The sequence below is a fragment of the Macaca mulatta genome, chromosome 9 (assembly GCF_049350105.2).
Source record: "Macaca mulatta isolate MMU2019108-1 chromosome 9, T2T-MMU8v2.0, whole genome shotgun sequence".
Taxonomy (NCBI): Eukaryota; Metazoa; Chordata; class Mammalia; order Primates; family Cercopithecidae; genus Macaca; species Macaca mulatta.
The window spans coordinates 40,466,629-40,610,807 of NC_133414.1; positions in this window are offsets into that span (position 1 = coordinate 40,466,629).

Sequence of the window (144,179 nt, forward strand, 5' to 3'; positions counted from 1 at the left end):
AGAACTGTCTTAGCGAAAGGCGTCTTGAGGGGAAAGCTGTAACTCTTTGAGATGATTTCACAGAACACAAAGAAGTTTCTTAGAAAGCTTCTTTCTCTTTGTTCTCGGAGGATAATTCCTTTGGCCCTATAGTCTTCAAAGGGATCCGAAATATCTGTTCACAGATTCCACAGAAATAAGGCTTGCATAGAGATCCACGAAACACACATGTAACACTGTGAGATGAATTAAGAGAACACTAAGCAGTTTCTCAGAAAGCTTCTTTCCAGATTTCATCTGAGGATATATCCTCTTTCACCATAGCCCTGTATGGGATTCCAAATATCACTTTGCCAATACCACAAGAACTGTCTTAGCGAAAGGCGTCTTGAGGGGAAAGCTGTAACTCTGTGAGATGATTTCACAGAACACTAAGAAGTTTCTCCGAAAGCTTCTTTCTCTTTGTTATCGGAGGATATTTCCTTTGGCCCTATAGTCTTCAAAGGGATCCGAAATATCTGTTCTCAGATTCCACATTTATAAGGCTAGCAAAGAGATTCACGAAATTCACATGTAACTCTGTGAGATGAATTCACAGAACACTAAGCAGTTTCTAAGAAAGCTTCTTTCCAGATTTCATCTGAGGATATTTCCTTTTTCACCATAGCCCTCTATGGGCTTCCAAATATCACTTTGCCAATTCCACAAGAACTGTCTTAGCGAAAAGCATCTTGAGGGGAAAGCTGTAACTCTGTGAGATGATTTCACAGAACACAAAGAAGTTTCTCAGAAAGCTTCTTTCTCTTTGTTATCGGAGGATATTTCCTTTGGCCCTATAGTCTTCAAAGTGATCCGAAATATCTGTTCTCAGATTAAACAGAAATAAAGCTAGCAAAGAGATCCACGAAAGAAACATGTAACTCTGTGAGATGAATTAACAGAACACTAAGCAGTTTCTCAGAAAGCTTCTTTCCACATTTCAGATGAGGATATTTCCTTTTTCAACATAGCCGTCTTTGGGCTTCGAAATATCACTTTGCCAATTCCACAAGAACTGTCTTAGCGAAAAGCTTTTTGAGGGGAAAGCTGTAACTCTGTGAGATGATTTCATAGAACACAAAGAGGTTTTCTCAAAAGCTTCTTTCTCTTTGTTATCGGAGGATATTTCCTTTGGCCCTGTAGTCTTCAAAGGGATCCGAAATATCTGTTCTCAGATTCCACAGAAATAAGGCTAGGAAAGAGATCCACGAAATACACATGTAACTCTGGGAGATGAATTAACAGAACACTAAGCAGTTTCTCAGAAAGCTTCTTTCCAGATTTCATCTGAGGATATTTCCTTTTTCACCATAGCCGTCTTTGGGCTTCCAAATATCACTTTGCCAATTCCACAAGAACTGTCTTAGCGAAAAGCATCTTGAGGGGAAAGGTGTAACTCTGTGAGATGATTTCACAGAACACAAAGAAGTTTCTCCGAAAGCTTCTTTCGCTTTGTATCGGAGGATATTTCCTTTGGCCCTATAGTCTTCAATGGGATCCGAAATATCTGTTCTCATTCCACAGAAATAAGGCTAGCAAAGAGATCCACGAAATACACATGTAACTCTGTGTGGTGAATTAACAGAGCACTAAGCAGTTTCTCAGAAAGCTTCTTTCCAGATTTCATCTGAGGATATTTCCTTTTTCACCATAGACCTCTACGGGCTTCCAAATATCACTTTGTCATTTCCACAAGAACTGTCTTAGCGAAAGGCTTCTTGAAGGGAAAGCTGTAACTCTGTGAGATGATTTCACAGAACACAAAGAAGTTTCTCAGATAGCTTCTTTCTCTTTGTTATCGGAGGATATTTCCTTTGGCCCCATAGTCTTCCAAGGGATCCGAAATATCTGTTCTCAGATTCCACAAAAATAAGGCCAGCAAAGAGATCCACGAAATACAGATGTAACTCTGTGAGATGAATTAAGAGAACACTAAGCAGTTTCTCAGAAAGCTTCTTTCCAGATTTCATCTGAGGATATTTCCTTTTTCACCGTAGCCCTCTATGGGCTTGCAAATATCACTTTCCCAATTCCACAAGAACTGTCTTAGCGAAAGGCATCTTGAGGGGAAAGCTGTAACTCTGTGAGATGATTTCACAGAACACAAAGAAGTTTCTCAGAACGCTTCTATCTCTTTGTTATCGGAGGATATTTCCTTTGGCCCTATAGTCTTCAATGGGATCCGAAATATCTGTTCTCAGATTCCACAAAAATATGGCCAGCAAAGAGATCCACGAAATACAGATGTAACTCTGTGAGATGAATTAAGAGAACACTAAGCAGTTTCTCAGAAAGCTTCTTTCCAGATTTCATCTGAGGATATTTCCTTTTTCACCATAGCCCTCTAAGGGCTTCCAAATATCACTTTGCCAATTCCACAAGAACTGTCTTAGCGAAAGGCTTCTTGAGGGGAAAGCTGTAACTCTGTGAGATGATTTCACAGAACACAAAGAAGTTTCTCAGAAAGCTTCCTTCTCTTTGTTATCGGAGGATATTTTTTTGGAGCCATAGTCTTGAAAGAGATCCGAAATATCTGTTCTCAGATTCCACAGAAAAAAGGTTAGCAAAGAGATCCACGAAATACACATGTAACTCTTGGAGATGAATTAACAGAACACTAAGCAGTTTCTCAGAAAGCTTCTTTCCAGATTTCATCTGAGGATATTTCCTTTTTCACCATAGCCCTCTATGGGCTTCCAAATATCACTTTGCCAATTCCACAAGAACTGTTTTAGCGAAAGGCTTCTTGAGGGGAAAGCTGTAACTCTGTGAGATGATTTCCTAGAGCACAAAGAAGTTTCTCAAAAGCTTCTTTCACTTTGTTATCGGAGGATATTTCCTTTGCCCCTATAGTCTTCAAAGGGATCCGAAATATCTGTTCTCAGATTCCACAGAAATAAGTCTAGCAAAGAGATGCACGAAATACACATGTAACTCTGTGAGATGAATTAACAGAACACTAAGCAGTTTCTCAGAAAGCTTCTTTCCAGATTTCATCTGAGGATATTTCCTTTTTCACCATAGCCGTCTTTGGACTTCCAAATATCACTTTGCCAATTCCACAAGAACTGTCTTAGCGAAAAGCTTCTTGAGGGGAAAGCTGTACATCTGTGAGATGATTTCACGGAACACAAAGAAGTTTCTCCGAAAGCTTCTTTCTCTTTGTTATCGGAGGATATTTCCTTTGGCCCTATAGTCTTCAATGGGATCGGAAATATCTGTTCTCAGATTCCACAGAAATAAGGCTAGCAAAGGGATCCACGAAATACACATGTAACTCTGTGAGATGAATTAACAGAACACTAAGCAGTTTCTCAGAAAGCTTCTTTCCAGATTTCATCTGAGGATATTTCCTTTTTCAACATAGCCCTCTAAGGGCTTCCAAATATCACTTTGCCAATTCCACAAGAACTGTCTTAGCGAAAGGCTTCTTGAGGGGAAAGCTGTATCTCTGTGAGATGATTTCACAGAACACTAAGAAGTTTCTCAGAAAGCTTCTTTCTCTTTGTTATCGGAGGATACTTCCTTTGGCCCTATAGTCTTCAAAGGGACCCGAAATATCTGTTCTCAGATTCCACAGAAATAAGGCTAGCAAAGAGATCCACGATATACACATGTAACTCTGTGAGATGAATTAACAGAACACTAAGCAGTTTCTCACAAAGCTCCTTTCCAGATTTCATCTGAGGATATTTCCTTTTTCACCACAGCCCCCTATGGGCTTCCAAATATCACTTTGCCAATTCCACAAGAACTGTCTTAGCGAAAGGCGTCTTGAGGGGAAAGCTGTAACTCTGAGAGATGATTTCACAGAACACAAAGAAGTTTCTCAGAAAGCTTCTTTCACTTTGTTATCGGAGGATATTTCCTTTGGCCCTATAGTCTACAAACGGTTCCGAAATATCTGTTCTCAGATTCCACATAAATAAGGCTAGCAAAGAGATCGACGAAATACACATGTAACTCTGTGAGATGAATTAACAGAACACTAAGCAGTTTCTCAGAAAGCTTCTTTCCAGATTTCATCTGTGGAAATATCCTTTTTCACCATAGCCCTGTAAGGGATTCCAAATATCACTTTGCCAATTCCACAAGAACTGTCTTAGCGAAAGGCTTCTTGAGGGGAAAGCTGTAACTCTGTGAGATGATTTCACAGAACACAAAGAAGTTTCTCAGAAAGCTTCTTTCTCTTTGTTATGGGAGGATATTTCCTTTGGCCCCATAGTCTTCCAAGGGATCCGAAATATCTGTTCTCAGATTCCACAGAAATAAGGCTAGCAAAGAGATCCACGAAGTACACATGTAACTCTGTGAGATGAATTAACAGATCACTAAGCAGTTTCTCAGAAAGCTTCTTTCCAGATTTCATCTGAGGATATTTCCTTTTTCACCATAGCCGTCTTAGGGCTTCCAAATATCACTTTGCCGATACCACAAGAACTGTCTTAGCGAAAAGCTTCTTGAGGGGAAAGTTGTAACTCTGTGAGATGATTTCACAGAACACAAAGAAGTTTCTCAGAAAGCTTCTTTCGCTTTGTTATCGGAGGATATTTCCTTTGGCCCTAAAGTCTTCAAAGGGATCCGAAATATCTGTTCTCAGATTCCACAGAAATAAGGCTAGCAAAGAGATCCACGAAATACACATGTAACTCTGTGAGATGAATTAACAGAACACTAAGCAGTTTCTCAGAAAGCTTCTTTCCAGATTTCATCTGAGGATATTTCCTTTTTCACCATATCCCTCTAAGGGCTACCAAATATCACTTTGCCAATTCCACAAGAACTGTCTTAGCGAAAGGCTTCTTGAGGGGAAAGCTGTAACTCTGTGAGATGATTTCACAGAACACAAAGAAGTTTCTCAGAAAGCTTCTTTCTCTTTGTTATCGGAGGATATTTCCTTTGGCCCTATAGTCTTCAAAGGGATCCGAAATATATGTCTCAGATTCCACAGAAATAAGGCTAGCAAAGATATCCACGAAATACACATGTAACTCTGGGAGATGAATTCACAGAACTCTAAGCAGTTTCTCAGAAAGCTTCTTTCCAGATTTCATCTGGGGATATTTCGTTTTTCACCATAGCCCTCTATGGGCTTCCAAATTTCACTTTGCCAATTCCACAAGAACTGTCTTAGCGAAAGGCTTCTTGAGGGGAAAGCTGTAACTCTGTGAGATGATTTCACAGAACACAAAGAAGTTTCTCAGAAAGCTTCTTTCTCTTTGTTATCGGAGGATATTTCCTTTGGCCCTATAGTCTTCAATGGGATCCGAAATATCTGTTCTCAGATTCCACAGAAATAAGGCTAGCAAAGAGATCCACGATATACACATGTAACTTTGTGAGATGAATTAACAGAACACTAAGCAGTTTCTCAGAAAGCTCCTTTCCAGATTTCATCTGAGGATATTTCCTTTTTCACCACAGCCCCCTGCGGGCTTCCAAATATCACTTTGCCAATTCCACAAGAACTGTCTTAGCGAAAGGCGTCTTGAGGGGAAAGCTGTAACTCTTTGAGATGATTTCACAGAACACAAAGAAGTTTCTCAGAAAGCTTCTTTCTCTTTGTTCTCGGAGGATATTTCATTTGGCCCTATAGTCTTCAAAGGGATCCGAAATATCTGTTCTCAGATTCCACAGAAATAAGGCTAGCAAAGAGATCCACGATATACACATGTAACACTGTGAGATGAATTAACAGAACACTAAGCAGTTTCTCAGAAAGCTCCTTTCCAGATTTCATCTGAGGATATTTCCTTTTTCACCACAGCCCCCATGGGCTTCCAAATATCACTTTGCCAATTCCACAAGAACTGTCTTAGCGAAAGGCGTCTTGAGGGGAAAGCTGTAACTCTTTGAGATGATTTCACAGAACACAAAGAAGTTTCTCAGAAAGCTTCTTTCTCTTTGTTCTCGGAGGATATTTCTTTTGGCCCTATAGTCTTCAAAGGGATCCGAAATATCTGTTCTCAGATTCCACAGAAATAAGGCTTGCAAAGAGATCCACGAATTACAAATGTAACACTGTGAGATGAATTAACAGAACACTAAGCAGTTTCTCAGAAAGCTTCTTTCCATATTTCATCTGAGGATATATCCTTTTTCACCATAGCCCTGTATGGGATTCCAAATATCACTTTGCCAATTCCACAAGAACTGTCTTAGCGAAAGGCTTCTTGAGGGGAAAGCTGTAACTCTGTGAGATGATTTCATAGAACACAAGGAAGTTTCTCAAAAGCTTCTTTCTCTTTGTTATCGGAGGATATTTCCTTGACCCTACAGTCTTCAAATGGATCCAAAATATCTGTTCTCAGATTCCACAGAAATAAGGCTAGCAAAGAGATCCACGAAATACAGATGTAACTCTGTGAGATGAATTAAGAGAACCCTAAGAAGTTTCTCAGAAAGCTTCTTTCCAGATTTCATCTAAGAATATTTCCTTTTTCACCATAGCCCTCTAGGGGCTTCCAAATATCACTTTGCCAATTTCACAAGAACCGTCTTAGCGAAAGGCTTCTTGAGGGGAAAGCTGTCACTCTGTGAGATGATTTCACAGAACACAAAGAAGTTTCTCAGAAAGCTTCTTTCTCTTTGTTATCGGAGGATATTTCCTTTGGCCCTATAGTCTTCAAGGGATCCGAAATATCTGTTCTCAGATTCCACAGAAATAAGGCTAGCAAAGAGATCCACGAAATACACATGTAACTCTGTGAGATGAATTAACGGAACACTAAGCCGTTTCTCAGAAAGCTTCTTTCCAGATTTCATCTGAGGATATTTCCTTTTTCACCATATCCCTCTATGGGTTTCCAAATATCACTTTGCGAATTCCACAAGAACTGTCTTAGCGAAAGGCTTCTTGAGGGGAAAGCTGTAACTCTGTGAGATGATTTCACAGAACACAAAGAAGTTTCTCAGAAAGCTTCTTTCTCTTTGTTATCGGAGGATATTTCATTTGGCCCTATAGTCTTCAAAGGGATCCGAAATATGTGTCTCAGATTCCACAGAAATAAGGCTAGCAAAGATATCCACGAAATACACATGTAACTCTGGGAGATGAATTCACAGAACACTAAGCAGTTTCTCAGAAAGCTTCTTTCCAGATTTCATCTGGGGATATTTCGTTTTTCACCATAGCCCTCTATGGGCTTCCAAATTTCACTTTGCCAATTCCACAAGAACTGTCTTAGCGAAAGGCTTCTTGAGGGGAAAGCTGTAACTCTGTGAGATGATTTCACAGAACACAAAGAAGTTTCTCAGAAAGCTTCTTTCTCTTTGTTATCGGAGGATATTTCCTTTGGCCCTATAGTCTTCAATGGGATCCGAAATATCTGTTCTCAGATTCCACAGAAATAAGGCTAGCAAAGAGATCCACGATATACACATGTAACTTTCTGAGATGAATTAACAGAACACTAAGCAGTTTCTCAGAAAGCTCCTTTCCAGATTTCATCTGAGGATATTTCCTTTTTCACCACAGCCCCCTATGGGCTTCCAAATATCACTTTGCCAATTCCACAAGAACTGTCTTAGCGAAAGGCGTCTTGAGGGGAAAGCTGTAACTCTTTGAGATGATTTCACAGAACACAAATAATTTTCTCAGAAAGCTTCTTTCTCTTTGTTCTCGGAGGATATTTCTTTGGCCCTATAGTCTTCAAAGGGATCCGAAAAATCTGTTCTCAGATTCCACAGAAATAAGGCTTGCAAAGAGATCCACGAATTACACATGTAACACTGTGAGATGAATTAACAGAACACTAAGCAGTTTCTCAGAAAGCTTCTTTCCATATTTCATCTGAGGATATATCGTTTTTCACCATAGCCCTGTATGGGATTCCAAATATCACTTTGCCAATTCCACAAGAACTGTCTTAGCGAAAGGCTTCTTGAGGGGAAAGCTGTAACTCTGTGAGATGATTTCTTAGAACACAAGGAAGTTTCGCAAAAGCTTCTTTCTCTTTGTTATCGGAGGATATTTCCTTTGGCCCTATAGTCTTCAAAGGGATCCGAAATATCTGTTCTCAGATTAAACAGAAATAAAGCTAGCAAAGAGATCCACGAAATACACATGTAAATCTGTGAGATGAATTAACAGAGCACTAAGCAGTTTCTCAGGAAGCTTCTTTCCAGATTTCATCTGAGGATATTTCCTTTTTCAACATAGCCGTCTTTGGGCTTCCAAATATCACTTTGCCAATTCCACAAGAACTGTCTTAGCGAAAAGCTTTTTGAGGGGAAAGCTGTAACTCTGTGAGATGATTTCATAGAACACAAAGAAGTTTCTCAAAAGCTTCTTTCTCTTTGTTATCGGAGGATATTTCCTTTGGCCCTATAGTCTTCAAAGGGATCCGAAATATCTGTTCTCAGATTCCACAGAAATAAGGCTAGGAAAGAGATCCACGAAATACACATGTAACTCTGTGAGATGAATTAACAGAACACTAAGCAGTTTCTCAGAAAGCTTCTTTCCAGATTTCATCTGAGGATATTTCCTTTTTCACCGTAGCCGTCTATGGGCTTCCAAATATCACTTTGCCAATTCCACAAGAACTGTCTTAGCGAAAGGCTTCTTGAGGGGAAAGCTGTAACTCTGTGAGATGATTTCACAGAACACAAAGAAGTTTCTCAGAAAGCTTCTTTCTCTTTGTTATCGGAGGATATTTCCTTTGGCCCTATAGTCTTCAAAGGGATCCGAAATATCTGTTCTCAGATTCCACAGAAATAAGGCTAGCAAAGAGATCCACGAAATACACATGTAACTCTGTGAGATGAATTAACAGAACACTAAGCAGTTTCTCAGAAAGCTCCTTTCCAGATTTCATCTGGGGATATGTCGTTTTTCACCATAGCCCTCTATGGGCTTCCAAATATCACTTTGCCATTCCACAAGAACTGTCTTAGCGAAAGGCGTCTTGAGGGGAAAGCTGTAACTCTGTGAGATTATTTCACAGAACACAAAGAAGTTTCTCAGAAAGCTTCTTTCTCTTTGTTATCGGAGGATATTTCCTTTGGCCCTATAGTCTTCAAACGGTTCCGAAATATCTGTTCTCAGATTCCACAGACATAAGGCTAGCAAAGAGATCGACGAAATAAACATGTAACTCTGTGAGATGAATTAACAGAACACTAAGCAGTTTCTCAGAAAGCTCCTTTCCAGATTTCATCTGTGGATATATCCTTTTTCACCATAGCCCTGTAAGGGATTCCAAATATCACTTTGCCGATTCCACAAGAACTGTCTTAGCGAAAGGCGTCTTGAGGGGAAAGCTGTAACTCTGTGAGATGATTTCACAGAACACAAAGAAGTTTCTCAGAAAGCTTCTTTCTCTTTGTTATCGGAGGATATTTCCTTTGGCCCTATAGTCTTCAATGGGATCCAAAATATCTGTTCTCAGATTCGACAGAAATAAGGCTAGCAAAGAGATCCACGATATACACATGTAACTTTGTGAGATGAATTAACAGAACACTAAGCAGTTTCTCAGAAAGCTCCTTTCCAGATTTCATCTGAGGATATTTCCTTTTTCACCACAGCCCCCTACGGGCTTCCAAATATCACTTTGCCAATTCCACAAGAACTGTCTTAGCGAAAGGCGTCTTGAGGGGAAAGCTGTAACTCTTTGAGATGATTTCACAGAACACAAAGAAGTTTCTCAGAAAGCTTCTTTCTCTTTGTTCTCGGAGGATATTTCCTTTGGCCCTATAGTCTTCAAAGGGATCCGAAATATCTGTTCTCAGATTCCACAGAAATAAGGCTTGCAAAGAGATCCACGAATTACACATGTAACACTGTGAGATGAATTAACAGAACACTAAGCAGTTTCTCAGAAAGCTTCTTTCCATATTTCATCTGAGGATATATCCTTTTTCACCATAGCCCTGTATGGGATTCCAAATATCACTTTGCCAATTCCACAAGAACTGTCTTAGCGAAAGGCTTCTTGAGGGGAAAGCTGTAACTCTGTGAGATGATTTCATAGAACACAAGGAAGTTCCTCAAAAGCTTCTTTCTCTTTGTTATCGGAGGATATTTCCTTGGCCCTACAGTCTTCAAATGGATCCGAAATATCTGTTCTCAGATTCCACAGAAATAAGGCTAGCAAAGAGATCCACGAAATACACATGTAACTCTGTGAGATGAATTAAGAGAACCCTAAGCAGTTTCTCAGAAAGCTTCTTTCCAGATTTCATCTGAGAATATTTCCTTTTTCACCATAGCCCTCTAGGGGCTTCCAAATATCACTTTGCCAATTTCACAAGAAGCGTCTTAGCGAAAGGCTTCTTGAGGGGAAATCTGTAACTCTGTGAGATGATTTCACAGAACACAAAGAAGTTTCTCAGAAAGCTTCTTTCTCTTTGTTATCGGAGGATATTTCCTTTGGCCCTATAGTCTTCAAGGGATCTGAAATATCTGTTCTCAGATTCCACAGAAATAAGGCTAGCAAAGAGATCCACGAAATACACATGTAACTCTGGGAGATGAATTAACCGAACACTAAGCAGTTTCTCAGAAAGCTTCTTTCCAGATTTCATCTGAGGATATTTCCTTTTTCACCATAGCCCTCTATGGGTTTCCAAATATCAGTTTGCGAATTCCACAAGAACTGTCTTAGCGAAAGGCTTCTTGAGGGGAAAGCTGTAACTCTGTGAGATGATTTCACAGAACACAAAGAAGTTTCTCAGAAAGCTTCTTTCTCTTTGTTATCGGAGGATATTTCCTTAGGCCCTATAGTCTTCAAAGGGATCCGAAATATCTGTTCTCAGATTAAACAGAAATAAAGCTAGCAAAGAGATCCACGAAATACACATGTAACTCTGTGAGATGAATTAACAGAACACTAAGCAGTTTCTCAGAAAGCTTCTTTCCAGATTTCATCTGAGGATATTTCCTTTTTCAACATAACCGTCTTTGGGCTTCCAAATATCACTTTGCCAATTCCACAAGAACTGTCTTAGCGAAAAGCTTTTTGAGGGGAAAGCTGTAACTTTGTGAGATGATTTCATAGAACACAAAGAAGTTTCTCAAAAGCTTCTTTCTCTTTGTTATCGGAGGATATTTCCTTTGGCCCTATAGTCTTCAAAGGGATCCGAAATATCTGTTCTCAGATTCCACAGAAATAAGGCTAGGAAAGAGATCCACGATATACACATGTAACTCTGGGAGATGAATTAACAGAACACTAAGCAGTTTCTCAGAAAGCTTCTTTCCATATTTCATCTGAGGATATTTCCTTTTTCACCATAGCCGTCTTTGGGCTTCCAAATATCACTTTGCCAATTCCACAAGAACTGTCTTAGCGAGGAGCATCTTGAGGGGAAAGCTGTAACTCTGTGAGATGATTTCACAGAACACAAAGAAGTTTCTCCGAAAGCTTCTTTCGCTTTTTTTCGGAGCATATTTCCTTTGGCCCTATAGTCTTCAAAGGGATCCGAAATATCTGTTCTCATTCCACAGAAATAAGGCTAGCAAAGAGATCCACGAAATACACATGTAACTCTGTGTGGTGAATTAACAGAACACTAAGCAGTTTCTCAGAAAGCTTCTTTCCAGATTTCATCTGAGGATATTTCCTTTTTCACCATAGACTTCTATGGGCTTCCAAATATCACTTTGTCATTTCCACAAGAACTGTCTTAGCGAAAGGCTTCTTGAAGGGAAAGCTGTAACTCTGTGAGATGATTTCACAGAACACAAAGAAGATTCTAAGAAAGCTTCTTTCTCTTTGTTATCGGAGGATATTTCCTTTGGCCCCATAGTCTTCCAAGGGATCCGAAATATCTGTTCTCAGATTCCACAAAAATAAGGCCAGCAAAGAGATCCACGAAATACAGATGTAACTCTGTGAGATGAATTAAGAGAACACTAAGCAGTTTCTCAGAAAGCTTCTTTCCAGATTTCATCTGAGGATATTTCCTTTTTCAACATAGCCCTCTATGGGCTTCCAAATATCACTTGGCCAATTTCACAAGACCCGTTGTAGCGAAAGGCTTCTTGAGGGGAAACCTGTAACTCTGTGAGATGATTTCACAGAACACAAAGAAGTTTCTCAGAAAGGTTCTTTCTCTCTGTTATCGGAGGATATTTCCTTTGGCCCTATAGTCTTCAAAGGGATCCGAAATATCTGTTCTCAGATTCCACAGAAATAAGGCTAGCAAAGAGATCCACGAAATACACATGTAACTCTGGGAGATGAATTAACAGAACACTAAGCAGTTTCTCAGAAAGCTTCTTTCCAGATTTCATCTGAGGATATTTCCTTTTTCACCGTAGCCATCTATGGGCTTCCAAATATCACTTTGCCAATTCCACAAGAACTGTCTTAGCGAAAGGCTTCTTGAGGGGAAAGCTGTAACTCTGTGAGATGATTTCACAGAACACAAAGAAGTTTCTCAGAAAGCTTCTTTCTCTTTGTTATCGGAGGATATTTCCTTTGTCCCCATAGTCTTCCAAGGGATCCGAAATATCTGTTCTCAGATTCCACAGACATAAGGCTAGCAAAGAGATCCACGAAATACACATGTAACTCTTTGAGATGAATTAAGAGTACACTAAGCAGTTTCTCAGAAAGCTTCTTTCCAGATTTCATCTGAGGATATTTCCTTTTTCACCATAGCCCTCTATGGGCTTCCAAATATTACTTTGCCAATTTCACAAGAACCGTCTTAGCGAAAGACTTCTTGAGGGGAAAGCTGTAACTCTGTGAGATGATTTCACAGAACACAAAGAAGTTTCTCAGAAAGCTTCTTCCTCTTTGATATCGGAGGATATTTCCTTTGGCCCTATAGTCTTCAAAGGGATCCGAAATATCTGTTGTCAGATTAAACAGAAATAAAGCCAGCAAAGAGATCCAAGAAATACACATGTAACTCTGTGAGATGAATTAACAGAACACTAAGCAGTTTCTCAGAAAGCTTCTTTCCAGATTTCATCTGAGGATATTTCCTTTTTCACCATAGCCGTCTTGGGGCTTCCAAATATCACTTTGCCAATTCCACAAGAACTGTCTTAGGGAAAAGCTTCTTGAGGCGAAAGTTGTAACTCTGTGAGATGATTTCACAGAACACAAAGAAGTTTCTCAGAAAGCTTCTTTCTCTTTGTTATCGGAGGATATTTCCTTTGGCCCTATAGTCTTCAAAGGGATCCGAAATATCTGTTCTCAGATTCCACAGAAATAAGGCTTGCAAAGAGATCCACGAAATACACATGTAACTCTGGGAGATGAATTAACAGAACACTAGGCAGTTTCTCAGAAAGCTTCTTTCCAGATTTCATCTGAGGAAATTTCCTTTTTCACCGTAGCCCTGTATGGGATTCCAAATATCACTTTGCCAATTCCACAAGAACTGTCTTAGCGAAAGGCTTCTTGAGGGGAAAGCTGTAACTCTGTGAGATGATTTCACAGAACACAAAGAAGTTTCTCAGAAAGCTTCTTTCTCTTTGTTATCGGAGGATATTTCCTTTGGCCCTATAGTCTTCCAAGGGATCCGAAATATCTGTACTCAGATTCCACAGAAATAATGTTAGCAAAGAGATCCACGAAATACACATGTAACTCTGTGAGATGAATTAACAGAACACTAAGCTGTTTCTCAGAAAGCTTCTTTCCAGATTTCATCTGAGGATATTTCCTTTTTCACCATAGCCCTCTATGGGCTTCCAAATATCACTTTGCCAATTCCACAAGAACTGTCTTAGCGAAAAGATTCTAGAGGGGAAATCTGTAACTCTGTGAGATGATTTCACAGAACACAAAGAAGTTTCTGAGAAAGCTTCTTTCTCTTTGTTATCGGAGGATATTTCCTTTGGCCCTATAGTCTTCAATGGGATCCGAAATATCTGTTCTCAGATTCCACAGAAAAAAGGTTAGCAAAGAGATCCACGAAATACACATGTAACTCTGGGAGATGAATTAACAGAACACTAAGCAGTTTCTCAGAAAGCTTCTTTCCAGATTTCATCTGAGGATATTTCCTTTTTCACCATAGCCCTCTAAGGGCTTCCAAATATCACTTTGCCAATTCCACAAGAACTGTCTTAGCGAAAGGCTTCTTGAGGGGAAAGCTGTAACTCTGTGAGATGATTTCATGGAACACAAAGAAGTTTCTCAGAAATCTTCTTTCTCTTTGTTATCGGAGGATATTTCCTTTGGCCCTATAGTCTTCCAAGGGATCCGAAATATCTGTTCTCAGATTCCCCAGAAATAAGGCTAGCAAAGAGATCCACGAAATACACATGTAACTCTGTGAGATGAATTAACAGAACACTAAGCAGTTTCTCTGAAAGCTTCTTTCCAGATTTCATCTGAGGATATTTCCTTTTTCACCATAGCCCTCTATGGGCATCCAAATATCACTTTGGTAAGACAAGAACTGTCTTAGCAAAAGGCTTCTTGAGAGGAAAGCTGTAACTCTGTGAGATGATTTCACAGAAGACAAAGAAGTTTCTCAGAAAGCTTCTTTCTCTTTGTTATCGGAAGATATTTCCTTTGGCCCTATATTCTTCAAAGGGATCCGAAATATCTGTTCTCAGATTCCACAGAAATAAGGGTAGCAAAGAGATCCACGAAATACACATGTAACTCTGTGAGATGAATGAACAGAACACTAAGCAGTTTCTCAGAAAGCTTCTTTCCATATTTCATCTGAGGATATTTACTTTTAAACCATAGCCCTCTAGGGGCTTCAATTATCACTTTGCCATTTCCACAAGAACTGTCTTAGCGAAAGGCTTCTTGAGGGGAAAGCTGTAACTCTGTGAGATGATTTCAGAGAACACAAAGAAGTTTCTCAGAAATCTTCTTTCTCTTTCTTAACGGAGGATATTTCCATTGGCCCCATAGTCTTCCAAGGGATCCGAAATATCTGTTCTCAGATTCCACAGAAATAAGGCTAGCAAAGAGATCCACCAAATACAGATGTAACTTTGTGAGATGAATTAACAGAACACTAAGCAGTTTCTCAGAAAACTTCTTTCCAGATTTCATCTGAGGATATTTCCTTTTTCACCATAGCCCTCCATGGGCTTCTAAATATCACTTTGCCAATTCCACAAGAACTGTCTTAGTGAAAGGCTTCTTGAGGGGAAAGCTGTAACTCTGTGAGATGATTTCACAGAATACAAAGAACTTTCTCAGAAAGCTTCTTTCTCTTTGTTATAGGAGGATATTTCCTTTGGCCCTATAGTCTTCAAAGGGATCCGAAATATCTGTTCTCAGATTCCACAGAAATAAGGCTAGCAAAGACATCCAGGAAATACACATGTAACTCTGTGAGATGAATTAACAGAACACTAAGTAGTTTTTCAGAAAGCTTCTTTCCAGATTTCATCTGAGGATATTTCCTTTTTCACCATAGCCCTCTATGGGCTTCCAAATATCACTTTGCCAATTCCACAAGAACTGTGTTAGCGAAAGGCTTCTTGTGGGGAAAGCTGTAACTCTGTGAGATGATTTCACAGAACCCAAAGAAGTTTCTCAGAAAGCTTCTTTCTGTTTGTTATCGGAGGATATTTCCTTTGGCCCTATAGTCTTCAAAGGGATAAGAAATATCTGTTCTCCGATTCCACAGAAATAAGGCTAGCAAAGAGATCCACGAAATACACATGTAACTCTGTCAGATGAATTAACAGAACACTAAGCAGTTTCTCAGAAAGCTTCTTTCCAGATTTCATCTGAGGATATTTCCTTTTTCACCATAGCCCTCTATGGGCTTCCAAATATCACTTTGCCAATTCCACAAGAACTGTCTTAGTGAAAGGCTTCTTGAGGGGAAAGCTGTAAATCTGTGAGATGATTTCACAGAACACAAACAAGTTTCTCAGAAAGCTTCTTTCTCTTTGTTATCGGAGGATATTTCCTTTGGCCCTACAGTCTTCAATGGGATCCGAATTATCTGTTCTCAGATTCCACAGAAATAAGGCTAGCAAAGAGATCCACGAAATACACATGTAACTCTCTGAGATGAATTAACAGAAAACTAAGCAGTTTCTCAGAAAGCTCCTTTCCAGATTTCATCTGAGGATATTTCCTTTTTCACCATAGCCCACTATGGGCTTCCAAATATCACTTTGCCAATTCCACAAGAACTGTCTTAGCGAAAGGCTTCTTGAAGGGAAAGCTGTAACTCTGTGAGATTATTTCACAGAACACTAAGAAGTTTCTCAGAAAGCTTCATTCTCTTTGTTATCGCAGGATATTTCCTTTGGCCCTATAGTCTTCAAAGGGATCCGAAATATCTTTGGCAGATTCCACAGAAATAAGGCTAGCAAAGAGATCCACGAAATACACATGTAACTGCGTGAGATGAATTAACAGAACACTAAGCAGTTTCTCAAAAAGCTTCTTTCCAGATTTCATCTGAGGATATTTCCTTTTTCACCATAGCCCTCTATAGGCTTCCAAATATCACTTTGCCAATTCCACAAGAACTGTCTTAGCGAAAGCCTTCTTGAAGGGAAAGCTGTAACTCTGTGAGATGATTTCACAGAACACAAAGAAGTTTCTCAGAAAGCTTCTTTCTCTTTGTTATCGGAGGATATTTCCTTTGGTCCTATATTCTTCAAAGGGATCCGAAATATCTGTTCTCAGATACCACAGAAATAAGGTTAGCAAAGAGATCCACGAAATGCACATGTAACTCTGTGAGATGAATTAACAGAACACTAAGCAGTTTCTAAGAAAGCTTCTTTCCATATTTCATTTGAGGATATTTCCTTTTTCACCATAGCCCTCTAGGGGCTTAAAAATATCACTTTGCCAATTCCACAAGAACTGTCTTAGCGAAAGGCTTCTTGAGGGCAAAGCTGTAACTCTGTGAGATTATTTCACAGAACACAAAGAAGTTTCTCAGAAAGCTTCTTTCTCTTTGTTATCATAGGATATTTCCTTTGGCCCCATAGTCTTCCAAGGGATCCGAAATATCTCTTCTCAGATTCCACAGAAATAAGGCTAGCAAAGAGATCCATGAAATACAGATGTAACTTTGTGAGATGAATTAACAGAACACTAAACATTTTCTCAGAAAGCTTCTTTCCAGATTTCATCTGAGGATATTTTCTTTTTCACCATAGCCCTCTATGGGCTTCCATATATCACTATGCCAATTCCACAAGAACTGTCTTAGCGAAAGGCATCCTGAGGGCAAAGCTGTAACTCTGTGAGATGATTTCACAGAACACAAAGAAGTTTCCCAGAAAGCTTCTTTCTCTTTGTTATCGGAGGATATTTCCTTTGGCCCTCTGGTCTTCAAAGGGATCCGAAATATCTGTTCTCAGATTCCACAGAAATAAGGCCAGCAAAGGGATCCTCGAAATACACATGTAACTCTGTGAGATGAATTAACAGAACACAAGCAGTTTCTCAGAAAGCTTCTTTCCAGATTTCATCTGAGGATATTTCCTTTTTCACCATAGCCCTCTATGGGCTTCCAACTATCACTTTGACAATTCCACAAGAACAGTCTTAGCGAAAGGCTTCTTGAGGGGAAAGCTGTAACTCTGTGAGATGATTTCACAGAACACAAAGAAGTTTCTCGGAAAGCTTCTTTCTCTTTGTTATCGGAGGATATTTCCTTTGGCCCTATAGTCTTCAAAGGGATCCGAAATATCTGTTGTCAGATTAAACAGAAATAAAGCTAGCAAAGAGATCCAAGAAATACTCATGTAACTCTGTGAGACGAATTAACAGAACACTAAGCAGTTTCTCAGAAAGCTTCTTTCCAGATTTCATCTGAGGATATTTCCTTTTTCACCATAGCCGTCTTGGGGCTTCCAAATATCACTTTGCCAATTCCACAAGAACTGTCTTAGGGAAAAGCTTCTTGAGGCGAAAGTTGTAACTCTGTGAGATGATTTCACAGAACACAAAGAAGTTTCTCAGAAAGCTTCTTTCTCTTTGTTATCGGAGGATATTTCCTTTGGCCCTATAGTCTTCAAAGGGATCCGAAATATCTGTTCTCAGATTCCACAGAAATAAGGCTTGCAAAGAGATCCACGAAACACACATGTAACTCTGGGAGATGAATTAACAGAACACTAGGCAGTTTCTCAGAAAGCTTCTTTCCAGATTTCATCTGAGGAAATTTCCTTTTTCACCGTAGCCCTGTATGGGATTCCAAATATCACTTTGCCAATTCCACAAGAACTGTCTTAGCGAAAGGCTTCTTGAGGGGAAAGCTGTAACTCTGTGAGATGATTTCACAGAACACAAAGAAGTTTCTCAGAAAGCTTCTTTCTCTTTGTTATCGGAGGATATTTCCTTTGGCCCTATAGTCTTCCAAGGGATCCGAAATATCTGTTCTCAGATTCCACAGAAATAATGTTAGCAAAGAGATCCACGAAATACACATGTAACTCTGTGAGATGAATTAACAGAACACTAAGCTGTTTCTCAGAAAGCTTCTTTCCAGATTTCATCTGAGGATATTTCCTTTTTCACCATAGCCCTCTATGGGCTTCCAAATATCACTTTGCCAATTCCACAAGAACTGTCTTAGCGAAAAGATTCTAGAGGGGAAATCTGTAACTCTGTGAGATGATTTCACAGAACACAAAGAAGTTTCTGAGAAAGCTTCTTTCTCTTTGTTATCGGAGGATATTTCCTTTGGCCCTATAGTCTTCAATGGGATCCGAAATATCTGTTCTCAGATTCCACAGAAAAAAGGTTAGCAAAGAGATCCACGAAATACACATGTAACTCTGGGAGATGAATTAACAGAACACTAAGCAGTTTCTCAGAAAGCTTCTTTCCAGATTTCATCTGAGGATATTTCCTTTTTCACCATAGCCCTCTAAGGGCTTCCAAATATCACTTTGCCAATTCCACAAGAACTGTCTTAGCGAAAGGCTTCTTGAGGGGAAAGCTGTAACTCTGTGAGATGATTTCATGGAACACAAAGAAGTTTCTCAGAAATCTTCTTTCTCTTTGTTATCGGAGGATATTTCCTTTGGCCCTATAGTCTTCCAAGGGATCCGAAATATCTGTTCTCAGATTCCCCAGAAATAAGGCTAGCAAAGAGATCCACGAAATACACATGTAACTCTGTGAGATGAATTAACAGAACACTAAGCAGTTTCTCTGAAAGCTTCTTTCCAGATTTCATCTGAGGATATTTCCTTTTTCACCATAGCCCTCTATGGGCATCCAAATATCACTTTGGTAAGACAAGAACTGTCTTAGCAAAAGGCTTCTTGAGAGGAAAGCTGTAACTCTGTGAGATGATTTCACAGAAGACAAAGAAGTTTCTCAGAAAGCTTCTTTCTCTTTGTTATCGGAGGATATTTCCTTTGGCCCTATATTCTTCAAAGGGATCCGAAATATCTGTTCTCAGATTCCACAGAAATAAGGGTAGCAAAGAGATCCACGATATACACATGTAACTCTGTGAGATGAATGAACAGAACACTAAGCAGTTTCTCAGAAAGCTTCTTTCCATATTTCATCTGAGGATATTTACTTTTAAACCATAGCCCTCTAGGGGCTTCAATTATCACTTTGCCATTTCCACAAGAACTGTCTTAGCGAAAGGCTTCTTGAAGGGAAAGCTGTAACTCTGTGAGATGATTTCACAGAACACAAAGAAGTTTCTCAGAAATCTTCTTTCTCTTTCTTATCGGAGGATATTTCCATTGGCCCCATAGTCTTCCAAGGGATCCGAAATATCTGTTCTCAGATTCCACAGAAATAAGGCTAGCAAAGAGATCCACCAAATACAGATGTAACTTTGTGAGATGAATTAACAGAACACTAAGCAGTTTCTCAGAAAGCTTCTTTCCAGATTTCATCTGAGGATATTTCCTTTTTCACCATAGCCCTCCATGGGCTTCTAAATATCACTTTGCCAATTCCACAAGAACTGTCTTAGGGAAAGGCTTCTTGAGGGGAAAGCTGTAACTCTGTGAGATGATTTCACAGAATACAAAGAACTTTCTCAGAAAGCTTCTTTCTCTTTGTTATCGGAGGATATTTCCTTTGGCCCTATAGTCTTCAAAGGGATCCGAAATATCTGTTCTCAGATTCCACAGAAATAAGGCTAGCAAAGACATCCAGGAAATACACATGTAACTCTGTGAGATGAATTAACAGAACACTAAGTAGTTTTTCAGAAAGCTTCTTTCCAGATTTCATCTGAGGATATTTCCTTTTTCACCATAGCCCTCTATGGGCTTCCAAATATCACTTTGCCAATTCCACAAGAACTGTGTTAGCGAAAGGCTTCTTGTGGGGAAAGCTGTAACTCTGTGAGATGATTTCACAGAACCCTAAGAAGTTTCTCAGAAAGCTTCTTTCTGTTTGTTATCGGAGGATATTTCCTTTGGCCCTATAGTCTTCAAAGGGATAAGAAATATCTGTTCTCCGATTCCACAGAAATAAGGCTAGCAAAGAGATCCACGAAATACACATGTAACTCTGTCAGATGAATTAACAGAACACTAAGCAGTTTCTCAGAAAGCTTCTTTCCAGATTTCATCTGAGGATATTTCCTTTTTCACCGTAGCCCTCTATGGGCTTCCAAATATCACTTTGCAAATTCCACAAGAACTGTCTTAGTGAAAGGCTTCTTGAGGGGAAAGCTGTAAATCTGTGAGATGATTTCACAGAACACAAAGAAGTTTCTCAGAAAGCTTCTTTCTCTTTGTTATCGGAGGATATTTCCTTTGGCCCTACAGTCTTCAATGGGATCCGAATTATCTGTTCTCAGATTCCACAGAAATAAGGCTATCAAAGAGATCCACGAAATACACATGTAACTCTCTGAGATGAATTAACAGAACACTAAGCAGTTTCTAAGAAAGCTTCTTTCCAGATTTCATTTGAGGATATTTGCTTTTTCACCATAGCCCTCTAGGGGCTTAAAAATATCACTTTGCCAATTCGACAAGAACTGTCTTAGCGAAAGGCTTCTTGAGGGCAAAGCTGTAACTCTGTGAGATGATTTCACAGAACACAAAGAAGTTTCTCAGGAAGCTTCTTTCTCTTTGTTATCATAGGATATTTCCTTTGGCCCCATAGTCTTCCAAGGGATCCGAAATATCTGATCTCAGATTCCACAGAAATAAGGCTAGCAAAGAGATCCATGAAATACAGATGTAACTTTGTGAGATGAATTAACAGAACACTAAACATTTTCTCAGAAAGCTTCTTTCCAGATTTCATCTGAGGATATTTTCTTTTTCACCATAGCCCTCTATGGGCTTCCATATATCACTATGCCAATTCCACAAGAACTGTCTTAGCGAAAGGCATCCTGAGGGCAAAGCTGTAACTCTGTGAGATGATTTCACAGAACACAAAGAAGTTTCCCAGAAAGCTTCTTTCTCTTTGTTATCGGAGGATATTTCCTTTGGCCCTCTGGTCTTCAAAGGGATCCGAAATATCTGTTCTCAGATTCCACAGAAATAAGGCCAGCAAAGGGATCCACGAAATACACATGTAACTTTGTGAGATGAATTAACAGAACACAAGCAGTTTCTCAGAAAGCTTCTTTCCAGATTTCATCTGAGGATATTTCCTTTTTCACCATAGCCCTCTAAGGGCTTCCAAATATCACTTTGCCAATTCCACAAGAACTGTCTTAGCGAAAGGCTTCTTGAGGGGAAAGCTGTAACTCTGTGAGATGATTTCATGGAACACAAAGAAGTTTCTCAGAAATCTTCTTTCTCTTTGTTATCGGAGGATATTTCCTTTGGCCCTATAGTCTTCCAAGGGATCCGAAATATCTGTTCTCAGATTCCCCAGAAATAAGGCTAGCAAAGAGATCCACGAAATACACATGTAACTCTGTGAGATGAATTAACAGAACACTAAGCAGTTTCTCTGAAAGCTTCTTTCCAGATTTCATCTGAGGATATTTCCTTTTTCACCATAGCCCTCTATGGGCATCCAAATATCACTTTGGTAAGACAAGAACTGTCTTAGCAAAAGGCTTCTTGAGAGGAAAGCTGTAACTCTGTGAGATGATTTCACAGAAGACAAAGAAGTTTCTCAGAAAGCTTCTTTCTCTTTGTTATCGGAGGATATTTCCTTTGGCCCTATATTCTTCAAAGGGATCCGAAATATCTGTTCTCAGATTCCACAGAAATAAGGGTAGCAAAGAGATCCACGATATACACATGTAACTCTGTGAGATGAATGAACAGAACACTAAGCAGTTTCTCAGAAAGCTTCTTTCCATATTTCATCTGAGGATATTTACTTTTAAACCATAGCCCTCTAGGGGCTTCAATTATCACTTTGCCATTTCCACAAGAACTGTCTTAGCGAAAGGCTTCTTGAAGGGAAAGCTGTAACTCTGTGAGATGATTTCACAGAACACAAAGAAGTTTCTCAGAAATCTTCTTTCTCTTTCTTATCGGAGGATATTTCCATTGGCCCCATAGTCTTCCAAGGGATCCGAAATATCTGTTCTCAGATTCCACAGAAATAAGGCTAGCAAAGAGATCCACCAAATACAGATGTAACTTTGTGAGATGAATTAACAGAACACTAAGCAGTTTCTCAGAAAGCTTCTTTCCAGATTTCATCTGAGGATATTTCCTTTTTCACCATAGCCCTCCATGGGCTTCTAAATATCACTTTGCCAATTCCACAAGAACTGTCTTAGGGAAAGGCTTCTTGAGGGGAAAGCTGTAACTCTGTGAGATGATTTCACAGAATACAAAGAACTTTCTCAGAAAGCTTCTTTCTCTTTGTTATCGGAGGATATTTCCTTTGGCCCTATAGTCTTCAAAGGGATCCGAAATATCTGTTCTCAGATTCCACAGAAATAAGGCTAGCAAAGACATCCAGGAAATACACATGTAACTCTGTGAGATGAATTAACAGAACACTAAGTAGTTTTTCAGAAAGCTTCTTTCCAGATTTCATCTGAGGATATTTCCTTTTTCACCATAGCCCTCTATGGGCTTCCAAATATCACTTTGCCAATTCCACAAGAACTGTGTTAGAGAAAGGCTTCTTGTGGGGAAAGCTGTAACTCTGTGAGATGATTTCACAGAACCCTAAGAAGGTTCTCAGAAAGCTTCTTTCTGTTTGTTATCGGAGGATATTTCCTTTGGCCCTATAGTCTTCAAAGGGATAAGAAATATCTGTTCTCCGATTCCACAGAAATAAGGCTAGCAAAGAGATCCACGAAATACACATGTAACTCTGTCAGATGAATTAACAGAACACTAAGCAGTTTCTCAGAAAGCTTCTTTCCAGATTTCATCTGAGGATATTTCCTTTTTCACCGTAGCCCTCTATGGGCTTCCAAATATCACTTTGCAAATTCCACAAGAACTGTCTTAGTGAAAGGCTTCTTGAGGGGAAAGCTGTAAATCTGTGAGATGATTTCACAGAACACAAAGAAGTTTCTCAGAAAGCTTCTTTCTCTTTGTTATCGGAGGATATTTCCTTTGGCCCTACAGTCTTCAATGGGATCCGAATTATCTGTTCTCAGATTCCACAGAAATAAGGCTATCAAAGAGATCCACGAAATACACATGTAACTCTCTGAGATGAATTAACAGAACACTAAGCAGTTTCTAAGAAAGCTTCTTTCCAGATTTCATTTGAGGATATTTCCTTTTTCACCATAGCCCTCTAGGGGCTTAAAAATATCACTTTGCCAATTCGACAAGAACTGTCTTAGCGAAAGGCTTCTTGAGGGCAAAGCTGTAACTCTGTGAGATGATTTCACAGAACACAAAGAAGTTTCTAAGGAAGCTTCTTTCTCTTTGTTATCATAGGATATTTCCTTTGGCCCCATAGTCTTCCAAGGGATCCGAAATATCTGATCTCAGATTCCACAGAAATAAGGCTAGCAAAGAGATCCATGAAATACAGATGTAACTTTGTGAGATGAATTAACAGAACACTAAACATTTTCTCAGAAAGCTTCTTTCCAGATTTCATCTGAGGATATTTTCTTTTTCACCATAGCCCTCTATGGGCTTCCATATATCACTATGCCAATTCCACAAGAACTGTCTTAGCGAAAGGCATCCTGAGGGCAAAGCTGTAACTCTGTGAGATGATTTCACAGAACACAAAGAAGTTTCCCAGAAAGCTTCTTTCTCTTTGTTATCGGAGGATATTTCCTTTGGCCCTCTGGTCTTCAAAGGGATCCGAAATATCTGTTCTCAGATTCCACAGAAATAAGGCCAGCAAAGGGATCCACGAAATACACATGTAACTTTGTGAGATGAATTAACAGAACACAAGCAGTTTCTCAGAAAGCTTCTTTCCAGATTTCATCTGAGGATATTTCCTTTTTCACCATAGGCCTCTATGGGCTTCCAACTATCACTTTGCCAATTCCACAAGAACAGTCTTAGCGAAAGGCTTCTTGAGGGGAAAGCTGTAACTCTGTGAGATGATTTCACAGAACACAAAGAAGTTTCTCGGAAAGCTTCTTTCTCTTTGTTATCGGAGGATATTTACTTTGGCCCTATATTCTTCAAAGGGATCCGAAATATCTGTTCCAAGATTCCACAGAAATAAGGGTAGCAAAGAGATCCACGAAATACACATGTAACTCTGTGAGATGAATTAACAGAACACTAAGCAGTTTCTCAGAAAGCTTCTTTCCAGATTTCATCTCAGGATATTTCCTTTTAAACCATAGCCCTCTAGGGGCTTCCATTATCACTTTGCCAATTCCACAAGCACTGTCTTAGTGAAAGGCTTCTTAGGGGAAAGCTGTAACTCTGTGAGATGATTTCACAGAACACAAAGAAGTTTCTCAGAAAGCTTCTTTCTCTTTGTTATCGGAGGATATTTCCTTTGGCCCTGTAGTCTTCAAAGGGATGCGAAATATCTGTTCTCCGATTCCACAGAAATAAGGCAAGCAAAGAGATCCACGAAATACACATGTAACTCTGTTAGATGAATTAACAGAACACTAAGCAGTTTCTCAGAAAGCTCCTTTCCAGATTTCATCTGAGGATATTTCCTTTTTCACCATAGCTCTCTATGGGCTTCCAAATATCACTTTGCCAATTCCACAAGAACTGTCTTAGCGGAAGGCTTCTTGAGGGGAAAGCTGTAACTCTGTGAGATTATTTCACAGAACACTAAGAGGTTTCTCAGAAAGCTTCTTTCTCTTTGTTATCGGAGGATATATCCTTTGGCCCTATAGTCTCCAAAGGGATCCGAAATATCTTTGGCAGATTCCACAGAAATAAGGCTAGCAAAGAGATCCACGAAATACACATGTAACTGCGTGAGATGAATTAACAGAACAATAAGCATTTTCTCAGAAAGCTTCTTTCCAGATTTCATCTGAGGATATTTCCTTTTTACCATATCCCTCTATGAGCTTCCAAATATCACTTTGCCAATTCCACAAGCACTGTCTTAGCGAAAGGCTTCTTGAGGGGAAAGCTGTAACTCTGTGAGATGATTTCACAGAACACAAAGAAGTTTCTCAGAAAGCTTCTTTCTCTTTGTTATCGGAGGATATTTCCTTTGGCCCTATAGTCTTCAAAGGGATCTGAAATATCTGTTCTCAGATTCCACAGAAATAAGGCTAGCAAAGAGATCCACGAAATACACATGTAAATCTGTGAGTTGAGTTAAGAGAACACTAAGCAGTTTCTCAGAAAGTTTCTTTACAGATTTCCTCTGAGGATATTTCCTTTTTCACCATAGCCTTCTATGGGCTTCCAAATATCACTTTGCCAATTCCACAAGAACCGTCTTAGCGAAAGGTTTCTTGAGGGGAAAGCTGTAACTCTGTGAGATGATTTCACAGAACACAAAGAAGTTTCTCAGAAAGCTTCTTTCTCTTTGTTATCGGAGGATATTTCCATTGGCCCTGTAGTCTTCAAAGGGATCCGAAATATCTGTTCTCAGATTCCACAGAAATAAGGCCAGCAAAGAGATCCACGAAATACACATGTAACTCCGTGAGATGAATTAACAGAACACTAAGCATTTTCACAGAAAGCTTCTTTCCAGATTTCATCTGAGGATATTTCCTTTTTCACCATAGCCCTCTATGGGCTTCCAAATATCACTTTGCCAATTTCACAAGAACCGTCTTAGCGAAAGGCTTCTTGAGGGGAAAGCTGTAACTCTGTGAGATGATTTCACAGAACACAAAGAAGTTTCTCAGAAAGCTTCTTTCTCTTTGTTATCGGAGGATATTTCCTTTGGCCCTATACTCTTCAAAGGGATCCGAAATATCTGTTCTCAGATTCCACAGAAATAAGGCTAGCAAAGAGATCCACGAAACACACATGTAACTCTGTGAGATGAATTAACAGAACACTAAGCAGTTTCTCAGAAAGCACCTTTCCAGATTTCATCTGAGGATATTTCCTTTTTCACCACAGCCCCCAACGGGCTTCCAAATATCACTTTGCCAATTCCACAACAACTGTCTTAGCGAAAGGCTTCTTCAGGGGAAAGCTGTAACTCTGTGAGATGATTTCACAGAACACAAAGAAGTTTCTCAGAAGGCTTCTTTCTCTTTGTTATCAGAGGATATTTCCTTTGGCCCTATAGTCTTCAAAGGGATCCGAAATATCTGTTCTCAGATTCCACAGAAATAAGGCTTGCAAAGAGATCCACGAAATACACATGTAACACTGTGAGATGAATTAACAGAACACTAAGCAGTTTCTCAGAAAGCTTCTTTCCAGATTTCATCTGAGGATATATCCTTTTTCACCATAGCCCTGTATGGGATTCCAAATATCACTTTGCCAATTCCACAAGAACTGTCTTAGCGAAAGGCTTCTTGAGGGGAAAGCTGTAACTCTGTGAGATGATTTCACAGAACACAAAGAAGTTTCTCCGAAAGCTTCTTTCTCTTTGTTATCGGAGGATATTTCCTTTGGCTCTATAGTCTTCAAAGGGATCCGAAATATCTGTTCTCAGATTCCACATTTATAAGGCTAGCAAAGAGATTCACGAAATTCACATGTAACTCTGTGAGATGAATTCACAGAACACTAAGCAGATTCTAGGAAAGCTTCTTTCCAGATTTCATCTGAGGATATTTCCTTTTTCACCATAGCCCTCTATGGGCTTCGAAATATCACTTTGTCAATTCCACAAGAACTGTCTTAGCGAAAAGCATCTTGCGGGGAAAGCTGTAACTCTGTGAGATGATTTCACAGAACACAAAGAAGTTTCTCAGAAAGCTTCTTTCTCTTTGTTATCGGAGGATATTTTCTTTTTACCCATAGTCTTCCAAGGGATCCGAAACATCAGTTCTCAGATTCCACAAAAATAAGGCCAGCAAAGAGATCCACGAAATACAGATGTAACTCTGTGAGATGAATTAAGAGAACACTAAGCAGTTTCTCAGAAAGCTTCTTTCCAGATTTCATCTGAGGATATTTCCTTTTTCACCATAGCCATCTATGGGCTTCCAAATATCACTTGGCCAATTTCACAAGACCCGTCTTAGCGAAAGGCTTCTTGAGGGGAAAGCTGTAACTCTGGGAGATGATTTCACAGAACACAAAGAAGTTTCTCAGAAAGGTTCTTTCTCTCTGTTATCGGAGGATATTTCCTTTGGCCCTATAGTCTTCAAAGGGATCCGGAATATCTGTTCTCAGATTCCACAGAAATAAGGCTAGCAAAGAGATCCACGAAATACACATGTAACTCTGTGAGATGAATTTACAGAACACTAAGCAGTTTCTCAGAAAGATTCTTTCCAGATTTCATCTGGGGATATTTCGTTTTTCACCATAGCCCTCTATGGGCTTCCAAATTTCACTTTGCCAATTCCACAAGAACTGTCTTAGCGAAAGGCTGCTTGAGGGGAAAGCTGTAACTCAGTGAGATGATTTCACAGAACACAAAGAAGTTTCTCAGAAAGCTTCTTTCTCTTTGTTATCGGAGGATATTTCCTTTGGCCCCATAGTCTTCCAAGGGATCCGAAATATCTGTTCTCAGATTCCACAGAAATAAGGCTAGCAAAGAGATCCACGAAATACACATGTAACTCTGTGAGATGAATTAAGAGAACACTAAGCAGTTTCTCAAAGAGCTTCTTTCCAGATTTCATCTGAGGATATTTCCTTTTTCTCCATAGCCGTCTTTGGGCTTCCAAATATCACTTTGAAAATTCCACAAGAACTGTCTCAGCGAAAAGCATCTTGAGGGGAAAGCTGTAACTCGGTGAGATGATTTCACAGAACACAAAGAAGTTTCTCCGAAAGCTTCTTTCGCTTTGTATCGGAGGATAATTCCTTTGGCCCTATAGTCTTCAATGGGATCCGAAATATCTGTTCTCATTCCACAGAAACAAGGCTACCAAAGAGATCCACGAAATACACATGTAACTCTGTGAGGTGAATTAACAGAACACTAAGCAGTTTCTCAGAAAGCTTCTTTCCAGATTTCATCTGAGGATATTTCCTTTTTCACCATAGACCTCTATGGGCTTCCAAATATCACTTTGTCATTTCCACAAGACTGTCTTAACGAATGGCTTCTTGAGGGGAAAGCTGTAACTCTGTGAGATGATTTCACGGAACACAAAGAAGTTTCTCAGAAAGCTTCTTTCTCTTTTTTATCGGAGGATATTTCCTTTGGCCCCATAGTCTTCCAAGGGATCCGAAATATCTGTTCTCAGATTCCACAAAAAAAAGGCCAGCAAAGAGATCCACGAAATATAGATGTAACTCTGTGAGACGAATTAAGAGAACACTAAGCAGTTTCTCAGAAAGCTTCTTTGCAGATTTCATCTGAGGATATTTCCTTTTTCACCATAGTCCTCTATGGGCTTCCAAATATCACTTGGCCAATTTCACAAGACCCGTCGTAGCGAAAGGCTTCTTGAGGGGAAACCTGTAACTCTGTGAGATGATTTCACAGAACACAAAGAAGTTTCTCAGAAAGGTTCTTTCTCTCTGTTACCGGAGGATATTTCCTTTGGCCCTATAGTCTTCAAAGGGATCTGAAATATCTGTTCTCAGATTCCACAGAAATAAGGCTAGCAAAGAGATCCACGAAATACACATGTAACTCTTTGAGATGAATTAAGAGTACACTAAGCAGTTTCTCAGGAAGCTTCTTTCCAGATTTCATCTGAGGATATTTCCTTTCTCACCATAGCCCTCTATGGGCTTCCAAATATCACTTTGCCAATTTCACAAGAACCGTCTTAGCGAAAGGCTTCTTGAGGGGAAAGCTGTAACTCTGTGAGATGATTTCACAGAACACAAAGAAGTTTCTCCGAAAGCTTCTTTCTCTTTGTTATCGGAGGATATTTCCTTTGGCCCTATAGTCTTCAATGGGATCCGAAATATCTGTTCTCAGATTCCACAGAAATAAGGCTAGCAAAGAGATCCACGAAATACACATGTAAATCTGTGCGTTGACTTAAGAGAACACTATGCAGTTTCTCAGAAAGCTTCTTTCCAGATTTCATCTGAGGATATTTCCTTTTTCACCATAGCCCTCTATGGGCTTCCAAACATCACTTTGCCAATTTCACAAGAACCGTCTTAGAGAAAGGCTTCTTGAGGGGAAAGCTGTAACTCTGTGAGATGATTTCACAGAACACAAAGAAGTTTCTCAGAAAGCTTCCTTCCCTTTGTTATCGGAGGATATTTTTTTAGAGCCATAGTCTTGAAAGTGATCCGAAATATCTGTTCTCAGATTCCACAGAAAAAAGGTTAGCAAAGAGATCCACGAAATACACATGTAAATCTGTGAGATGAATTAAGAGAACACTAAGCAGTTTCTCAGAAAGCTTCTTTCCAGATTTCATCTGAGGATATTTCCTTTTTCACCATAGCCCTCTAAGGGCTTCCAAATATCACTTTGCCAATTCCACAAGAACTGTCTTAGCGAAAGGCTTCTTGAGGGGAAAGCTGTATCTCTGTGAGATGATTTCATGAAACACAAAGAAGTTTCTCAGAAATCTTCTTTCTCTTTGTTATCGGAGGATATTTCCTTTGGCCCTATAGTCTTCCAAGGGATCCGAAATATCTGTTCTCAGATTCCACAGAAATAAGGCTAACAAAGAGATCCACGAAATACACATGTAACTCTGTGAGATGAATTAACAGAACACTAAGCAGTTTCTCAGAAAGCTTCTTTCCATATTTCATCTGAGGATATTTCCTTTTTCACCATAGCCCTCTAAGGGCTTCCAAATATCACTTGGCCAATTTCACAAGACCTGTCTTAGCGAAAGGCTTCTTGAGGGGAAAGCTGTAACTCTGGGAGATGATTTCACAGAACACAAAGAAGTTTCTCAGAAAGGTTCTTTCTCTCTGTTATCGGAGGATATTTCCTTTGGCCCTATAGTCTTCAAAGGGATCTGAAATATCTGTTCTCAGATTCCACAGAAATAAGGCTAGCAAAGAGATCCACGAAATACACATGTAACTCTGTGAGATGAATTTACAGAACACTAAGCAGTTTCTCAGAAAGATTCTTTCCAGATTTAATCTGGGGATATTTCGTTTTTCACCATAGCCCTCTAGGGGCTTCCAAATTTCACTTTGCCAATTCCACAAGAACTGTCTTAGCGAAAGGCTTCTTGAGGGGAAAGCTGTAACTCTGTGAGATGATTTCACAGAACACAAAGAAGTTTCTCAGAAAGCTTCTTTCTCTTTGTTATCGGAGGATATTTCCTTTGGCCCCATAGTCTTCCAAGGGATCCGAAATATCTGTTCTCAGATTCCACAGAAATAAGGCTAGCAAAGAGATCCACGAAATACACAAGTAACTCTGTGAGATGAATTAAGAGTACACTAAGCAGTTTCTCAGAAACTTCTTTCCAGATTTCATCTGAGGATATTTCCTTTTTCACCATAGACGTCTTCCGGCTTCCAAATATCACTTTGCCAATTCCACAAGAACTGTCTTAGCGAAAAGCATCTTGAAGGGAAAGCTGTAACTCTGTGAGATGATTTCACAGAACACAAAGAAGTTTCTCCGAAAGTTTCTTTCGCTTTGTATCGGAGGATAATTCCTTTGGCCCTATAGTCTTCAATGGGATCTGAAATATCTGTTCTCATTCCACAGAAATAAGGCTAGCAAAGAGATCCACGAAATACACATGTAACTCTGTGAGGTGAATTAACAGAACACTAAGCAGTTTCTCAGAAAGCTTCTTTCCAGATTTCATCTGAGGATATTTCCTTTTTCACCGTAGACCTCTATGGGCTTCCAAATATCACTTTGTCATTTCCACAAAACTGTCTTAGCAAAAGGCTTCTTGAGGGGAAAGCTGTAACTCTGTGAGATGATTTCACAGAACACAAAGAAGTTTCTCAGAAATCTTCTTTCTCTTTGTTATCGGGGGATATTTCCTTTGGCCCCATAGTCTTCCAAGGGATCCGAAATATCTGTTCTCAGATTACAAAAAAATAAGGCCAGCAAAGAGATCCACGAAATACAGATGTAACTCTGTGAGATGAATTAAGAGAACACTAAGCAGTTTCTCAGAAAGCTTCTTTCCAGATTTCATCTGAGGATATTTCCTTTTTCACCATAGTCCTCTATGGGCTTCCAAATATCACTTGGCCAATTTCACAAGACCCGTCGTAGCGAAAGGCTTCTTGACGGGAAACCTGTAACTCTGTGAGATGATTTCACAAAACACAAAGAAGTTTCTCAGAAAGGTTCTTTCTCTCTGTTATCGGAGGATATTTCCTTTGGCCCTATAATCTTCAAAGGGATCTGAAATATCTGTTCTCAGATTCCACAGAAATAAGGCTAGCAAAGAGATCCACGAAATACACATGTAACTCTGTGAGATGAATTAACAGAACACTAAGCAGTTTCTCAGAAAGCTTCTTTCCAGATTTCATCTGAGGAAATTTCCTTTTTCACCGTAGCCCAGTATGGGATTCCAAATATTACTTTGCCAATTCCACAAGAACTGTCTTAGCGAAAGGCTTCTTGAGGGGAAAGCTGTAACTCTGTGAGATGATTTCACAGAACACAAAGAAGTTTCTCAGAAAGCTTCATTCTCTTTGTTATCGGAGGATATTTCCTTTGGCCCTATAGTCTTCAATGGGATCCGAAATATCTGTTCTCAGATTCCACAGAAATAATGTTAGCAAAAAGATCCACGAAATACACATGTAACTCTGTGAGATGAATTAACAGAACACTAAGCTGTTTCTCAGAAAGCTTCTTTCCAGATTTCATCTGAGGATATTTCCTTTTTCACCATAGCCCTCTATGGGCTTCCAAATATCACTTTGCCAATTCCACAAGAACTGTCTTAGCGAAAAGATTCTAGAGGGGAAATCTGTAACTCTGTGAGATGATTTCACAGAACACAAAGAAGTTTCTCCGAAAGCTTCTTTCTCTTTGTTATCGGAGGTTATTTCCTTTGGCCCTATAGTCTTCAATGGGATCCGAAATATCTGTTCTCAGATTCCACAGAAATAAGGCTAGCAAAGAGATCCAAGAAATACACATGTAAATCTGTGAGTTGAGTTAAGAGAACACTATGCAGTTTCTCAGAAAGCTTCTTTCCAGATTTCATCTGAGGATATTTCCTTTTTCACCATAGCCCTCTATGGGCTTCCAAACATCACATTGCCAATTTCACAAGAACCGTCTTAGCGAAAGGCTTCTTGAGGGGAAAGCTGTAACTCTGTGAGATGATTTCACAGAACACAAAGAAGTTTCTCAGAAAGCTTCCTTCTCTTTGTTATCGGAGGATATTTTTTTGGAGCCATAGTCTTGAAAGTGATCCGAAATATCTGTTCTCAGATTCCACAGAAAAAAGGTTAGCAAAGAGATCCACGAAATACACATGTAACTCTGTGAGATGAATTAACAGAACACTAAGCAGTTTCTCAGAAAGCTCCTTTCCAGATTTCATCTGAGGATATTTCCTTTTTCACCATAGCCCTCTATGGGCTTCCAAATATCACTTTGCCAATTCCACAAGAACTGTCTTACCGAAAGTCTTCTTGAGGGGAAAGCTGTAACTCTGTGAGATGATTTCACAGAACACAAAGAAGTTTCTCAGAAATCTTCTTTCTCTTTGTTATCGGAGGATATTTCCTTTGGCCCTATAGTCTTCCAAGGGATCCGAAATATCTGTTCTCAGATTCCACAGAAATAAGGCTAGCAAAGGGATCCAGGAAATATACATGTAACTCTGTGAGATGAATTAACAGATCAGTAAGCAGTTTCTCAGAAAGTTTCTTTCCAGATTTCATCTGAGGATATTTCCTTTTTCACCATAGCCCTGTATGGGATTCCAAATATCACTTTGCCAATTCCACAAGAACTGTCTTAGCGAAAGGCTTCTTGAGGGGAAAGCTGTAACTCTGTGAGATGATTTCACAGAACACAAAGAAGTTTCTCAGAAAGCTTCTTTCTCTTTATTATCGGAGGATATTTCCTTTGGCCCTAAAGTCTTCAAAGGGATCCGAAATATCTGTTCTCAGATTCCACAGAAATAAGGCTAGCAAAGAGATTCACGAAATACACACGTAACTCTGTGAGATGAATTAACAGAACACTAAGCAGTTTCTCAGAGAGCTTCTTTCCAGATTTCATCTGAGGATATTTCCTTTTTCACCGTAGCCCTCTATCGGCTTCCAAATATCACTTTGCCAATTGCACAAGAACCGTCTTCGCGAAATGCTTCTTGAGGGGAAAGCTGTAACTCTATGAGATGATTTCGCAGAACACAAAGATATTTCTGAGAAAGCTTCTTTCTCTTTGTTATCGAAGGATATTTCTTTTGGCCCTATAGTCTTCAAAGGGATCCGAAATATCTGTTCTCAGATTCCACAGAAATAACGATAGCAAAGAGATCCACGAAATACACATGTAACTCTGTGAGATGAATTAACAGAACACTAAGCAGTTTCTTAGAAAGCTCCTTTCCAGATTTCATCTGAGGATATTTCCTTTTTCACCATAGCCCTCTATGGGCTTCCAAATGTCACTTTACCAATTCCACAAGAACTGTCTTAGCGGAAGGCTTCTTGAGGGGAAAGCTGTAACTCTGTGAGATTTTTTCACAGAACACTAAGAAGTTTCTCAGAAAGCTTCATTCTCTTTGTTATCCGAGGATATTTCCTTTGGCCTTATAGTCTTCAAAGGGATCCGAAATATCTGTTCTCAGATTCCACAGAAATAAGGCTAGCAAAGAGATCCACGAAATACACATGTAACTGCGTGAGATGAATTAACAGAACACTAAGCAGTTTCTCAGAAAGCTTCTTTCCAGATTTCATCTGAGGATATTTCCTTTTTCACCATAGCCCTCTATGGGCTTCCAAATATCACTTTGCCAATTCCACAAGAACTGTATTACTGAAAGGCTTCTTGAGGGGAAAGCTGTAACTCTGTGAGATGATTTCACAGAACACAAAGAAGTTTCTCAGAAAGCTTCTTTCTCTTTGTTATCGGAGGATATTTCCTTTGGCGCTATAGTCTTCAAAGGGATCCGAAATATCTGTTCTCAGATTCCACAGAAATAAGGCTAGCAAAGAGATCCAGGAAATACACATGTAACTCGGTGAGATGAATTAACAGAACACTAAGCAGTTTCTCAGAAAGCTCCTTTCCAGATTTCTTCTGAGGATATTTCCTTTTTCTCCGTAGCCCTCTATGGGCTTCTAAATATCACTTTGCCAATTGCACAAGAACCGTCTTAGCGAAAGGCTTCGTGAGGGGAAAGCTGTAACTCTGTGAGATGATTTCGCAGAACACAAAGAAGTTTCTCAGAAAGCTTCTTTCTCTTTGTTATCGGAGGATATTTCCTTTGGCCCTATAGTCTTCAAAGGGATCCGAAATATCTGTTCTCAGATTCCACAGAAATAAGGCTAGCAAAGAGATCCACGAAATACACATGTAACTCTGTGAGATGAATTAACAGAACACTAAGCAGTTTCTCAGAAAGTTTCTTTCCAGATTTCATCTGAGGATATTTCCTTTTTCACCATAGCCCTGTATGGCATTCCAAACATCACTTTGCCAATTCCACAAGAACTGTCTTAGCGAAAGGCTTCTTGAGGGGAAAGCTGTAACTCTGTGAGATGATTTCACAGAACACAAAGAAGTTTCTCCGAAAGCTTCTTTCTCTTTGTTATCGGAGGATATTTCCTTTGGCCCTATAGTCTTCAAAGGGATGCGAAATATCTGTTCTCAGATTCCACAGAAATAAGGCTAGCAAAGAGATCCACGAAATACACTTGTAACTCTGTGAGATGAATTAACAGAACACTAAGCAGTTTCTCAGAAACCTTCTTTCCAGATTTCATCTGAGGATATTTCCTTTTTCACCGTAGCCCTGTATGGGCTTCCAAATATCACTTTGCCATTTCCACAAGAACTGTCTTAGCGAAATGCTTCTTAAGGGGAAAGCTGTAACTCTGTGAGATGATTTCAGAGAACACAAAGAACTTTCTCAGAAAGCTTCTTTCTCTTTATTATCGGAGGATATTTCCTTTGGCCCTATAGTCTTCAAAGGATCCGAAGTATCTGTTCTCAGATTCCACAGAAATAAGGCTAGCGAAGAGATTCACGAAATACACATGTAACTCTGTGAGATGAATTAACAGAACACTAAGCAGTTTCTCAGAAAGCTTCTTTCCAGATTTCATCTGAGGATATTTCCTTTTTCACCATAGCCCTCTATGGGCTTCCAAATATCACTTTGCCAATTCCACAAGAACTGTCTTAGCGAAAGGCATCCTGAGGGCAAAGCTGTAACTCTGTGAGATGATTTCACAGAACAAAATGAAGTTTCCCAGAAAGCTTCTTTCTCTTTGTTATCGGAGGATATTTCCTTTGGCCTCATAGTCTTCCAAGGGATCCGAAATATCTGCTCTCAGATTCCACAGAAATAAGGGTAGCAAAGAGATCCACGAAATACACATGTAACTCTGTGAGATGAATTAACAGAACACTAAGCAGTTTATCAGAAAGCTTCTTTCCAGATTTCATTTGAGGATATTTCCTTTTTCACCGTAGCCCTGTAGGGGCTTCCAAATATCACTTTGCCAATTCCACAAGAACTGTCTAAGCGATAGGCTTCTTGACGGGAAAGCTGTAACTTTGTGAGATGATTTCACAGAACACAAAGAAGTTTCTCAAAAAGCTTCTTTCTCTTTGTTATCATAGGATATTTCCTTTGGCCCTCAGGTCTTCAAAGGGATCCGAAATATCTGTTCTCAGATTCCACAGAAATAAGGCTAGCAAAGAGATCCACGAAATACAGATGTAACTTTGTGAGATGAATTAACAGAACACTAAACAGTTTCTCAGAAAGCTTCTTTCCAGATTTCATCTGAGGATATTTCCTTTTTCACCATAGCCCTCTATGGGCTTCCAAATAACACTTTGCCAATTCCACAAGAACTGTCTCAGCGAAAGGCTTCTTGAGGGGGAAGCTGTAACTCTGTGAGATGATTTCACAGAACACAAAGAAGTTTCTCAGAAAGCTTCTTTCTCTTTGTTATCGGAGGATATTTCCTTTGGCCCTATAGTCTTCAAAGGGATCCGAAATATCTGTTCTCAGATTCCACAGAAATAGGGCTAGCAAAGAGATCCACGAAATACACATGTAACTCTGTGAGATGAATTAACAGAACACTAAGCAGTTTCTCAGAAAGCTTCTTTCTAGATTTCATCTGAGGATATTTCCTTTTTCACCATAGTCCTCTATGGGCTTCCAAATATCACTTTGCCAATTCCACAAGAACTGTCTTACCGAAAGGCATCCTGAGGGCAAAGCTGTAACTCTGTGAGATGAATTAACAGAACACTAAGCAGTTTCTCAGAAAGCTCCTTTCCAGATTTCATCTGAGGATATTTCCTTTTTCACCATAGCTCTCTATGGGCTTCCAAATGTCTCTTTGCCAATTCCACAAGAACAGTCTTAGCGAAAGGCATCCTAAGGGCAAAGCTGTAACTCGGTGAGATGATTTCACAGAACACAAAGAAGTTTCCCAGAAAGCTTCTTTCTCTTTCTTATCGGAGGATATTTCCTTTGGCCCTATAGTCTTCAATGGGATCCGAAATATCTGTTCTCAGATTCCACAGAAATAAGGCTAGCAAAGAGATCCACGAAATACACATGTAACTCTGTGAGATGAATTAACAGAACACTAAGCAGTTTCTCAGAAAGGTTCTTTCCAGATTTCATCTGAGGATATTTGCTTTTAAACCATAGCCCTCTAGGGGCTTCCATTATCACTTTGCCAATTCCACAATCACTGTCTTAGCGAAAGGCTTCTTGAGGGGAAAGCTGTAACTCTGTGAGATGATTTCACAGAACACAAAGAAGTTTCTCAGAAAGCTTCTTTCTCTTTGTTATCAGAGGATATTTCCTTTGGCCCTATAGTCTTCAAAGGGATGCGAAATATCTGTTCTCCGATTCCACAGAAATAAGGCAAGCAAAGAGATGCACGAAATACACATGTAACTCTGTGAGATGAATTAACAGAACACTAAGCAGTTTCTCAGAAAGCTTCTTTCCAGATTTCATCTGAGGATATTTCCTTTTTCACCATAGCCCTCTATGGGCTTCCAAATATCACTTTGCCAATTCCACAAGAACTGTCTTAGCGAAAGGCTTCTTGAGGGGAAAGCTGTAAATCTGTGAGATGATTTCACAGAACACAAAGAAGTTTCTCAGAAAGCTTCTTTCTCTTTGTTATCGGAGGATATTTCCTTTGGCCCTATAGTCTTCAATGAGATCCGAATTATCTGTTCTCAGATTCCACAGAAATAAGGCTAGCACAGAGATCCACGAAATACACATGTAACTCTGTGAGATGAATTAACAGAACACTAAGCAGTTTCTCAAAAAGCTCCTTTCCAGGTTTCATCTGAGGATATTTCCTTTTTCACCATAGCCCTCTATGGGCTTCCAAATTTCACTTTGCCAATTCCACAAGAACTGTCTTAGCGGAAGGCTTCTTGAGGGGAAAGCTGTAACTCTGTGAGATTATTTCACAGAACACGAAGAAGTTTCTCAGAAAGCTTCTTTCTCTTTGTTATAGGAGGATATTTCCTTTGGCCCTATATTCTTTAAAGGGATCCGAAATATCTTTGGCAGATTCCACAGAAATAAGGCTAGCAAAGAGATCCACGAAATACACATGTAACTGCGTGAGATGAATTAACAGAACAGTAAGCAGTTTCTCAGAAAGCTTCTTTCCAGATTTCATCTGAGGATATTTCCTTTTTCACCATAGCCCTCTAAGGGCTTCCAAATATCACTTTGCCAATTCTACAAGAACTGTCTTAGCGAAAGCCTTCTTGAGGGGAAAGCTGTAACTCTGTGAGATGATTTCACGGAACACAAAGAAGTTTATCAGAAAGCTTCTTTCTCTTTGTTATCGGAGGATATTTCCTTTGGCCTCATAGTCTTCAAAGGGATCCGAAATATCTGCTCTCAGAATCCACAGAAATAAGGGTAGCAAAGAGATCCACGAAATACACATGTAACTCTGTGAGATGAATTAACAGAACACTAAGCAGTTTCTCAGAAAGCTTCTTTCCAGATTTCATCTGAGGATATTTCCTTTTTCACCATAGCCCTCTATGGGCTTCCAAATATCACTTTGCCAATTCCACAAGAACTGTCTTGGCGAAAGGCTTCTTGAGGGGAAAACTGTAAAACTGTGAGATGATTTCACAGATCACAAAGAAGTTTCTCAGAAAGCTTCTTTCTCTTTGTTATCGGAGGATATTTCCTTTGGCCCTATAGTCTTCAAAGAGATCCGAATTATCTCTTCTCAGATTCCACAGAAATAAGGCTAGCACAGAGATCCACGAAATACACATGTAACTCTGTGAGATGAATTAACAGAACTCTAAGCAGTTTCTCAGAAAGCTCCTTTCCAGATTTCCTCTGAGGATATTTCCATTTTCACCATAGCCCTCTATGGGCTTCCAAATGTCACTTTGCCAATTCCACAAGAACTGTCTTAGCGGAAGGCTTCTTGAGGGGAAAGCTGTAACTCTGTGAGATTATTTCACAGAACACTAAGAAGTTTCTCAGAAAGCTTCATTCTCTTTGTTATCGGAGGATATTTCCTTTGGCCTTATAGACTTCAAAGGGATCCGAAATATCTATGGCAGATTCCACAGAAATAAGGCTAGCAAAGAGATCCACGAAATACACATGTAACTGCGTGAGATGAATTAACAGAACACTAAGCAGTTTCTCAGAAAGCTTCTTTCCAGATTTCATCTGAGGATATTTCCTTTTTCACCATAGCCCTCTATGGGCTTCCAAATATCACTTTGCCAATTCCACAAGAACCGTCTGAGCGAAAGGTTTCTTGAGGGGAAAGCTGTAGCTCTGTGAGATGATTTCACAGAACACAAAGAAGTTTCTCAGAAAGCTTCTTTCTCTTTGTTATCGGAGGATATTTCCTTTGGCCCTATAGTCTTCAAAGGGATCCGAAATATCTGTTCTCAGATTCCACAGAAATAAGGCTAGCAAAGAGATCCACGAAATACACATGTAACTCTGTGAGATGAATTAACAGAACACTAAGCAGTTTCTCAGAAACCTTCTTTCCAGATTTCATCTGAGGATATTTCCTTTTTCACCGTAGCCCTGTATGGGATTCCAAATATCACTTTGCCATTTCCACAAGAACTGTCTTAGCGAAAGGCTTCTTAAGGGGAAAGCTGTAACTCTGTGAGATGATTTCACAGAACCAAAGAACTTTCTCAGAAACCTTCTTTCTCTTTGTTATCGGAGGATATTTCCATTTTCCCTATAGTCTTCAAAGGATCCGAAGTATCTGTTCTCAGATTCCACAGAAATAAGGCTAGCAAAGAGATCGACGAAATACACATGTAACTCTGTGAGATGAATTAACAGAACACTAAGCAGTTTCTCAGAAAGCTCCTTTCCAGATTTCATCTGAGGATATTTCCTTTTTCACCATAGCCCTCTATGGGCTTCCAAATATCACTTTGCCAATTCCACAAGAACTGTCTTACCGAAAGTCTTCTTGAGGGGAAAGCTGTGACTCTGTGAGATGCTTTCACAGAACACAAAGAAGTTTCTCAGAAAGCTTCTTTCTCTTTGTTATCGGAGGATATTTCCTTTGGCCCTATAGTCTTCAAAGGGATCCGAAATATCTGTTACCAGATTCCACAGAAATAAGGCTAGCAAAGAGATCCAGGAAATATACATGTAACTCTGTGAGATGAATTAACAGAACACTAAGCAGTTTATCAGAAAGTTTCTTTCCAGATTTCATCTCTTGATATTTCCTTTTTCACCATAGCCCTGTATGGGATTCCAAATATCACTTTGCCAATTCCACAAGAACTGTCTTAGCGAAAGGCTTTTTCAGGGGAAAGCTGTAACTCTGTGAGATGATTTCACAGAACACAAAGAAGTTTCTCAGAAAGCTTCTTTCTCTTTGTTATTGGAGGATATTTCCTTTGGCCCTCTGGTCTTCAAAGGGATCCGAAATATCTGTTCCCAGATTCCACAGAAATAAGGCTAGCAAAGAGGTCCAGGAAATATACATGAAACTCTGTGAGATGAATTAACAGAACACTAAGCAGTTTCTCAGAAAGTTTCATTCCAGATTTCATCTCTTGATATTTCCTTTTTCACCATAGCCCTCTATGGGCTTCCAAATGTCACTTTGCCAATTACACAAGAACTGTCTTAGCGGAAGGCTTCTTGAGGGGAAAGCTGTAACTCTGTGAGATTATTTCACAGAACACTAAGAAGTTTCTCAGAAAGCTTCTTTCTCTTTGTTATAGGAAGATATTTCCTTTGGACCTATATTCTTCAAAGGGATCCGAAATATCTTTGGCAGATTCCACAGAAATAAGGCTAGCAAAGAGATCCACGAAATACACATGTAACTGCGTGAGATGAATTAACAGAACAGTAAGCAGTTTCTCAGAAAGCTTCTTTCCAGATTTCATCTGAGGATATTTCCTTTTTCACCATAGCCCTCTAGGGGCTTCCAAATATCACTTTGCCAATTCCACAAGAACTGTCTTAGCGAAAGGCATCCTGAGGGCAAAGCTGTAACTCTGTGAGATGAATTAACAGAACACTAAGCAGTTTCTCAGAAAGCTCCTTTCCAGATTTCATCTGAGGATATTTCCTTTTTCACCATAGCTCTCTATGGGCTTCCAAATGTCACTTTGCCAATTCCACAAGAACTGTCTTAGCGGAAGGCTTCTTGAGGGGAAATCTGTAACTCTGGGAGATTATTTCACAGAACACTAAGAAGTTTCTCAGAAAGCTTCTTTCTCTTTGTTATCGGAGGATATTTCCTTTGGCCCTATATTCTTCAAAGGGATCCTAAATATCTGCTCTCAGATTCCACAGAAATAAGGGGAGCAAAGAGATCCACGAAATACACATGTAACTCTGTTAGATGAATTAACAGAACACTAAGCAGTTTCTCAGAAAGCTTCTTTCCAGATTTCATGTGAGGATATTTCCTTTTTCACCATAGCCCTCTATGGGCTTCCAAATATCACTTTGCCAATTCCACAAGAACCGTCTGAGCGAAAGGTTTCTTGAGGGGAAAGCTGTAGCTCTGTGAGATGATTTCACAGAACACAAAGAAGTTTCTCAGAAAGCTTCTTTCTCTTTGTTATCGGAGGATATTTCCTTTGGCCCTATAGTCTTCAAAGGGATCCGAAATATCTGTTCTCAGATTCCACAGAAATAAGGCTAGCAAAGAGATCCACGAAATACACATGTAACTCTGTGAGATGAATTAACAGAACACTAAGCAGTTTCTCAGAAACCTTCTTTCCAGATTTCATCTGAGGATATTTCCTTTTTCACCGTAGCCCTGTATGGGCTTCCAAATATCACTTTGCCATTTCCACAAGAACTGTCTTAGCGAAAGGCTTCTTAAGGGGAAAGCTGTAACTCTGTGAGATGATTTCACAGAACACAAAGAACTTTCTCAGAAACCTTCTTTCTCTTTGTTATCAGAGGATATTTCCTTTTTCCCTATAGTCTTCAAAGGATCCGAAGTATCTGTTCTCAGATTCCACAGAAATAAGGCTAGCAAAGAGATCGACGAAATACACATGTAACTCTGTGAGATGAATTAACAGAACACTAAGCAGTTTCTCAGAAAGCTCCTTTCCAGATTTCATCTGAGGATATTTCCTTTTTCACCATAGCCCTCTATGGGCTTCCAAATATCACTTTGCCAATTCCACAAGAACTGTCTTACCGAAAGTCTTCTGGAGGGGAAAGCTGTGACTCTGTGAGATGCTTTCACAGAACACAAAGAAGTTTCTCAGAAAGCTTCTTTCTCTTTGTTATCGGAGGATATTTCCTTTGGCCCTATAGTCTTCAAAGGGATCCGAAATATCTGTTACCAGATTCCACAGAAATAAGGCTAGCAAAGAGATCCAGGAAATATACATGTAACTCTGTGAGATGAATTAACAGAACACTAAGCAGTTTATCAGAAAGTTTCTTTCCAGATTTCATCTCTTGATATTTCCTTTTTCACCATAGCCCTGTATGGGATTCCAAATATCACTTTGCCAATTCCACAAGAACTGTCTTAGCGAAAGGCTTTTTCAGGGGAAAGCTGTAACTCTGTGAGATGATTTCACAGAACACAAAGAAGTTTCTCAGAAAGCTTCTTTCTCTTTGTTATTGGAGGATATTTCCTTTGGCCCTCTGGTCTTCAAAGGGATCCGAAATATCTGTTCCCAGATTCCACAGAAATAAGGCTAGCAAAGAGGTCCAGGAAATATACATGAAACTCTGTGAGATGAATTAACAGAACACTAAGCAGTTTCTCAGAAAGTTTCATTCCAGATTTCATCTCTTGATATTTCCTTTTTCACCATAGCCCTCTATGGGCTTCCAAATGTCACTTTGCCAATTACACAAGAACTGTCTTAGCGGAAGGCTTCTTGAGGGGAAAGCTGTAACTCTGTGAGATTATTTCACAGAACACTAAGAAGTTTCTCAGAAAGCTTCTTTCTCTTTGTTATAGGAAGATATTTCCTTTGGACCTATATTCTTCAAAGGGATCCGAAATATCTTTGGCAGATTCCACAGAAATAAGGCTAGCAAAGAGATCCACGAAATACACATGTAACTGCGTGAGATGAATTAACAGAACAGTAAGCAGTTTCTCAGAAAGCTTCTTTCCAGATTTCATCTGAGGATATTTCCTTTTTCACCATAGCCCTCTAGGGGCTTCCAAATATCACTTTGCCAATTCCACAAGAACTGTCTTAGCGAAAGGCATCCTGAGGGCAAAGCTGTAACTCTGTGAGATGAATTAACAGAACACTAAGCAGTTTCTCAGAAAGCTCCTTTCCAGATTTCATCTGAGGATATTTCCTTTTTCACCATAGCTCTCTATGGGCTTCCAAATGTCACTTTGCCAATTCCACAAGAACTGTCTTAGCGGAAGGCTTCTTGAGGGGAAAGCTGTAACTCTGGGAGATTATTTCACAGAACACTAAGAAGTTTCTCAGAAAGCTTCTTTCTCTTTGTTATCGGAGGATATTTCCTTTGGCCCTATATTCTTCAAAGGGATCCTAAATATCTGCTCTCAGATTCCACAGAAATAAGGGGAGCAAAGAGATCCACGAAATACACATGTAACTCTGTTAGATGAATTAACAGAACACTAAGCAGTTTCTCAGAAAGCTTCTTTCCAGATTTCATGTGAGGATATTTCCTTTTTCACCATAGCCCTCTAGGGGCTTCCAAATATCACTTTGCCGATTCCACAAGAACTGTCTAAGCGAAAGGCTTCTTAAGGGGAAAGCTGTAACTCTGTGAGATGATTTCACAGAACACAAAGAAGTTTCTCAGAAAGCTTCTTTCTCTTTGTTATCATAGGATATTTCCTTTGGCCCCATAGTCTTCCAAGGGATCCGAAATATCTCTTCTCAGATTACACAGAAATAAGGCTAGAAAAGAGATCCACGAAATACAGATGTAACTTTGTGAGATGAATTAACAGAACACTAAACAGTTTCTCAGAAAGCTTCTTTCAAGATTTCATCTGAGGATATTTCCTTTTTCACCATAGCCCTCTATGGGCTTCCAAATATCACTTTGCCAATTCCACAAGAACTGTCTTAGCGAAAGCCATCCTGAGGGCAAAGCTGTAACTCTGTGAGATGATTTCACAGAACACAAAGAAGTTTCCCAGAAAGCTTCTTTCTCTTTGTTATCGGAGGATATTTCCTTTGGCCTTCTGGTCTACAAAGGGTTCTGAAATATCTGTTCTCAGATTCCACAGAAATAAGGCTAGCAAAGAGATCCACGAAATACACATGTAACTCTGTGAGATGAATTAACAGAACACTAAGCAGTTTCTCAAAACCTTCTTTCCAGATTTAATCTGAGGATATTTCCTTTTTCACCATAGCCCTCTATGGGCTTCCAAATATCACTTTGCCAATTCCACAAGAACTGTCTCAGCGAAAGGCTTCTTGAGGGGAAAGCTGTAACTCTGTGGGATGATTTCACAGAACACAAAGAAGTTTCTCAGAAAGCTTTTTTCTCTTTGTTTTCGGAGGATATTTCCTTTGGCCCAATATTTTTTAAAGGGTTCCGAAATATCTGTTCTCAGATTCCACAGAAATAAGGGTAGCAAAGAGATCCATGAAATACACATGTAACTCTGTGCGATGAATTAAGAGAACACTAAGCAGTTTCTCAGAAAGCTTCTTTCCAGATTTCATCTGATGATATTTCCTTTTAAACCATAGCCCTCTAGGGGATTCCATTATCACTTTGCCAATTCCACAAGCACTGTCTTAGCGAAAGGCTTCTTGAGGGGAAAGCTGTAACTCTTTGAGATGATTTCACAGAACACAAAGAAGTTTCCCAGAAAGCTTCTTTCTCTTTCTTATCAGAGGATATTTCCTTTGGCCCTATACTCTTCAACGGGATCAGAAATATCTGTTCTCAGATTCCAAAGAAATAAGGCTAGCAAAGAGATCCACGAAATACACATGTAACTCTGTGAGATGAATTAACAGAACACTAAGCAGTTTCTCAGTAAGCTTCTTTCCAGATTTCATCTGAGGATATTTGCTTTTTCACCGTAGGCGTCTCTGGGCTTCCCAATATCACTTTGCCAATTCCACAAGAACTTTCTTAGCGAAAAGCTTCTTGAGGGGAAAGCTGCAACTCTGTGAGATGATTTCACAGAACACAAAGAAATTTCTCAGAAAGCTTCCTTCTCTTTGTTATCGGAGGATATTTCCTTTGGCCCTATAGTCTTCAATGGGATCCGAAATATCTGTTCTCAGATTCCAAAGAAATAAGGCTAGCAAAGAGATCCACGAAATACACATGTAACTCTGTGAGATGAATTAACAGAACACTAAGCTGTTTCTCAGAAAGCTTCTTACCAGATTTCATCTCTGGAGATTTCCTTTTTCACCATAGCCCTCTATGGTCTTCCAAATATCACTTTGCCAATTCCACAAGAACTGTCTTAGCGAAAGGCTTCTGGAGGGGAAAGCTGTAACTCTGTGAGATTATTTCACAGAACACAAAGAAGTTTCTCAGAAAGCTTCTTTCTCTTTGTTATCGGGGGATATTTCCTTTCGCCCTATAGTCTTCCAAAGGATCTGAAATATCTGTTCTCAGATTCCAAAGAAATAAGGCTAGCAAAGAGATCAACGAAATACACATGTAACTCTGTGAGATGAATTAACAGAACACTAAGCAGTTTCTCAGAAACCTTCTTTCCAGATTTCATCTGAGGATATTTCCTTTTTCACCATAGACCTGTATGGGCTTCCAAGTATCACTTTGCCAATTCCACAAGAACTGTCTTAGCGGAAGGCTTCTTGAGGGGAAAGCTGTAACTCTGTGAGATGATTTCACAAAACACAAAGAAGTTTCTCAGAAAGCTTCTTTCTCTTTGTTATCGGAGGATATTTCCTTTGGCCCTATAGTCTTCAACGGGATCTGAAATATGTGTTCTCAGATTCCACAGAAATAAGGCTAGCAAAGAGATCCACGAAATACACATGTAACTCTGTGAGATGAATTAACAGAACACTAAGCAGTTTCTCAGTAAGCTTCTTTCCAGATTTCATCTGAGGATATTTCCTTTTTCACCGTAGCCGTCTTTAGGCTTCCCAATATCACTTTGCCAATTCCACAAGAACTGTCTTAGTGAAAAGCTTCTTGAGGGGAAAGTGGTAACTCTGTGAGATGATTTCACAGAACACAAAGAAGTTTCTCAGAAAGCTTCTTTCTCTTTGTTATCGGAGGATACTTCCTTTGGCCATATAGTCTTCAAAGGGATCCGAAATATCTGTTCTCAGATTCCACAGAAATAAGGCTAGCAAAGAGATCCACGAAATACACATGTAACTCTGTGAGATGAATTAACAGAACACTAAGCAGTTTCTCAGAAAGCTTCTTTCCAGATTTCATCTGAGGATATTTCCTTTTTCACCATAGCCCTCTATGGGCTTCCAAATATAACTTTGCCAATTCCACAAGAACTGTTTTAGCAAAAGGCTTCTTGAGGGGAAAGCTGTAACTCTGTGAGATGACTTCACAGAACACAAAGAAGTTTCTCAGAAAGCTTCTTTCTCTTTGTTATCGGAGGATATTTCCTTTGGCCCTATAGTCTTCAAAGGGATCCGAAATATCTGTTCTCAGATTCCATAGGAATAAGGCTAGCAAAGAGATCCACGAAATACACATGTAACTCTGTGAGATGAATTAACAGAACACTAAGCAGTTTCTCAGAAAGCTTCTTTCCAGATTTCATCTGAGGATATTTCCTTTTTCACCATAGCCCTCTACGGTCTTCCAAATATCACTTTGCCAATTCCACAAGAACTGTCTTAGCGGAAGGCTTCTTGAGGGGAAAGCTGTAACTCTGTGAGATGATTTCACAAAACACAAAGAAGTTGCTCAGAAAGCTTCTTTCTCTTTGTTATCGGAGGATATTTCCTTTGGCCCTATAGTCTTCAACGGGATCTGAAATATCTGTTCTCAGATTCCACAGAAATAAGGCTAGCAAAGAGATCCACGAAATACACATGTAACTCTGTGAGATGAATTAACAGAACACTAAGCAGTTTCTCAGTAAGCTTCTTTCCAGATTTCATCTGAGGATATTTGCTTTTTCACCGTAGGCGTCTCTGGGCTTCCAAAAATCACTTTGCCAATTCCACAAGAACTTTCTTAGCGAAAAGCTTCTTGAGGGGAAAGCTGTAACTCTGTGAGATGATTTCACAGAACACAAAGAAATTTCTCAGAAAGCTTCCTTCTCTTTGTTATCGGAGGATATTTCCTTTGGCCCTATAGTCTTCAATGGGATCCGAAATATCTGTTCTCAGATTCCACAGAAATAAGGCTAGCAAAGAGATCCACGAAATACACATGTAACTCTGTGAGATGAATTAACAGAACACTAAGCAGTTTCTCAGAAAGCTTCTTTCCAGATTTCATCTGAGGATATTTCCTTTTTCACCATAGACCTCTATGGGCTTCCAAATATCACTTTGCCAATTCCATAAGAACTGTTTTAGCGAAAGGCTTCTTGGGGGAAAGCTGTAACTCTGTGAGATTATTTCACAGAACACAAAGAAGTTTCTCAGAAAGCTTCTTTCTCTTTGTTATCGGGGGATATTTCCTTTCCCCCTATAGTCTTCAAAGGGATCCGAAATATCTGTTCTCAGATTCCAAAGAAATAAGGCTAGCAAAGAGATCCACGAAATACACATGTAACTCTGTGAGATGAATTAACAGAACACTAAGCAGTTTCTCAGAAACCTTCTTTCCATATTTCATCTGAGAATATTTCCTTTTTCACCATAGACCTGTATGGGCTTCCAAATATCACTTTGCCAATTCCACAAGAACTGTCTTAGCGGAAGGCTTCTTGAGAGGAAACCTGTAACACTGTGAGATGATTTCACAAAACACAAAGAAGTTGCTCAGAAAGCTTCTTTCTCTTTGTTATCGGAGGATATTTCCTTTGGCCCTATAGTCTTCAACGGGATCTGAAATATCTGTTCTCATATTCCACAGAAATAAGGCTAGCAAAGAGATCCACGAAATACACATGTAACTCTGTGAGATGAATTAACAGAACACGAAGCAGTTTCTCAGTAAGCTTCTTTCCAGATTTCATCTGCGGATATTTCCTTTTTCACCGTAGCCGTCTCTGGGCTTCCAAATATCACTTTGCCAATTCCACAAGAACTGTCTTAGCGAAAGGCTTCTTGAGGGTAAAGCTGTAACTCTGTGAGATGATTTCAAAGAACACAAAGAAGTTTCTCAGAAAGCTTCCTTCTCTTTGTTATTGGAGGATATTTCCTTTGGCCCTATAGTCTTCAATGGGATCCGAAATATCTGTTCTCAGATTCCACAGAAATAAGGCTAGCAAAGAGATGCACGAAATACACATGTAAATCTGTGAGATGAATTAACAGAACACTAAGCAGTTTCTCAGAAAGCTTCTTTCCAGATTTCATGTGGGGAGATTTCCTTTTTCACCATAGCCCTCTGTGGGCTTCTAAATATCACTTTGCCAATTCCACAAGAACTGTCTTAGCGGAAGGCTTCTTGAGGGGAAAGCTGTAACTCTGTGAGATTATTTCACAGAACACAAAGAAGTTTCTCAGAAAGCTTCTTTCTCTTTGTTATCGGGGGATATTCCCTTTCGCCCTATAGTCTTCAAAGGGATCCGAAATATCTGTTCTCAGATTCCACAGAAATAAGGCTAGCAAAGAGATCCACGAAATACACATGTAACTCTGTGAGATGAATTAACAGAACACTAAGCAGTTTCTCAGAAAGCTTCTTTCCAGATTTCATCTGAGGAGATTTCCTTTTTCACCATAGCCCTCTATGGGCTTCCAAATATCACTTTGCCAATTCCACAAGAACTGTCTTAGCGCAAGGCTTCTTGAGGGGAAAGCTGTAACTCTGTGAGATGATTTCACAGAACACAAAGAAGTTTCTCAGAAAGCTTCTTTCTCTTTGTTATCATAGGATATTTCCTTTGGCCCCATAGTCTTCCAAGGGATCCGAAATATCTTCTCTGAGATTCCACAGAAATAAGGCTAGCAAAGAGATCCACGAAATACAGATGTAACTTTGTGAGATGAATTAACAGAACACTAAACAGTTTCTCAGAAAGCTTCTTTCCAGATTTCATCTGAGGATATTTCCTTTTTCACCATAGCCCTCTATGGGCTTCCAAATATCACTTTGCCAATTCCACAAGAACTGTCTTAGCGAAAGGCATCCTGAGGGCAAAGCTGTAACTCTGTGAGATGATTTCACAGAACACAAAGAAGTTTCTCAGAAAGCTTATTTCTCTTTGTTATCGGAGGATATTTCCTTTGGCCCTATAGTCTTCAAAGGGATCCGAAATATCTGTTCTCAGATTCCACAGAAATAAGGCTAGCAAAGAGATCCACGAAATACACATGTAACTCTGTGAGATGAATTAACAGAACACTAAGCAGTTTCTCAGAAAGCTTCTTTCCAGATTTCATCTGAGGATATTTCCTTTTAAACCATAGCCTTCTAGGGGCTTCCATTATCATTTTGCCAATACCACAAGCACTGTCTTAGCGAAAGGCTTCTTGAGGGGAAAGCTGTAACTCTGTGAGATGATTTCACAGAACACAAAGAAGTTTCTCAGAAAGCTTCTTTCTCTTTGTTATAGGAGGATATTTCCTTTGGCCCTATAGTCTTCAAAGGGATGCGAAATATCTGTTCTCCGATTCCACAGAAATAAGGCTAGCAAAGAGATCCACGAAATACACATGTAACTCTGTGAGATGAATTAACAGAACACTAAGCAGTTTCTCAGAAAGCTTCTTTCCAGATTTCATCTGAGGAGATTTCCTTTTTCACCATAGCCCTCTATGGGCTTCGAAATATCACTTTGCCAATTCCACAAGCACTGTCTTAGCGAAAGGTTTCTTGAGGGGAAAGCTGTAAATCTGTGAGATGATTTCACAGAACACAAAGAAGTTTCTCAGAAAGCTTCTTTCTCTTTGTTATCGGAGGATATTTCCTTTGGCCCTATAGTCTTCAATGGGATCCGAATTATCTGCTCTCAGATTCCAGAGAAATAAGGCTAGCAAAGAGATGCACGAAATACACATGTAACTCTGTGAGATGAATTAACAGAACACTAAGCAGTTTCTCAGAATGCTCCTTCCCAGATTTCATCTGAGGATATTTCCTTTTTCAATATAGCTCTCTATGGGCTTCCAAATGTCACTTTGCCAATTCCACAAGAACTGTCTTAGCGGAAGGCTTCTTGAGGGGAAAGCTGTAACTCTGTGAGATGATTTCACAGAACACATAGAAGTTTCTCAGAAAGCTTGTTTCTCTTTGTTATCGGAGGATATTTCCTTTGGCCCTATAGTCTTCAAAGAGATCCGAAATATCTGTTCTCAGATTCCACAGAAATAAGGCTAGCAAAGAGATCCACGAAATACACATGTAACTCTGAGAGATGAATTAACAGAACACTAAGCAGTTTCTCAGAAAACTTCTTTCCAGATTTCATCTGAGGATATTTCCTTTTTCACCATAACCGTCTATGGGCTTCCAAATATCACTTTGCCAATTCCACAAGAACTGTCTTAGCGAAAGGCTTCTTCAGGGGAAAGCTATAACTCTGTGAGATGATTTCATAGAACACAAAGAAGTTTCTCAAAAGCTTCTTTCTCTTTGTTATCGGAGGATATTTCCTTTGGCCCTATAGTCTTCAAAGGGATCCGAAATATCTGTTCTCAGATTCCAAAGAAATAAGGCTAGCAAAGAGATCCACGAAACACACATGTAACTCTGTGAGATGAATTAACAGAACACTAAGCAGTTTCTCAGAAAGCTTCTTTCCAGATTTCATCGGAGAATATTTATTTTTTCACCATAGCCCTCTACGGGCTTCCAAATATCACTTTGCCAATTCCACAAGAACTGTCTTAGCGGAAGGCTTCTTGAGGGGAAAGCAGTAACTCTGTGAGATGATTTCACAGAACACAAAGAAGTTTCTCAGAAAGCTTCTTTCTCTTTGTTATCGGGGGATATTTCCTTTCGCTCTATAGTCTTCAAAGGGATCTGAAATATCTGTTCTCAGATTCCAAAGAAATAAGGCTAGCAAAGAGATCCACGAAATACACATGTAACTCTGTGAGATGAATTAACAGAACACTAAGCAGTTTCTCAGAAACCTTCTTTCCAGATTTCATCTGAGGATATTTCCTTTTTCACCATAGACCTGTATGGGCTTCCAAGTATCACTTTGCCAATTCCACAAGAACTGTCTTAGCGGAAGGCTTCTTGAGGGGAAAGCTGTAACTCTGTGAGATGATTTCACAAAACACAAAGAAGTTTCTCAGAAAGCTTCTTTCTCTTTGTTATCGGAGGATATTTCCTTTGGCCCTATAGTCTTCAACGGGATCTGAAATATCTGTTCTCAGATTCCACAGAAATAAGGCTAGCAAAGAGATCCACGAAATACACATGTAACTCTGTGAGATGAATTAACAGAACACTAAGCAGTTTCTCACTAAGCTTCTTTCCAGATTTCATCTGAGGATATTTCCTTTTCCACCGTAGCCGTCTCTGGGCTTCCCAATATCACTTTGCCAATTCCACAAGAACTGTGTTAGCGAAAAACTTCTTGAGGGGAAAGCTGTAACTCTGTGAGATGATTTCACAGAACACAAAGAAGTTTCTCAGAAAGCTTCTTTCTCTTTGTTATCGGAGGATATTTCCTTTGGCCATATAGTCTTCAAAGGGATCCGAAATATCTGTTCTCAGATTCCACAGAAATAAGGCTAGCAAAGAGATCCACGAAATACACATGTAACTCTGTGAGATGAATTAACAGAACACTAAGCAGTTTCTCAGAAACCTTCTTTCCAGATTTCATCTGAGGATATTTCCTTTTTCACCATAGACCTGTATGGGCTTCCAAGTATCACTTTGCCAATTCCACAAGAACTGTCTTAGCGGAAGGCTTCTTGAGGGGAAAGCTGTAACTCTGTGAGATGATTTCACAAAACACAAAGAAGTTTCTCAGAAAGCTTCTTTCTCTTTGTTATCGGAGGATATTTCCTTTGGCCCTATAGTCTTCAACGGGATCTGAAATATCTGTTCTCAGATTCCACAGAAATAAGGCTAGCAAAGAGATCCACGAAATACACATGTAACTCTGTGAGATGAATTAACAGAACACTAAGCAGTTTCTCAGTAAGCTTCTTTCCAGATTTCATCTGAGGATATTTCCTTTTGCACCGTAGCCGTCTCTGGGCTTCCCAATATCACTTTGCCAATTCCACAAGAACTGTCTTAGCGAAAGGCTGCTTGAGGGGAAAGCTGTAACTCTGTGAGATGATTTCACAGAACACAAAGAAGTTTCTCAGAAAGCTTCTTTCTCTTTGTTATCGGAGGATATTTCCTTTGGCCATATAGTCTTCAAAGGGATCCGAAATATCTGTTCTCAGATTCCACAGAAATAAGGCTAGCAAAGAGATCCACGAAATACACATGTAACTCTGTGAGATGAATGAACAGAACACTAAGCAGTTTCTCGGAAGTCTTCTTTCCAGATTTCATCTGAGGATATTTCCTTTTTCACCACAGCCCTCTATGGGCTTCCAAATATAACTTTGCCAATTCCACAAGAACTGTTTTAGCGAAAGGCTTCTTGAGGGGAAAGCTGTAACTCTGTGAGATGACTTCACAGAACACAAAGAAGTTTCTCAGAAAGCTTCTTTCTCTTTGTTATCGGAGGATATTTCCTTTGGCCCTATAGTCTTCAACGGGATCTGAAATATCTGTTCTCAGATTCCACAGAAATAAGGCTAGCAAAGAGATCCACGAAATACACATGTAACTCTGGGAGATGAATTAACAGAACACTAAGCAGTTTCTCAGTAAGCTTCTTTCCAGATTTCATCTGAGGATATTTGCTTTTTCAACGCAGGCGTCTCTGGGCTTCCCAATATCACTTTGCCAATTCCACAAGAACTTTCTTAGCGAAAAGCTTCTTGAGGGGAAAGCTGTAACTCTGTGAGATGATTTCACAGAACACAAAGAAATTTCTCAGAAAGCTTCCTTCTCTTTGTTATCGGAGGATATTTCCTTTGGCCCTATAGTCTTCAATGGGATCCGAAATATCTGTTCTCAGATTCCACAGAAATAAGGCTAGCAAAGAGATAAACGAAATACACATGTAACTCTGTGAGATGAATTAACATAACACTAAGCAGTTTCTCAGAAAGCTTCTTTCCAGATTTCATCTGAGGATATTTCCTTTTTCACCATAGCCCTCTATGGGCTTCCAAATATAACTTTGCAAATTCCACAAGAACTGTTTTAGCGAAAGGCTTCTTGAGGGGAAAGCTGTAACTCTGTGAGATGATTTCAAAGAACACAAAGAAGTTTCTCAGAAAGCTTCCTTCTCTTTGTTATCGGAGGATATTTCCTTTGGCCCTATAGTCTTCAATGGGATCCGAAATATCTGTTCTCAGATTCCACAGAAATAAGGCTAGCAAAGGGATCCACGAAATACACATGTAACTCTGTGAGATGAATTAACAGAACACTAAGCAGTTTCTCAGAAAGCTTCTTTCCAGATTTCATCTGAGGATATTTCCTTTTTCACCGTAGCCGTCTCTGGGCTTCCCAATATCACTTTGCCAATTCCACAAGAACTGTCTTAGCGAAAAGCTTCTTGAGGGGAAAGCTGTAACTCTGTGAGATGATTTCACAGAACACAAAGAAGTTTCTCAGAAAGACTCTTTCTCTTTGTTATCGGAGGATATTTCCTTTGGCCATATAGTCTTCAAAGGGATCCGAAATATCTGTTCTCAGATTCCACAGAAATAAGGCTAGCAAAGAGATCCACGAAATACACATGTAACTCTGTGAGATGAATTAACAGAACACTAAGCAGTTTCTCAGAAAGCTTCTTTCCAGATTTCATCTGAGGATATTTCCTTTTTCACCATAGCCCTCTATGGGCTTCCAAATATAACTTTGCCAATTCCACAAGAACTCTTTTAGCGAAAGGCTTCTTGAGGGTAAAGCTGTAACTCTGTGAGATGATTTCAAAGAACACAAAGAAGTTTCTCAGAAAGCTTCCTTCTCTTTGTTATTGGTGGATATTTCCTTTGGCCCTATAGTCTTCAATGGGATCCGAAATATCTGTTCTCAGATTCCACAGAAATAAGGCTATCAAAGAGATCCACGAAATACACATGTAACTCTGTGAGATGAATTAACAGAACACTAAGCAGTTTCTCAGAAAGCTTCTTTCCAGATTTCATCTGAGGAGATTTCCTTTTTCACCATAGCCCTCTGTGGGCTTCTAAATATCACTTTGCCAATTCCACAAGAACTGTCTTAGCGGAAGGCTTCTTGAGGGGAAAGCTGTAACTCTGTGAGATTATTTCACAGAACACAAAGAAGTTTCTCAGAAAGCTTCTTTCTCTTTGTTATCGGGGGATATTCCCTTTCGCCCTATAGTCTTCAAAGGGATCCGAAATATCTGTTCTCAGATTCCAAAGAAATAAGGCTAGCAAAGAGATCCACGAAATACACATGTAACTCCGTGAGATGAATTAACAGAACACTAAGCAGTTTCTCAGAAAGCTTCTTTCCAGATTTCATCGGAGAATATTTATTTTTTCACCATAGCCCTCTACGGGCTTCCAAATATCACTTTGCCAATTCCACAAGAACTGTCTTAGCGGAAGGCTTCTTGAGGGGAAAGCTGTAACTCTGTGAGATGATTTCACAGAACACAAAGAAGTTTCTCAGAAAGCTTCTTTCTAATTGTTATCAGGGATATTTCCTTTGGACCTATAGTCTTCAACGGGATCCGAAATATCCGTTCTCAGATTCCACAGAAATAAGGCTAGCAAAGAGATCCACGAAATACACATGTAACTCTGTGAGATGAATTAACAGAACACTAAGCAGTTTCTCAGAAACCTTCTTTCCAGATTTCATCTGAGGAGATTTCCTTTTTCACCATAGCCCTCTATGGTCTTCCAAATATCACTTTGCCAATTCCACAAGAACTGTCTTAGCGAAAGGCTTCTGGAGGGGAAAGCTGTAACTCTGTGAGATTATTTCACAAAACACGAAGAAGTTTCTCAGAAAGCTTCTTTCTCTTTGTTATCGGGGGATATTTCCTTTCGCCCTATAGTCTTCGAAGGGATCCGAAATATCTGTTCTCAGATTCCAAAGAAATAATTCTAGCAAAGAGATCCACGAAATACACATGTAACTCTGTGAGATGAATTAACAGAACACTAAGCAGTTTCTCAGAAACCTTCTTTCCAGATTTCATCTGAGGATATTTCCTTTTTCACCATAGACCTGTATGGGCTTCCAAGTATCACTTTGCCAATTCCACAAGAACTGTCTTAGCGGAAGGCTTCTTGAGGGGAAAGCTGTAACTCTGTGAGATGACTTCACAGAACACAAAGAAGTTTCTCAGAAAGCTTCTTTCTCTTTGTTATCGGAGGATATTTCCTTTGGCCCTATAGTCTTCAAAGGGATCCGAAATATCTGTTCTCAGATTCCACAGGAATAAGGCCAGCAAAGAGATCCACGAAATACACATGTAACTCTGTGAGATGAATTAACAGAACACTAAGCAGTTTCTCAGAAAGCCTCTCTCCAGATTTCATCTGAGGATATTTCCTTTTTCACCATAGCCCTCTACGGGCTTCCAAATATCACTTTGCCAATTCCACAAGAACTGTCTTAGCGAAAAGCTTCTTGAGGGGAAAGCTGTAACTCTGTGAGATGATTTCACAGAACACAAAGAAGATTCTCAGAAAGCCTCTTTCTCTTTGTTATCGGAGGATATTTCCTTTGGCCATATAGTCTTCTAAGGGATCCGAAATATCTGTTCTCAGATTCCACAGAAATAAGGCTAGCAAAGAGATCCACGAAATACACATGTAACTCTGTGAGATGAATTAACAGAACATTAAGCAGTTTCTCAGAAAGCTTCTTTCCAGATTTCATCTGAGAATATTTCCATTTTCACCATAGCCCTCTTTGGGCTTCCAAATATAACTTTGCCAATTCCACAAGAACTCTTTTAGCGAAAGGCTTCTTGAGGGGAAAGCTGTAACTCTGTGAGATGACTTCACAGAACACAACGAAGTTTCTCAGAAAGCTTCTTTCTCTTTGTTATCAGAGGATATTTCCTTTGGCCCTATAGTCTTCAAAGGGATCCGAAATATCTGTTCTCAGATTCCACAGGAATAAGGCTAGCAAAGAGATCCACGAAATACACATGTAACTCTGTGAGATGAATTAACAGAACACTAAGCAGTTTCTCAGAAAGCCTCTCTCCAGATTTCATCTGAGGATATTTCCTTTTTCATCATAGCCCTCTATGGGCTTCCAAATATCAGTTTGCCAATTCCACAAGAACTGTCTTAGCGAAAGGCTTCTTGAGGGGAAAGCTGTAACTCTGTGAGATTATTTCACAGAACACAAAGAAGTTTCTCAGAAAGCTTCTTTCTCTTTGTTATCGGGTGATATTTCCTTTCGCCCTATAGTCTTCAAAGGGATCCGAAATATCTGTTCTCAGATTCCAAAGAAATAAGGCTAGCAAAGAGATCCACGAAATACAAATGTAACTCTCTGAGATGAATTAACAGAACACTAAGCAGTTTCTCAGAAACCTTCTTTCCATATTTCATCAGAGGATATTTCCTTTTTCACCATAGACCTGTATGGGCTTCCAAATATCACTTTGCCAATTCCACAAGAACTGTCTTAGCGGAAGGCTTCTTGAGGGGAAAGCTGTAACACTTGAGATGATTTCATAAAACACAAAGAAGTTGCTCAGAAAGCTTCTTTCTCTTTGTTATCGGAGGATATTTCCTTTGGCCCTATAGTCTTCAACGGGATCTGAAATATCTGTTCTGATTCCACAGAAATAAGGCTAGCAAAGAGATCCACGAAATTCACATGTAACTCTGTGAGATGAATTAACAGAACACTAAGCAGTTTCTCAGTAAGCTTCTTTCCAGATTTCATCTGAGGATATTTCCTTTTTCACCGTAGCCGTCTCTGGGCTTCCCAATATCACTTTGCCAATTCCACAAGAACTGTCTTATCGAAAAGCTTCTTGAGGGGAAAGCTGTAACTCTGTGAGATGATTTCACAGAACACAAAGAAGTTTCTCCGAAAGACTCTTTCTCTTTGTTATCGGAGGATATTTCCTTTGGCCATATAGTCTTCAAAGGGATCCGAAATATCTGTTCTCAGATTCCACAGAAATAAGGCTAGCAAAGAGATCCACGAAATACACATGTAACTCTGTGAGATGAATTAACAGAACACTAAGCAGTTTCTCAGAAAGCTTCTTTCCAGATTTCATCTGAGGATATTTCCTTTTTCACCATAGCCCTCTATGGGCTTCCAAATATAACTTTGCCAATTCCACAAGAACTGTTTTAGCGAAAGGCTTCTTGAGGGGAAAGCTGTAACTCTGTGAGATGACTTCACAGAACACAAAGAAGTTTCTCAGAAAGCTTCTTTCTCTTTGTTAACGGAGGATATTTCCTTTGGCCCTATAGTCTTCAAAGGGATCCGAAATATCTGTTCTCAGATTCCACAGGAATAAGGCTAGCAAAGAGATCCACGAAATACACATGTAACTCTGTGAGATGAATTAACAGAACACTAAGCAGTTTCTAAGAAAGCCTCTCTCCAGATTTCATCTGAGGATATTTCCTTTTTCACCATAGCCCTCTACGGGCTTCCAAATATCACTTTGCCAATTCCACAAGAACTGTCTTAGCGGAAGGCTTCTTGAGGGGAAAGCTGTAACTCTGTGAGATGATTTCACAAAACACAAAGAAGTTGCTCAGAAAGCTTCTTTCTCTTTGTTATCGGAGGATATTTCCTTTGGCCCTATAGTCTTCAACGGGATCTGAAATATCTGTTCTCAGATTCCACAGAAATAAGGCTAGCAAAGAGATCCACGAAATACACATGTAACTCTGTGAGATGAATTAACAGAACACTAAGAAGTTTCTCAGCAAGCTTCTTTCCAGATTTCATCTGAGGATATTTGCTTTTTCACCGTAGGTGTCTCTGGGCTTCCCAATATCACTTTGCCAATTCCACAAGAACTTTCTTAGCGAAAAGCTTCTTGAGGGGAAAGCTGTAACTCTGTGAGATGATTTCACAGAAAACAAAGAAATTTCTCAGAAAGCCTCCTTCTCTTTGTTATCGGAGGATATTTCCTTTGGCCCTATAGTCTCAATGGGATCCGTAATATCTGTTCTCAGATTCCACAGAAATAAGGCTTGCAAAGAGATCCACGAAATACACATGTAACTGTGTGAGATGAATTAACATAACACTAAGCAGTTTCTCAGAAAGCTTCTTTCCAGATTTCATCTGAGGAGATTTCCTTTTTCACCATAGCCCTCTATGGGCTTCCAAATATCACTTTGCCAATTCCACAAGAACTGTCTTAGCGCAAGGCTTCTTGAGGGGAAAGCTGTAACTCTGTGAGATGATTTCACAGAACACAAAGAAGTTTCTCAGAAAGCTTCTTTCTCTTTGTTATCATAGGATATTTCCTTTGGCCCCATAGTCTTCCAAGGGATCCGAAATATCCTCTCTGAGATTCCACAGAAATAAGGCTAGCAAAGAGATCCACGAAATACAGATGTAACTTTGTGAGATGAATTAACAGAACACTAAACAGTTTCTCAGAAAGCTTCTTTCCAGATATCATCTGAGGATATTTCCTTTTTCACCATAGCCCTCTATGGGCTTCCAAATATCACTTTGCCAATTCCACAAGAACTGTCTTAGCGAAAGGCATCCTGAGGGCAAAGCTGTAACTCTGTGAGATGATTTCACAGAACACAAAGAAGTTTCTCAGAAAGCTTCTTTCTCTTTGTTATCGGAGGATATTTCCTTTGTCCCTATAGTCTTCAAAGGGATCCGAAATATCTGTTCTCAGATTCCACAGAAATAAGGCTAGCAAAGAGATCCACGAAATACACATGTAACTCTGTGAGATGAATTAACAGAACACTAAGCAGTTTCTCAGAAAGCTTCTTTCCAGATTTCATCTGAGGATATTTCCTTTTAAACCATAGCCCTCTAGGGGCTTCCATTATCATTTTGCCAATACCACAAGCACTGTCTTAGCGAAAGGCTTCTTGAGGGGAAAGCTGTAACTCTGTGAGATGATTTCACAGAACACAAAGAAGTTTCTCAGAAAGCTTCTTTCTCTTTGTTATCGGAGGATATTTCCTTTGGCCCTATAGTCTTCAAAGGGATGCGAAATATCTGTTCTCCGATTCCACAGAAATAAGGCTAGCAAAGAGATCCACGAAATACACATGTAACTCTGTGAGATGAATTAACAGAACACTAAGCAGTTTCTCAGTAAGCTTCTTTCCAGATTTCATCTGAGGATATTTCCTTTTTCACCGTAGCCGTCTTTGGGCTTCCCAATATCACTTTGCCAATTCCACAAGAACTGTCTTAGTGAAAAGCTTCTTGAGGGGAAAGTGGTAACTCTGTGAGATGATTTCACAGAACACAAAGAAGTTTCTCAGAAAGCTTCTTTCTCTTTGTTATCGGAGGATACTTCCTTTGGCCATATAGTCTTCAAAGGGATCCGAAATATCTGTTCTCAGATTCCACAGAAATAAGGCTAGCAAAGAGATCCACGAAATACACATGTAACTCTGTGAGATGAATTAACAGAACACTAAGCAGTTTCTCAGAAAGCTTCTTTCCAGATTTCATCTGAGGATATTTCCTTTTTCACCATAGCCCTCTATGGGCTTCCAAATATAACTTTGCCAATTCCACAAGAACTATTTTAGCAAAAGGCTTCTTGAGGGGAAAGCTGTAACTCTGTGAGATGACTTCACAGAACACAAAGAAGTTTCTCAGAAAGCTTCTTTCTCTTTGTTATCGGAGGATATTTCCTTTGGCCCTATAGTCTTCAAAGGGATCCGAAATATCTGTTCTCAGATTCCACAGGAATAAGGCTAGCAAAGAGATCCACGAAATACACATGTAACTCTGTGAGATGAATTAACAGAACACTAAGCAGTTTCTCAGAAAGCTTCTTTCCAGATTTCATCTGAGGATATTTCCTTTTTCACCATAGCCCTCTACGGGCTTCCAAATATCACTTTGCCAATTCCACAAGAACTGTCTTAGCGGAAGGCTTCTTGAGGGGAAAGCTGTAACTCTGTGAGATGATTTCACAAAACACAAAGAAGTTGCTCAGAAAGCTTCTTTCTCTTTGTTATCGGAGGATATTTCCTTTGGCCCTATAGTCTTCAACGGGATCTGAAATATCTGTTCTCAGATTCCACAGAAATAAGGCTAGCAAAGAGATCCACGAAATACACATGTAACTCTGTGAGATGAATTAACAGAACACTAAGCAGTTTCTCAGTAAGCTTCTTTCCAGATTTCATCTGAGGATATTTGCTTTTTCACCGTAGGCGTCTCTGGGCTTCCCAATATCACTTTGCCAATTCCACAAGAACTTTCTTAGCGAAAAGCTTCTTGAGGGGAAAGCTGTAACTCTGTGAGATGATTTCACAGAACACAAAGAAATTTCTCAGAAAGCTTCCTTCTCTTTGTTATCGGAGGATATTTCCTTTGGCCCTATAGTCTTCAATGGGATCCGAAATATCTGTTCTCAGATTCCACAGAAATAAGGCTAGCAAAGAGATCCACGAAATACACATGTAACTCTGTGAGATGAATTAACAGAACACTAAGCAGTTTCTCAGAAAGCTTCTTTCCAGATTTCATCTGAGGATATTACCTTTTTCACCATAGACCTCTATGGGCTTCCAAATATCACTTTGCCAATTCCATAAGAACTGTTTTAGCGAAAGGCTTCTTGGGGGAAAGCTGTAACTCTGTGAGATTATTTCACAGAACACAAAGAAGTTTCTCAGAAAGCTTCTTTCTCTTTGTTATCGGGGGATATTTCCTTTCCCCCTATAGTCTTCAAAGGGATCCGAAATATCTGTTCTCAGATTCCAAAGAAATAAGGCTAGCAAAGAGATCCACGAAATACACATGTAACTCTGTGAGATAAATTAACAGAACACTAAGCAGTTTCTCAGAAACCTTCTTTCCATATTTCATCTGAGAATATTTCCTTTTTCACCATAGACCTGTATGGGCTTCCAAATATCACTTTGCCAATTCCACAAGAACTGTCTTAGCGGAAGGCTTCTTGAGAGGAAACCTGTAACACTGTGAGATGATTTCACAAAACACAAAGAAGTTGCTCAGAAAGCTTCTTTCTCTTTGTTATCGGAGGATATTTCCTTTGGCCCTATAGTCTTCAACGGGATCTGAAATATCTGTTCTCATATTCCACAGAAATAAGGCTAGCAAAGAGATCCACGAAATACACATGTAACTCTGTGAGATGAATTAACAGAACACGAAGCAGTTTCTCAGTAAGCTTCTTTCCAGATTTCATCTGCGGATATTTCCTTTTTCACCGTAGCCGTCTCTGGGCTTCCAAATATCACTTTGCCAATTCCACAAGAACTGTCTTAGCGAAAGGCTTCTTGAGGGTAAAGCTGTAACTCTGTGAGATGATTTCAAAGAACACAAAGAAGTTTCTCAGAAAGCTTCCTTCTCTTTGTTATTGGAGGATATTTCCTTTGGCCCTATAGTCTTCAATGGGATCCGAAATATCTGTTCTCAGATTCCACAGAAATAAGGCTAGCAAAGAGATGCACGAAATACACATGTAAATCTGTGAGATGAATTAACAGAACACTAAGCAGTTTCTCAGAAAGCTTCTTTCCAGATTTCATGTGGGGAGATTTCCTTTTTCACCATAGCCCTCTGTGGGCTTCTAAATATCACTTTGCCAATTCCACAAGAACTGTCTTAGCGGAAGGCTTCTTGAGGGGAAAGCTGTAACTCTGTGAGATTATTTCACAGAACACAAAGAAGTTTCTCAGAAAGCTTCTTTCTCTTTGTTATCGGGGGATATTCCCTTTCGCCCTATAGTCTTCAAAGGGATCCGAAATATCTGTTCTCAGATTCCACAGAAATAAGGCTAGCAAAGAGATCCACGAAATACACATGTAACTCTGTGACATGAATTAACAGAACACTAAGCAGTTTCTCAGAAAGCTTCTTTCCAGATTTCATCGGAGAATATTTATTTTTTCACCATAGCCCACTACGGGCTTCCAAATATCACTTTGCCAATTACACAAGAACTGTCTTAGCGGAAGGCTTCTTGAGGGAAATCTGTAACTCTGTGAGATGATTTCACAGAACACAAAGAAGTTTCTCAGAAAGCTTCTTTCTCTTTGTTATCGGGGGTATTTCCTTTCGCCCTATAGTCTTCAAAGGGATCTGAAATATCTGTTCTCAGATTCCAAAGAAATAAGGCTAGCAAAGAGATCCACGAAATACACATGTAACTCTGTGAGATGAATTAACAGAACACTAAGCAGTTTCTCAGAAACCTTCTTTCCAGATTTCATCTGAGGATATTTCCTTTTTCACCATAGACCTGTATGGGCTTCCAAGTATCACTTTGCCAATTCCACAAGAACTGTCTTAGCGGAAGGCTTCTTGAGGGGAAAGCTGTAACTCTGTGAGATGATTTCACAAAACACAAAGAAGTTTCTCAGAAAGCTTCTTTCTCTTTGTTATCGGAGGATATTTCCTTTGGCCCTATAGTCTTCAACGGGATCTGAAATATCTGTTCTCAGATTCCACAGAAATAAGGCTAGCAAAGAGATCCACAAAATACACATGTAACTCTGTGAGATGAATTAACAGAACACTAAGCAGTTTCTCAGTAAGCTTCTTTCCAGATTTCATCTGAGGATATTTCCTTTTCCACCGTAGCCGTCTCTGGGCTTCCCAATATCACTTTGCCAATTCCACAAGAACTGTCTTAGCGAAAAGCTTCTTGAGGGGAAAGCTGTAACTCTGTGAGATGATTTCACAGAACACAAAGAAGTTTCTCAGAAAGCTTCCTTCTCTTTGTTATCGGAGGATATTTCCTTTGGCCATATAGTCTTCAAAGGGATCCGAAATATCTGTTCTCAGATTCCACAGAAATAAGGCTAGCAAAGAGATCCACGAAATACACATGTAACTCTGTGAGATGAATTAACAGAACACTAAGCAGTTTCTCAGAAAGCTTCTTTCCAGATTTCATCTGAGGATATTTCCTTTTTCACCATAGCCCTCTATGGGCTTCCAAATATAACTTTGCCAATTCCACAAGAACTGTTTTAGCGAAAGGCTTCTTGAGGGCAAAGCTGTAACTCTGTGAGATGACGTCACAGAACACAAAGAAGTTTCTCAGAAAGCTTCTTTCTCTTTGTTAACGGAGGATATTTCCTTTGGCCCTATAGTCTTCAAAGGGATCCGAAATATCTGTTCTCAGATTCCACAGGAATAAGGCTAGCAAAGAGATCCACGAAATACACATGTAACTCTGTGAGATGAATTAACAGAACACTAAGCAGTTTCTCAGAAAGCCTCTCTCCAGATTTCATCTGAGGATATTTCCTTTTTCACCATAGCCCTCTACGGGCTTCCAAATATCACTTTGCCAATTCCACAAGAACTGTCTTAGCGGAAGGCTTCTTGAGGGGAAAGCTGTAACTCTGTGAGATGATTTCACAAAACACAAAGAAGTTGCTCAGAAAGCTTCTTTCTCTTTGTTATCGGAGGATATTTCCTTTGGCCCTTTAGTCTTCAACGGGATCTGAAATATCTGTTCTCAGATTCCACAGAAATAAGGGTAGCAAAGAGATCCACGAAATACACATGTAACTCTGTGAGATGAATTAACAGAACACTAAGAAGTTTCTCAGCAAGCTTCTTTCCAGATTTCATCTGAGGATATTTGCTTTTTCACCGTAGGTGTCTCTGGGCTTCCCAATATCACTTTGCCAATTCCACAAGAACTTTCTTAGCGAAAAGCTTCTTGAGGGGAAAGCTGTAACTCTGTGAGATGATTTCACAGAAAACAAAGAAATTTCTCAGAAAGCTTCCTTCTCTTTGTTATCGGAGGATATTTCCTTTGGCCCTATAGTCTCAATGGGATCCGTAATATCTGTTCTCAGATTCCACAGAAATAAGGCTAGCAAAGAGATCCACGAAATACACATGTAACTGTGTGAGATGAATTAACATAACACTAAGCAGTTTCTCAGAAAGCTTCTTTCCAGATTTCATCTGAGGAGATTTCCTTTTTCACCATAGCCCTCTATGGGCTTCCAAATATCACTTTGCCAATTCCACAAGAACTGTCTTAGCGCAAGGCTTCTTGAGGGGAAAGCTGTAACTCTGTAAGATGATTTCACAGAACACAAAGAAGTTTCTCAGAAAGCTTCTTTCTCTTTGTTATCATAGGATATTTCCTTTGGCCCCATAGTCTTCCAAGGGATCCGAAATATCTTCTCTGAGATTCCACAGAAATAAGGCTAGCAAAGAGATCCACGAAATACAGATGTAACTTTGTGAGATGAATTAACAGAACACTAAACAGTTTCTCAGAAAGCTTCTTTCCAGATTTCATCTGAGGATATTTCCTTTTTCACCATAGCCCTCTATGGGCTTCCAAATATCACTTTGCCAATTCCACAAGAACTGTCTTAGCGAAAGGCATCCTGAGGGCAAAGCTGTAACTCTGTGAGATGATTTCACAGAACACAAAGAAGTTTCTCAGAAAGCTTATTTCTCTTTGTTATCGGAGGATATTTCCTTTGGCCCTATAGTCTTCAAAGGGATCCGAAATATCTGTTCTCAGATTCCACAGAAATAAGGCTAGCAAAGAGATCCACGAAATACACATGTAACTCTGTGAGATGAATTAACAGAACACTAAGCAGTTTCTCAGAAAGCTTCTTTCTCTTTGTTATCGGAGGATATTTCCTTTGGCCCTATAGTCTTCAATGGGATCCGAATTATCTGCTCTCAGATTCCAGAGAAATAAGGCTAGCAAAGAGATCCACGAAATACACATGTAACTCTGTGAGATGAATTAACAGAACACTAAGCAGTTTCTCAGAATGCTCCTTCCCAGATTTCATCTGAGGATATTTCCTTTTTCAATATAGCTCTCTATGGGCTTCCAAATGTCACTTTGCCAATTCCACAAGAACTGTCTTAGCGGAAGGCTTCTTGAGGGGAAAGCTGTAACTCTGTGAGATGATTTCACAGAACACAAAGAAGTTTCTCAGAAAGCTTGTTTCTCTTTGTTATCGGAGGATATTTCCTTTGGCCCTATAGTCTTCAAAGAGATCCGAAATATCTGTTCTCAGAATCCACAGGAATAAGGCTAGCAAAGAGATCCACGAAATACACATGTAACTCTGAGAGATGAATTAACAGAACACTAAGCAGTTTCTCAGAAAACTTCTTTCCAGATTTCATCTGAGGATATTTCCTTTTTCACCATAACCGTCTATGGGCTTCCAAATATCACTTTGCCAATTCCACAAGAACTGTCTTAGCGAAAGGCTTCTTCAGGGGAAAGCTATAACTCTGTGAGATGATTTCATAGAACACAAAGAAGTTTCTCAAAAGCTTCTTTCTCTTTGTAATCGGAGGATATTTCCTTTGGCCCTATAGTCTTCAAAGGGATCCGAAATATCTGTTCTCAGATTCCAAAGAAATAAGGCTAGCAAAGAGATCCACGAAATACACATGTAACTCTGTGAGATGAATTAACAGAACACTAAGCAGTTTCTCAGAAAGCTTCTTTCCAGATTTCATCGGAGAATATTTATTTTTTCACCATAGCCCTCTACGGGCTTCCAAATATCACTTTGCCAATTCCACACGAACTGTCTTAGCGGAAGGCTTCTTGAGGGGAAAGCAGTAACTCTGTGAGATGATTTCACAGAACACAAAGAAGTTTCTCAGAAAGCTTCTTTCTCTTTGTTATCGGGGGATATTTCCTTTCGCTCTATAGTCTTCAAAGGGATCTGAAATATCTGTTCTCAGATTCCAAAGAAATAAGGCTAGCAAAGAGATCCACGAAATACACATGTAACTCTGTGAGATGAATTAACAGAACACTAAGCAGTTTCTCAGAAACCTTCTTTCCAGATTTCATCTGAGGATATTTCCTTTTTCACCATAGACCTGTATGGGCTTCCAAGTATCACTTTGCCAATTCCACAAGAACTGTCTTAGCGGAAGGCTTCTTGAGGGGAAAGCTGTAACTCTGTGAGATGATTTCACAAAACACAAAGAAGTTTCTCAGAAAGCTTCTTTCTCTTTGTTATCGGAGGATATTTCCTTTGGCCCTATAGTCTTCAACGGGATCTGAAATATCTGTTCTCAGATTCCACAGAAATAAGGCTAGCAAAGAGATCCACGAAATACACATGTAACTCTGTGAGATGAATTAACAGAACACTAAGCAGTTTCTCAGTAAGCTTCTTTCCAGATTTCATCTGAGGATATTTCCTTTTCCACCGTAGCCGTCTCTGGGCTTCCCAATATCACTTTGCCAATTCCACAAGAACTGTGTTAGCGAAAAACTTCTTGAGGGGAAAGCTGTAACTCTGTGAGATGATTTCACAGAACACAAAGAAGTTTCTCAGAAAGCTTCTTTCTCTTTGTTATCGGAGGATATTTCCTTTGGCCATATAGTCTTCAAAGGGATCCGAAATATCTGTTCTCAGATTCCACAGAAATAAGGCTAGCAAAGAGATCCACGAAATACACATGTAACTCTGTGAGATGAATTAACAGAACACTAAGCAGTTTCTCAGAAACCTTCTTTCCAGATTTCATCTGAGGATATTTCCTTTTTCACCATAGACCTGTATGGGCTTCCAAGTATCACTTTGCCAATTCCACAAGAACTGTCTTAGCGGAAGGCTTCTTGAGGGGAAAGCTGTAACTCTGTGAGATGATTTCACAAAACACAAAGAAGTTTCTCAGAAAGCTTCTTTCTCTTTGTTATCGGAGGATATTTCCTTTGGCCCTATAGTCTTCAACGGGATCTGAAATATCTGTTCTCAGATTCCACAGAAATAAGGCTAGCAAAGAGATCCACGAAATACACATGTAACTCTGTGAGATGAATTAACAGAACACTAAGCAGTTTCTCAGTAAGCTTCTTTCCAGATTTCATCTGAGGATATTTCCTTTTCCACCGTAGCCGTCTCTGGGCTTCCCAATATCACTTTGCCAATTCCACAAGAACTGTCTTAGCCAAAGGCTGCTTGAGGGGAAAGCTGTAACTCTGTGAGATGATTTCACAGAACACAAAGAAGTTTCTCAGAAAGCTTCTTTCTCTTTGTTATCGGAGGATATTTCCTTTGGCCATATAGTCTTCAAAGGGATCCGAAATATCTGTTCTCAGATTCCACAGAAATAAGGCTAGCAAAGAGATCCACGAAATACACATGTAACTCTGTGAGATGAATGAACAGAACACTAAGCAGTTTCTCGGAAATCTTCTTTCCAGATTTCATCTGAGGATATTTCCTTTTTCACCACAGCCCTCTATGGGCTTCCAAATATAACTTTGCCAATTCCACAAGAACTGTTTTAGCGAAAGGCTTCTTGAGGGGAAAGCTGTATCTCTGTGAGATGACTTCACAGAACACAAAGAAGTTTCTCAGAAAGCTTCTTTCTCTTTGTTATCGGAGGATATTTCCTTTGGCCCTATAGTCTTCAACGGGATCTGAAATATCTGTTCTCAGATTCCACAGAAATAAGGCTAGCAAAGAGATCCACGAAATACACATGTAACTCTGTGAGATGAATTAACAGAACACTAAGCGGTTTCTCAGTAAGCTTCTTTCCAGATTTCATCTGAGGATATTTGCTTTTTCAACGCAGGCGTCTCTGGGCTTCCCAATATCACTTTGCCAATTCCACAAGAACTTTCTTAGCGAAAAGCTTCTTGAGGGGAAAGCTGTAACTCTGTGAGATGATTTCACAGAACACAAAGAAATTTCTCAGAAAGCTTCCTTCTCTTTGTTATCGGAGGATATTTCCTTTGGCCCTATAGTCTTCAATGGGATCCGAAATATCTGTTCTCAGATTCCACAGAAATAAGGCTAGCAAAGAGATAAACGAAATACACATGTAACTCTGTGAGATGAATTAACATAACACTAAGCAGTTTCTCAGAAAGCTTCTTTCCAGATTTCATCTGAGGATATTTCCTTTTTCACCATAGCCCTCTATGGGCTTCCAAATATAACTTTGCCAATTCCACAAGAACTGTTTTAGCGAAAGGCTTCTTGAGGGGAAAGCTGTAACTCTGTGAGATGATTTCAAAGAACACAAAGAAGTTTCTCAGAAAGCTTCCTTCTCTTTGTTATCGGAGGATATTTCCTTTGGCCCTATAGTCTTCAATGGGATCCGAAATATCTGTTCTCAGATTCCACAGAAATAAGGCTAGCAGAGAGATCCACGAAATACAAATGTAACTCTGTGAGATGAATTAACAGAACACTAAGCAGTTTCTCAGAAAGCTTCTTTCCAGATTTCATCTGAGGATATTTCCTTTTTCACCGTAGCCGTCTCTGGGCTTCCCAATATCACTTTGCCAATTCCACAAGAACTGTCTTAGCGAAAAGCTTCTTGAGGGGAAAGCTGTAACTCTGTGAGATGATTTCACAGAACACAAAGAAGTTTCTCAGAAAGACTCTTTCTCTTTGTTATCGGAGGATATTTCCTTTGGCCATATAGTCTTCAAAGGGATCCGAAATATCTGTTCTCAGATTCCACAGAAATAAGGCTAGCAAAGAGATCCACGAAATACACATGTAACTCTGTGAGATGAATTAACAGAACACTAAGCAGTTTCTCAGAAAGCTTCTTTCCAGATTTCATCTGAGGATATTTCCTTTTTCACCATAGCCCTCTATGGGCTTCCAAATATAACTTTGCCAATTCCACAAGAACTCTTTTAGCGAAAGGCTTCTTGAGGGTAAAGCTGTAACTCTGTGAGATGATTTCAAAGAACACAAAGAAGTTTCTCAGAAAGCTTCCTTCTCTTTGTTATTGGTGGATATTTCCTTTGGCCCTATAGTCTTCAATGGGATCCGAAATATCTGTTCTCAGATTCCACAGAAATAAGGCTAGCAAAGAGATCCACGAAATACACATGTAACTCTGTGAGATGAATTAACAGAACACTAAGCAGTTTCTCAGAAAGCTTCTTTCTAGATTTCATCTGAGGAGATTTCCTTTTTCACCATAGCCCTCTGTGGGCTTCTAAATATCACTTTGCCAATTCCACAAGAACTGTCTTAGCGGAAGGCTTCTTGAGGGGAAAGCTGTAACTCTGTGAGATTATTTCACAGAACACAAAGAAGTTTCTCAGAAAGCTTCTTTCTCTTTGTTATCGGGGGATATTCCCTTTCGCCCTATAGTCTTCAAAGGGATCCGAAATATCTGTTCTCAGATTCCAAAGAAATAAGGCTAGCAAAGAGATCCACGAAATACACATGTAACTCCGTGAGATGAATTAACAGAACACTAAGCAGTTTCTCAGAAAGCTTCTTTCCAGATTTCATCGGAGAATATTTATTTTTTCACCATAGCCCTCTACGGGCTTCCAAATATCACTTTGCCAATTCCACAAGAACTGTCTTAGCGGAAGGCTTCTTGAGGGGAAAGCTGTAACTCTGTGAGATGATTTCACAGAACACAAAGAAGTTTCTCAGAAAGCTTCTTTCTAATTGTTATCAGGGATATTTCCTTTGGACCTATAGTCTTCAACGGGATCCGAAATATCCGTTCTCAGATTCCACAGAAATAAGGCTAGCAAAGAGATCCACGAAATACACATGTAACTCTGTGAGATGAATTAACAGAACACTAAGCAGTTTCTCAGAAACCTTCTTTCCAGATTTCATCTGAGGAGATTTCCTTTTTCACCATAGCCCTCTATGGTCTTCCAAATATCACTTTGCCAATTCCACAAGAACTGTCTTAGCGAAAGGCTTCTGGAGGGGAAAGCTGTAACTCTGTGAGATTATTTCACAGAACACAAAGAAGTTTCTCAGAAAGCTTCTTTCTCTTTGTTATCGGGGGATATTTCCTTTCGCCCTATAGTCTTCAAAGGGATCCGAAATATCTGTTCTCAGATTCCAAAGAAATAATTCTAGCAAAGAGATCCACGAAATACACATGTAACTCTGTGAGATGAATTAACAGAACACTAAGCAGTTTCTCAGAAACCTTCTTTCCAGATTTCATCTGAGGATATTTCCTTTTTCACCATAGACCTGTATGGGCTTCCAAGTATCACTTTGCCAATTCCACAAGAACTGTCTTAGCGGAAGGCTTCTTGAGGGGAAAGCTGTAACTCTGTGAGATGACTTCACAGAACACAAAGAAGTTTCTCAGAAAGCTTCTTTCTCTTTGTTATCGGAGGATATTTCCTTTGGCCCTATAGTCTTCAAAGGGATCCGAAATATCTGTTCTCAGATTCCACAGGAATAAGGCTAGCAAAGAGATCCACGAAATACACATGTAACTCTGTGAGATGAATTAACAGAACACTAAGCAGTTTCTCAGAAAGCCTCTCTCCAGATTTCATCTGAGGATATTTCCTTTTTCACCATAGCCCTCTACGGGCTTCCTAATATCACTTTGCCAATTCCACAAGAACTGTCTTAGCGAAAAGCTTCTTGAGGGGAAAGCTGTAACTCTGTGAGATGATTTCACAGAACACAAAGAAGATTCTCAGAAAGCTTCTTTCTCTTTGTTATCGGAGGATATTTCCTTTGGCCATATAGTCTTCTAAGGGATCCGAAATATCTGTTCTCAGATTCCACAGAAATAAGGCTAGCAAAGAGATCCACGAAATACACATGTAACTCTGTGAGATGAATTAACAGAACATTAAGCAGTTTCTCAGAAAGCTTCTTTCCAGATTTCATCTGAGAATATTTCCATTTTCACCATAGCCCTCTATGGGCTTCCAAATATAACTTTGCCAATTCCACAAGAACTGTTTTAGCGAAAGGCTTCTTGAGGGGAAAGCTGTAACTCTGTGAGATGACTTCACAGAACACAAAGAAGTTTCTCAGAAAGCTTCTTTCTCTTTGTTATCAGAGGATATTTCCTTTGGCCCTATAGTCTTCAAAGGGATCCGAAATATCTGTTCTCAGATTCCACAGGAATAAGGCTAGCAAAGAGATCCACGAAATACACATGTAACTCTGTGAGATGAATTAACAGAACACTAAGCAGTTTCTCAGAAAGCCTCTCTCCAGATTTCATCTGAGGATATTTCCTTTTTCATCATAGCCCTCTATGGGCTTCCAAATATCAGTTTGCCAATTCCACAAGAACTGTCTTAGCGAAAGGCTTCTTGAGGGGAAAGCTGTAACTCTGTGAGATTATTTCACAGAACACAAAGAAGTTTCTCAGAAAGCTTCTTTCTCTTTGTTATCGGGGGATATTTCCTTTCGCCCTATAGTCTTCAAAGGGATCCGAAATATCTGTTCTCAGATTCCAAAGAAATAAGGCTAGCAAAGAGATCCACGAAATACAAATGTAACTCTGTGAGATGAATTAACAGAACACTAAGCAGTTTCTCAGAAACCTTCTTTCCATATTTCATCAGAGGATATTTCCTTTTTCACCATAGACCTGTATGGGCTTCCAAATATAACTTTGCCAATTCCACAAGAACTGTTTTAGCGAAAGGCTTCTTGAGGGCAAAGCTGTAACTCTGTGAGATGACGTCACAGAACACAAAGAAGTTTCTCAGAAAGCTTCTTTCTCTTTGTTAACGGAGGATATTTCCTTTGGCCCTATAGTCTTCAAAGGGATCCGAAATATCTGTTCTCAGATTCCACAGGAATAAGGCTAGCAAAGAGATCCACGAAATACACATGTAACTCTGTGAGATGAATTAACAGAACACTAAGCAGTTTCTCAGAAAGCCTCTCTCCAGATTTCATCTGAGGATATTTCCTTTTTCACCATAGCCCTCTATGGGCTTCCAAATATCACTTTGCCAATTCCACAAGAACTGTCTTAGCGGAAGGCTTCTTGAGGGGAAAGCTGTAACTCTGTGAGATGATTTCACAAAACACAAAGAAGTTACTCAGAAAGCTTCTTTCTCTTTGTTATCGGAGGATATTTCCTTTGGCCCTATAGTCTTCAACGGGATCTGAAATATCTGTTCTCAGATTCCACAGAAATAAGGCTAGCAAAGAGATCCACGAAATACACATGTAACTCTGTGAGATGAATTAACAGAACACTAAGAAGTTTCTCAGCAAGCTTCTTTCCAGATTTCATCTGAGGATATTTGCTTTTTCACCGTAGGTGTCTCTGGGCTTCCCAATATCACTTTGCCAATTCCACAAGAACTTTCTTAGCGAAAGGCTGCTTGAGGGGAAAGCTGTAACTCTGTGAGATGATTTCACAGAACACAAAGAAGTTTCTCAGAAAGCTTCTTTCTCTTTGTTATCATAGGATATTTCCTTTGGCCCCATAGTCTTCCAAGGGATCCGAAATATCTTCTCTGAGATTCCACAGAAATAAGGCTAGCAAAGAGATCCACGAAATACAGATGTAACTTTGTGAGATGAATTAACAGAACACTAAACAGTTTCTCAGAAAGCTTCTTTCGAGATTTCATCTGAGGATATTTCCTTTTTCACCATAGCCCTCTATGGGCTTCCAAATATCACTTTGCCAATTCCACAAGAACTGTCTTAGCGAAAGGCATCCTGAGTGCAAAGCTGTAACTCTGTGAGATGATTTCACAGAACACAAAGAAGTTTCTCAGAAAGCTTATTTCTCTTTGTTATCGGAGGATATTTCCTTTGGCCCTATAGTCTTCAAAGGGATCCGAAATATCTGTTCTCAGATTCCACAGAAATAAGGCTAGCAAAGAGATCCACGAAATACACATGTAACTCTGTGAGATGAATTAACAGAACACTAAGCAGTTTCTCAGAAATCTTCTTTCCAGATTTCATCTGAGGATATTTCCTTTTAAACCATAGCCTTCTAGGGGCTTCCATTATCATTTTGCCAATACCACAAGCACTGTCTTAGCGAAAGGCTTCTTGAGGGGAAAGCTGTAACTCTGTGAGATGATTTCACAGAACACAAAGAAGTTTCTCAGAAAGCTTCTTTCTCTTTGTTATCGGAGGATATTTCCTTTGGCCCTATAGTCTTCAAAGGGATGCGAAATATCTGTTCTCCGATTCCACAGAAATAAGGCTAGCAAAGAGATCCACGAAATACACATGTAACTCTGTGAGATGAATTAACAGAACACTTAGCAGTTTCTCAGAAAGCTTCTTTCCAGATTTCATCTGAGGAGATTTCCTTTTTCACCATAGCCCTCTATGGGCTTCGAAATATCACTTTGCCAATTCCACAAGCACTGTCTTAGCGAAAGGTTTCTTGAGGGGAAAGCTGTAAATCTGTGAGATGATTTCACAGAACACAAAGAAGTTTCTCAGAAAGCTTCTTTCTCTTTGTTATCGGAGGATATTTCCTTTGGCCCTATAGTCTTCAATGGGATCCGAATTATCTGCTCTCAGATTCCAGAGAAATAAGGCTAGCAAAGAGATCCACGAAATACACATGTAACTCTGTGAGATGAATTAACAGAACACTAAGCAGTTTCTCAGAATGCTCCTTCCCAGATTTCATCTGAGGATATTTCCTTTTTCAATATAGCTCTCTATGGGCTTCCAAATGTCACTTTGCCAATTCCACAAGAACTGTCTTAGCGGAAGGCTTCTTGAGGGGAAAGCTGTAACTCTGTGAGATGATTTCACAGAACACAAAGAAGTTTCTCAGAAAGCTTGTTTCTCTTTGTTATCGGAGGATATTTCCTTTGGCCCTATAGTCTTCAAAGAGATCCGAAATATCTGATCTCAGATTCCACAGAAATAAGGCTAGCAAAGAGATCCACGAAATACACATGTAACTCTGAGAGATGAATTAACAGAACACTAAGCAGTTTCTCAGAAAACTTCTTTCCAGATTTCATCTGAGGATATTTCCTTTTTCACCATAACCGTCTATGGGCTTCCAAATATCACTTTGCCAATTCCACAAGAACTGTCTTAGCGAAAGGCTTCTTCAGGGGAAAGCTATAACTCTGTGAGATGATTTCATAGAACACAAAGAAGTTTCTCAAAAGCTTCTTTCTCTTTGTTATCGGAGGATATTTCCTTTGGCCCTATAGTCTTCAAAGGGATCCGAAATATCTGTTCTCAGATTCCACAGAAATAAGGCTAGCAAAGAGATCCACGAAACACACATGTAACTCTGTGAGATGAATTAACAGAACACTAAGCAGTTTCTCAGAAAGCTTCTTTCCAGATTTCATCGGAGAATATTTATTTTTTCACCATAGCCCTCTACGGGCTTCCAAATATCACTTTGCCAATTCCACAAGAACTGTCTTAGCGGAAGGCTTCTTGAGGGGAAAGCAGTAACTCTGTGAGATGATTTCACAGAACACAAAGAAGTTTCTCAGAAAGCTTCTTTCTCTTTGTTATCGGGGGATATTTCCTTTCGCTCTATAGTCTTCAAAGGGATCTGAAATATCTGTTCTCAGATTCCAAAGAAATAAGGCTAGCAAAGAGATCCACGAAATACACATGTAACTCTGTGAGATGAATTAACAGAACACTAAGCAGTTTCTCAGAAACCTTCTTTCCAGATTTCATCTGAGGATATTTCCTTTTTCACCATAGACCTGTATGGGCTTCCAAGTATCACTTTGCCAATTCCACAAGAACTGTCTTAGCGGAAGGCTTCTTGAGGGGAAAGCTGTAACTCTGTGAGATGATTTCACAAAACACAAAGAAGTTTCTCAGAAAGCTTCTTTCTCTTTGTTATCGGAGGATATTTCCTTTGGCCCTATAGCCTTCAACGGGATCTGAAATATCTGTTCTCAGATTCCACAGAAATAAGGCTAGCAAAGAGATCCACGAAATACACATGTAACTCTGTGAGATGAATTAACAGAACACTAAGCAGTTTCTCAGTAAGCTTCTTTCCAGATTTCATCTGAGGATATTTCCTTTTCCACCGTAGCCGTCTCTGGGCTTCCCAATATCACTTTGCCAATTCCACAAGAACTGTGTTAGCGAAAAACTTCTTGAGGGGAAAGCTGTAACTCTGTGAGATGATTTCACAGAACACAAAGAAGTTTCTCAGAAAGCTTCTTTCTCTTTGTTATCGGAGGATATTTCCTTTGGCCATATAGTCTTCAAAGGGATCCGAAATATCTGTTCTCAGATTCCACAGAAATAAGGCTAGCAAAGAGATCCACGAAATACACATGTAACTCTGTGAGATGAATTAACAGAACACTAAGCAGTTTCTCAGAAACCTTCTTTCCAGATTTCATCTGAGGATATTTCCTTTTTCACCATAGACCTGTATGGGCTTCCAAGTATCACTTTGCCAATTCCACAAGAACTGTCTTAGCGGAAGGCTTCTTGAGGGGAAAGCTGTAACTCTGTGAGATGATTTCACAAAACACAAAGAAGTTTCTCAGAAAGCTTCTTTCTCTTTGTTATCGGAGGATATTTCCTTTGGCCCTATAGTCTTCAACGGGATCTGAAATATCTGTTCTCAGATTCCACAGAAATAAGGCTAGCAAAGAGATCCACGAAATACACATGTAACTCTGTGAGATGAATTAACAGAACACTAAGCAGTTTCTCAGTAAGCTTCTTTCCAGATTTCATCTGAGGATATTTCCTTTTCCACCGTAGCCGTCTCTGGGCTTCCCAATATCACTTTGCCAATTCCACAAGAACTGTCTTAGCGAAAGGCTGCTTGAGGGGAAAGCTGTAACTCTGTGAGATGATTTCACAGAACACAAAGAAGTTTCTCAGAAAGCTTCTTTCTCTTTGTTATCGGAGGATATTTCCTTTGGCCATATAGTCTTCAAAGGGATCCGAAATATCTGTTCTCAGATTCCACAGAAATAAGGCTAGCAAAGAGATCCACGAAATACACATGTAACTCTGTGAGATGAATGAACAGAACACTAAGCAGTTTCTCGGAAATCTTCTTTCCAGATTTCATCTGAGGATATTTCCTTTTTCACCACAGCCCTCTATGGGCTTCCAAATATAACTTTGCCAATTCCACAAGAACTGTTTTAGCGAAAGGCTTCTTGAGGGGAAAGCTGTAACTCTGTGAGATGACTTCACAGAACACAATGAAGTTTCTCAGAAAGCTTCTTTCTCTTTGTTATCGGAGGATATTTCCTTTGGCCCTATAGTCTTCAACGGGATCTGAAATATCTGTTCTCAGATTCCACAGAAATAAGGCTAGCAAAGAGATCCACGAAATACACATGTAACTCTGTGAGATGAATTAACAGAACACTAAGCAGTTTCTCAGTAAGCTTCTTTCCAGATTTCATCTGAGGATATTTGCTTTTTCAACGCAGGCGTCTCTGGGCTTCCCAATATCACTTTGCCAATTCCACAAGAACTTTCTTAGCGAAAAGCTTCTTGAGGGGAAAGCTGTAACTCTGTGAGATGATTTCACAGAACACAAAGAAATTTCTCAGAAAGCTTCCTTCTCTTTGTTATCGGAGGATATTTCCTTTGGCCCTATAGTCTTCATTGGGATCCGAAATATCTGTTCTCAGATTCCACAGAAATAAGGCTAGCAAAGAGATAAACGAAATACACATGTAACTCTGTGAGATGAATTAACATAACACTAAGCAGTTTCTCAGAAAGCTTCTTTCCAGATTTCATCTGAGGATATTTCCTTTTTCACCATAGCCCTCTATGGGCTTCCAAATATAACTTTGCCAATTCCACAAGAACTGTTTTAGCGAAAGGCTTCTTGAGGGGAAAGCTGTAACTCTGTGAGATGATTTCAAAGAACACAAAGAAGTTTCTCAGAAAGCTTCCTTCTCTTTGTTATCGGAGGATATTTCCTTTGGCCCTATAGTCTTCAATGGGATCCGAAATATCTGTTCTCAGATTCCACAGAAATAAGGCTAGCAAAGAGATCCACGAAATACACATGTAACTCTGTGAGATGAATTAACAGAACACTAAGCAGTTTCTCAGAAAGCTTCTTTCCAGATTTCATCTGAGGATATTTCCTTTTTCACCGTAGCCGTCTCTGGGCTTCCCAATATCACTTTGCCAATTCCACAAGAACTGTCTTAGCGAAAGGCTGCTTGAGGGGAAAGCTGTAACTCTGTGAGATGATTTCACAGAACACAAAGAAGTTTCTCAGAAAGCTTCTTTCTCTTTGTTATCGGAGGATATTTCCTTTGGCCATATAGTCTTCAAAGGGATCCGAAATATCTGTTCTCAGATTCCACAGAAATAAGGCTAGCAAAGAGATCCACGAAATACACATGTAACTCTGTGAGATGAATGAACAGAACACTAAGCAGTTTCTCGGAAAGCTTCTTTCCAGATTTCATCTGAGGATATTTCCTTTTTCACCACAGCCCTCTATGGGCTTCCAAATATAACTTTGCCAATTCCACAAGAACTGTTTTAGCGAAAGGCTTCTTGAGGGGAAAGCTGTAACTCTGTGAGATGACTTCACAGAACACAAAGAAGTTTCTCAGAAAGCTTCTTTCTCTTTGTTATCGGAGGATATTTCCTTTGGCCCTATAGTCTTCAACGGGATCTGAAATATCTGTTCTCAGATTCCACAGAAATAAGGCTAGCAAAGAGATCCACGAAATACACATGTAACACTGTGAGATGAATTAACAGAACACTAAGCAGTTTCTCAGAAAGCTTCTTTCCAGATTTCATCTGAGGATATTTCCTTTTTCACCGTAGCCGTCTCTGGGCTTCCCAATATCACTTTGCCAATTCCACAAGAACTGTCTTAGCGAAAAGCTTCTTGAGGGGAAAGCTGTAACTCTGTGAGATGATTTCACAGAACACAAAGAAGTTTCTCAGAAAGACTCTTTCTCTTTGTTATCGGAGGATATTTCCTTTGGCCATATAGTCTTCAAAGGGATCCGAAATATCTGTTCTCAGATTCCACAGAAATAAGGCTAGCAAAGAGATCCACGAAATACACATGTAACTCTGTGAGATGAATTAACAGAACACTAAGCAGTTTCTCAGAAAGCTTCTTTCCAGATTTCATCTGAGGATATTTCCTTTTTCACCATAGCCCTCTATGGGCTTCCAAATATAACTTTGCCAATTCCACAAGAACTCTTTTAGCGAAAGGCTTCTTGAGGGTAAAGCTGTAACTCTGTGAGATGATTTCAAAGAACACAAAGAAGTTTCTCAGAAAGCTTCCTTCTCTTTGTTATTGGAGGATATTTCCTTTGGCCCTATAGTCTTCAATGGGATCCGAAATATCTGTTCTCAGATTCCACAGAAATAAGGCTAGCAAAGAGATCCACGAAATACACATGTAACTCTGTGAGATGAATTAACAGAACACTAAGCAGTTTCTCAGAAAGCTTCTTTCCAGATTTCATCTGAGGAGATTTCCTTTTTCACCATAGCCCTCTGGGGCTTCTAAATATCACTTTGCCAATTCCACAAGAACTGTCTTAGCGGAAGGCTTCTTGAGGGGAAAGCTGTAACTCTGTGAGATGATTTTACTGAACACAAAGAAGTTTCTCAGAAAGCTTCTTTCTAATTGTTATCAGGGATATTTCCTTTGGACCTATAGTCTTCAACGGGATCCGAAATATCCGTTCTCAGATTCCACAGAAATAAGGCTAGCAAAGAGATCCACGAAATACACATGTAACTCTGTGAGATGAATTAACAGAACACTAAGCAGTTTCTCAGAAACCTTCTTTCCAGATTTCATCTGAGGAGATTTCCTTTTTCACCATAGCCCTCTATGGTCTTCCAAATATCACTTTGCCAATTCCACAAGAACTGTCTTAGCGAAAGGCTTCTGGAGGGGAAAGCTGTAACTCTGTGAGATTATTTCACAGAACACAAAGAAGTTTCTCAGAAAGCTTCTTTCTCTTTGTTATCGGGGGATATTTCCTTTCGCCCTATAGTCTTCAAAGGGATCCGAAATATCTGTTCTCAGATTCCAAAGAAATAATTCTAGCAAAGAGATCCACGAAATACACATGTAACTCTGTGAGATGAATTAACAGAACACTAAGCAGTTTCTCAGAAACCTTCTTTCCAGATTTCATCTGAGGATATTTCCTTTTTCACCATAGACCTGTATGGGCTTCCAAGTATCACTTTGCCAATTCCACAAGAACTGTCTTAGCGGAAGGCTTCTTGAGGGGAAAGCTGTAACTCTGTGAGATGACTTCACAGAACACAAAGAAGTTTCTCAGAAAGCTTCTTTCTCTTTGTTATCGGAGGATATTTCCTTTGGCCCTATAGTCTTCAAAGGGATCCGAAATATCTGTTCTCAGATTCCACAGGAATAAGGCTAGCAAAGAGATCCACGAAATACACATGTAACTCTGTGAGATGAATTAACAGAACACTAAGCAGTTTCTCAGAAAGCCTCTCTCCAGATTTCATCTGAGGATATTTCCTTTTTCACCATAGCCCTCTACGGGCTTCCAAATATCACTTTGCCAATTCCACAAGAACTGTCTTAGCGAAAAGCTTCTTGAGGGGAAAGCTGTAACTCTGTGAGATGATTTCACAGAACACAAAGAAGATTCTCAGAAAGCTTCTTTCTCTTTGTTATCGGAGGATATTTCCTTTGGCCATATAGTCTTCTAAGGGATCCGAAATATCTGTTCTCAGATTCCACAGAAATAAGGCTAGCAAAGAGATCCACGAAATACACATGTAACTCTGTGAGATGAATTAACAGAACACTAAGCAGTTTCTCAGAAAGCTTCTTTCCAGATTTCATCTGAGAATATTTCCATTTTCACCATAGTCCTCTATGGGCTTCCAAATATAACTTTGCCAATTCCACAAGAACTGTTTTAGCGAAAGGCTTCTTGAGGGGAAAGCTGTAACTCTGTGAGATGACTTCACAGAACACAAAGAAGTTTCTCAGAAAGCTTCTTTCTCTTTGTTATCAGAGGATATTTCCTTTGGCCCTATAGTCTTCAAAGGGATCCGAAATATCTGTTCTCAGATTCCACAGGAATAAGGCTAGCAAAGAGATCCACGAAATAAACATGTAACTCTGTGAGATGAATTAACAGAACACTAAGCAGTTTCTCAGAAAGCCTCTCTCCAGATTTCATCTGAGGATATTTCCTTTTTCATCATAGCCCTCTATGGGCTTCCAAATATCAGTTTGCCAATTCCACAAGAACTGTCTTAGCGAAAGGCTTCTTGAGGGGAAAGCTGTAACTATGTGAGATTATTTCACAGAACACAAAGAAGTTTCTCAGAAAGCTTCTTTCTCTTTGTTATCGGGGGATATTTCCTTTCGCCCTATAGTCTTCAAAGGGATCCGAAATATCTGTTCTCAGATTCCAAAGAAATAAGGCTAGCAAAGAGATCCACGAAATACAAATGTAACTCTGTGAGATGAATTAACAGAACACTAAGCAGTTTCTCAGAAACCTTCTTTCCATATTTCATCAGAGGATATTTCCTTTTTCACCATAGACCTGTATGGGCTTCCAAATATCACTTTGCCAATTCCACAAGAACTGTCATAGCGGAAGGCTTCTTGAGGGGAAAGCTGTAACACTGTGAGATGATTTCATAAAACACAAAGAAGTTTCTCAGAAAGCTTCTTTCTCTTTGTTATCGGAGGATATTTCCTTTGGCCCTATATTCTTCCATGGCATCCGAAATATCTGTTCTCAGACTCCACAGAAATAAGGCCAGCAAAGAGATCCACGAAACAGATATAACTCTGTGACATGAATTAAGAGAACACTAAGCAGTTTCTCAGAAAGTGCTTTCCAGATTTCATCTGAGGATATTTCGTTTTTCAACATAGCCCTCTACGGGCTTCCAAATATCACTTTACAAATTCCACAAGAACTGTCTTAGCGAAAGGTTCCTTGAGGGGACAGTTGTAACTCTGTGAGATGATTTCACAGAACACAAAGAAGTTTTTCAGAAAGGTTCTTTCTGTTTGTTATGGGAGGATATTTCCTTTGGCCCTATAGTCTTCAAAGGGATCCAAAATATCTGTTCTCAGATTCCACAGAAATAAGGCTAGCAAAGATATCCACGAAATGCACATGTAACTCTGTGAGATGAATTAACAGAACACTAAGCAGTTTCTCAGAAAGCTTCTTTCCAGATTTCATTTGAGGAGAATTCCTTTTTCACCATAGCCCTCTATGGGCTTCCAAATATCACTTTGCCAATTCCACAAGAACTGTCTTAGCGAAAGACTTCTTGTGGGGAAAGCTGTAACTCTGTGAGATCAGTTCACAGAATACAAAGAAGTTTCTCAGAAAGCTTCTTTCTCTTTGTTATCGGAGGATATTTCCTTTGGCCCTATAGTCTTCAACGGGATCTGAAATATCTGTTCTCAGATTCCACAGAAATAAGGCTAGCAAAGAGATCCACGAAACACACATGTAACTCTGTGAGATGAATTAACAGAACACTAAGCAGTTTCTCAGTAAGCTTCTTTCCAGATTTCATGTGAGGATATTTCCTTTTTCACCGTAGCCGTCTCTGGGCTTCCCAATATCACTTTGCCAATTCCACAAGAACTGTCTTAGCGAAAAGCTTCTTGAGGGGCAAGCTGTAACTCTGTGAGATGATTTCACAGAACACAAAGAAGTTTCTCAGAAAGACTCTTTCTCTTTGTTATCGGAGGATATTTCCTTTGGCCATATAGTCTTCAAAGGGATCCGAAATATCTGTTCTCAGATTCCACAGAAATAAGGCTAGCAAAGAGATCCACGAAATACACATGTAACTCTGTGAGATGAATTAACAGAACACTAAGCAGTTTCTCAGAAAGCTTCTTTCCAGATTTCATCTGAGGATATTTCCTTTTTCACCATAGCCCTCTAGGGGATTCCAAATATCACTTTGCCAATTCCACAAGAACTCATTTAGCGAAAGGCTTCTTGAGGGTAAAGCTGTAACTCTGTGAGATGATTTCAAAGAACACAAAGAAGTTTCTCAGAAAGCTTCCTGCTCTTTGTTATTGGAGGATATTTCCTTTGGCCCTATAGTCTTCAATGGGATCCGAAATATCTGTTCTCAGATTCCACAGAAATAAGGCTAGCAAAGAGATCCACGAAATACACATGTAACTCTGTGAGATGAATTAACACAACACTAAGCAGTTTCTCAGAAAGCTTCTTTCCAGATTTCATCTGAGGAGATTTCCTTTTTCACCACAGCCCTCTGTGGGCTTCTAAATATCACTTTGCCAATTCCACAAGAACTGTCTTAGCGGAAGGCTTCTTGAGGGGAAAGCTGTAACTCTGTGAGATTATTTCACAGAACACGAAGAAGTTTCTCAGAAAGCTTCTTTCTCTTTGTTATCGGGGGATATTCCCTTTCGCCCTATAGTCTTCAAAGGGATCCGAAATATCTGTTCTCAGATTCCAAAGAAATAAGGCTAGCAAAGAGATCCACGAAATACACATGTAACTCTGTGAGATGAATTAACAGAACACTAAGCAGTTTCTCCCAAAGCTTCTTTCCAGATTTCATCTGAGGATATTTCCTTTTTCACCATAGCCCTCTACGGGCTTCCAAATATCACTTTGCCAATACCACAAGAACTGTCTTAGCGGAAGGCTTCTTGAGGGGAAAGCTGTAACTCTGTGAGATGATTTCACAGAACACAAAGAAGTTTCTCAGAAAGCTTCTTTCTCTTTGTTATCGGTGGATATTTCCTTTGGCCCTATAGTCTTCAATGGGATCCGAATTATCTGTTCTCAGATTCCACAGAATAAGGCTAGCAAAGAGAACCACGACATACAGATGTAACTCTGTGAGATGAATTAACATAACTCTAAGCAGTTTCTCAGAAAGCTCCTTTCCAGATTTCATGTGAGGATATTTCCTTTTTCACCATAGCTCTCTATGGGCTTCCAAATATCACTTTGCCAATTCCACAAGAACTGTCTTAGCGGAAGCCTTCTTGAGGAGAAAGCTGTAACTCTGTGAGATTATTTCACAGAACACAAAGAAGTTTCTCAGAAAGCTTCCTTCTCTTTGTTATCGGAGTTTATTTCCTTTGGCCCTATAGTCTTCAAAGGGATCCGAAATATCTTTTGCAGATTTCACAGATATAAGGCTAGCAAATTGATCCACGAAATACACATGTAACTCTGTGAGGTGAATTAACAAAACACTAAGCAGTTTCTCAGAAAGATTCTTTCCAGATTTCATCTGAGGAGATTTCCTTTTTCACCATAGCCCTCTAGGGCTTCCAAATATCACTTTGCGAATTCCACAAGAACTGTCTTAGCGAAAGGCTTCTTGAGGGGAAAGCTGTAGCTCTGTGAGATTATTTCACAGAACACAAAGAAGTTTCTCAGAAAGCTTCTTTCTCTTTGTTATCGGAGGATATTTCCTTTGGCCCTATATTCTTCCATGGCATCCGAAATATCTGTTCTCAGACTCCACAGAAATAAGGCCAGCAAAGAGATCCACGAAACAGATATAACTCTGTGAGATGAATTAATAGAACACTAAGCAGTTTCTCAGAAAGCTGCTCTCCAGATTTCATCTGAGGATATTTCGTTTTTCACCATAGCCCTCTATGGGCTTCCTAATATCACTTTGCCAATTCCACAAGAACTGTCTTAGCGAAAGGCTTCTTGAGGGGAAAGCTGTAACTCTGTGAGATTATTTCACAGAACACAAAGAAGTTTCTCAGAAAGCTTCTTTCTCTTTGTTATCAGAAGATATTTCCTTTGGCCCTATAGTCTTCAAAGGGATCCGAAATATCTGTTCTCAGATTCCACAGAAATAAGGCTAGCAAAGAGATCCACGAAATACACATGTAACTCTGTGAGATGAATTAACAGAACACTAAGCAGTTTCTCAGAAAGCTTCTTTCCAGATTTCATCTGAGGATATTTCCTTTTTCATCATAGCCCTCTAAGGGATTCTAAATATCACTTTGCCAATTCCACAAGAACTGTCTTAGCGAAAGGCTTCTTGAGGGGAAAGCTGTAACTCTGTGAGATGATTTCACAGAACACAAAGAAGTTTCTCAGAACGCTTCTTTCTCTTTGTTATCGGAGGATATTTCCTTTGGCCCTATAGTCTTCAAAGGGATCCGAAATATCTGTTCTCAGATTCCACAGAAATAAGGCTAGCAAAGATATCCACGAAATACGCATGTAACTCTGTGAGATGAATTAACAGAACACTAAGCAGTTTATCAGAAATCTTCTTTCCAGATTTCATGTGAGGATATTTCCTTTTTCACCATAGCCTTCTATGGGCTTCCAAATATCACTTTCCCAATTCCACAAGAACTGTCTTAGCGAAAGGCTTCTTGAGGGGAAAGCTATAACTCTGTGAGATGATTTCATAGAACACAAAGAAGTTTCTCAAAAGCTTCTTTCTCTTTGTTATCGGAGGATATTTCCTTTGGCCCTATAGTCTTCAATGGGATCCGAAATATCTGTTCTCAGATTCCACAGAAATAAGGCTAGCAAAGAGATACACGAAATACACATGTAACTCTGTGAGATGAATTAACAGAACAGTAAGCAGTTTCTCAGAAAGCTTCTTTCCAGATTTCATCTGAGGATATTTCCTTTTTCACCATAGCCCTCTAGGGGATTCCAAATATCACTTTGACAATTCCACAAGAACTGTCTTAGCGAAAGGCTTCTTGAGGGGAAAGCTGTAACTCTGTGAGATGATTTCACTGAACACAAAGAAGTTTCTCAGAAAGCTACTTTCTCTTTGTTATCGGAGGATATTTCGTTTGGCCCTATAGTCTTCAATGGGATCCGAAATATCTGTTCTCAGATTCCAAAGAAATAAGGCTAGCAAAGAGATCCACGAAATACAGATGTAACTCTGTGTGATGAATTAACAGAACACTAAGCAGTTTCTCAGAAAGCTTCTTTCCAGATTTCATCTGAGGATATTTCCTTTTTCACCATAGCCCTATATGGGCTTCCAAATATCACTTTGCCAATTCCACAAGTACTGTCTTATTGAAAGGCTTCTTGAGGGCATAGCTGTAACTCTGTGAGATGATTTCACAGAACACAAAGAAGTTTCCCAGAAAGCTTATTTCTCTTTGTTATCCGAGGATATTTCCTTTGGCCCTGTGGTCTTCAAGGGGATCCGAAATATCTGTTCTCAGATTCCACAGAAATAAGGCTAGCAAAGAGATCCACGAAACACTCATGTAACTCTGTGAGATAAATTAACAGAACACTAAGCAGTTTCTCAGAAAGCTTCTTTCCAGATTTCATCTGAGGATATTTCCTTTTTCACCATAGCTCTCTTTGGGCTTCCAAATATCACTTTGCCAATTCCACAAGAACTGTCTTAGCGAAAGGCTTCTTGGGGGGAAATCTGTAACTCTGTGAGATGATTTCACAGAACACAAAGAAGTTTCTCAGAAAGCTTCTTTCTCTTTGTTATCGGAGGATATTTCCTTTGGCCCTATATTCTTCAAAGGGATCCGAATTATTTGTTCTCAGATTCCACAGAAATAAGGGTAGCAAACAGATCCACGAAATACACATGTAACTCTGTGAGATGAATGAACAGAACACTAAGCAGTTTCTCAGAAAGCTTCTTTCCAGATTTCATCTGAGGATAATTCCTTTTTCACCATAGCCCTCTGTAGGCTTCCAAATATCACTTTGCCAATTCCTCAAGAACTGTCTTAGCGAAAGGCTTCTTGAGGGGAAAGCTGTAGCTCTGTGAGATTATTTCACAGAACACAAAGAAGTTTCTCAGAAAACTTCTTTCTCTTTGTTGTCGGAGGATATTTTCTTTGGCCCTATAGTCTTCAAAGGGATCCGAAATATCCGTTCTCAGATTCCACAGACATAAGGCTAGCAAAGAGATCCATGAAATACACATGTAACTCTGTGAGATGAATTAACAGAACACTAAGCAGTTTCTCAGAAAGCTTCTTTCCGGATTTCATCTGAGGATATTTCCTTTTCCACCATAGCCCTCTATGGGCTTCCAAATATCAGTTTGCGAATTCCACAAGAACTGTCTTAGCGGAAGGCTTCTTGAGGGGAAAGCTGAAACTCTGTGAGATCATTTCACAGAACACAAAGAAGTTTCTCAGAAAGCTTCTTTCTCTTTGTTATCGGAGGATATTTCCTTTGGCCCTATAGTCTTCAAAGGGATCCGAAATATCTATTCTCAGATTCTACAGAAATAAGGCTAGCAAAGAGATCCACGAAATGCACATGTAACTCTGTTAGATGTATGAACAGAACACTAAGCAGTTTCTCAGAAAGCTTCTTTCCGGATTTCATCTGAGGATATTTCCTTTTTCACCATAGCCCTGCATGGGCTTCCAAATATCACTTTGCCAATTCCACAAGAACTGTCTTAGCGGAAGGCTTATTGAGGGGAAAGCTGAAACTCTGTGAGATGATTTCACAGAACACAAAGTAGTTTCTCAGAAAGCTTCTTTCTCTTTGTTATCGGAGGATATTTCCTTTGGCCCTATAGTCTTCCATGGGATCCGAAATATCTGTTCTCAGATTCCAAAGAAATAAGGCTAGCAAAGAGATCCACGAAATACACATGTAACTCTGTGAGATGAATTAACAGAACACTAAGCAGTTTCTCAGAAAGCTTCTTTCCGGATTTCATCTGAGGATATTTCCTTTTTCACCATAGCCCTGTATGGGCTTCCAAATATCACTTTGCCAATTCCACAAGAACTGTCTTAGCGGAAGGCTTCTTGAGGGGAAAGCTGTAATTCTGTGAGATGATTTCACAGAACACAAAGAAGTTTCTCAGAAAGCTTCTTTCTCTTTGTTATCGGAGGATATTTCCTTTGGCCCTATAGACTTCAACGGGATCTGAAATACCTCTTCTCAGATTCCACAGAAATAAGGCTAGCAAAGAGATCCACGAAATACACATGTAACACTGTGAGATGAATTAACAGAACACTAAGCAGTTTCTCTGAAAGCTTCTTTCCAGATTTCATCTGAGGATATTTCCTTTTTCAAAATAGCCCTCTATGGGCTTCCAAATATCACTTTGACAATTCCATAAGAACTGTGTTAGCGGAAGGCTTCTTGAGGGGGAAGCTGTAACTCTGTGAGATGATTTCACAGAACACAAAGAAGTTTCTCAGAAAGCTTCTTTCTCTTTGTTATCGGAGGATATTTCCTTTGGCCCTATAGTTTTCAAAGGGATCCGAAATATCTTTGGCAGATTCCACAGAAATAAGGCTAGCAAAGAGATCCACGAAATACACATGTAACTCTGTGAGATGAATGAAGAGAACACTAAGCAGTTTCTCAGAAAGCTTCTTTCCAGATTTCATCTGAGGAGATTTCCTTTTTCACCATAGCCCTCTATGGGCTTCCAAATATCACTTTGCCAATTCCACAAGAACTGTCCTAGCGCAAGGCTTATTGAGGGGAAAGCTTTAACTCTGTGAGATGATTTTACGGAACACAAAGAAGTTTCTCAGAAAGCTTCTTTCTCTTTGTTATCGGAGGATATTTCCTTTGGCCCTATAGTCTTCAAAAGGATCCGAAATATCTGTTCTCAGATTCCACAGGAATAAGGCTAGCAAAGAGATCCACGAAATATACATGTAACTCTGTGAGATGAATTAAGAGAACACTAAGCAGTTTCTCAGAAAACTTCTTTCCAGATTTCATCTGAGGATATTTCCTTTTTCACCATAGCCCTCTATGGGCTTCCAAATATCACTTTGCCAATTACACAAGAACTGTCTTAGCGAAAGGTTTCTTGAGGGGAAAGCTGTAACTCTGTGAGATGATTTCACAGAACACAAAGAAGTTTCTCAGAAAGCTACTTTCTCTTTGTTATCGGAGGATATTTCCTTTGGCCCTATAGGCTTCAATGGGATCCGAAATATCTGTTCTCAGATTCCACAGAAATAAGGCTAGCAAAGAGATCCACGAAATACAGATGTAACTCTGTGAGATGAATTAAAAGAACACTAAGCAGTTTCTCAGAAAGCTCCTTTCCAGATTTCATGTGAGGATATTTCCTTTTTCACCATAGCCCTCTATGGGCTTCCAAATATCACTTTGCCAATTCCACAAGAACTGTCTTAGCGAAAGGCTTCTTGAGGGGAATGCTGTAACTCTGTGAGATGATTTCACAGAACACAAAGAAGTTACTCAGAAAGCTTCTTTCTCTTTGTTATCAGAGGATATTTCCCTTGGCCCTATAGTCTTCAAAGGTTTCCGAAATATCTGTTCTCAGATTCCACAGAAATAAGGCTAGCAAAGAGATCCACGAAATACACATGTAACTCTATTAGATGAATTAACAGAACACTAAGCAGTTTCTCAGAAAGCTTCTTTCCAGATTTCATCTGAGGATATTTCCTTTTTCACCATAGCCCTCTATGGGCTTCCAAATATCACTTTGCCAATTCCACAAGAACTGTCTTATTGAAAGGCTTCTTGAGGGCATAGCTGTAACTCTGTGAGATGATTTCACAGAACACAAAGAAGTTTCCCAGAAAGCTTATTTCTCTTTGTTATCCGAGGATATTTCCTTTGGCCCTGTGGTCTTCAAAGGGATCCGAAATATCTGTTCTCAGATTCCACAGAAATAAGGCTAGCAAAGAGATCCACGAAATACACATGTAACTCTGTGAGATGAATTAACAGAACACTAAGCAGTTTCTCAGAAAGCTTCTTTCCAGATTTCATCTGAGGATATTTCCTTTTTCACCATAGCTCTCTATGGGCTTCCAAATATCACTTTGCCAATTCCACAAGAACTGTCTTAGCGAAAGGCTTCTTGGGGGGAAATCTGTAACTCTGTGAGATGATTTCACAGAACAAAAAGAAGTTTCTCAGAAAGCTTCTTTCTCTTTGTTATCGGAGGATATTTCCTTTGGCCCTATATTCTTCAAAGGGATCCGAAATATCTGTTCTCAGATTCCACAGAAATAAGGGTAGCAAACAGATCCACGAAATACACATGTAAATCTGTGAGATGATTGAACAGAACACTAAGCAGTTTCTCAGAAAGCTTCTTTCCAGATTTCATCTGAGGATAATTCCTTTTTCACCATAGCCCTCTATGGGCTTCCAAATATCACTTTGCCAATTCCACAAGAACTGTCTTAGCGGAAGGCTTATTGAGGGGAAAGCTGAAACTCTGTGAGATGATTTCACAGAACACAAAGTAGTTTCTCAGAAAGCTTCTGTCTCTTTGTTATCGGAGGATATTTCCTTTGGCCCTATAGTCTTCCATGGGATCCGAAATATCTGTTCTCAGATTCCAAAGAAATAAGGCTAGCAAAGAGATCCACGAAATACACATGTAACTCTGTGAGATGAATTAACAGAACACTAAGTAGTTTCTCAGAAAGCTTCTTTCCAGATTTCATCTGAGGATATTTCCTTTTTCACCATAGCCATGTATGGGCTTCCAAATATCACTTTGCCAATTCCACAAGAACTGTCTTAGCGGAAGGCTTCTTGAAGGGAAAGCTGTAATTCTGTGAGATGATTTCACAGAACACAAAGAAGTTTCTCAGAAAGCTTCTTTCTCTTTGTTATCGGAGGATATTTCCTTTGGCCCTATAGACTTCAACGGGATCTGAAATATCTCTTCTCAGATTCCACAGAAATAAGGCTAGCAAAGAGATCCACGAAATACACATGTAACTCTGTGAGATGAATTAACAGAACACTAAGCAGTTTCTCAGAAAGCTTCTTTCCAGATTTCATCTGAGGAGATTTCCTTTTTCACCATAGCCCTCTATGGGCTTCCAAATATCACTTTGCCAATTCCACAAGAACTGTCTTAGCGCAAGGCTTATTGAGGGGAAAGCTTTAACTCTGTGAGATGATTTTACGGAACACAAAGAAGTTTCTCAGAAAGCTTCTTTCTCTTTGTTATCGGAGGATATTTCCTTTGGCCCTTTAGTCTTCAAAAGGATCCGAAATATCTGTTCTCAGATTCCACAGGAATAAGGCTAGCAAAGAGATCCACGAAATATACATGTAACTCTGTGAGATGAATTAAGAGAACACTAAGCAGTTTCTCAGAAAACTTCTTTCCAGATTTCATCTGAGGATATTTCCTTTTTCACCATAGCCCTCTATGGGCTTCCAAATATCACTTTGCAAATTACACAAGAACTGTCTTAGCGAAAGGTTTCTTGAGGGGAAAGCTGTAACTCTGTGAGATGATTTCACAGAACACAAAGAAGTTTCTCAGAAAGCTACTTTCTCTTTGTTATCGGAGGATATTTCCTTTGGCCCTATAGGCTTCAATGGGATCCGAAATATCTGTTCTCAGATCAACAGAAATAAGGCTAGCAAAGAGATCCACGAAATACAGATGGAACTCTGTGAGATGAATTAACAGAACACTAAGCAGTTTCTCAGAAAGCTCCTTTCCAGATTTCATGTGAGGATATTTCCTTTTTCACCATAGCCCTCTATGGGCTTCCAAATATCACTTTGCCAATTCCACAAGAACTGTCTTAGCGAAAGGCTTCTTGAGGGGAATGCTGTAACTCTGTGAGATGATTTCACAGAACACAAAGAAGTTACTCAGAAAGCTTCTTTCTCTTTGTTATCAGAGGATATTTCCCTTGGCCCTATAGTCTTCAAAGGTTTCCGAAATATCTGTTCTCAGATTCCACAGAAATAAGGCTAGCAAAGAGATCCACGAAATACACATGTAACTCTATTAGATGAATTAACAGAACACTAAGCAGTTTCTCAGAAAGCTTCTTTCCAGATTTCATCTGAGGATATTTCCTTTTTCACCATAGCCCTCTATGGGCTTCCAAATATCACTTTGCCAATTCCACAAGAACTGTCTTATTGAAAGGCTTCTTGAGGGCATAGCTGTAACTCTGTGAGATGATTTCACAGAACACAAAGAAGTTTCCCAGAAAGCTTATTTCTCTTTGTTATCCGAGGATATTTCCTTTGGCCCTGTGGTCTTCAAAGGGATCCGAAATATCTGTTCTCAGATTCCACAGAAATAAGGCTAGCAAAGAGATCCACGAAATACACATGTAACTCTGTGAGATGAATTAACAGAACACTAAGCAGTTTCTCAGAAAGCTTCTTTCCAGATTTCATCTGAGGATATTTCCTTTTTCACCATAGCTCTCTATGGGCTTCCAAATATCACTTTGCCAATTCCACAAGAACTGTCTTAGCGAAAGGCTTCTTGGGGGGAAATCTGTAACTCTGTGAGATGATTTCACAGAACACAAAGAAGTTTCTCAGAAAGCTTCTTTCTCTTTGTTATCGGAGGATATTTCCTTTGGCCCTATATTCTTCAAAGGGATCCGAAATATCTGTTCTCAGATTCCACAGAAATAAGGGTAGCAAACAGATCCACGAAATACACATGTAAATCTGTGAGATGATTGAACAGAACACTAAGCAGTTTCTCAGAAAGCTTCTTTCCAGATTTCATCTGAGGATAATTCCTTTTTCACCATAGCCCTCTATGGGCTTCCAAATATCACTTTGCCAATTCCACAAGAACTGTCTTAGCGGAAGGCTTATTGAGGGGAAAGCTGAAACTCTGTGAGATGATTTCACAGAACACAAAGTAGTTTCTCAGAAAGCTTCTGTCTCTTTGTTATCGGAGGATATTTCCTTTGGCCCTATAGTCTTCCATGGGATCCGAAATATCTGTTCTCAGATTCCAAAGAAATAAGGCTAGCAAAGAGATCCACGAAATACACATGTAACTCTGTGAGATGAATTAACAGAACACTAAGCAGTTTCTCAGAAAGCTTCTTTCCAGATTTCATCTGAGGATATTTCCTTTTTCACCATAGCCATGTATGGGCTTCCAAATATCACTTTGCCAATTCCACAAGAACTGTCTTAGCGGAAGGCTTCTTGAAGGGAAAGCTGTAATTCTGTGAGATGATTTCACAGAACACAAAGAAGTTTCTCAGAAAGCTTCTTTCTCTTTGTTATCGGAGGATATTTCCTTTGGCCCTATAGACTTCAACGGGATCTGAAATATCTCTTCTCAGATTCCACAGAAATAAGGCTAGCAAAGAGATCCACGAAATACACATGTAACTCTGTGAGATGAATTAACAGAACACTAAGCAGTTTCTCAGAAAGCTTCTTTCCAGATTTCATCTGAGGAGATTTCCTTTTTCACCATAGCCCTCTATGGGCTTCCAAATATCACTTTGCCAATTCCACAAGAACTGTCTTAGCGCAAGGCTTATTGAGGGGAAAGCTTTAACTCTGTGAGATGATTTTACGGAACACAAAGAAGTTTCTCAGAAAGCTTCTTTCTCTTTGTTATCGGAGGATATTTCCTTTGGCCCTATAGTCTTCAAAAGGATCCGAAATATCTGTTCTCAGATTCCACAGGAATAAGGCTAGCAAAGAGATCCACGAAATATACATGAAACTCTGTGAGATGAATTAAGAGAACACTAAGCAGTTTCTCAGAAAACTTCTTTCCAGATTTCATCTGAGGATATTTCCTTTTTCACCATAGCCCTCTATGGGCTTCCAAATATCACTTTGCCAATTACACAAGAACTGTCTTAGCGAAAGGTTTCTTGAGGGGAAAACTGTAACTCTGTGAGATGATTTCACAGAACACAAAGAAGTTTCTGAGAAAGCTACTTTCTCTTTGTTATCGGAGGATATTTCCTTTGGCCCTATAGGCTTCAGTGGGATCCGAAATATCTGTTCTCAGATTCCACAGAAATAAGGCTAGCAAAGAGATCCACGAAATACAGATGTAACTCTGTGAGATGAATTAAAAGAACACTAAGCAGTTTCTCAGAAAGCTCCTTTCCAGATTTCATGTGAGGATATTTCCTTTTTCACCATAGCCCTCTATGGGCTTCCAAATATCACTTTGCCAATTCCACAAGAACTGTCTTAGCGAAAGGCTTCTTGAGGGGAATGCTGTAACTCTGTGAGATGATTTCACAGAACACAAAGAAGTTACTCAGAAAGCTTCTTTCGCTTTGTTATCAGAGGATATTTCTCTTGGCCCTATAGTCTTCAAAGGTTTCCGAAATATCTGTTCTCAGATTCCACAGAAATAAGGCTAGCAAAGAGATCCACGAAATACACATGTAACTCTATTAGATGAATTAACAGAACACTAAGCAGTTTCTCAGAAAGCTTCTTTCCAGATTTCATCTGAGGATATTTCCTTTTTCACCATAGCCCTCTATGGGCTTCCAAATATCACTTTGCCAATTCCACAAGAACTGTCTTATTGAAAGGCTTCTTGAGGGCATAGCTGTAACTCTGTGAGATGATTTCACAGAACACAAAGAAGTTTCCCAGAAAGCTTATTTGTCTTTGTTATCCGAGGATATTTCCTTTGGCCCTGTGGTCTTCAAAGGGATCCGAAATATCTGTTCTCAGATTCCACAGAAATAAGGCTAGCAAAGAGATCCACGAAATACACATGTAACTCTGTGAGATGAATTAACAGAACACTAAGCAGTTTCTCAGAAAGCTTCTTTCCAGATTTCATCTGAGGATATTTCCTTTTTCACCATAGCTCTCTATGGGCTTCCAAATATCACTTTGCCAATTCCACAAGAACTGTCTTAGCGAAAGGCTTCTTGGGGGGAAATCTGTAACTCTGTGAGATGATTTCACAGAACACAAAGAAGTTTCTCAGAAAGCTTCTTTCTCTTTGTTATCGGAGGATATTTCCTTTGGCCCTATATTCTTCAAAGGGATCCGAAATATCTGTTCTCAGATTCCACAGAAATAAGGGTAGCAAACAGATCCACGAAATACACATGTAAATCTGTGAGATGATTGAACAGAACACTAAGCAGTTTCTCAGAAAGCTTCTTTCCAGATTTCATCTGAGGATATTTCCTTTTTCACCATAGCCCTCTATGGGCTTCCAAATATCACTTTGCCAATTCCACAAGAACTGTCTTAGCGGAAGGCTTATTGAGGGGAAAGCTGAAACTCTGTGAGATGATTTCACAGAAAACAAAGTAGTTTCTCAGAAAGCTTCTGTCTCTTTGTTATCGGAGGATATTTCCTTTGGCCCTATAGTCTTCCATGGGATCCGAAATATCTGTTCTCAGATTCCAAAGAAATAAGGCTAGCAAAGAGATCCACGAAATACACATGTAACTCTGTGAGATGAATTAACAGAACACTAAGCAGTTTCTCAGAAAGCTTCTTTCCAGATTTCATCTGAGGATATTTCCTTTTTCACCATAGCCATGTATGGGCTTCCAAATATCACTTTGCCAATTCCACAAGAACTGTCTTAGCGGAAGGCTTCTTGAAGGGAAAGCTGTAATTCTGTGAGATGATTTCACAGAACACAAAGAAGTTTCTCAGAAAGCTTCTTTCTCTTTGTTATCGGAGGATATTTCCTTTGGCCCTATAGACTTCAACGGGATCTGAAATATCTCTTCTCAGATTCCACAGAAATAAGGCTAGCAAAGAGATCCACGAAATACACATGTAACTCTGTGAGATGAATTAACAGAACACTAAGCAGTTTCTCAGAAAGCTTCTTTCCAGATTTCATCTGAGGAGATTTCCTTTTTCACCATAGCCCTCTATGGGCTTCCAAATATCACTTTGCCAATTCCACAAGAACTGTCTTAGCGCAAGGCTTATTGAGGGGAAAGCTTTAACTCTGTGAGATGATTTTACGGAACACAAAGAAGTTTCTCAGAAAGCTTCTTTCTCTTTGTTATCGGAGGATATTTCCTTTGGCCCTATTGTCTTCAAAAGGATCCGAAATATCTGTTCTCAGATTCCACAGGAATAAGGCTCGCAAAGAGATCCACGAAATATACATGTAACTCTGTGAGATGAATTAAGAGAACACTAAGCAGTTTCTCAGAAAACTTCTTTCCAGATTTCATCTGAGGATATTTCCTTTTTCACCATAGCCCTCTATGGGCTTCCAAATATCACTTTGCCAATTACACAAGAACTGTCTTAGCGAAAGGTTTCTTGAGGGGAAAGCTGTAACTCTGTGAGATGATTTCACAGAACACAAAGAAGTTTCTCAGAAAGCTACTTTCTCTTTGTTATCGGAGGATATTTCCTTTGGCCCTATAGGCTTCAGTGGGATCCGAAATATCTGTTCTCAGATTCCACAGAAATAAGGCTAGCAAAGAGATCCACGAAATACAGATGTAACTCTGTGAGATGAATTAAAAGAACACTAAGCAGTTTCTCAGAAAGCTCCTTTCCAGATTTCATGTGAGGATATTTCCTTTTTCACCATAGCCCTCTATGGGCTTCCAAATATCACTTTGCCAATTCCACAAGAACTGTCTTAGCGAAAGGCTTCTTGAGGGGAATGCTGTAACTCTGTGAGATGATTTCACAGAACACAAAGAAGTTACTCAGAAAGCTTCTTTCGCTTTGTTATCAGAGGATATTTCCCTTGGCCCTATAGTCTTCAAAGGTTTCCGAAATATCTGTTCTCAGATTCCACAGAAATAAAGCTAGCAAAGAGATCCACGAAATACACATGTAACTCTATTAGATGAATTAACAGAACACTAAGCAGTTTCTCAGAAAGCTTCTTTCCAGATTTCATCTGAGGATATTTCCTTTTTCACCATAGCCCTCTATGGGCTTCCAAATATCACTTTGCCAATTCCACAAGAACTGTCTTATTGAAAGGCTTCTTGAGGGCATAGCTGTAACTCTGTGAGATGATTTCACAGAACACAAAGAAGTTTCCCAGAAAGCTTATTTCTCTTTGTTATCCGAGGATATTTCCTTTGGCCCTGTGGTCTTCAAAGGGATCCGAAATATCTGTTCTCAGATTCCACAGAAATAAGGCTAGCAAAGAGATCCACGAAATACACATGTAACTCTGTGAGATGAATTAACAGAACACTAAGCAGTTTCTCAGAAAGCTTCTTTCCAGATTTCATCTGAGGATATTTCCTTTTTCACCATAGCTCTCTATGGGCTTCCAAATATCACTTTGCCAATTCCACAAGAACTGTCTTAGCGAAAGGCTTCTTGGGGGGAAATCTGTAACTCTGTGAGATGATTTCACAGAACACAAAGAAGTTTCTCAGAAAGCTTCTTTCTCTTTGTTATCGGAGGATATTTCCTTTGGCCCTATATTCTTCAAAGGGATCCGAAATATCTGTTCTCAGATTCCACAGAAATAAGGGTAGCAAACAGATCCACGAAATACACATGTAAATCTGTGAGATGATTGAACAGAACACTAAGCAGTTTCTCAGAAAGCTTCTTTCCAGATTTCATCTGAGGATAATTCCTTTTTCACCATAGCCCTCTATGGGCTTCCAAATATCACTTTGCCAATTCCACAAGAACTGTCTTAGCGGAAGGCTTATTGAGGGGAAAGCTGAAACTCTGTGAGATGATTTCACAGAACACAAAGTAGTTTCTCAGAAAGCTTCTGTCTCTTTGTTATCGGAGGATATTTCCTTTGGCCCTATAGTCTTCCATGGGATCCGAAATATCTGTTCTCAGATTCCAAAGAAATAAGGCTAGCAAAGAGATCCACGAAATACACATGTAACTCTGTGAGATGAATTAACAGAACACTAAGCAGTTTCTCAGAAAGCTTCTTTCCAGATTTCATCTGAGGATATTTCCTTTTTCACCATAGCCATGTATGGGTTTCCAAATATCACTTTGCCAATTCCACAAGAACTGTCTTAGCGGAAGGCTTCTTGAAGGGAAAGCTGTAATTCTGTGAGATGATTTCACAGAACACAAAGAAGTTTCTCAGAAAGCTTCTTTCTCTTTGTTATCGGAGGATATTTCCTTTGGCCCTATAGACTTCAACGGGATCTGAAATATCTCTTCTCAGATTCCACAGAAATAAGGCTAGCAAAGAGATCCACGAAATACACATGTAACTCTGTGAGATGAATTAACAGAACACTAAGCAGTTTCTCAGAAAGCTTCTTTCCAGATTTCATCTGAGGAGATTTCCTTTTTCACCATAGCCCTCTATGGGCTTCCAAATATCACTTTGCCAATTCCACAAGAACTGTCTTAGCGCAAGGCTTATTGAGGGGAAAGCTTTAACTCTGTGAGATGATTTTACGGAACACAAAGAAGTTTCTCAGAAAGCTTCTTTCTCTTTGTTATCGGAGGATATTTCCTTTGGCCCTATAGTCTTCAAAAGGATCCGAAATATCTGTTCTCAGATTCCACAGGAATAAGGCTAGCAAAGAGATCCACGAAATATACATGTAACTCTGTGAGATGAATTAAGAGAACACTAAGCAGTTTCTCAGAAAACTTCTTTCCAGATTTCATCTGAGGATATTTCCTTTTTCACCATAGCCCTCTATGGGCTTCCAAATATCACTTTGCCAATTACACAAGAACTGTCTTAGCGAAAGGTTTCTTGAGGGGAAAGCTGTAACTCTGTGAGATGATTTCACAGAACACAAAGAAGTTTCTCAGAAAGCTACTTTCTCTTTGTTATCGGAGGATATTTCCTTTGGCCCTATAGGCTTCAGTGGGATCCGAAATATCTGTTCTCAGATTCCACAGAAATAAGGCTAGCAAAGAGATCCACGAAATACAGATGTAACTCTGTGAGATGAATTAAAAGAACACTAAGCAGTTTCTCAGAAAGCTCCTTTCCAGATTTCATGTGAGGATATTTCCTTTTTCACCATAGCCCTCTATGGGCTTCCAAATATCACTTTGCCAATTCCACAAGAACTGTCTTAGCGAAAGGCTTCTTGAGGGGAATGCTGTAACTCTGTGAGATGATTTCACAGAACACAAAGAAGTTACTCAGAAAGCTTCTTTCGCTTTGTTATCAGAGGATATTTCCCTTGGCCCTATAATCTTCAAAGGTTTCCGAAATATCTGTTCTCAGATTCCACAGAAATAAGGCTAGCAAAGAGATCCACGAAATACACATGTAACTCTATTAGATGAATTAACAGAACACTAAGCAGTTTCTCAGAAAGCTTCTTTCCAGATTTCATCTGAGGATATTTCGTTTTTCACCATAGCCCTCTATGGGCTTCCAAATATCCCTTTGCCAATTCCACAAGAACTGTCTTATTGAAAGGCTTCTTGAGGGCATAGCTGTAACTCTGTGAGATGATTTCACAGAACACAAAGAAGTTTCCCAGAAAGCTTATTTCTCTTTGTTATCCGAGGATATTTCCTTTGGCCCTGTGGTCTTCAAAGGGATCCGAAATATCTGTTCTCAGATTCCACAGAAATAAGGCTAGCAAAGAGATCCACGAAATACACATGTAACTCTGTGAGATGAATTAACGTAACACTAAGGAGTTTCTCAGAAAGCTTCTTTCCAGATTTCATCTGAGGATATTTCCTTTTTCACCATAGCTCTCTATGGGCTTCCAAATATCACTTTGCCAATTCCACAAGAACTGTCTTAGCGAAAGGCTTCTTGGGGGGAAATCTGTAACTCTGTGAGATGATTTCACAGAACACAAAGAAGTTTCTCAGAAAGCTTCTTTCTCTTTGTTATCGGAGGATATTTCCTTTGGCCCTATATTCTTCAAAGGGATCCGAAATATCTGTTCTCAGATTCCACAGAAATAAGGGTAGCAAACAGATCCACGAAATACACATGTAAATCTGTGAGATGATTGAACAGAACACTAAGCAGTTTCTCAGAAAGCTTCTTTCCAGATTTCATCTGAGGATAATTCCTTTTTCACCATAGCCCTCTATGGGCTTCCAAATATCACTTTGCCAATTCCACAAGAACTGTCTTAGCGGAAGGCTTATTGAGGGGAAAGCTGAAACTCTGTGAGATGATTTCACAGAACACAAAGTAGTTTCTCAGAAAGCTTCTGTCTCTTTGTTATCGGAGGATATTTCCTTTGGCCCTATAGTCTTCCATGGGATCCGAAATATCTGTTCTCAGATTCCAAAGAAATAAGGCTAGCAAAGAGATCCACGAAATACACATGTAACTCTGTGAGATGAATTAACAGAACACTAAGCAGTTTCTCTGAAAGCTTCTTTCCAGATTTCATCTGAGGATATTTCCTTTTTCACCATAGCCCTCTATGGGCTTCCAAATATCACTTTGCCAATTCCACAAGAACTGTCTTAGCGAAAGGCTTCTTGAGGGGAAAGCTGTAACTCTGTGAGATGATTTCACAGAACACAAAGAAGTTTCTCAGAAAGCTTCTTTCTCTTTGTTATCGGAGGATATTTCCTAAGGCCCTATAGTCTTCAATGGGATCCGAATTATCTGTTCTCAGATTCCACAGAAATAAGGCCAGCAAAGAGATCCACGAAATACACATGTAACTTTGTGAGATGAATTAAAAGAACACTAAGCAGTTTCTCAGAAAGCTCCTTTCCAGATTTCATCTGAGGATATTTCCATTTTCACCATAGCCCTCTATGGGCTTCCAAATATCACTTTGCCAATTCCACAAGAACTGTCTTAGCGAAAGGCTTCTTGAGGGGAAAGCTGTAACTCTGTGAGATTATTTCACAGAACACAAAGAAGTTTCTCAGAAAGCTTCTTTCTCTTTGTTGTCGGAAGATATTTCCTTTGGCCCTACAGTCTTCAAAGGGATCCGAAATATCCGTTCTCAGATTCCACAGAAATAAGGCTAGCAAAGAGATCCACGAAATACACATGTAACTCTGTGAGATGAATTAACAGAACACTAAGCAGTTTCTCAGAAAGCTTCTTTCCAGATTTCATCTGAGGATATTTCCTTTAACACCATAGCCCTCTATGGGCTTCCAAATATCACTTTGCCAGTTCCACAAGAACTGTCTTAGCGGAAGGCTTCTTGAGGGGAAAGCTGTAACTATGTGAGATCATTTCACAGAACACAAAGAAGTTTCTCAGAAAGCTTCTTTCTCTTTGTATCGGAGGATATTTCCTTTGGCCCTATACTCTTCAAAGTGATCCGAAATATCTATTCTCAGATTCTACAGAAATAAGGCTAGCAAAGAGATCCACGAAATGCACATGTAACTCTGTTAGATGAATTAACAGAACACTAAGCAGTTTCTCAGAAAGCTTCTTTCCGGATTTCATCTGAGGATGTTTCCTTTTTCACCATAGCCCTGCATGGGCTTCCAAATATCACTTTGCCAATTCCACAAGAACTGTCTTAGCGGAAGGCTTATTGAGGGGAAAGCTGAAACTCTGTGAGATGATTTCACAGAACAGAAAGTAGTTTCTCAGAAAGCTTCTTTCTCTTTGTTATCGGAGGATATTTCCTTTGGCCCTATAGTCTTCCATGGGATCCGAAATATCTGTTCTCAGATTCCAAAGAAATAAGGCTAGCAAAGAGATCCATGAAATACACATGTAACTCTGTGAGATGAATTAACAGAACACTAAGCAGTTTCTCAGAAAGCTTCTTTCCAGATTTCATCTGAGGATATTTCCTTTTTCACCATAGCCCTCTATGGGCTTCCAAATATCACTTTGCCAATTCCACAAGAACTGTCTTAGCGGAAGGCTTCTTGAGGGGAAAGCTGTAATTCTGTGAGATGATTTCACAGAACACAAAGAAGTTTCTCAGAAAGCTTCTTTCTCTTTGTTATCGGAGGATATTTCCTAAGGCCCTATAGTCTTCAATGGGATCCGAATTATCTGTTCTCAGATTCCACAGAAATAAGGCTAGCAAAGAGATCCACGAAATACACATGTAACTCTGTGAGATGAATTAACAGAACACTAAGCAGTTTCTCAGAAAGCTTCTTTCCAGATTTCATCTGAGGATATTTCCTTTAACACCATAGCCCTCTATGGGCTTCCAAATATCACTTTGCCAATTCCACAAGAACTGTCTTAGCGGGAGGCTTCTTGAGGGGAAAGCTGTAACTCTGTGAGATCATTTCACAGAACACAAAGAAGTTTCTCAGAAAGCTTCTTTCTCTTTGTATCGGAGGATATTTCCTTTGGCCCTATACTCTTCAAAGGGATCCGAAATATCTATTCTCAGATTCTACAGAAATAAGGCTAGCAAAGAGATCCACGAAATGCACATGTAACTCTGTTAGATGAATTAACAGAACACTAAGCAGTTTCTCAGAAAGCTTCTTTCCGGATTTCATCTGAGGATGTTTCCTTTTTCACCATAGCCCTGCATGGGCTTCCAAATATCACTTTGCCAATTCCACAAGAACTGTCTTAGCGGAAGGCTTATTGAGGGGAAAGCTGAAACTCTGTGAGATGATTTCACAGAACACAATGTAGTTTCTCAGAAAGCTTCTTTCTCTTTGTTATCGGAGGATATTTCCTTTGGCCCTATAGTCTTCCATGGGATCCGAAATATCTGTTCTCAGATTACAAAGAAATAAGGCAAGTAAAGAGATCCATGAAATACACATGTAACTCTGTGAGATGAATTAACAGAACACTAAGCAGTTTCTCAGAAAGCTTCTTTCCAGATTTCATCTGAGGATATTTCCTTTTTCACCATAGCCCTGTATGGGCTTCCAAATATCACTTTGCCAATTCCACAAGAACTGTCTTAGCGGAAGGCTTCTTGAGGGGAAAGCTGTAATTCTGTGAGATGATTTCACAGAACACAAAGAAGTTTCTCATAAAGCTTCTTTCTCTTTTTTATCGGAGGATATTTCCTTTGGCCCCATAGACTTCAACGGGATCTGAAATATCTCTTCTCAGATTCCACAGAAATAAGGCTAGCAAAGAGATCCACGAAATACACATGTAACTCTGTGAGATGAATTAACAGAACACTAAGCAGTTTCTCTGAAAGCTTCTTTCCAGATTTCATCTGAGGATATTTCCTTTCTCACCATAGCCCTCTATGGGCTTCCAAATATCACTTTGCCAATTCCACAAGAACTGTCTTAGCGAAAGGCTTCTTGAGGGGAAAGCTGTAAATCTGTGAGATGATTTCACAGAACACAAAGAAGTTTCTCAGAAAGCTTCTTTCTCTTTGTTATCGGAGGATATTTCCTAAGGCCCTATAGTCTTCAATGGGATCCGAATTATCTGTTCTCAGATTCCACAGAAATAAGGCTAGCAAAGAGATCCACGAAATACACATGTAACTTTGTGAGATGAATTAAAAGAACACTAACCAGTTTCTCAGAAAGCTCCTTTCCAGATTTCATCTGAGGATATTTCCTTTTTCACCATAGCCCTCTATGGGCTTCCAAATATCACTTTGACAATTCCATAAGAACTGTGTAAGCGGAAGGCTTCTTGAGGGGAAAGCTGTAACTCTGTGAGATGATTTCACAGAACACAAAGAAGTTTCTCAGAAAGCTTCTTTCTCTTTGTTATCGGAAGATATTTCCTTTGGCCCCGTAGACTTCAAAGGGATCCGAAATATCTTTGGCAGATTCCACAGAAATAAGGCTAGCAAAGAGATCCACGAAATACACATGTAACTCTGTGAGATGAATTAACAGAACACTAAGCAGTTTCTCAGAAAGCTTCTTTCCAGATTTCATCTGAGGATATTTCCTTTTTCACCATAGCCCTCTATGGGCTTCCAAATATCACTTTGCCAATTCCACAAGAACTGTCTTAGCGCAAGGCTTATTGAGGGGAAAGCTGTAACTCTGTGTGATGATTTTACGGAACACAAAGAAGTTTCTCAGAAAGCTTCTTTCTCTTTGTTATCGGAGGATATTTCCTTTGGCCCTATAGTCTTCAAAAGGATCCGAAATATCTGTTCTCAGATTCCACAGGAATAAGGCTAGCAAAGAGATCCACGAAATACACATGTACCTCTGTGAGATGAATTAAGAGAACACTAAGCAGTTTCTCAGAAAACTTCTTTCCAGATTTCATCTGAGGATATTTCCTTTTTCACCATAGCCCTCTATGGGCTTCCAAATATCACTTTGCCAATTACACAAGAACTGTCTTAGCGAAAGGCTTCTTGAGGGGAAAGCTGTCACTCTGTGATTTGATTTCACAGAACACAAAGAAGTTTCTCAGAAAGCTACTTTCTCTTTGTTATCGGAGGATATTTCCTTTGGCCCTATAGTCTTCAATGGGATCCGAAATATCTGTTCTCAGATTCCACAGAAATAAGGCTAGCAAAGAGATCCACGAAATACAGATGTAACTCTGTGTGATGAATTAACAGAACACTGAGCAGTTTCTCAGAAAGCTTCTTTCCAGATTTCATCTGAGGATATTTCCTTTTTCACCATAGCCCTCTATGGGCTTCCAAATATCACTTTGCCAATTCCACAAGAACTGTCTTAGCGAAAGGCTTCTTGAGGGGGAAGCTGTAAATCTGTGAGATGATTTCACAGAACACAAAGAAGTTTCTCAGAAAGCTTCTTTCTCTTTTTTATCGGAGGATATTTCCTTTGGCCCTATAGTCTTCAATGGGATCCGAATTATCTGTTCTCAGATTCCACAGAAATAAGGCTAGCAAAGAGATCCACGAAATACAGATGTAACTCTGTGAGATGAATTAACAGAACACTAAGCAGTTTCTCAGAAAGCTCCTTTCCAAATTTCATGTGAGGATATTTCCTTTTTCACCATAGCCCTCTATGGGCTTCCAAATATCACTTTGCCAATTCCACAAGAACTGTCTTAGCGAAAGGCTTCTTGAGGGGAAGGCTGTAACTCTGTGAGATGATTTCACAGAACACAAAGAAGTTACTCAGAAAGCTTCTTTCTCTTTGTTAACAGAGGATATTTCCTTTGGCCCTATAGTCTTCAAAGGTATCCGAAATATCTGTTCTCAGATTCCACAGAAATAAGGCTAGCAAAGAGATCCACGAAATACACATGTAACTCTATTAGATGAATTAACAGATCACTAAGCAGTTTCTCAGAAAGCTTCTTTCCAGATTTCATCTGAGGATATTTCCTTTTTCACCATAGCCCTCTATGGGCTTCGAAATATCACTTTGCCAATTCCCCAAGAACTGTCTTATTGAAAGGCTTCTTGAGGGCATAGCTGTAACTCTGTGAGATGATTTCACAGAACACAAAGAAGTTTCGCAGAAAGCTTATTTCTCTTTGTTATCCGAGGATATTTCCTTTGGCCCTGTGGTCTTCAAAGGGATCCGAAATATCTGTTCTCAGACTCCACAGAAATACGGCTAGCAAAGAGATCCACGAAATACACATGTAACTCTGTGAGATGAATTAACAGAACACTAAGCAGTTTCTCAGAAAGCTTTTTTCCAGATTTCATCTTAGGATATTTCCTTTTTCACCATAGCTCTCTATGGGCTTCGAAATATCACATTGCCAATTCCACAAGAACTGTCTCAGCGAAAGGCTTCTTGGGGGGAAATCTGTAACTCTGTGAGATGATTTCACAGAACACAAAGAAGTTTCTCAGAAAGCTTCTTTCTCTTTGTTATCGGAGGATATTTCCTTTGGCCCTATATGCTTCAAAGGGATCCGAAATATCTGTTCTCAGATTCCACAGAAATAAGGGTAGCAAACAGATCCACGAAATACACATGTAAATCTGTGAGAAGATTGAACAGAACACAAAGCAGTTTCTCAGAAAGCTTCTTTCCAGATTTCATCTGAGGATAATTCCTTTTTCACCATAGCCCTCTATGGACTTCCAAATATCACTTTGCCAATTCCACAAGAACTGTCTTAGCGAAAGGCTTCTTGAGAAGAAAGCTGTAACTCTGTGAGATTATTTCACAGAACACAAAGAAGTTTCTCAGAAAGCTTCTTTCTCTTTGTTGTCGGAGGATATTTCCTTTGGCCCCATAGTCTTCAAAGGGATCCGAAATATCCGTTCTCAGATTCCACAGAAATAAGGCTAGCAAAGAGATCCACGAAATACACATGTAACTCTGTCAGATTAATTAACAGAACATTAAGCAGTTTCTCAGAAAGCTTCTTTCCAGATTTCATCTGAGGATATTTCCTTTAACACCATAGCCCTCTATGGGCTTCCAAATATCACTTTGCCAATTCCACAAGAACTGTCTTAGCGGAAGGCTTCTTGAGGGGAAAGCTGTAACTCTGTGAGATCATTTCACAGAACACAAAGAAGTTTCTCAGAAAGCTTCTTTCTCTTTGTTATCGGAGGATATTTCCTAAGGCCCTATAGTCTTCAATGGGATCCGAATTATCTGTTCTCAGATTCCACAGAAATAAGGCTAGCAAAGAGATCCACGAAATACACATGTAACTTTGTGAGATGAATTAAAAGAACACTAAGCAGTTTCTCAGAAAGCTCCTTTCCAGATTTCATCTGAGGATATTTCCTTTTTCAACATAGCCCTCTAAGGGCTTCCAAATATCACTTTGACAATTCCATAAGAACTGTGTTAGCGGAAGGCTTCTTGAGGGGAAAGCTGTAACTCTGTGAGATGATATCACAGAACACAAAGAAGTTTCTCAGAAAGCTTCTTTCTCTTTGTTATCGGAGGATATTTCCTTGGGCCCCGTAGTCTTCAAAGGGATCCGAAATATCTTTGGCAGATTCCACAGAAATAAGGCTAGCAAAGAGATCCACGAAATACACATGTAACTGTGTGAGATGAATTAACAGAACACTAAGCAGTTTCTCAGAAAGCTTCTTTCCAGATTTCATCTGAGGATATTTCCTTTTTCACCATAGCCCTCTATGGGCTTCCAAATATCACTTTGCCAATTCCACAAGAACTGTCTTAGCGCAAGGCTTATTGAGAGGAAAGCTGTAACTCTGTGAGATGATTTTACGGAACACAAAGAAGTTTCTCAGAAAGCTTCTTTCTCTTTGTTATCGGAGAATATTTCCTTTGGCCCTATAATCTTCAAAAGGATCCGAAATATCTGTTCTCAGATTCCACAGAAATAAGGCTAGCAAAGAGATCCACGAAATACAGATGTAACTCTGTGTGATGAATTAACAGAACACTGAGCAGTTTCTCAGAAAGCTTCTTTCCAGATTTCATCTGAGGATATTTCCTTTTTCACCATAGCCCTCTATGGGCTTCCAAAAATCACTTTGCCAATTCCACAAGAACTGTCTTAGCGAAAGGCTTCTTGAGGGGGAAGCTGTAAATCTGTGAGATGATATCACAGAACACAAAGAAGTTTCTCAGAAAGCTTCTTTCTCTTTGTTATCGGAGGATATTTCCTTTGGACCTATAGTCTTCAATGGGATCCGAATTATCTGTTCTCAGATTCCACAGAAATAAGGCTAGCAAAGAGATCCACGAAATACAGATGTAACTCTGTGAGATGAATTAACAGAACACTAAGCAGTTTCTCTGAAAGCTCCTTTCCAGATTTCATGTGAGGATATTTCCTTTTTCACCATAGCCCTCTATGGGCTTCCAAATATCACTTTGCCAATTCCACAAGAACTGTCTTAGCGAAAGGCTTCTTGAGGGGAAGGCTGTAACTCTGTGAGATGATTTCACAGAACACAAAAAAGTTACTCAGAAAGCTTCTTTCTCTTTGTTATCGGAGGATATTTCCTTTGGCCCTATAGTCTTCAAAGGTATCCGAAATATCTGTTCTCAGATTCCACAGAAATAAGGCTAGCAAAGAGATCCACGGAATACACATGTAACTCTATTAGATGAATTAACAGAACACTAAGCAGTTTCTCAGAAAGCTTCTTTCCAGATTTCATCTGAGGATATTTCCTTTTTCACCATAGCCCTCTATGGGCTTCCAAATATCACTTTGCCAATTCCACAAGAACTGTCTTATTGAAAGGCTTCTTGAGGGCATAGCTGTAACTCTGTGAGATGATTTTACAGAACACAAAGAAGTTTCCCAGAAAGCTTATTTCTCTTTGTTATCCGAGGATATTTCCTTTGGCCCTGTGGTCTTCAAAGGGATCCGAAATATCTGTTCTCAGATTCCACAGAAATAAGGCTAGCAAAGAGATCCACGAAATACACATGTAACTCTGTGAGATGAATTAACAGAACACTAAGCAGTTTCTCAGAAAGCTTCTTTCCAGATTTCATCTGAGGATATTTCCTTTTTCACCATAGCTCTCTATGGGCTTCCAAATATCACTTTGCCAATTCCACAAGAACTGTCCTAGCGGAAGGCTTCGTGAGGGGAAAGCTATAATTCTGTGAGAATATATCACAGAACACAAAGAAGTTTCTCAGAAAGCTTCTTTCTCTTTGTTATCGGAGGATATTTCCTTTGGCCCCGTAGTCTTCAAAGGGATCAGAAATATCTTTGGCAGATTCCACAGAAATAAGGCTAGCAAAGAGATCCGCGAAATACACATCTAACTGTGTGAGATGAATTAACAGAAAACTAAGCAGTTTCTCAGAAAGCTTCTTTCCAGATTTCATCTGAGGATATTTCCTTTTTCACCGTAGCCCTCTAAGGGCTTCCAAATATCACTTTGCCAATTCCACAAGAACTGTCTTAGCGCAAGGCTTCTTGAGGGGAAAGCTGTAACTCTGTGAGATGATTTCACAGAACACAAAGAAGTTTCTCAGAAAGCTTCTTTCTCTTTGTTATCGGAGGATATTTCCTTTGGCCCTATATTCTTCAAAGGGATCCGAAATATCTGTTCTCAGATTCCACAGAAATAAGGGTAGCAAACAGATCCACGAAATACACATGTAAATCTGTGAGAAGATTGAACAGAACACTAAGCAGTTTCTCAGAAAGCTTCTTTCCAGATTTCATCTGAGGATAATTCCTTTTTCACCATAGCCCTCTATGGGCTTCCAAATATCACTTTGCCAATTCCACAAGAACTGTCTTAGCGAAAGGCTTCTTAAGGGGAAAGCTGTAACTCTGTGAGATTATTTCACAGAACACAAAGAAGTTTCTCAGAAAGCTTCTTTCTCTTTGTTGTCGGAGGATATTTCCTTTGGCCCTATAGTCTTCAAAGGGATCCGAAATATCCGTTCTCAGATTCCACAGAAATAAGGCTAGCAAAGAGATCCACGAAATACACATGTAACTCTGTGAGATGAATTAACAGAACACTAAGCAGTTTCTCAGAAAGCTTCTTTCCAGATTTCATCTGAGGATATTTCCTTTAACACCATAGCCCTCTATGGGCTTCCAAATATCACTTTGCCAATTCCACAAGACTGTCTTAGCGGAAGGCTTCTTGAGGGGAAAGCTGTAACTCTGTGAGATCATTTCAGAGAACACAAAGAAGTTTCTCAGAAAGCTTCTTTCTCTTTGTTATCGGAGGATATTTCCTTTGGCCCTATAGTCTTCAAAGGGATCCGAAATATCTATTATCAGATTCTACAGAAATAAGGCTAGCAAAGAGATCCACGAAATGGACATGTAACTCTGTGAGATGAATTAACAGAACACTAAGCAGTTTCTCAGAAAGCTTCTTTCCGGATTTCATCTGAGGATATTTCCTTTTTCACCATAGCCCTGCATGGGCTTCCAAATATCACTTTGCCAATTCCACAAGAACTGTCTTAGCGAAAGGCTTCTTGAGGGGAAAGCTGTAAATCTGTGAGATGATTTCACAGAACACAAAGACGTTTCTCAGAAAGCTTCTTTCTCTTTGTTATCGGAGGATATTTCCTAAGGCCCTATAGTCTTCAATGGGATCCGAATTATCTGTTCTCAGATTCCACAGAAATAAGGCTAGCAAAGAGATCCACGAAATACACATGTAACTTTGTTAGATGAATTAAAAGAACACTAAGCAGTTTCTCAAAAAGCTCCTTTCCAGATTTCATCTGAGGATATTTCCTTTTTCACCATAGCCCTCTATGGGCTTCCAAATATCACTTTGACAATTCCATAAGAACTGTGTTAGCGGAAGGCTTCTTGAGGGGAAAGCTGTAACTCTGTGAGATGATATCACAGAACACAAAGAAGTTTCTCAGAAAGCTTCTTTCTCTTTGTTATCGGAGGATATTTCCTTGGGCCCCGTAGTCTTCAAAGGGATCCGAAATATCTTTGGCAGATTCCACAGAAATAAGGCTAGCAAAGAGATCCACGAAATACACATGTAACTGTGTGAGATGAATTAACAGAACACTAAGCAGTTTCTCAGAAAGCTTCTTTCCAGATTTCATCTGAGGATATTTCCTTTTTCACCATAGCCCTCTATGGGCTTCCAAATATCACTTTGCCAATTCCACAAGAACTGTCTTAGCGCAAGGCTTATTGAGAGGAAAGCTGTAACTCTGTGAGATGATTTTACGGAACACAAAGAAGTTTCTCAGAAAGCTTCTTTCTCTTTGTTATCGGAGAATATTTCCTTTGGCCCTATAATCTTCAAAAGGATCCGAAATATCTGTTCTCAGATTCCACAGAAATAAGGCTAGCAAAGAGATCCACGAAATACAGATGTAACTCTGTGTGATGAATTAACAGAACACTGAGCAGTTTCTCAGAAAGCTTCTTTCCAGATTTCATCTGAGGATATTTCCTTTTTCACCATAGCCCTCTATGGGCTTCCAAAAATCACTTTGCCAATTCCACAAGAACTGTCTTAGCGAAAGGCTTCTTGAGGGGGAAGCTGTAAATCTGTGAGATGATATCACAGAACACAAAGAAGTTTCTCAGAAAGCTTCTTTCTCTTTGTTATCGGAGGATATTTCCTTTGGACCTATAGTCTTCAATGGGATCCGAATTATCTGTTCTCAGATTCCACAGAAATAAGGCTAGCAAAGAGATCCACGAAATACAGATGTAACTCTGTGAGATGAATTAACAGAACACTAAGCAGTTTCTCTGAAAGCTCCTTTCCAGATTTCATGTGAGGATATTTCCTTTTTCACCATAGCCCTCTATGGGCTTCCAAATATCACTTTGCCAATTCCACAAGAACTGTCTTAGCGAAAGGCTTCTTGAGGGGAAGGCTGTAACTCTGTGAGATGATTTCACAGAACACAAAAAAGTTACTCAGAAAGCTTCTTTCTCTTTGTTATCGGAGGATATTTCCTTTGGCCCTATAGTCTTCAAAGGTATCCGAAATATCTGTTCTCAGATTCCACAGAAATAAGGCTAGCAAAGAGATCCACGAAATACACATGTAACTCTATTAGATGAATTAACAGAACACTAAGCAGTTTCTCAGAAAGCTTCTTTCCAGATTTCATCTGAGGATATTTCCTTTTTCACCATAGCCCTCTATGGGCTTCCAAATATCACTTTGCCAATTCCACAAGAACTGTCTTATTGAAAGGCTTCTTGAGGGCATAGCTGTAACTCTGTGAGATGATTTTACAGAACACAAAGAAGTTTCCCAGAAAGCTTATTTCTCTTTGTTATCCGAGGATATTTCCTTTGGCCCTGTGGTCTTCAAAGGGATCCGAAATATCTGTTCTCAGATTCCACAGAAATAAGGCTAGCAAAGAGATCCACGAAATACACATGTAACTCTGTGAGATGAATTAACAGAACACTAAGCAGTTTCTCAGAAAGCTTCTTTCCAGATTTCATCTGAGGATATTTCCTTTTTCACCATAGCTCTCTATGGGCTTCCAAATATCACTTTGCCAATTCCACAAGAACTGTCCTAGCGGAAGGCTTCGTGAGGGGAAAGCTATAATTCTGTGAGAATATATCACAGAACACAAAGAAGTTTCTCAGAAAGCTTCTTTCTCTTTGTTATCGGAGGATATTTCCTTTGGCCCCGTAGTCTTCAAAGGGATCAGAAATATCTTTGGCAGATTCCACAGAAATAAGGCTAGCAAAGAGATCCGCGAAATACACATCTAACTGTGTGAGATGAATTAACAGAAAACTAAGCAGTTTCTCAGAAAGCTTCTTTCCAGATTTCATCTGAGGATATTTCCTTTTTCACCGTAGCCCTCTAAGGGCTTCCAAATATCACTTTGCCAATTCCACAAGAACTGTCTTAGCGCAAGGCTTCTTGAGGGGAAAGCTGTAACTCTGTGAGATGATTTCACAGAACACAAAGAAGTTTCTCAGAAAGCTTCTTTCTCTTTGTTATCGGAGGATATTTCCTTTGGCCCTATATTCTTCAAAGGGATCCGAAATATCTGTTCTCAGATTCCACAGAAATAAGGGTAGCAAACAGATCCACGAAATACACATGTAAATCTGTGAGAAGATTGAACAGAACACTAAGCAGTTTCTCAGAAAGCTTCTTTCCAGATTTCATCTGAGGATAATTCCTTTTTCACCATAGCCCTCTATGGGCTTCCAAATATCACTTTGCCAATTCCACAAGAACTGTCTTAGCGAAAGGCTTCTTAAGGGGAAAGCTGTAACTCTGTGAGATTATTTCACAGAACACAAAGAAGTTTCTCAGAAAGCTTCTTTCTCTTTGTTGTCGGAGGATATTTCCTTTGGCCCTATAGTCTTCAAAGGGATCCGAAATATCCGTTCTCAGATTCCACAGAAATAAGGCTAGCAAAGAGATCCACGAAATACACATGTAACTCTGTGAGATGAATTAACAGAACACTAAGCAGTTTCTCAGAAAGCTTCTTTCCAGATTTCATCTGAGGATATTTCCTTTAACACCATAGCCCTCTATGGGCTTCCAAATATCACTTTGCCAATTCCACAAGACTGTCTTAGCGGAAGGCTTCTTGAGGGGAAAGCTGTAACTCTGTGAGATCATTTCAGAGAACACAAAGAAGTTTCTCAGAAAGCTTCTTTCTCTTTGTTATCGGAGGATATTTCCTTTGGCCCTATAGTCTTCAAAGGGATCCGAAATATCTATTATCAGATTCTACAGAAATAAGGCTAGCAAAGAGATCCACGAAATGGACATGTAACTCTGTGAGATGAATTAACAGAACACTAAGCAGTTTCTCAGAAAGCTTCTTTCCGGATTTCATCTGAGGATATTTCCTTTTTCACCATAGCCCTGCATGGGCTTCCAAATATCACTTTGCCAATTCCACAAGAACTGTCTTAGCGAAAGGCTTCTTGAGGGGAAAGCTGTAAATCTGTGAGATGATTTCACAGAACACAAAGACGTTTCTCAGAAAGCTTCTTTCTCTTTGTTATCGGAGGATATTTCCTAAGGCCCTATAGTCTTCAATGGGATCCGAATTATCTGTTCTCAGATTCCACAGAAATAAGGCTAGCAAAGAGATCCACGAAATACACATGTAACTTTGTTAGATGAATTAAAAGAACACTAAGCAGTTTCTCAAAAAGCTCCTTTCCAGATTTCATCTGAGGATATTTCCTTTTTCACCATAGCCCTCTATGGGCTTCCAAATATCACTTTGACAATTCCATAAGAACTGTGTTAGCGGAAGGCTTCTTGAGGGGAAAGCTGTAACTCTGTGAGATGATTTCACAGAACACAAAGAAGTTTCTCAGAAAGCTTCTTTCTCTTTGTTATCGGAGGATATTTCCTTGGGCCCCGTAGTCTTCAAAGGGATCCGAAATATCTTTGGCAGATTCCACAGAAATAAGGCTAGCAAAGAGATCCTCGAAATACACATGTAACTGTGTGAGATGAATTAACAGAACACTAAGCAGTTTCTCAGAAAGCTTCTTTCCAGATTTCATCTGAGGATATTTCCTTTTTCACCATAGCCCTCTATGGGCTTCCAAATATCACTTTGCCAATTCCACAAGAACTGTCTTAGCGCAAGGCTTATTGAGAGGAAAGCTGTAACTCTGTGAGATGATTTTACGGAACACAAAGAAGTTTCTCAGAAAGCTTCTTTCTCTTTGTTATCGGAGAATATTTCCTTTGGCCCTATAGTCTTCAAAAGGATCTGAAATATCTGTTCTCAGATTCCACAGGAATAAGGCTAGCAAAGAGATCCACGATATATACATGTAACTCTGTGAGATGAATTAAGAGAACACTAAGCAGTTTCTCAGAAAACTTCTTTCCAGATTTCATCTGAGGATATTTCCTTTTTCACCATAGCCCCTATGGGCTTCCAAATATCACTTTGCCAATTCCACAAGAACTGTCTTAGCGAAAGGCTTCTTGAGGGGAAAGCTGTAACTCTGTGAGGTGATTTCACAGAACACAAAGAAGTTTCTCAGAAAGCTACTTTCTCTTTGTTATCGGAGGATATTTCCTTTGGCCCTATAGTCTTCAATGGGATCCGAAATATCTGTTCTCAGATTCCACAGAAATAAGGCTAGCAAAGAGATCCACGAAATACAGATGTAACTCTGTGTGATGAATTAACAGAACACTGAGCAGTTTCTCAGAAAGCTTCTTTCCAGATTTCATCTGAGGATATTTCCTTTTTCACCAAAGCCCTCTATGGGCTTCCAAATATCACTTTGCCAATTCCACAAGAACTGTCTTAGCGAAAGGCTTCTTGAGGGGGAAGCTGTAAATCTGTGAGATGATATCACAGAACACAAAGAAGTTTCTCAGAAAGCTTCTTTCTCTTTGTTATCGGAGGATATTTCCTTTGGACCTATAGTCTTCAATGGGATCCGAATTATCTGTTCTCAGATTCCACAGAAATAAGGCTAGCAAAGAGATCCACGAAATACAGATGTAACTCTGTGAGATGAATTAACAGAACACTAAGCAGTTTCTCTGAAAGCTCCTTTCCAGATTTCATGTGAGGATATTTCCTTTTTCACCATAGCCCTCTATGGGCTTCCAAATATCACTTTGCCAATTCCACAAGAACTGTCTTAGCGAAAGGCTTCTTGAGGGGAAGGCTGTAACTCTGTGAGATGATTTCACAGAACACAAAAAAGTTACTCAGAAAGCTTCTTTCTCTTTGTTATCGGAGGATATTTCCTTTGGCCCTATAGTCTTCAAAGGTATCCGAAATATCTGTTCTCAGATTCCACAGAAATAAGGCTAGCAAAGAGATCCACGAAATACACATGTAACTCTATTAGATGAATTAACAGAACACTAAGCAGTTTCTCAGAAAGCTTCTTTCCAGATTTCATCTGAGGATATTTCCTTTTTCACCATAGCCTTCTAAGGGCTTCCAAATATCACTTTGCCAATTCCACAAGAACTGTCTTATTGAAAGGCTTCTTGAGGGCATAGCTGTAACTCTGTGAGATGATTTCACAGAACACAAAGAAGTTTCCCAGAAAGCTTATTTCTCTTTGTTATCCGAGGATATTTCCTTTGGCCCTGTGGTCTTCAAAGGGATCCGAAATATCTGTTCTCAGATTCCACAGAAATAAGGCTAGCAAAGAGATCCACGAAATACACAGGTAACTCTGTGAGATGAATTAACAGAACACTAAGCAGTTTCTCAGAAAGCTTCTTTCCAGATTCCATCTGAGGATATGTCCTTTTTCACCATAGCTCTCTATGGGCTTCCAAATATCACTTTGCCAATTCCACAAGAACTGTCCTAGCGGAAGGCTTCGTGAGGGGAAAGCTATAATTCTGTGAGAATATATCACAGAACACAAAGAAGTTTCTCAGAAAGCTTCTTTCTCTTTGTTATCGGAGGATATTTCCTTTAGCCCCGTAGTCTTCAAAGGGATCAGAAATATCCGTTCTCAGATTCCACAGAAATAAGGCTAGCAAAGAGATCCACGAAATACACATGTAACTCTGTGAGATGAATTAACAGAACACTAAGCAGTTTCTCAGAAAGCTTCTTTCCAGATTTCATCTGAGGATATTTCCTTTTTCACCGTAGCCCTATAAGGGCTTCCAAATATCACTTTGACAATTCCACAAGAACTGTCTTAGTGCAAGGCTTCTTGAGGGGAAAGCTGTAACTCTGTGAGATGATTTTCCGGAACACAAAGAAGTTTCTCAGAATGCTTCTTTCTCTTTGTTATCGGAGGATATTTCCTTTGGCCCTATAGTCTTCAAAAGGATCCGAAATATCAGTTCTCAGATTCCACAGGAATAAGGCTAGCAAAGAGATCCACGAAATATACATGTAACTCTGTGAGAAGAATTAAGAGAACACTACGCAGTTTCTCAGAAAACTTCTTTCCAGATTTCATCTGAGGATATTTCCTTTTTCACCATAGCCCTCTATGGGCTTCCAAATATCACTTTGCCAATTACACAAGAACTGTCTTAGCGAAAGGCTTCTTGAGGGGAAAGCTGTAACTCTGTGAGATGATTTCACAGAACACAAAGAAGTTTCTCAGAAAGCTACTTTCTCTTTGTTATCGGAGGATATTTCCTTTGGCCCTATAGTCTTCAAAGGGATCCGAAATATCTGTTCTCAGATTCCACAGAAATAAGGCTAGCAAAGAGATCCACGAAATACAGATGTAACTCTGTGTGATGAATTAACGGAACACTAAGCAGTTTCTCAGAAAGCTTCTTTCCAAATTTCATCTGAGGATATTTCCTTCTTCACCATAGCCCTCTATGGGCTTCCAAATATCACTTTGCCAATTCCACAAGAACTATCTTAGCGAAAGGCTTCTTGAGGGGAAAGCTGTAAATCTGTGAGAAGATTTCACAGAACACAAAGAAGTTTCTCAGAAAGCTTCTTTCTCTTTGTTATCGGAGGATATTTCCTTTGGCCCTACAGTCTTCAATGGGATCCGAATTATCTGTTCTCAGATTCCACAGAAATAAGGCTAGCAAAGAGATCCACGAAATACAGATGTAACTCTGTGAGATGAATTAACAGAACACTAAGCAGTTTCTCAGAAAGCTCCTTTCCAGATTTCATGTGAGGATATTTCCTTTTTCACCATAGCCCTCTATGGGCTTCCAAATATCACTTTGCCAATTCCACAAGAACTGTCTTATTGAAAGGCTTCTTGAGGGCATAGCTGTAACTCTGTGAGATGATTTCACAGAACACAAAGAAGTTTCCCAGAAAGCTTATTTCTCTTTGTTATCCGAGGATATTTCCTTTGGCCCTGTGGTCTTCAAAGGGATCCGAAATATCTGTTCTCAGATTCCACAGAAATAAGGCTAGCAAAGAGATCCACGAAATACACATGTAACTCTGTGAGATGAATTAACAGAACACTAAGCAGTTTCTCAGAAAGCTTCTTTCCAGATTTCATCTGAGGATATTTCCTTTTTCACCATAGCTCTCTATGGGCTTCCAAATATCACTTTGCCAATTCCACAAGAACTGTCTTAGCGAAAGGCTTCTTGGGGGGAAATCTGTAACTCTGTGAGATGATTTCACAGAACACAAAGAAGTTTCTCAGAAAGCTTCTTTCTCTTTGTTATCGGAGGATATTTCCTTTGGCCCTATATTCTTCAAAGGGATCCGAGATATCTGTTCTCAGATTCCACAGAAATAAGGCTAGCAAAGAGATCCACGAAATACACATGTAACTCTGTGAGATGAATTAACAGAACACTAAGCAGTTTCTCAAAAAGCTTCTTTCCAGATTTCATCTGAGGATATTTCCTTTTTCACCATAGCTCTCTATGGGCTTCGAAATATCACTTTGCCAATTCCACAAGAACTGTCTTAGCGAAAGGCTTCTTGGGGGGAAATCTGTAACTCTGTGAGATGATTTCACAGAACACAAAGAAGTTTCTCAGAAAGCTTCTTTCTCTTTGTTATCGGAGGATATTTCCTTTGGCCCTATATTCTTCAAAGGGATCCGAAATATCTGTTCTCAGATTCCACAGAAATAAGGGTAGCAAACAGATCCACGAAATACACATGTAAATCTGTGAGAAGATTGAACAGAACACTAAGCAGTTTCTCAGAAAGCTTCTTTCCAGATTTCATCTGAGGATAATTCCTTTTTCACCATAGCCCTGTATGGGCTTCCAAATATCACTTTGCCAATTCCACAAGAACTGTCTTAGCTAAAGGCTTCTTGAGGGGAAAGCTGTAACTCTGTGAGATTATTTCACAGAACACAAAGAAGTTTCTCAGAAAGCTTCTTTCTCTTTGTTGTCGGAGGATATTTCCTTTGGCCCTATAGTCTTCAAAGGGATCCGAAATATCCGTTCTCAGATTCCACAGAAATAAGGCTAGCAAAGAGATCCACGAAATACACATGTAACTCTGTGAGATGAATTAACAGAACACTAAGCAGTTTCTCAGAAAGCTTCTTTCCAGATTTCATCTGAGGATATTTCCTTTAACACCATAGCCCTCTATGGGCTTCCAAATATCACTTTGCCAATTCCACAAGAACTGTCTTAGCGGAAGGCTTCTTGAGGGGAAAGCTGTAACTCTGTGAGATCATTTCAGAGAAGAAAAAGAAGTTTCTCAGAAAGCTTCTTTCTCTTTGTTATCGGAGGATACTTCCTTTGGCCCTATAGTCTTCAAAGGGATCCGAAATATCTATTATCAGATTCTACAGAAATAAGGCTAGCAAAGAGATCCACGAAATGGACATGTAACTCTGTTAGATGAATTAACAGAACACTAAGCAGTTTCTCAGAAAGCTTCTTTCCGGACTTCATCTGAGGATATTTCCTTTTTCACCATAGCCCTGCATGGGCTTCCAAATATCACTTTGCCAATTCCACAAGAACTGTCTTAGCGAAAGGCTTCTTGAGGGGAAAGCTGTAAATCTGTGAGATGATTTCACAGAACACAAAGAAGTTTCTCAGAAAGCTTCTTTCTCTTTGTTATCGGAGGATATTTCCTAAGGCCCTATAGTCTTCAATGGGATCCGAATTATCTGTTCTCAGATTCCACAGAAATAAGGCTAGCAAAGAGATCCACGAAATACAGATGTAACTCTGTGAGATGAATTAACAGAACACTAAGCAGTTTCTCAGAAAGCTCCTTTCCAGATTTCATGTGAGGATATTTCCTTTTTCACCATAGCCCTCTATGGGCTTCCAAATATCACTTTGCCAATTCCACAAGAACTGTCTTAGCGAAAGGCTTCTTGAGTTGAAGGCTGTAACTCTGTGAGATGATTTCACAGAACACAAAGAAGTTACTCAGAAAGCTTTTTTCTCTTTGTTATAGGAGGATATTTCCTTTGGCCCTATAGTCTTCAAAGGTATCCGAAATATCTGTTCTCAGATTCTTCAGAAATAAGGCTAGCAAAGAGATCTACGAAATACACATGTAACACTATTAGATGAATTAACAGAACACTAAGCAGTTTCTCAGAAAGCTTCTTTCCAGAATTCATCTGAGGATATTTCCTTTTTCACCATAGCCCTCTATGGGCTTCCAAATATCACTTTGCCAATTCCACAAGAACTGTCTTATTGAAAGGCTTCTTGAGGGCATAGCTGTAACTCTGTGAGATGATTTCACAGAACACAAAGAAGTTTCCCAGAAAGCTTATTTCTCTTTGTTATCCGAGGATATTTCCTTTGGCCCTGTGGTCTTCAAAGGGATCCGAAATATCTGTTCTCAGATTCCACAGAAATAAGGCTAGCAAAGAGATCCACGAAATACACATGTAACTCTGTGAGATGAATTAACAGAACACTAAGCAGTTTCTCAGAAAGCTTCTTTCCAGATTTCATCTGAGGATATTTCCTTTTTCACCATAGCTCTCTATGGGCTTCCAAATATCACTTTGCCAATTCCACAAGAACTGTCTTAGCGAAAGGCTTCTTGGGGGGAAATCTGTAACTCTGTGAGATGATTTCACAGAACACAAAGAAGTTTCTCAGAAAGCTTCTTTCTCTTTGTTATCAGAGGATATTTCCTTTGGCCCTATATTCTTCAAAGGGATCCGAGATATCTGTTCTCAGATTCCACAGAAATAAGGCTAGCAAAGAGATCCACGAAATACACATGTAACTCTGTGAGATGAATTAACAGAACACTAAGCAGTTTCTCAAAAAGCTTCTTTCCAGATTTCATCTGAGGATAATTCCTTTTTCACCATAGCCCTGTATGGGCTTCCAAATATCACTTTGCCAATTCCACAAGAACTGTCTTAGCTAAAGGCTTCTTGAGGGGAAAGCTGTAACTCTGTGAGATTATTTCACAGAACACAAAGAAGTTTCTCAGAAAGCTTCTTTCTCTTTGTTTTCGGAGGATATTTCCTTTGGCCCTATAGTCTTCAAAGGGATCCGAAATATCCGTTCTCAGATTCCACAGAAATAAGGCTAGCAAAGAGATCCACGAAATACACATGTAACTCTGTGAGATGAATTAACCGAACACTAAGCAGTTTCTCAGAAAGCTTCTTTCCAGATTTCATCTGAGGATATTTCCTTTAACACCATAGCCCTCTATGGGCTTCCAAATATCACTTTGCCAATTCCACAAGAACTGTCTTAGCGGAAGGCTTCTTGAGGGGAAAGCTGTAACTCTGTGAGATCATTTCAGAGAAGAAAAAGAAGTTTCTCAGAAAGCTTCTTTCTCTTTGTTATCGGAGGATATTTCCTTTGGCCCTATAGTCTTCAAAGGGATCCGAAATATCTATTATCAGATTCTACAGAAATAAGGCTAGCAAAGAGATCCACGAAATGGACATGTAACTCTGTTAGATGAATTAACAGAACACTAAGCAGTTTCTCAGAAAGCTTCTTTCCGGACTTCATCTGAGGATATTTCCTTTTTCACCATAGCCCTGCATGGGCTTCCAAATATCACTTTGCCAATTCCACAAGAACTGTCGTAGCGAAAGGCTTCTTGAGGGGAAAGCTGTAAATCTGTGAGATGATTTCACAGAACACAAAGAAGTTTCTCAGAAAGCTTCTTTCTCTTTGTTATCGGAGGATATTTCCTAAGGCCCTATAGTCTTCAATGGGATCCGAATTATCTGTTCTCAGATTCCACAGAAATAAGGCTAGCAAAGAGATCCACGAAATACACATGTAACTTTGTGAGATGAATTAAAAGAACACTAAGCAGTTTCTCAGAAAGCTCCTTTCCAGATTTCATCAGAGGATATTTCCTTTTTCACCATAGCCCTCCATGGGCTTCCAAATATCACTTTGACAATTCCATAAGAACTGTGTTAGCGGAAGGCTTCTTGAGGGGAAAGCTGTAACTCTGTGAGATGATTTCACAGAACACAAAGAAGTTTCTCAGAAAGCTTCTTTCTCTTTGTTATCGGAGGATATTTCCTTTGGCCCCGTAGTCTTCAAAGGGATCCGAAATATCTTTGGCAGATTCCACAGAAATAAGGCTAGCAAAGAGATCCACGAAATACACATGTAACTGTGTGAGATGAATTAACAGAACACTAAGCAGTTTCTCAGAAAGCTTCTTTCCAGATTTCATCTGAGGATATTTCCTTTTTCACCATAGCCCTCTATGGGCTTCCAAATATCACTTTGCCAATTCCACAAGAACTGTCTTAGCGAAAGGCTTCTTGAGCGGGAAGCTGTAAATCTGTGAGATGATTTCACAGAACACAAAGAAGTTTCTCAGAAAGCTTCTTTCGCTTTGTTATCGGAGGATATTTCCTTTGGCCCTATAGTCTTCAATGGGATCCGAATTATCTGTTCTCAGATTCCACAGAAATAAGGCTAGCAAAGAGATCCACGAAATACACATGTAACTCTATTAGATGAATTAACAGAACACTAAGCAGTTTCTCAGAAAGCTTCTTTCCAGATTTCATCTGAGGATATTTCCTTTTTCACCATAGCCCTCTATGGGCTTCCAAATATCACTTTGCCAATTCCACAAGAACTGTCTTATTGAAAGGGTTATTGAGGGCATAGCTGTAACTCTGTGAGATGATTTCACAGAACACAAAGAAGTTTCCCAGAAAGCTTATTTCTCTTTGTTATCCGAGGATATTTCCTTTGGCCCTGTGGTCTTCAAAGGGATCCGAAATATCTGTTCTCAGATTCCACAGAAATAAGGCTAGCAAAGAGATCCACGAAATACACATGTAACTCTGTGAGATGAATTAAGAGAACACTAAGCAGTTTCTCAGAAAGCTTCTTTCCAGATTTCATCTGAGGATATTTCCTTTTTCACCATAGCCCTCTAGGGGCTTCCAAATATCACTTTGCCAATTCCACAAGAACTGTCTTAGCGCAAGGCTTCTTGAGGGGAAAGCTGTAACTCTGTGAGATGATTTTACGGAACACAAAGAACTTTCTCAGAAAGCTTCTTTCTCTTTGTTAGCGGAGGATATTTCCTTTGGCCCTATAGTCTTCAAAAGGATCCGAAATATCTGTTCTCAGATTCCACAGGAATAAGGCTAGCAAAGAGATCCACGAAATATACATGTAACTCTGTGAGAAGAATTAAGAGAACACTAAGCAGTTTCTCAGAAAACTTCTTTCCAGATTTCATCTGAGGATATTTCCTTTTTCACCATAGCCCTCTATGGGCTTCCAAATATCACTTTGCCAATTCCACAAGAACTTTCTTAGCGAAAGGCATCTTGAGGGGAAGGCTGTAACTCTGTGAGATGATTTCACAGAACACAAAGAAGTTACTCAGAAAGCTTCTTTCTCTTTGTTATCGGAGGATATTTCCTTTGGCCCTATAGTCTTCAAAGGTATCCGAAATATCTGTTCTCAGATTCCACAGAAATAAGGCTAGCAAAGAGATCCACGAAATACACATGTAACTCTATTAGATGAATTAACAGAACACTAAGCAGTTTCTCAGAAAGCTTCTTTCCAGATTTCATCTGAGGATATTTCCTTTTTCACCATAGCCCTCTATGGGCTTCCAAATATCACTTTGCCAATTCCACAAGAACTGTCTTATTGAAAGGCTTCTTGAGGGCATAGCTGTAACTCTGTGAGATGATTTCACAGAACACAAAGAAGTTTCCCAGAAAGCTTATTTCTCTTTGTTATCCGAGGATATTTCCTTTGGCCCTGCGGTCTTCAAAGGGATCCGAAATATCTGTTCTCAGATTCCACAGAAATAAGGCTAGCAAAGAGATCCACGAAATACACATGTAACTCTGTGAGATGAATTAACAGAACACTAAGCAGTTTCTCAGAAAGCTTCTTTCCAGATTTCATCTGAGGATATTTCCTTTTTCACCATAGCTCTCTATGGGCTTCCAAATATCACTTTGCCAATTCCACAAGAAATGTCTTAGCGAAAGGCTTCTTGGGGGGAAATCTGTAACTCTGTGAGATGATTTCACAGAACACAAAGAAGTTTCTCAGAAAGCTTCTTTCTCTTTGTTATCGGAGGATATTTCCTTTGGCCCTATATTCTTCAAAGGGATCCGAAATATCTGTTCTCAGATTGCACAGAAATAAGGCTAGCAAAGAGATCCACGAAATACACATGTAACTTTGTGAGATGAATTAACAGAACACTAAGCAGTTTCTCAGAAAGCTTCTTTCCAGATTTCATCTGAGGATATTTCCTTTTTCACCGTAGCTCTCTATGGGCTTCCAAATATCACTTTGCCAATTCCACAAGAACTGTCTTAGCGAAACGCTTCTTGGGGGGAAATCTGTAACTCTGTGAAATGATTTCACAGAACACAAAGAAGTTTCTCAGAAAGCTTCTTTCTCTTTGTTATCGGAGGATATTTCCTTTGGCCCTATATTCTTCAAAGGGATCCGAAATATCTGTTCTCAGATTCCACAGAAATAAGGGTAGCAAACAGATCCACGAAATACACATGTAAATCTGTGAGAAGATTGAAAAGAACACTAAGCAGTTTCTCAGAAAGCTTCTTTCCAGATTTCATCTGAGGATATTTCCTTTTTCACCATAGCCCTCAATGGGCTTCCAAATATCACTTTGCCAATTCCACAAGAACTGTCTTAGCGCAAGGCTTATTGAGGGGAAAGCTGTAACTCAGTGAGATGATTTTACGGAACACAAAGAAGTTTCTCAGAAAGCTTCTTTCTCTTTGTTATCGGAGAATATTTCCTTTGGCCCTATAGTCTTCAAAAGGATCCGAAATATCTGTTCTCAGATTCCACAGGAATAACGCTAGCAAAGAGATCCACGAAATATACATGTAACTCTGTGAGATGAATTAAGAGAACACTAAGCAGTTTCTCAGAAAACTTCTTTCCAGATTTCATCTGAGGATATTTCCTTTTTCACCATAGCCCTCTATGGGCTTCCAAATATCACTTTGCCAATTACACTAGAACTGTCTTAGTGAAAGGCTTCTTGAGGGGAAAGCTGTAACTCTGTGAGATGATTTCACAGAACACAAAGAAGTTTCTCAGAAAGCTACTTTCTCTTTGTTATCGGAGGATATTTCCTTTGGCCCTATAGTCTTCAATGGGATCCGAAATGTCTGTTCTCAGATTCCACAGAAATAAGGCTAGCAAAGAGATCCACGAAATACAGATGTAACTCTGTGTCATGAATTAACAGAACACTGAGCAGTTTCTCAGAAAGCTTCTTTCCAGATTTCATCTGAGGATATTTCCTTTTTCACCATAGCCCTCTATGGGATTCCAAATGTCACTTTGCCAATTCCACAAGAACTGTCTTAGCGAAAGGCTTCTTGAGGGGGAAGCTGTAAATCTGTGAGATGATTTCACAGATCACAAAGAAGTTTCTCAGAAAGCTTCTTTCTCTTTGTTATCGGAGGATATTTCCTTTGGCCCTATAGTCTTCAATGGGATCCGAATTATCTGTTCTCAGATTCCACAGAAATAAGGCTAGCAAAGAGATCCACGAAATACAGATGTAACTCTGTGAGATGAATTAACAGAACACTAAGCAGTTTCTCAGAAAGCTCCTTTCCAGATTTCATGTGAGGATATTTCCTTTTTCACCATAGCCCTCTATGGGCTTCCAAATATCACTTTGCCAATTCCACAAGAACTGTCTTAGCGAAAGGCTTCTTGAGGGGAAGGCTGTAACTCTGTGAGATGATTTCACAGAACACAAAGAAGTTACTCAGAAAGCTTCTTTCTCTTTGTTATCGGAGGATATTTCCTTTGGCCCTATAGTCTTGAAAGGTATCCGAAATATCTGTTCTCAGATTCCACAGAAATAAGGCTAGCAAAGAGATCCACGAAATACACATGTAACTCTATTAGATGAATTAACAGAACACTAAGCAGTTTCTCAGAAAGCTTCTTTCCAGATTTCATCTGAGGATATTTCCTTTAACACCATAGCCCTCTATGGGCTTCCAAATATCACTTTGCAAATTCCACAAGAATTGTCTTAGAGAAGGCTTCTTGAGGGGAAAGCTGTAACTCTGTGAGATGATTTCACAGAACACAAAGAAGTTTCTCAGAAAGCTACTTTCTCTTTGTTATCGGAGGAAATTTCCTTCGGCCATACAGTCTTCAATGGGATCCGAATTATCTGTTCTCAGATTCCACAGAAATAAGGCTAGCAAAGAGATCCACGAAATACAGATGTAACTCTGTGTGATGAATTAACAGAACACTAAGCAGTTTCTCAGAAAGCTTCTTTCCAGATTTCATCTGAGGATATTTCCTTTTTCACCATAGCCCTCTATGGGCTTCCAAATATCACTTTGCCAATTCCACAAGAACTGTCTTAGCGAAAGGCTTCTTGAGGGGAAAGCTGTAAATCTGTGAGATGATTTCACGGAACACAAAGAAGTTTCTCAGAAAGCTTCTTTCTCTTTGTTGTCGGAGGATATTTCCTTTGGCCCTATAGTCTTCAAAGGGATCCGAAATATCCGTTCTCAGATTCCACAGAAATAAGGCTAGCAAAGAGATCCACGAAATACACATGTAACTCTGTGAGATGAATTAACAAAACACTAAGCAGTTTCTCAGAAAGCTTCTTTCCAGATTTCATCTGAGGATATCTCCTTTTTCACCATACCCCTCTATGGGCTTCCAAATATCACTTTGCCAATTCCACAAGAACTGTCTTATTGAAAGGCTTCTTGAGGGCATAGCTGTAACTCTGTGAGATGATTTCACAGAACACAAAGACGTTTCCCAGAAAGCTTATTTCTCTTTGTTATCCGAGGATATTTCCTTTGGCCCTGTGGTCTTCAAAGGGATCCGAAATATCTGTTCTCAGATTCCACAGAAATAAGGCTAGCAAAGAGATCCACGAAATACACATGTAACTCTGTGAGATGAATTAACAGAATACTAAGCAGTTTCTCAGAAAGCTTCTTTCCAGATTTCATCTGAGGATGTTTCCTTTTTCACCATAGCTCTCTAGGGGTTCCAAATATCACTTTGCCAATTCCACAAGAACTGTCTTAGCGAAAGGCTTCTTGGGGGGAAATCTGTAAGTCTGTGAGTTGATTTCACAGAACACAAAGAAGTTTCTCAGAAAGCTTCTTTCTCTTTGTTATCGGAGGATATTTCCTTTGGCCCTATATTCTTCAAAGGGATCCAAAATATCTGTTCTCAGATTCCACAGAAATAAGGGTAGCAAATAGATCCACGAAATACACATGTAAATGTGTGAGATGAATGAACAGAACACTAAGCAGTTTCTCAGAAAGCTTCTTTCCAGATTTCATCTGAGGATAATTCCTTTTTCACCACAGCCCTCTATGGGCTTCCAAATATCACTTTGCCAATTGCACAAGAACTGTCTTAGCGAAAGGCTTCTTGAGGGGAAAGCTGTAACTCTGTGAGATTATTTCACAGAACACAAAGAAGTTTCTGAGAAAGCTTCTTTCTCTTTGTTGTCGGAGGATATTTCCTTTGGCCCTATAGTCTTCAAAGGGATCCGAAATATCTGTTCTCAGATTCCACAGAAATAAGGCTAGCAAAGAGATCCACGAAATACACATGTAACTCTGTGAGATGAATTAACAGAACACTAAGCAGTTTCTCAGAAAGCTTCTTTCCAGATTTCATCTGAGGATATTTCCTTTAACACCATAGCCCTCTATGGGCTTCCAATATCACTTTGCAAATTCCACAAGAATTGTCTTAGAGAAGGCTTCTTGAGGGGAAAGCTGTAACTCTGTGAGATGATTTCACAGAACACAAAGAAGTTTCTCAGAAAGCTACTTTCTCTTTGTTATCGGAGGATATTTCCTTCGGCCATATAGTCTTCAATGGGATCCGAATTATCTGTTCTCAGATTCCACAGAAATAAGGCTAGCAAAGAGATCCACGAAATACAGATGTAACTCTGTGTGATGAATTAACAGAACACTAAGCAGTTTCTCAGAAAGCTTCTTTCCAGATTTCATCTGAGGATATTTCCTTTTTCACCATAGCCCTCTATGGGCTTCCAAATATCACTTTGCCAATTCCACAAGAACTGTCTTAGCGAAAGGCTTCTTGAGGGCATAGCTGTAAATCTGTGAGATGATTTCACGGAACACAAAGAAGTTTCTCAGAAAGCTTCTTTCTCTTTGTTGTCGGAGGATATTTCCTTTGGCCCTATAGTCTTCAAAGGGATCCGAAATATCCGTTCTCAGATTCCACAGAAATAAGGCTAGCAAAGAGATCCACGAAATACACATGTAACTCTGTGAGATGAATTAACAGAACACTAAGCAGTTTCTCAGAAAGCTTCTTTCCAGATTTCATCTGAGGATATTTCCTTTTTCACCATAGCTCTCTATGGGCTTCCAAATATCACTTTGCCAATTCCACAAGAACTGTCTTAGCGAAAGGCTTCTTGGGGGGAAATCTGTAACTCTGTGAGATGATTTCACAGAACACAAAGAAGTTTCTCAGAAAGCTTCTTTCTCTTTGTTATCGGAGGATATTTCCTTTGGCCCTATATTCTTCAAAGGGATCCGAAATATCTGTTCTCGGATTCCACATAAATAAGGGTAGCAAACAGAACCACGAAATACACATGTAAAGCTGTGAGAAGATTGAACAGAACACTAAGCAGTTTCTCAGAAAGCTTCTTTCCAGATTTCATCTGAGGATAATTCCTTTTTCACCATAGCCCTCTTTGGGCTTCCAAATATCACTTTGCCAATTCCACAAGAACTGTCTTAGCGGAAGGCTTCTTGAGGGGAAAGCTGTAACTCTGTGAGGTCATTTCACAGAACACAAAGAAGTTTCTCAGAAAGCTTCTTTCTCTTTGTTATCGGAGGATATTTCCTTTGGCCCTATAGTCTTCAAAGGGATCCGAAATATCTATTCTCAGATTCTACAGAAATAAGGCTAGCAAAGAGATCCACGAAATGGACATGTAACTCTGTTAGATGAATTAACAGAACACTAAGCAGTTTCTCAGAAAGCTTCTTTCCAGATTTCATCTGAGGATATTTCCTTTTTCACCATAGCCCTCTATGGACTTCCAAATATCACTTTGCCAATTCCACAAGAACTGTCTTAGCGAAAGGCTTCTTGAGGGGAAAGCTGTAACTCTGTGAGATTATTTCACAGAACACAAAGAAGTTTCTGAGAAAGCTTCTTTCTCTTTGTTGTCAGAGGATATTTCCTTTGGCCCTATAGTCTTCAAAGGGATCCGAAATATCCGTTCTCAGATTCCACAGAAATAAGGCTAGCAAAGAGATCCACGAAATACACATGTAACTCTGTGAGATGAATTAACAGAACAATAAGCAGTTTCTCAGAAAGCTTCTTTCCAGATTTCATCTGAGGATATTTCCTTTAACACCATAGCCCTCTATGGGCTTCCAAATATCACTTTGCAAATTCCACAAGAATTGTCTTAGAGGAAGGCTTCTTGAGGGGAAAGCTGTAACTCTATGAGATCATTTCACAGAACACAAAGAAGTTTCTCAAAAAGCTTCTTTCTCTTTGTTATCGGAGGATATTTCCTTTGGCCCTATAGTCTTCAAAGGGATCCGAAATATCTATTCTCAGATTCTACAGAAATAAGGCTAGCAAAGAGATCCACGAAATGGACATGTAACTCTGTTAGATGAATTAACAGAACACTAAGCAGTTTCTCAGAAAGCTTCTTTCCGGATTTCATCTGAGGATATTTCCTTTTTCACGATAGCCCTCTATGGGCTTCCAAATATCACTTTGCCAATTACACAAGAACTCTCTTAGCGAAAGGCTTCTTGAGGGGAAAGCTGTAACTCTGTGAGATGATTTCACAGAACACAAAGAAGTTTCTCAGAAAGCTACTTTCTCTTTGTTATCGGAGGATATTTCCTTCGGCCATATAGTCTTCATGGGATCCGAATTATCTGTTCTCAGATTCCACAGAAATAAGGCTAGCAAAGAGATCCACGAAATACAGATGTAACTCTGTGTGATGAATTAACAGAACACTAAGCAGTTTCTCAGAAAGCTTCTTTCCAGATTTCATCTGAGGATATTTCCTTTTTCACCATAGCCCTGCATGGGCTTCCAAATAACACTTTGCCAATTCCACAAGAACTGTCTTATCGGAAGGCTTCTTGAGGGGAAAGCTGTAATTCTGAGAGAATATTTCACAGAACACAAAGAAGTTTCTCAGAAAGCTTCTTTCTCTTTGTTATCGGAGGATATTTCCTTTGGCACCGTAGTCTTCAAAGGGATCCGAAATATCTTTGGCAGATTCCACAGATATAAGGCCAGCAAAGAGATCCACGAAATACACATGTAACTGTGTGAGATGAATTAACAGAACACTAAGCAGTTTCTCAGAAAGCTTCTTTCCAGATTTCATCTGAGGATATTTCCTTTTTCACCATAGCCCTCTATGGGCTTCCAAATATCACTTTGCCAATTCCACAAGAACTGTCTTAGCGCAAGGCTTCTTGAGGGGAAACCTGTAACTCTGTGAGATGATTTTACGGAACACAAAGAAGTTTCTCAGAAAGCTTCTTTCTCTTTGTTATCGGAGGATATTTCCTTTGGCCCTATAGTCTTCAAAAGGATCCGAATTATCTGTTCTCAGATTCCACAGGAATAAGGCTAGCAAAGAGATCCACGAAATATACATGTAACTCTGTGAGAAGAATTAAGAGAACACTAAGCAGTTTCTCAGAAAACTTCTTTCCAGATTTCATCTGAGGATATTTACTTTTTCACCATAGCCCTCTATGGGCTTCCAAATATCACTTTGCCAATTCCACAAGAACTGTCTTAGCGAAAGGCTTCTTGAGGCGAAAGCTGTAACTCTGTGAGATTATTTCACAGAACACAAAGAAGTTTCTCAGAAAGCTTCCTTCTCTTTGTTATCGGAGGATATTTCCTTTGGCCCTATAGTCTTCAATGGGATCCGAAATATCTGTTCTCAGATTCCAAAGAAATAAGGCTAGCAATGAGATCCTCGAAATACACATGTAACTCTGAGAGATGAATTAACAGAACACTAAGCAGTTTCTCAGAAAGCTTCTTTCCAGATTTCATCTTAGGATATTTCTTTTTTCACCATAGCCCTCTAAGGGCTTCCAAATATCACTTTGCCAATTAAACAAGAACTGTCTTAGCGAAAGGCTTCTTGAGGGGAAAGCTGTAACTCTGTGAGGTGATTTCACAGAACACAAAGAAGTTTTTCAGAAAGCTTCTTTCTCTTTGTTATCGGAGGATATTTCCTTTGGGCCTATAGTCTTCAAAGGGATACGAAATATCTGTTCTCAGATTCCTCAGAAATAAGGCAAGCAAAGAGATCCACGAAATACACATGTAACTCTGTGACATGAATTAACAGAACACTAAGCAGTTTCTCAGAAAGCTTCTTTCCAGATTTCATCTGAGGATATTTCCTTTAACACCATAGCCCTCTATGGGCTTCCAAATATCACTTTGCAAATTCCACAAGAATTGTCTTAGAGAAGGCTTCTTGAGGGGAAAGCTGTAACTCTGTGAGATGATTTCACAGAACACAAAGAAGTTTCTCAGAAAGCTACTTTCTGTTTGTTATCGGAGGATATTTCCTTCGGCCATATAGTCTTCAATGGGATCCGAATTATCTGTTCTCAGATTCCACAGAAATAAGGCTAGCAAAGAGATCCACGAAATAGAGATGTAACTCTGTGTGATGAATTAACAGAACACTAAGCAGTTTCTCAGAAAGCTTCTTTCCAGATTTCATCAGAGGATATTTCCTTTTTCACCATAGCTCTCTATGGGCTTCCAAATATCACTTTGCCAATTCCACAAGAACTGTCTTAGCGAAAGGCTTCTTGGACGGAAATCTGTAACTCTGTGAGATGATTTCACAGAACACAAAGAAGTTTCTCAGAAAGCTTCTTTCTCTTTGTTATCGGAGGATATTTCTTTGACCCTATAGTCTTCAAAGGTATCCGAAATATCTGTTCTCAGATTCCACAGAAATAAGGCTAGCAAAGAGATCCACGAAATACACATGTAACTCTATTAGATGAATTAACAAAACACTAAGCAGTTTCTCAAAAAACTTCTTTCCAGATTTCATCTGAAGATATCTCCTTTTTCACCATACCCCTCTATGGGCTTCCAAATATCACTTTGCCAATTCCACAAGAACTGTCTTATTGAAAGGCTTCTTGAGGGTATAGCTGTAACTCTGTGAGATGATTTCACAGAACACAAAGACGTTTCCCAGAAAGCTTATTTCTCTTTGTTATCCGAGGATATTTCCTTTGGCCCTGTGGTCTTCAAAGGGATCCGAAATATCTGTTCTCAGATTCCACAGAAATAAGGCTAGCAAAGAGATCCACGAAATACACATGTAACTCTGTGAGATGAATTAACAGAACACTAAGCAGTTTCTCAGAAAGCTTCTTTCCAGATTTCATCTGAGGATATTTCCTTTTTCACCATAGCTCTCTATGGGCTTCCAAATATCACTTTGCCAATTCCACAAGAACTGTCTTAGCGAAAGGCTTCTTGGGGGAAATCTGTAAGTCTGTGAGATGATTTCACAGAACACAAAGAAGTTTCTCAGAAAGCTTCTTTCTCTTTGTTATCGGAGTATATTTCCTTTGGCCCTATATTCTTCAAAGGGATCCGAAATATCTGTTCTCAGATTCCACAGAAATAAGGGTAGCAAACAGATCCACGAAATACACATGTAAATGTGTGAGATGAATGAACAGAACACTAAGCAGTTTCTCAGAAAGCTTCTTTCCAGATTTCATCTGAGGATAATTCCTTTTTCACCATAGCCCTCTATGGGCTTCCAAATATCACTTTGCCAATTGCACAAGAACTGTCTTAGCGAAAGGCTTCTTGAGGGGAAAGCTGTAACTCTGTGAGATTATTTCACAGAACACAAAGAAGTTTCTGAGAAAGCTTCTTTCTCTTTGTTGTCGGAGGATATTTCCTTTGGCCCTATAGTCTTCAAAGGGATCCGAAATATCTGTTCTCGGATTCCACATTAATAAGGGTAGCAAACAGATCCACGAAATACACATGTAAAGCTGTGAGAAGATTGAACAGAACACTAAGCAGTTTCTCAGAAAGCTTCTTTCCAGATTTCATCTGAGGATAATTCCTTTTTCACCATAGCCCTCTTTGGGCTTCCAAATATCACTTTGCCAATTCCACAAGAACTGTCTTAGCGGAAGGCTTCTTGAGGGGAAAGCTGTAACTCTGTGAGGTCATTTCACAGAACACAAAGAAGTTTCTCAGAAAGCTTCTTTCTCTTTGTTATCGGAGGATATTTCCTTTGGCCCTATAGTCTTCAAAGGGATCCGAAATATCTATTCTCAGATTCTACAGAAATAAGGCTAGCAAAGAGATCCACGAAATGGACATGTAACTCTGTTAGATGAATTAACAGAACACTAAGCAGTTTCTCAGAAAGCTTCTCTCCGGATTTCATCTGAGGATATTTCCTTTTTCACCATAGCCCTGCATGGGCTTCCAAATATCACTTTGCCAATTCCACAAGAACTGTCTTAGCGCAAGGCTTCTTGAGGGGAAAGCTGTAACTCTGTGAGATGATTTTACGGAACACAAAGAAGTTTCTCAGAAAGCTTCTTTCTCTTTGTTATCGGAGGATATTTCCTTTGGCCCTATAGTCTTCAAAAGGATCCGAAATATCTGTTCTCAGATTCCACAGGAATAAGGCTAGCAAAGAGATCCACGAAATATACATGTAACTCTGTGAGAAGAATTAAGAGAACACTAAGCAGTTTCTCAGAAAACTTCTTTCCAGATTTCATCTGAGGATATTTCCTTTTTAACCATAACCCTATGGGCTTCCAAATATCACTTTGCCAATTACACAAGAACTGTCTTAGCGAAAGGCTTCTTGAGGGGAAAGCTGTAACTCTGTGAGATGATTTCACAGAACACAAAGAAGTTTCTCAGAAAGCTACTTTCTCTTTGTTATCGGAGGATATTTCCTTTGGCCCTATAGTCTTCAATGGGATCCGAAATATCTGTTCTCAGATTCCACAGAAATAAGGCTAGCAAAGAGATCCACGAAATACAGATGTAACTCTGTGTGATGAATTAACAGAACACTAAGCAGTTTCTCAGAAAGATTCTTTCCAGATTTCATCTGAGGATATTTCCTTCTTCACCATAGCCCTCTACGGGCTTCCAAATATCACTTTGCCAATTCCACAAGAACTGTCTTAGCGAAAGGCTTCTTGAGGGGAAAGCTGTAAATCTGTGAGATGATTTCACGGAACACAAAGAAGTTTCTCAGAAAGCTTCTTTCTCTTTGTTATCGGAGGATATTTCCTTTGGCCCTATAGTCTTCAATGGGATCCGAATTATCTGTTCTCAGATTCCACAGAAATAAGGCTAGCAAAGAGATCCACGAAATACAGATGTAACTCTGTGAGATGAATTAACAGAACACTAAGCAGTTTCTCAGAAAGCTCCTTTCCAGATTTCATGTGAGGATATTTCCTTTTTCACCATAGCCCTCTATGGGCTTCCAAATATCACTTTGCCAATTCCACAAGAACTGTCTTAGCGAACGGCTTCTTGAGGGGAAGGCTGTAACTCTGTGAGATGATTTCACAGAACACAAAGAAGTTACTCAGAAATCTTCTTTCTCTTTGTTATCGGAGGATATTTCCTTTGACCCTATAGTCTTCAAAGGTATCCGAAATATCTGTTCTCAGATTCCACAGAAATAAGGCTAGCAAAGAGATCCACGAAATACACATGTAACTCTATTAGATGAATTAACAAAACACTAAGCAGTTTCTCAGAAAGCTTCTTTCCAGATTTCATCTGAGGATATCTCCTTTTTCACCATACCCCTCTAAGGGCTGCCAAATATCACTTTGCCAATTCCACAAGAACTGTCTTATTGAAAGGCTTCTTGAGGGCATAGCTGTAACTCTGTGAGATGTTTTAACAGAACACTAAGAAGTTTCCCAGAAAGCTTATTTCTCTTTGTTATCCGAGGATATTTCCTTTGGCCCTGTGGTCTTCAAAGGGATCCGAAATATCTGTTCTCAGATTCCACAGAAATAAGGCTAGCAAAGAGATCCACGAAATACACATGTAACTCCGTGAGATGAATTAACAGAACACTAAGCAGTTTCTCAGAAAGCTTCCTTCCAGATTTCATCTGAGGATATTTCCTTTTTCACCATAGCTCTCTTTGGGCTTCCAAATATCACTTTGCCAATTCCACAAGAACTGTCTTAGCGAAAGGCTTCTTGGGGGGAAATCTGTAACTCTGTGAGATGATTTCACAGAACACAAAGAAGTTTCTCAGAAAGCTTCTTTCTCTTTGTTATCGGAGGATATTTCCTTTGGCCCTATATTCTTCAAAGGGATCCGAAATATCTGTTCTCAGATTCCACAGAAATAAGGGTAGCAAACAGATCCACGAAATACACATGTAAATCTGTGAGATGAATGAACAGAACACTAAGCAGTTTCTCAGAAAGCTTCTTTCCAGATTTCATCTGAGGATAATTCCTTTTTCACCATAGCCCTCTATGGGCTTCCAAATATCACTTTGCGAATTCCACAAGAACTGTCTTAGCGAAAGGCTTCTTGAGGGGAAAGCTGTAACTCTGTGAGATTATTTCACAGAACACAAAGAAGTTTCTCAGAAAGCTTCTTTCTCTTTGTTGTCGGAGGATATTTCCTTTGGCCCTATAGTCTTCAAAGGGATCCGAAATATCTATTCTCAGATTCTACAGAAATAAGGCTAGCAAAGAGATCCACGAAATACACATGTAACTCTGTGACATGAATTAACAGAACACTAAGCAGTTTCTCAGAAAGCTTCTTTCCAGATTTCATCTCAGGATATTTCCTTTTTCACCATAGCCCTCTATGGGCTTCCAAATATCACTTTGCCAATTCCACAAGAAGTGTGTTAGCGAAAGGCTTCTTGAGGGGAAAGCTGTAACTCAGTGAGATGATTTCACACAACACAAAGAAGTTTCTCAGAAAGCTTCCTTCTCTTTGTTATCGGAGGATATTTCCTTTGGCCCTATAGTCTTCAATGGGATCCGAAATATCTGTTCTCAGATTCCAAAGAAATAAGGCTAGCAATGAGATCCACGAAATACACATGTAACTCTGTGAGATGAATTAACAGAACACTAAGCAGTTTCTCAGAAAGCTTCTTTCCAGATTTCATCTTAGGATATTTCTTTTTTCACCATAGCCCTCTAAGGGCTTCCAAATATCACTTTGCCAATTAAACAAGAACTGTCTTAGCGAAAGGCTTCTTGAGGGGAAAGCTGTAACTCTGTGAGGTGATTTCACAGAACACAAAGAAGTTTTTCAGAAAGCTTCTTTCTCTTTGTTATCGGAGGATATTTCCTTTGGGCCTATAGTCTTCAAAGGGATACGAAATATCTGTTCTCAGATTCCTCAGAAATAAGGCTAGCAAAGAGATCCACGAAATACACATGTAACTCTGTGACATGAATTAACAGAACACTAAGCAGTTTCTCGGAAAGCTTCTTTCCAGATTTCATCTGAGGATATTTCCTTTTTCACCATAGCCCTCTCTGGGCTTCCAAATATCCCTTTGCCAATTACACAAGAACTTTCTTAGCGAAAGGCTTCTTGAGGGGAAAATTGTAACTCTGTGAGATGATTTCACAGAACACCAAGAAGTTTCTCAGAAAGCTTCTTTATCTTTGTTATCGGAGGATATTGCCTTTGGCCCCATAGTCTTCCAAGGGATCCGAAATATGTGTTCTCAGATTCCACAGAAATAGGTTAGCAAAGAGATCCACGAAATACAGATGTAACTCTGGGAAATGAATTAGCAGAACACTAAGCAGTTTCTCAGAAAGCTTCTTTCCAGATTTCATCTTAGGATATTTCCTTTAACACCATAGCCCTCTATGGGCTTTCAAATATCACTTTGCAAATTCCACAAGAATTGTCTTAGAGAAGGCTTCTTGAGGGGAAAGCTGTAACTCTGTGAGATGATTTCACAGAACACAAAGAAGTTTCTCAGAAAGCTACTTTCTCTTTGTTATCGGAGGATATTTCCTTCGGCCATATAGTCCTCAATGGGATCCGAATTATCTGTTCTCAGATTCCACAGAAATAAGGCTAGCAAAGAGATCCACGAAATACAGATGTAACTCTGTGTGATGAATTAACAGAACACTAAGCAGTTTCTCAGAAAGCTTCTTTCCAGATTTCATCTGAGGATATTTCCTTTTTCACCATAGCCCTCTATGGGCTTCCAAATATCACTTTGCCAATTCCACAAGAAGTGTCTTAGCGAAAGGCTTCTTGAGGGGAAAGCTGTAAATCTGTGAGATGATTTCACGGAACACAAAGAAGTTTCTCAGAAAGCTTCTTTCTCTTTGTTGTCGGAGGATATTTCCTTTGGCCCTATAGTATTCAAAGGGATCCGAAATATCCGTTCTCAGATTCCACAGAAATAAGGCTAGCAAAGAGATCCACGAAATACACATGTAACTCTGTGAGATGAATTAACAGAACACTAAGCAGTTTCTCAGAAAGCTTCTTTCCAGATTTCATCTGAGGATATTTCCTTTTTCACCATAGCTCTCTATGGGCTTCCAAATATCACTTTGCCAATTCCACAAGAACTGTCTTAGCGAAAGGCTTCTTGGGGGGAAATCTGTAACTCTGTGAGATGATTTCACAGAACACAAAGAAGTTTCTCAGAAAGCTTCTTTCTCTTTGTTATCGGAGGATATTTATTTGACCCTATAGTCTTCAAAGGTATCCGAAATATCTGTTCTCAGATTCCACAGAAATAAGGCTAGCAAAGAGATCCACGAAATACACATGTAACTCTATTAGATGAATTAACAAAACACTAAGCAGTTTCTCAGAAAGCTTCTTTCCAGATTTCATCTGAAGATATCTCCTTTTTCACCATACCCCTCTATGGGCTTCCAAATATCACTTTGCCAATTCCACAAGAACTGTCTTATTGAAAGGCTTCTTGAGGGCATAGCTGTAACTCTGTGAGATGATTTCACAGAACACAAAGACGTTTCCCAGAAAGCTTATTTCTCTTTGTTATCCGAGGATATTTCCTTTGGCCCTATATTCTTCAAAGGGATCCGAAATATCTGTTCTCAGATTCCACAGAAATAAGGGTAGCAAACAGATCCACGAAATACACATGTAAATCTGTGAGATGTATGAACAGAACACTAAGCAGTTTCTCAGAAAGCTTCTTTCCAGATTTCATCTGAGGATAATTCCTTTTTCACCATAGCCCTCTATGGGCTTCCAAATATCACTTTGCCAATTCCACAAGAACTGTCTTAGCGAAAGGCTTCTTGAGGGGAAAGCTGTAACTCTGTGAGATTATTTCACAGAACACAAAGAAGTTTCTCAGAAAGCTTCTTTCTCTTTGTTGTCGGAGGATATTTCCTTTGGCCCTATAGTCTTCAAAGGGATCCGAAATATCCGTTCTCAGATTCCACAGAAATAAGGCTAGCAAAGAGATCCACGAAATACACATGTAACTCTGTGAGATGAATTAACAGAACACTAAGCAGTTTCTCAGAAAGCTTCTTTCCAGATTTCATCTGAGGATATTTCCTTTAACACCATAGCCCTCTATGGGCTTCCAAATATCACTTTGCCAATTCCACAAGAACTGTCTTAGCGGAAGGCTTCTTGAGGGGAAAGCTGTAACTCTGTGAGATCATTTCACAGAACACAAAGAAGTTTCTCAGAAAGCTTCTTTCTCTTTGTTATCGGAGGATATTTCCTTTGGCCCTATAGTCTTCAAAGGGATCCGAAATATCTATTCTCAGATAATACAGAAATAAGGCTAGCAAAGAGATCCACGAAATACACATGTAACTCTGTGACATGAATTAACAGAACACTAAGCAGTTTCTCAGAAAGCTTCTTTCCAGATTTCATCTCAGGATATTTCCTTTTTCACCATAGCCCTCTATGGGCTTCCAAATATCACTTTGCCAATTCCACAAGAAGTGTCTTAGCGAAAGGCTTCTTGAGGGGAAAGCTGTAACTCAGTGAGATGATTTCACACAACACAAAGAAGTTTCTCAGAAAGCTTCCTTCTCTTTGTTATCGGAGGATATTTCCTTTGGCCCTATAGTCTTCAATGGGATCCGAAATATCTGTTCTCAGATTCCAAAGAAATAAGGCTAGCAATGAGATCCACGAAATACACATGTAACTCTGTGAGATGAATTAACAGAACACTAAGCAGTTTCTCAGAAAGCTTCTTTCCAGATTTCATCTTAGGATATTTCTTTTTTCACCATAGCCCTCTAAGGGCTTCCAAATATCACTTTGCCAATTAAACAAGAACTGTCTTAGCGAAAGGCTTCTTGAGGGGAAAGCTGTAACTCTGTGAGGTGATTTCACAGAACACAAAGAAGTTTTTCAGAAAGCTTCTTTCTCTTTGTTATCGGAGGATATTTCCTTTGGGCCTATAGTCTTCAATGGGATACGAAATATCTGTTCTCAGATTCCTCAGAAATAAGGCTAGCAAAGAGATCCACGAAATACACATGTAACTCTGTGACATGAATTAACAGAACACTAAGCAGTTTCTCAGAAAGCTTCTTTCCAGATTTCATCTGAGGATATTTCCTTTTTCACCATAGCCCTCTCTGGGCTTCCAAATATCCCTTTGCCAATTACACAAGAACTTTCTTAGCGAAAGGCTTCTTGAGGGGAAAATTGTAACTCTGTGAGATGATTTCACAGAACACCAAGAAGTTTCTCAGAAAGCTTCTTTCTCTTTGTTATCGGAGGATATTTCCTTTGGCCCTATATTCTTCAAAGGGATCCGAAATATCTGTTCTCAGATTCCACAGAAATAGGTTAGCAAAGAGATCCACGAAATACAGATGTAACTCTGGGAGATGAATTAGCAGAACACTAAGCAGTTTCTCAGAAATGTTCTTTCCAGATTTCATCTGAGGATATTTCCTTTAACACCATAGCCCTCTATGGGCTTTCAAATATCACTTTGCAAATTCCACAAGAATTGTCTTAGAGAAGGCTTCTTGAGGGGAAAGCTGTAACTCTGTGAGATGATTTCACAGAACACAAAGAAGTTTCTCAGAAAGCTACTTTCTCTTTGTTATCGGAGGATATTTCCTTCGGCCATATAGTCTTCAATGGGATCCGAATTATCTGTTCTCAGATTCCACAGAAATAAGGCTAGCAAAGAGATCCACGAAATACAGATGTAACTCTGTGTGATGAATTAACAGAACACTAAGCAGTTTCTCAGAAAGCTTCTTTCCAGATTTCATCTGAGGATATTTCCTTTTTCACCATTGCCCTCTATGGGCTTCCAAATATCACTTTGCCAATTCCACAAGAAGTGTCTTAGCGAAAGGCTTCTTGAGGGGAAAGCTGTAAATCTGTGAGATGATTTCACGGAACACAAAGAAGTTTCTCAGAAAGCTTCTTTCTCTTTGTTGTCGGAGGATATTTCCTTTGGCCCTATAGTCTTCAAAGGGATCCGAAATATCCGTTCTCAGATTCCACAGAAATAAGGCTAGCAAAGAGATCCACGAAATACACATGTAACTCTGTGAGATGAATTAACAGAACACTAAGCAGTTTCTCAGAAAGCTTCTTTCCAGATTTCATCTGAGGATATTTCCTTTTTCACCATAGCTCTCTATGGGCTTCCAAATATCACTTTGCCAATTCCACAAGAACTGTCTTAGCGAAAGGCTTCTTGGGGGGAAATCTGTAACTCTGTGAGATGATTTCACAGAACACAAAGAAGTTTCTCAGAAAGCTTCTTTCTCTTTGTTATCGGAGGATATTTATTTGACCCTATAGTCTTCAAAGGTATCCGAAATATCTGTTCTCAGATTCCACAGAAATAAGGCTAGCAAAGAGATCCACGAAATACACATGTAACTCTATTAGATGAATTAACAAAACACTAAGCAGTTTCTCAGAAAGCTTCTTTCCAGATTTCATCTGAAGATATCTCCTTTTTCACCATACCCCTCTATGGGCTTCCAAATATCACTTTGCCAATTCCACAAGAACTGTCTTATTGAAAGGCTTCTTGAGGGCATAGCTGTAACTCTGTGAGATGATTTCACAGAACACAAAGACGTTTCCCAGAAAGCTTATTTCTCTTTGTTATCCGAGGATATTTCCTTTGGCCCTGTGGTCTTCAAAGGGATCCGAAATATCTGTTCTCAGATTCCACAGAAATAAGGCTAGCAAAGAGATCCACGAAATACACATGTAACTCTGTGAGATGAATTAACAGAACACTAAGCAGTTTCTCAGAAAGCTTCTTTCCAGATTTCATCTGACGATATTTCCTTTTTCACCATAGCTCTCTATGGGCTTCCAAATATCACTTTGCCAATTCCACAAGAACTGTCTTAGCGAAAGGCTTCTTGGGGGGAAATCTGTAAGTCTGTGAGATGATTTCACAGAACACAAAGAAGTTTCTCAGAAAGCTTCTTTCTCTTTGTTATCGGAGGATATTTCCTTTGGCCATATATTCTTCAAAGGGATCCGAAATATCTGTTCTCAGATTCCACAGAAATAAGGGTAGCAAACAGATCCACGAAATACACATGTAAATGTGTGAGATGAATGAACAGAACACTAAGCAGTTTCTCAGAAAGCTTCTTTCCAGATTTCATCTGAGGATAATTCCTTTTTCACCATAGCCCTCTATGGGCTTCCAAATATCACTTTGCCAATTGCACAAGAACTGTCTTAGCGAAAGGCTTCTTGAGGGGTAAGCTGTAACTCTGTGAGATTATTTCACAGAACACAAAGAAGTTTCTGAGAAAGCTTCTTTCTCTTTGTTGTCGGAGGATATTTCCTTTGGCCCTATAGTCTTCAAAGGGATCCGAAATATCTGTTCTCAGATTCCACAGAAATAAGGCTAGCAAAGAGATCCACGAAATACACATGTAACTCTGTGAGATGAATTAACAGAACACAAAGCAGTTTCTCAGAAAGCTTCTTTCCAGATTTCATCTGAGGATATTTCCTTTAACACCATAGCCCTCTATGGGCTTCCAAATATCACTTTGCAAATTCCACAAGAATTGTCTTAGAGAAGGCTTCTTGAGGGGAAAGCTGTAACTCTGTGAGATGATTTCACAGAACACAAAGAAGTTTCTCACAAAGCTACTTTCTCTTTGTTATCGGAGGATATTTCCTTCGGCCATATAGTCTTCAATGGGATCCGAATTATCTGTTCTCAGATTCCACAGAAATAAGGCTAGCAAAGAGATCGACGAAATACAGATGTAACTCTGTGTGATGAATTAACAGAACACTAAGCAGTTTCTCAGAAAGCTTCTTTCCAGATTTCATCTGAGGATATTTCCTTTTTCACCATAGCCCTCTATGGGCTTCCAAATATCACTTTGCCAATTCCACAAGAACTGTCTTAGCGAAAGGCTTCTTGAGTGGAAAGCTGTAAATCTGTGAGATGATTTCACGGAACACAAAGAAGTTTCTCAGAAAGCTTCTTTCTCTTTGTTGTCGGAGGATATTTCCTTTGGCCCTATAGTCTTCAAAGGGATCCGAAATATCCGTTCTCAGATTCCACAGAAATAAGGCTAGCAAAGAGATCCACGAAATACACATGTAACTCTCTGAGATGAATTAACAGAACACTAAGCAGTTTCTCAGAAAGCTTCTTTCCAGATTTCATCTGAGGATATTTCCTTTTTCACCATAGCTCTCTATGGGCTTCCAAATATCACTTTGCCAATTCCACAAAAACTGTCTTAGCGAAAGGCTTCTTGGGGGGAAATCTGTAACTCTGTGAGATGATTTCACAGAACACAAAGAAGTTTCTCAGAAAGCTTCTTTCTCTTTGTTATCGGAGGATATTTCCTTTGGCACTATATTCTTCAAAGGGATCCGAAATATCTGTTCTCGGATTCCACATAAATAAGGGTAGCAAACAGATCCACGAAATACACATGTAAAGCTGTGAGAAGATTGAACAGAACACTAAGCAGTTTCTCAGAAAGCTTCTTTCCAGATTTCATCTGAGGATAATTCCTTTTTCACCATAGCCCTCTTTGGGCTTCCAAATATCACTTTGCCAATTCCACAAGAACTGTCTTAGCGGAAGGCTTCTTGAGGGGAAAGCTGTAACTCTGTGAGGTCATTTCACAGAACACAAAGAAGTTTCTCAGAAAGCTTCTTTCTCTTTGTTATCGGAGGATATTTCCTTTGGCCCTATAGTCTTCAAAGGGATCCGAAATATCTATTCTCAGATTCTACAGAAATAAGGCTAGCAAAGAGATCCACGAAATGGACATGTAACTCTGTTAGATGAATTAACAGAACACTAAGCAGTTTCTCAGAAAGCTTCTTTCCGGATTTCATCTGAGGATATTTCCTTTTTCACCATAGCCCTGCATGGGCTTCCAAATAACACTTTGCCAATTCCACAAGAACTGTCTTAGCGGAAGGCTTCTTGAGGGGAAAGCTGTAATTCTGTGAGAATATTTCACAGAACACAAAGAAGTTTCTCAGAAAGCTTCTTTCTCTTTGTTATCGGAGGTTATTTCCTTTGGCCCCGTAGTCTTCAAAGGGATCCGAAATATCTTTGGCAGATTCCACAGATATAAGGCCAGCAAAGAGATCCACGAAATACACATGTAACTGTGTGAGATGAATTAACAGAACACTAAGCAGTTTCTCAGAAAGCTTCTTTCCAGATTTCATCTGAGGATATTTCCTTTTTCACCATAGCCCTCTATGGGCTTCCAAATATCACATTGCCAATTCCACAAGAACTGTCTTAGCGCAAGGCTTCTTGAGGGGAAAGCTGTAACTCTGTGAGATGATTTTACGGAACACAAAGAAGTTTCTCAGAAAGCTTCTTTCTCTTTGTTATCGGAGGATATTTCCTTTGGCCCTATAGTCTTCAAAAGGATCCGAAATATCTGTTCTCAGATTCCAAGGAATAAGGCTAGCAAAGAGATCCACGAAATATACATGTAACTCTGTGAGAAGAATTAAGAGAACACTAAGCAGTTTCTCAGAAAACTTCTTTCCAGATTTCATCTGGGGATATCTCCTTTTTCACCATACCCCTCTATGGGCTTCCAAATATCACTTTGCCAATTCCACAAGAACTGTCTTATTGAAAGGCTTCTTGAGGGCATAGCTGTAACTCTGTGAGATGATTTCACAGAACACAAAGAAGTTTCCCAGAAAGCTTATTTCTCTTTGTTATCCGAGGATATTTCCTTTGGCCCTGTGGTCTTCAAAGGGATCCGAAATATCTGTTCTCAGATTCCACAGAAATAAGGCTAGCAAAGAGATCCACGAAATACACATGTAACTCTGTGAGATGAATTAACAGAACACAAAGCAGTTTCTCAGAAAGCTTCTTTCCAGATTTCATCTGAGGATATTTCCTTTTTCACCATAGCTCTCTATGGGCTTCCAAATATCACTTTGCCAATTCCACAAGAACTGTCTTAGCGAAAGGCTTCTTGGGGGGAAATCTGTAAGTCTGTGAGATGATTTCACAGAACACAAAGAAGTTTCTCAGAAAGCTTCTTTCTCTTTGTTATCGGAGGATATTTCCTTTGGCCCTATATTCTTCAAAGGGATCCGAAATATCTGTTCTCAGATTCCACAGAAATAAGGGTAGCAAACAGATCCACGAAATACACATGTAAATGTGTGAGATGAATGAACAGAACACTAAGCAGTTTCTCAGAAAGCTTCTTTCCAGATTTCATCTGAGGATAATTCCTTTTTCACCATAGCCCTCTATGGGCTTCCAAATATCACTTTGCCAATTGCACAAGAACTGTCTTAGCGAAAGGCTTCTTGAGGGGAAAGCTGTAACTCTGTGAGATTATTTCACAGAACACAAAGAAGTTTCTGAGAAAGCTTCTTTCTCTTTGTTGTCAGAGGATATTTCCTTTGGCTCTATAGTCTTCAAAGGGATCCGAAATATCCGTTCTCAGATTCCACAGAAATAAGGCTAGCAAAGAGATCCAAGAAATACACATGTAACTCTGTGAGATGAATTAACAGAACACTAAGCAGTTTCTCAGAAAGCTTCTTTCCAGATTTCATCTGAGGATATTTCCTTTAACACCATAGCCCTCTATGTGCTTCCAAATATCACTTTGCAAATTCCACAAGAATTGTCTTAGTGGAAGGCTTCTTGAGGGGAAAGCTGTAACTCTGTGAGATCATTTCACAGAACACAAAGAAGTTTCTCAAAAAGCTTCTTTCTCTTTGTTATCGGAGGATATTTCCTTTGGCCCTATAGTCTTCAAAGGGATCCGAAATATCTATTCTCAGATTCTACAGAAATAAGGCTAGCAAAGAGATCCACGAAATGGACATGTAACTCTGTTAGATGAATTAACAGAACACTAAGCAGTTTCTCAGAAAGCTTCTTTCCGGATTTCATCTGAGGATATTTCCTTTTTCACCATAGCCCTCTATGGGCTTCCAAATATCACTTTGCCAATTACACAAGAACTGTCTTAGCGAAAGGCTTCTTGAGGGGAAAGCTGTAACTCTGTGAGATGATTTCACAGAACACAAAGAAGTTTCTCAGAAAGCTACTTTCTCTTTGTTATCGGAGGATATTTCCTTCGGCCATATAGTCTTCATGGGATCCGAATTATGTGTTCTCAGATTCCACAGAAATAAGGCTAGCAAAGAGATCCACGAAATACAGATGTAACTCTGTGTGATGAATTAACAGAACACTAAGCAGTTTCTCAGAAAGCTTCTTTCTAGATTTCATCTGAGGATATTTCCTTTTTCACCATAGCCCTCTATGGGCTTCCAAATATCACTTTGCCAATTCCACAAAAACTGTCTTAGCGAAAGGCTTCTTGAGGGGAAAGCTGTAAATCTGTGAGATGATTTCACAGAACACACAGAAGTTTCTCAGAAAGCTTCTTTCTCTTTGTTGTCGGGGGATATTTCCTTTGGCCCTATAGTCTTCAATGGGATCCGAAATATCCGTTCTCAGATTCCACAGAAATAAGGCTAGCAAAGAGATCCACGAAATACACATGTAACTCTGTGAGATGAATTAACAGAACACTAAGCAGTTTCTCAGAAAGCTTCTTTCCAGATTTCATGTGAGGATATTTCCTTTTTCACCATAGCCCTCTATGGGCTTCCAAATATCACTTTGCCAATTCCACAAGAACTGTCTTGTTGAAAGGCTTCTTGAGGGCATAGCTGTAACTCTGTGAGATGATTTCACAGAACACAAAGAAGTTTCCCAGAAAGCTTATTTCTCTTTGTTATCCGAGGATATTTCCTTTGGCCCTGTGGTCTTCAAAGGGATCCGAAATATCTGTTCTCAGATTCCACAGAAATAAGGCTAGCAAAGAGATCCACGAAATACACATGTAACTGTGTGAGATGAATTAACAGAACACTAAGCA